This window comes from Chrysemys picta, chromosome 2 (genome assembly GCF_011386835.1).
Source record: "Chrysemys picta bellii isolate R12L10 chromosome 2, ASM1138683v2, whole genome shotgun sequence".
NCBI lineage: Eukaryota > Metazoa > Chordata > Testudines > Emydidae > Chrysemys > Chrysemys picta.
In genome coordinates this window covers 29,509,198-29,653,376 of record NC_088792.1, presented here as the reverse complement: position 1 = coordinate 29,653,376, position 144,179 = coordinate 29,509,198, and the positions used below count along the sequence as shown (strand labels likewise).

The window sequence follows — 144,179 nt, the reverse complement described above, 5'->3', positions numbered from 1 at the left end:
TTTAAGCTCATTACTTAGTTATCCCCTCCCTCAGGACATACTGGACATACACTAGCTTTTGTAATCTGAGCGGAGATTCCCCAAGCACTTCAACCAAAGACACGCTGTTTTACGTAAAATATAAAACAGATTTATTAACTACAGAAAGTTAGATTTTAAGTAGCAGACAGATCAGAGTTGGTTATTTAAGAAACAAAAATAAATTCAGTTTAAATTCTAACTTAAACAGACTAAGCAGGATTTGACTCAAGCAGTGTCTCGCCCTACCAGATGGTATGTCAGCTCACAGTTCAGTACAGACTGGATCCCCTTCCAGTCTAGGACCAATCTTCCCCCATTCAAAGTCTTTTTCTTCCAAACAGTTTCCCAGGTGTTGAGATGGGGGTGGGAAAGGCCAAGTGATATCACTCTCCCTCTTATACTTCCTTCCAGCTTCTAGAAGGATCCTTGCTGTGATGTTGGTTAGTTTGCCCCCATGGTGTACATGCCTTTTCCAAGAAGCCTCTGGGATAGTGAATTGTTTTTGATGAGCCATTAATGCCATCTGGCTATTCCTTTGTTGTAACTGAAAGGCTGGCTGTGGGCATTGCCCAACCTAACAACCTATTTCAGTAGCACACCTATGGCAATACTTCATAACTTGACATACAATGACAGCACATACAACCCAACAGGATATTAATGCTCAAAAGATCAAGACTTAAAAGGATACCTCACAAGACATGCATTTGTATCAGACATATCAATCCTTTCAGTGGTGAATATGGGGCTCCAGGGTGCTACTTTGAGGTACAGAGTGTCACCTAACCTATATATCCCATACTGCAGATCAAGACCATAACTTCTTGTCCTACCTTCAGTGGACATGGAGAACAACCGATCACCATTCTTTTTATTGCAGCCCTTAACATATTTGAAGACTGTTGTCATGTGCCCCATCAGTCTTCTTTTCTCAAGACTAAATGTCCAGGTTTTTTAACGTTTCCTCACAGGTCAGATTTTCTAAACCATTCATAATTTTTGTTGCTCTCCTTGGGACTCTCTCCAATTTATCCATATTTCCTAAAATATTTTACCCAGAACTGGACACAGTACTTTAGCTGCAGCCTCACCAGTGCCAAGCATGAGAAACCAACAGTGTGCTCAAGAAATGGATCAAGAGATTCTGTATTGATTTCAGTCACACAGCAACTGGCTTCTGCTGTGACACGATAGAATGTTATCAGGTAGAGCTAAGAATCAAATGTAATGAGTGAATATAAAAGAACCATACACTATGACATACAGCCAGCATGGTGGTTGTTGCTGGAATTCTTTACAGAATAGATGGTTTATTAATTACTTATCGTTGCTATTATTATATATTTTGTATGTATTTCTGAAGTGTCCATCGTCATAACATCTGGGCAAACTTTTATGGAGAGATTGTCTTTACCACATAGTATTTATGATATTTGGCATATATACAGCAATGAGAGAACCTGTCCTCAAGAGATTTACAACCCATGCTCAACAGGTCTGGCTAGTTTGGATAAACAGGGTGTAATTATCCAAACATGCAATGCTTATCTGAATTGCTCCTTCTAAATGTATAAGATTCACTTATCCCTCCTCACAAGGAGCAAACTCCTCCTAATATCCTCAGTTTTCACTCTGGCAAACACACTTTTGCTTTTCTTTACATGTAAAGAATGGGGCAGAAGGAAAGTGAATTTAGTCCACCAGCGACACACTACTAAAGCTAATACAGAACGTTAACAAATACTGTTCTGTCATGATGTTGCAGTACCCATGGAGAGCCTCTCATTTCCACTCTGCCATCCTAAACATAGCAGACATCTTGCTACACTACATTTCTCCTTGCAGTATGGAAATGAAAGGCTACCTGTAAAGCACCACAGGAGAGTAGCAGGATAGAACACATTAAGTATACAGGAATGCCTGTTCATCCTCCAAAGAGATGGATTCTGGACCTGTATTGGGAAAATTACTCTAAGACCTGGTCTACATTAGGAAATTTGCTCTGTTTAATTAAATCACTTCTAAATAAATCTATATCAACCTAAAGTAGACATCCTTTAACTAGTTTAAATCCTTGCTTAAATCACATTAGCTTAATTGGTAACTTACAAATGCAAGGTAAGCCAATGTAAGCAAGGTTTAAACTGGCTTAAGGGCTTCACCAAATGGTTTGCACCAATGTATCTTACATCAGCTTAAGGCCTGCTGTAAATTGTGTCAGTTAGAGCAGTCAAGGACTTAGCCAAAGTGTTATGCACCATTGTGTTATGTAAAAAACACCTCATGCTATTTAAGGATTCCTTTGTGCTGGGGGACTCCTGTGCAGTTATCAGCAAAGGACACTTTGTGAAAGCTGAAGATGTGACCTAATACTTTAGCTTCTTATCACAGCTCTTTTGGGTCTTACTGTTGTTTTTGTTCAATTTGGAGTTCAGCTTTTGAGCCATCTCCTTTCTGCTTCCTACCTGTAATCACCAACACCAATCACTGACAATATATTTTGGAAATGTATCTTGCTCTGAAACATCTCATTGCTACCTAAACAATACCTAGTCACATCCATTACATCAATCTTTAAAAATAATGTTATGATGGAATTTGGTTGAAACCATGTTGAAAATACAGAGTGACAGCTGCCCTTCATTCAGGATGGATATAAGAAGCAGTTAAGTGACTTTTTGGAGTAAGATAGGTGGTGATTCCTATTATTTCAGCTAACATACAGGTCCTACGCGAGGCTGATCAGAAAATGAGCTATGTGTGTGGAGGGAGCCTACACAAGCAGTGTCAGAAGGCAGCAGGAAAGCCAGAAAGAAGCAATGTGGTAACGTGGCCCTAAGAGAAAGTGGAGAGAGATTTTAGGTAAGAGTGCTGGCTGAAAGGATGCTTTGAACAATGACCAAGGAAACTGCCTCCTATTTGCTTTCTACTGTATTCAAGGAAATGGGACTTGGTAAGTTCTTTGTAAATAAACAGGATTTCATCAAAGAAATATCGGACTATCATCCATGTCTTCTCCTAAGAGAGGCAAACACATGAGGCTCCAAATATTGGCTTATGGCTTGCATCAAAAAGGGATAAAAAATAAACTCCTGATTGGGGAATAGACAGCATTACAAGAAGACACAAATGTCATCAATAGCTACAGTCAACAAATTTAGTGCAGATTATCTGAGAAAGGTTTACAGACTCAAACTTTAAGGTCCGAAGGGACCATTGTCATCACCTAGTCTGACTTACTGCATTGCGGGCCACAGAACCTCACCCAGCCATTCCTGTAACAGACCCTTAATCTCAGGCTGAGTTCCTGAAGTCCTCAAATCATGGTTTAAACTTTAAAAAACTTCATTTTACAGAGAAGTCACCATTTACACTAGTTTACACCTGCAAGTGACCCATGCTGCAGAGGAAGGCGGAAACCCCCTAGGGTCTCTAACAATCTGACCCCAGGGCAAAATTCCTTCCTGACCCCAGATATGGCAATGAATTAGCCCTGAGCAAGTGGGAAAAAACCCATCAGGCTGATACCTGGGAATGAATTCTCAGATAGCAGGCCAGATTCTGATCGCTGCTAGATTGGTGTGAATCTGGATAACTCCACTGAAGTCAGTAGAACTAATTTTCATCAGAACTCGTCAGCATTTCTACACTTACCTCCGGCGTGATCAATCCAGTGGGGGTCGATTTATCACATCTAGTGAAGATGCGATAATTCGACCACCGAGTGCTCCCCCATCGACTCTGGTACTCCACCAGGGCGAGAAGCGTAGACGGAGTTGACGTGACAGCAGCAGCTGTCGACCTACCGCAGTGAAGACACCGCAGTAAGTAGCTCCGAGTATGTCGACTTCGGCTACTCTATTTTCGTAGCTGAAGTTGCTTAACTTAGGCCAACTTAGCTCACCCCGCCCCACCTCCCACCAGTGTAGACCAGGCCTGAGTCTGCTTAATATCACTAAGCTCAATTTGTCTATAACCAACTGTTCTTGTAATTTATGCGTTCCTTTATTTCCCTGAATTCTCTACTGCATTTCAACTTTCAGCTGAAAAATGGCCTCTTATTTGCTTTTTTTAATTTCTCATTTCCTCCCTTTTGTTTATTAGTTAACTCTGCAGTGTCACTCAGCAATGTAGCCGAGTGAAGTGTTTGGGGACACGCTGTATGAAATATGCTACACTAAATAAAGTTGAATTGCACTGTACAGCAATTTATTTGCAGGGAGAAGCCTGGGAAACTCTCTCTGAGGTTTCTGATGCTTGGCTCTAACTGTTAAATAATTTTGCAGCCAGGAAATGTGTTTTTCCCCTCTTAGGCTGGATCTACACTACCCGCCTGAATTGGCGGGTAGAAATCGACCTCTCGGGATCGATGCTTACTCCACCAAGAGAGGTGGGAGTAAGCGCCGTCGACGGGAAGCCGCAGAGGTCGATTTTGCCGCCGTCCCTACAGCGGGGTAAGTCGGCTGCGATACGTCGAATTCAGCTACGCTATTCACGTAGCTGAATTTGCGTATCTTAAATCGACCCCCCCCGTAGTGTAGATGTAGCCTTAGTAGTTTGTGTAGCTTGTAAATTCCCATAAGCCATTAGCACACATTAATAGTAGCACTTATTTCTTTTCCTCTAAGTACTGTGTAAATACTAATTACTTCATTAACACTTACAGACCAGTCTGATGTAAATGGCACTAACTGGGTGAGTAAATATTACTCACATGAGTAAGAGTTTCACAGTCTGGACCCATAAGGCTATTGGTATTGACAGGGCTATTATTAGTGTGCATTAGAAACAAGTCACAGGCACAGACACAATTTCACCTACACCCAGTTTTATAGTTCAGTAATAGGTTATCCAAAAGCCCTTTGAAACAGTTGCTCTGAAAGGTAAATGCTGGATCCTACTTAAATGATACCTTTGACAATCTGGCTCTTTTGTATGCAAGTGACTAAAGATGCCAGGTCAGATTTCCAAAGGTGCCTAAAGCAAGTTAGGCACCAACTCACATTGAAAGCAAATCATTATCGGGCAGATTTTCAGAGGCGCAGAGCAGCCACAACTCTAAGGCTTGGTCTTCTCTGCAAAAATAAGGTATATTTTTACACCGAGATGCTCTCAATGTGAAGTTATAGGGGAGATAAGGCAGTATAGGTTTACCTTGATTCAGCTAGTGGAAGTGAACCCCAAGTGGGGGGGGGGTGCAGGGTTGACCTCAAAAAGCTATATTGAGGTCAAAACTACCTGAGTCTTGTCTCCACTAGGATTTACATCAAGATAGATCTCATGTTAGCAATCCCAAGGTAAAAACACATCTCACTTGCAATGGAGACATGGCCTAAGTGAAGCCAAAGACAGCTGTGAATGCTCAGCACTTCTGAAAATCAGGCCCTACATTTTGTATTGTTGAATGTGAGGGTAGTCAGTAGTGGTTCCTGTATGTGTAAATACAGCCCTTTCTGTTTTATCCTGAAGAAGGTATAGCAGGCTAAATACACAGCTTGGCTGAAAGAAATGGGGAAAACTTTTTAAACAACTTGATATCAAGACAACTTTTTATGAACTTAAATGGATTAAAACATTTTTATAAACAAAAGTTCAGCAGACCTGCCATATACTTTGTAAGGAGGATTTTCTTCAGTTTTCATTACCACCCACTTGTCAAGGACTTAAACAAAGAACTATACAAACACTGGCTCCTTTGGGGTGTATTAAGAATTTACTATTGAGTTGCGGATAAGCATCTTCTTTTTCCACATTCCTAATGCCTAGAAACAGATCCTTTTGGAAAGATGCTAGTGAACATTGCATCAGCAGGAAAACCACTTAAAGGTCCTTTCCTCCAGCCAGTCAGAGAGCTTGACTCCTCTGTGTTCTGAGAGCAGCAAAACAAGAGCCCTGAAGAATTATGTGGATTTGGAAACGGCAGGGAGGTGAATCAAGAAAGCTGATTGGTTTGTTGTGATGTAATGATGTACTGATAGCCAGATCATTTTTAATCACACACCAGAAAAAAAGTAAGAGACTAGCAGACTTCATCAGAAGGGCTTTCTACTATCTCTTATGACTATGATCCTGTGAAATATATCAAAAGGACTTTGGTTAACCAAAAAATGGTCAAATGTGTGTAACCATTCGGAGATGGGTGCTGCCACTTAGTTCTTTTGACCCACCACTGCTCTTCTGGTCATTGGCTCCAGTAATCACTTTACAATGAGTTTCTGTCACCTACATACAGATGAAGTGGAGCATAACAGTTCACCGTGGGGGGAGGAATAAATCAATGTTCCCAACATGCAAGCCCTTAACTCAGGCTAAAAACCCCACTGACTCCAATGGAATTTCATTTGAAGTCAGTGGGAAGTTTGCCTGAGTAAGGATTGCAGAAACAGACCTTTAATAATCAAAAGAAAAAAATGCTGGCAATATGGTACAATTTAAAAATACTAATTTTTAACAGACACTGGCAAAAAATAATTACAACGTTTTAAAAAATGCCTAGTGATTTGGGCCTTTTTAAGGTGTATCAAGGTAGGCACTAAAGTCACTAGGTAATTTTGACCTATGTATTGTTTAAAAGCAAATGTTCCATTTGTGTTACTAATAACTTAAAAACTTATTTCAGTTCTCTTGATTTAAGCTCTAAATTACTGGTCCCCAATTTAACTGGTTTCTCTACTTTCTGCACTTTTTCAGCATGGCAATGAAAATAGACTAGTCAGTTTTACTTTTGTTGCCATTTGGTTTCTAGTCAATTTTACTGTTTGGTTCTTAAGGACCATGCTGCAATGTTTAGGCACCCCGACACTGAAGGGAATGTTTACATCAAAGCAAATTTATTAATAGTGAGCCAAATTTATTCCCAGTGTAAACCCAGTGAAGTTAATTGCACTACCTCAGGAAGCAAACAACGAATTTAAACTACCCAACAGCACCCCTTTCATGTGCACAGTTACTGTGTTATAATTTGATTTGAGTTTAGTCTGTTATTTGTAAACTGTGATAGGAAAAATATTTGGGCTAGAGAATCTGATTTACAATCATCTGTGTGTAAGGGGTGGCATGTACATGCACCATCCCAGGAGCAGCACAGGGGAGGAATCATTTCTCTGAAAGGCTCAAACCCAATTCCTTTCATGTTCATGCCTCACTACAGGTAGTAATCTGCTACTGGCCCTTAGCAGTTGCAGATTTCTTAACACACCACCCTTCCCCCCCATATTGGCTCAGCTGTGTTGACTGGAACATGGCAAAGGGAAAAAAGCCAATGCCAATTCTCCACTACTCCCTACCCACCTGCATCGTGTCTGATAATGGCAAAGATGCAGCACCCATCCCAATGTGCCCAGACCCAGGGCTCAGTAAAGCTGTGCAGGAGGCAAAGGCTTGTGTGTGTTGGCAGGGGAAGATTTAGACAGACACCCACTGTCGCTTAAGCCCCTGCATGACCACACAGCTTCAGCCGTGATCAGGACCTTTGTAATTAAAAATGCAATTTATAACAACCCCCTTATTCCTTCCCACATGTTTATTTTCCTTTTAATCTTTTCCCCTTATGTAATTCTGTTTTTTGCATGCCCATATTAGCTGGAAACTGAGGACTATATATATGACATTGTTGCCCTTGTTACATGGAGATTTGCTTCCCAAGGGCCTGAGGATATAAGTCTGCATTGGGATTGTATTTTACTGGTTTGTCTTTATATACTTGCTCACAATAAACCACGTAGCTATTTTATAATCATTTCACACTGCAAAGTCTTTCTTCTGTAACTCAAGACCTACTTAACTTCTACTGGCAACATGTTCCTCTATTAATAATGCTTAATAAGTATAAACACTAAAAATCTTCTCTGAGAGGAAGTATGTGCTAAGTATACACTGAAATGGGTTTCCACATGCAATGATTCATAGTCCAATTATTATTATGACTTGTATTAGTACCTAGCACTAGCTAGGAAACAAACTTTCTATTCGAAGAAGGCATGGTCCCAGCCTTGAGGAGCACTCAGTCTCTGGCCAGACAGAAAGGTACCTAGTGGTTAGGGAAAGAGACAACGTAATAGGAATTTTATATGCAAGTCAACTAGGGCACGGCAAGCAGCATGCAAAAGTGGGTCTGTAAGATGTGGAGAGGGAAGGGGTTTTGTGGCTGTATCATGCGTAGTGGGTGGTGAGAAGTAGTGGATGGGGCAAAGAGTGATATGAAGCTCAAACAGGGAGGATAAAGAGGGAAGGACAAAGTTACAGATTTCCAATACAGTCTCTCTAAAAGACCATTTTGACAATTTTCACTTATGTGCTGGAAATACACTTTCACATATGCAAAAGTCAAAAAACAATTTTAACTACAAGTATCAGAGGAGTAGGTTGGGTTAAGCATGGCTATTAGGAAATTAGAAAAAAACTTTTTCACTAGGAGTGTGGTGAAACACTGGAATGGGTTATCTAGGGAGGTGGTGGAATCTCCTTCCTTAGGAGTTTAAGGCCCAGCTTGACAAAGCCCTGGCTGGGATGATTTAGTTGGAGATTGGTCCTGCTTTGAGCAGAGGGGTTGGACTAGATGACCTCCTGAGGTCCCTTCCAACGGTGATAGTCTATGATTCTATGGCTGAAACTGGTCATTCAGGATAAATGTAAGAAACAATCAAACTCCCCTGTGGACTAGATGACCCCTATTGTTTCAAACTACCATACAAATATAGGCTGTGAAGGGCTCCTCCGAAACTGAGCTATATGGGTGGAGGGGTTTTTCTGGGTATTGTGTCTCCATTGCAGCAGCAGCAAAAGCAACAAAAAAAGTGTGTTCTCAACTCAGTATAGCTAATCTGCATTAGCTAACTTGGGTTAAAATAGCGGGGAAGATAGGGCAGCTTATCTTTTAACCTCTGCTGGCTGCTTGAGAGGAGCAAGGAAGCACCAGAGAACAGAAGCACTGGTAGCACGACCCTGAGAAAAAAAGTCTAGAGAGAGCGCTTTTGGGCTAAGCGGTGGCTGGAAAGGGGTTTGGAACTGTGAACAAAGAAACTGTCTCCTGCAGTTTGATTCCAAGGTTAGGGAAACAGGACTTTATACATTCTTTGTAAATAACCAGGAGTGCACCAACAAAAACAACTGACCCCAGCATCAATTTCTACTCCAAAAGGAAATAATCCACAAGACCTGAAGTTTGGCTAACTGCTCAGGTCGAAGGAGGTAACAATGTTTTTATAAGTTAAATGGAGTGACAGGTGTGCATAATGCAGCCAAGTAATTAAGAAGACATGGTCCCTGTACTGAGTAGTTTACAGCATGGGAATGGAGTTCTGGCATGATACCACTATCCCTGTGCACCTGCCCAAGAGCCAGGCACAATCTGGCTTTAAATAAACACTGCTACTGCCAGTCTTTCTTGACACAACTATTACAACATTGGAACCACATATCAGAATATGTATGTCCATCTTATATTTCCTGACAACTATCTATGCTTGTGCCTGTTATACAAATTGAGAAACTATATATACACAATACCACAAGTAACAACAGAATTTTTAGTTTAAGGTTTCTTTGATTGACAACCACCACCTTCTTGGAAATGGAAACAAAGATACCCTCAAGAGTCACAGTCAGCAAAGGTTAAACAATGAGAAGCAGGACAGCTGGAATTCTTGTAAGAGTTCTATTTTGAAAATGCATCTGATGGCAAAGCCTCTGTTGCTGCTGACACATGCTATTGTTGAATGGATCAGACATGACGTTAGGAAAATGAAAAATAACTCTGCAGAAAGGTACAGCAGCATAAGAAATCTTCTCTTAAGAGTTTCCTATTTCCACACACTAACTCATTCTACTTACCTTCATGCACTTATTAAATAATCACATCGTGTTATGCAAATCATGATCAGAATCCCATTGGGCTTTGTGCTGTACAAATACAAGATAAAAGACATGAAGAGAGGGGGTGGAGGGATACAATCAAATACAGGCCCTTGCTATTTTCCCCCTGAAAACTATAAATATTAGCTATGTTCATTTGCTTCTCAAACCATTACTTATTGTCTTTTTTTTTTTAACAGGCATCATGAAAGAGACATGTGGAGGAGAGGACACTAGCCTTGTTAATAAATTGAAGGAGGATGTTTTGTGCATAAGGGCCAGCATAGAAGACGGTTCAGAGGTTGTGTATGAGCAAAGGAGAAATTGCTGAAGAAGCAGAGTGATAGAATAAGACAGAAGTGTGGGTAAGTAGTGTGACAAAGTTCCTCCTCTACCTTGGAGGGTCCTGCGCTTATTGGCAGATTTGCTCACTTCACAGATTCACCCTGTGGGTCAGGAAACAGTCCAGAGACCTTCCCCTCTGGTAGAAGCTATAGTCCAGGTCAATTCCTCCTGTGTTTGATCATGAATTGGGAGGTATGGGGGAAACCCGGGCCCGCCCTCTACTCCGGGTTCCAGCCCAGGGCCCTATAGACTGCAGCTGTTTAGAATGCCTCCTGGTACAGTTGCACAACACCTACAACTCCCTGGGCTACTTCCCCATGGCCTCTTCCCAACACCTTCTTTGTCCTCACCACCTGACCTCCCTCCTGATGTCTGATAACACTTGTACTTCTCTGTTCTCCAGCAGTATACCTATGCACTCTCAGTTCTTCACACATTTCCTCTTCTCTAGCTCCTGCTAGCTTGACTGGAATGAGCCCTTTTATAGCATCAGAGGGGTCTTAATTAGAGTCAGGTGCTTAACTGCCTCACCTGACTCTTAGCAGGTTAATTGGAGTCAGGTGGTCTATTAGCCTGAAGCAGCCCCTGCTCTGGTCACTCAGGGAACAGAAAACTACTTATGCAGTGGCCAGTATATTTCCCTTCTGCTACTCTACTGTTCCCAACTAGTCTGGGTCTATCACAGTAGAGAGGCACAGAGCTGTGAAGATCCTTCAAAGTGACCATAAGAAGCTTATGCTTGATGTGATAAAACAAGAAGGAGCCAGCAGAAAGGAATGTGAGGTGGTCAAAGTGACTGGTTAGGAAGACAATCTTAGCAGCTGTGGAGGGGACTTTTATTGGGGCTACCAAGGCCAGACAGGAGAAGGTTACACGAATCCAGACAGGAGATGCTGAGAGCCTGGATGAGACTTTCGTCTATCCTGGCAGAAAGGAAAAGAGTGATCAAAGAAATTTTATGGTGAGTGAAGTGGAAAACCTGCATGTGCAGGCAAGAGAGAAGAAGTCAGAGATGACTCCTAGTTTCTGGACTTAGGTGATAGACAGGAATGGTGGCGCTGTCGACAGTGACAGGTCAGTTTTGGCCATTTATATTGAAGCTGTGGTGAGACATTAAAGAAGAGATGACAGAAAGATAAGTTTGGATGGAGGAAGCCATGTTGAGGTAGATCTGAAAGTCATTGGTGTAAGTAGTTATAGCCATGTAGGCATCTGAGATCACTCACCGAAGGTGTAAAGAGAGAAGAAGGAGCCCTCTGGAATCCCTGCTGAAGAACAAGAGGAAGGAAGTGGACCAACTGAACAAGATGATGAAGGAACAATCAGAAAGTTAGAAAAAGCAGGAAAGGACAGAGTCATGAAAGCAAGGGGGGGACAAGATTTGAACAAGGGGTGTGTGATCAACAGAATCAAAAATACAGTCCTTGGAGTTGAGCAAGATAAGATTTAGAAATCTTGGTGAGAGCAGTTTTTTCTAAAGTGGAAAGAGCCAGACTGCAGGAGACCCAAAAACCCAAAGAGCAGAGAACAAGGGATAGAGGAAGCCTGCATGTTTGCAGGGCTTTTTCAGAGAGGCAGTCAGCAATATAGGAGCAGGAGACAAGAAAGAGAATGTTATGACTGAACCTTGGTAGAAGCTGAAGGGATGAACTTTGCAGAGCGAAAGAGAAGCAAAGGAGTCAAGAGGGGAGGAGAGAGTGGAGGGAATTAAGTGAATTAGCAGAGGGGACTGAGAATGGTAGCAAGGTGTATAATCAGGGTCTGTGTGTTCCACAGCCATAGAAGTGACCACAGTATCTCTACATTAGGCTGCAGAATCATGTTCCAGAATCAAAACTTAATTTAAAAAAAAAAAGTTTTCTAGCCCTTGTGGTTGTGAAGATAAACTTGAAAATATGAACCCAGTATAAATCAATGCAGTGTCTTCCTAAGTCTGCAGACAGCCAACAATGAAGATGTGACTTGCACCCATCATCTCATTGGGGTGCTCACTCTGAAACCTAACCATGACCATTTTAATGTCAACATTGTTAACAATTTCACTGCTGATCATTTAAAGATAGAAGTCCAACTACTGTGCTTATCCCAGAATTCCAAACTGCCTCCCACACTGCCTTAGTTGCCTATGCCTCCAGCTTCTCCTGACAACTTCTACGTTGTAGTTATGTGGTGTCAATTCACAGAGCTGCAGCACAACCTTGAAAATGTGGGGACACTGCAAAACAAATTGCATCAACATAAATAATTCAGTGGTTACATTTTTTCATATTTAATTAATCATGAAACTCAATTTATTAACTTTAAATTAACCTCCTGCAGAACTTCCAGACTGGTGTACATGTTGTGTGGCACAACAGCCGGGACTTTGCTGTGGAATTTAGGTGCAGCATGTCACAGCACCTTGTGTATAATATATGTGAGTGAGTCAATCAGGTACACAGTGGTCCTCAGAGCACTGGTCCTTGCCAGTATGTTTAGGATTGAATCATGTTCTGACTTGTGAGGCTTTGTAATGCTCTATAATCAGCATGGCTTTACATGATCCTGGCTAGGACAATTCAAACAATGATTACATGTAACTAATTACTGAGCCACTAAGTTTTTAATTGTAGCTTTTTATTGGAACAAATGACAGAGGTCTGCTCCTTGGTGAAGATCAGAATGTTACTCTTATCTGCCGAAGGCTCTGCTACTTTGTTTACTACAGCCTTTCATCATTTCACACAGAGAAAAGCTTGATTTTCTTTCCTCTTTCATCCCTCTTACATCTTCACTAGTTTGATGTCAGCCAACATTTAGCACTTTTCCAAATTTCTCACAGAACCAAATGTCAGGCACTTCTAATCAAAGCTGCCTGCAAGGGCTGGCCCCAGATGTTGTCTGGTGGGATGTCTGTTTCACTGGCTGGTGAACAGAATGCTTCTCAAATGGAGATGTGCTTAAGATAGAAGATATGGATCAGAACAGGGGTGCCAGAATAGGTGGGCCAAGGGGCCATGGCCTGTCCACTTTTCACCACAGGCCAGGCACCCTGCCCCTTCTCTTCCCCCCCAGGCTCCACCCTCTAGCCAGGCCAGAAGCTGGAGCCTGGCCTGGGTAAGAGCCACTTGGGCAGCTGTGGGGAGCTGCAGACCCTCCATTTCCCCCCCCCCCAAGCTCCTCACCCAGGGCAGATGGAGAGTCCATGGCTCCCCACAGCTGCCCAGGCAATTCTTACCATGGCCTGGCTGTGGTTCTTTGGCTCCAAGGCCCCGTCACCAGGCCAGACTGGAAGCCGGAGCCAGGTCAGGGTAGGAGCCACATGGGCAGCTGTGGGGAGCCACAGACCCTCCAACTGCCCTGAGTGGGGGATCCCAGGGGACAGGGACATGGGCCAGAGGCTGCTCTCAGACCTCCCCACCCTGGGCAGGTAGAGGGGCCTGGACTCCCTGGTCCAGCTACAGCTTGGCCGGCAGGGCAGAACCTCATGGGGAGGGGCAGGGCCATGGAGGGGTTAGGGCCTCAGGGTCCCCCACTTTTAGGAAGAATCCATTGCCCCGATCAGAAGATTAGAGCACCACAAGGCACTGTGGTGTTAAGCACATGATTAATTACATGATAAATAATGGTAGCCCTGATGCTCTTATGTTCTCTCTCACTCACTCTTCCTGCTACAACCCCACCCTTTCGATCCTCCATATACTCCCATACTCACCCCACTCACGCTCACCCACATTCCCACTCACCCCAACCTACTGGGCAGGTGTGAAATGTACCCCATCACTTTTACATGATTAATTAGTTCTGACTGACATACTGTACTTCAAGTTAAGCATACTTGAAACCCTCTGGGCACGTCTGCAATGCCCATTGACATCAATGGGAGCTATGCACATGAAGGTGTTGCAGGACTGAATCTACAAAACGTACAAATCTCTCACACTCCACAGTCTGTGTCCTCTATACCCTAGCCTGTGGAGACCTCTCTCACAGGAGAGTCAGTGCTGGGAAGTAGTTGTACATTCCTGACCGCAGGGTCCTGTCAATGCTATTTGCTACTCCAGTGACACATGCCAGCACAGCATCACAAAGGCTATTCTGAATTTGCACCTCTGCTTTCTGCTATCACAGAGAAGGCATTTGCTTTGAAGATTAATCTCCTTTTCTGACACAGCTAACTCTGTACATTCACTGCTATTTTTGGTATCTACAGCTGACCAGAGAGAAATTGCTGTCAGATGGGAAAAAGGGAGATAAATATTTTTTTTTCAGCAGTGGTTTCTGTAAGCAAGTTTAATTTTTCTTTCCATGAGTTTTAAATTAGTAATACAACATTACGCGGTGAAGTAAAACCCCTGTAATTTGGTATTATTCTGGCACTTAATAACATAATAGAGCTTTAGCTTGCACAGTCTACTGATCCCTTAAATGGTGGTTAATTCCCAGAGCCATCAGTTATCAAAAGACACGCATGCTGATTGCACTAGGAAGTGGCAGAGTGGTTCTGTCATGCTTTTGCTTTGTCAGTGGCTGTGCATGGTCAGTGATGCACAGTCTAAAGTCCTAGCCTTCTCCGCATTGGGGGATAATCTCACTGCTGAATGAGTGCCCAGCCATCTTTCTATAGCACTTTAACACAAGCTAGCCCTACAATTATAGCCTTCAACTTGTAATCGGTGGAGAGTTGTTTGTTTTGTTTTTTAAATTTGGAGCCCAATTATGCTACTCCTGCACACATACTGCTCCACTGACACTAACAAGAGTTCCTCATATACTGTGGTAACATAATTAGTCCTTACTGTTTATAAAAGTATTATTATTATTTCTGTTATAATGATGTTTAAAGTCCTCAGAGCTCCATTGTGTGAGGCCTCTCTCTCTCTCACACACACACGACAGTTCCAGTCCCAAAGAGTTTACTGTCTACTCATATGAGCTACAGACATTCTCTAAATATTACATACAAAAAGTTACATTAAAAGAATGTTACGGTTGCAAAGTCACACACTCAAAAGCTAGGAAATGCCAGAATTAAGGTTGCCTGTGCAATTCATTCATTTATCTTGCACTTTCAATGCATGCTCCCCAAGCCTTTTTTACCACACAAGCTATGTATTGAAGGCAAACTTTTTAATTTCCTTATGGATATTTCTATGGTACATTCAAAGTGTTAGAGTGCTCCATAACATTTATTAATTGTCTTCACAACACTGCCATGAGATTAGTTGATATTAGTGTCCCCGTTTTACAGATGGATACCTGAAGGAGAGGGAAATTCAAGCCAAAATTGTCAGGCATTCACTAATTTTGGGTGCTCAACTTGAGAAACCTAAGGTCTACCTTTTCCAAATACTTAGCATTTTGTAATAGCACTTTGTGTTAAAAGCACAACTCCCCGTTGACTTCAATTGCAGCTGTGAGCATTCAGCACTTCTGAAAATCTCTGTGTCTCATATTGGGCACCCAAAAAATGATGAACACAGCTAGTGACCACATGTGACAAGTTTAATTTAAGTGACTTGACTAGCATCACATGGAAACTGTTTGCAAAGGCAGGGATAGAATCCAGTTCTCCTGGGCAGCATTCAACTGCCTTCATCATGACACCATCTTTTTTCTTCCTGAAGACCCCCTGCCTCATTCACTAAACACCTTCCAACTTCTGCAACAAATGGGGCACGGGTCATTCACTATACAACCCAGATTCATCCTCAGTGTTGTCAACCACAAGAGATCAAAAATCCTGACTCAACCCCCCTTAAGAGATAAACAAGTCAGACCCACCCCCAAAAATCATGAGATTAAAAAAAAAATTTTGTTTTTTTGTTTTGTCTTTTTATTTTTGAACACCCCTTCCCATCCGTGTGTGTGTGTGAGAGAGAGAGAGAGAGAGAATGTGTTGTCCACTCTCCTAATTTTATTGGCAAAGATGATTTTGGCCCCTGCTGAAGGAGTTTCCCACATCTGCCCATCCCCTGCTCCCCCTCCAACCCCCAGGCTCCATCAGTTCACCCCTCCTCAGTTCACTCCCCAGCTCCCAACGCCTGAGTTCAGTCCCCATCAGTTCAGTTCCCCCACCTCACCTCTGCTCCTCCTAGGACTTTTCACCTCCAATTCCTAGGCCTGGAGGCTCTGCAGCAGGGTCAGCTCTCCCCTTTCCAGATTGGGGGGAAGTATAGGGGCTCGTCACTCCCCTTATAACACAAGAACCAGGGGTCACCCAAGGAAATTACTAGGCAGCAGGTTTAAAAGGAAGTACTTCACACAACGCACAGTCAACCTGTGGAACTTGCTGCCAGGGGATGTTGTGAGGGTCAGAAGTATAATGGGGCTCAAAAAAAGAATTAGATAAGTTCCTGGAGGATAGGTCCATTGGTGGCAATTAGCCAAGATGGTCAGGGATGCAACACCATACTCTGAGTGTTGCTAAACCTCTGGCTGCCAGATGCTGGGACTGGATGACAGGGGAAGGATCACTTGATAATTGTCCTGTTCTGTTCCTTCCCTCTGAAGCATCTGGCATTGGCCACTGTCAGAAGATAGGATATGGAGCTAGATGGACCATTGGTCTGACCCTGTTTGACCATTCTTGTGTGGAATGGAAGGGAAAAGGGAGAGGAAGAGAGCACTGCCTGCACCATTCTGCCCGAGGAGGTGGGAAAGTATGGCAGTCAGCCAGAGGGCTCATATTTGCTAGAGGGCTGGAATTTCTTGTGTCATCGTGAGACCGGTTTCCGTCTCAGCCAAAATCCTGTCATACACTAAAAAAACATGAGAGCTGGCAACACTGCATCCTGTGCACTGAATGAGGGAAGGTCCTGTAGAAAAAATAGTATGTGGTCATTCCCCTCTCCATCTATCTTCACCACCAGCTCCTGAATCCTCGGCATTCCAGTCAGGCTTTTCCTTCTTCTCCTCCATACAGCCTGGGCACTGGCAGGGGAGCACTGACAGCAAAGGACACATTGTCTCTCTATTCTCGTTTCCTGTCCTTGGCACTGCAGTGGCCCCCAGAAGCCAGGAGAAGCAATTGCCAGGAAAGTCCTGCTCAACACCTGCAGTCTTGGGACACAGCATGCCCTGGACAGACTGAATCAGAAAAATTAGCTGCCAAACTCTGACATACCTCTACTGAGCATGTACGGACTGCAATTTCCAGAGGCTTATATCTTGGCCAAATTTGGGCTGATTTTCACAGATATGGCAAAAGGCATGCCTCTGCCTCTAGGGCAACCTCCTGGTCAAATTTCAAGCTTAGAGGTACTAGAGCTTTTTAATGAAACAGCTGTAAGAATTGTTTAACCTGGGAAAGCCAATGTATTTCCGCCCCCCCCCCCCCCAATCTCATTCTCGGAAATGACTCAACCATAGTAGCTGAAATTTTCCAACAAACGTAGGCGCTGACTTCCTCTCTACCCAGGGGGTGCTCGACCTCCCCTCTGCCCCAGGCCCGCCACCACTCCACCCCTTCCTCCAAGCCCTCACCCTTGCCCAGCCTCTTCCTGCCCTCGCTCTGCCCCCGCCCCATTCCACCCCTTTCCCCAAGCCCCCACCCTCACCCTGCCTCTTCCCACCCACTCCCCTGAGTGTATCCCATCCCGGCTCTTCCCCCTCCTTCCCAGCATCTCCTGCACACCACGGAACAGCTGTTCTGCACCCTCAGCAAATCCCAGTGTGACCCAGCATCTAATCTATTTTCTGTTGTTTTCAAACAACATATAGTAGTTGCTCCTTCAATCAAATATCTCATTAACTGTGTCATCAGCGTTTACAACTGCCACTATACTGAAAATTGCTTAGTACTTAGAGTGCTTTATGAGCATTGCTTTGTTAATCTAGGACCTGATCCCATCATGCTGGCATGATTTCAGTGGAACTAAGCGTCCTCAGTCCCATCCAGGATCAGGGCCCTAATTATTAATTATTATTACTATAATATAGAGGAAAGTCTTGAGATCACTTTAAATAATTTAAAAAGAGACAATTGTTTGTGGAGCTCATTTGGAAAGCAGAAGCTTCACAAAACAAACCCCCTCTAAACTAGATGACCCTTGCTTCTATAGTGTATTAAAGCCATGTAATAAAAAACTGAGCACAATGAAGCAAATAATTCAGTTCTGTCCCTTGGTACAGCCCATTGGAGAGATTTAACTTTTTATTTTAAATACTAGTCTCGTTAGTTTTTTTTTTAATGCAATCTTAGGGTATTCAATTTTCCTAAAGGACAAAGCTCTTATTTCTCAGAGCTTTGTTGATTCTTATCCTAATTTATATTCCTCACAGCTGGAAATCCCTGATGCCCACCCCTAGTCTCAATCACAATAAAACAGAAATAGAAAATACCTAGTAGAGGTTGCTAAGTCCAGCTCCCAGTCAATGCAAAATGCTTCCCTTGAGTGCATTTCCTAATGCTTTACCACTCTAGTTTTAAATATCTTAAATATTGGGGCTCTCATCACTACCCATGGGAGACTATTGTACAGATCTCATGGAAAATAAGCTTTTTCTGCTATTCAGACTGAGTTTTGTCTTTCTTTCTTTCACTCCTGAATATACCCCTAGTAGTACACTAAATAATTTCTCTTCCTCCTTGATGTTTACACTCTGAATATTTATAGACTATAGTGCGCACCTTGTAACAGGGTAACACATTCTAAAAACCTGTCTAGGAACATGGACCTCTTCTGTCAAGTCACTCGGAGCTCAGGTACTGAAACCCTGCTTCATTAAGGTTCAGGGTCATTACTGCTGAATCTTGCTGTGAGCTGGGTCCAGTTTGCTCCAACTAGGATAGAAAGGAACCAAGGAGGAACTATAAGAGAAAAGGAAAACTCTAGAAATAGCTTAGCTTGGGGAGAAAGCTTAATCTGGGGATTGTTATGTCATGTCATCAATAACCCGAACTCCAGAAAGGGGTTGAGTTTAGACACTAACTTTGAATGTCCATATGCTAGTGAGGACATGGAGGGACAAGTTCTTGTCTTGTCAGACTGTTTAGGAGGGCGACCCACCAACTGCAGATTGTCTTTTCTGTGACTCACCCAGGGCCCAAATTCAGGGGAGGGTGTGTGTTCTAAAGTCATAGGCCCGTGGCCACAGTCACCTCCTCACCCACCAATGGGGCGCTGACCACCCACAGCAGCAGCCCCCTTCCACCCTGGTACCACAACCCTAATCCGAGCCTGGTACAGAGAGGAGACTTTGGGATGAGGAATTGGATAGCAACTGTCAGCCCACCCAGCACACACTCTGGGGGGCAGGGCCTGGCTTCCCGCTTTGATCATTGCGATCAGGGTCACAGCGTCACTTAGGTTTGGCCCAGCTTCCCCTCCATCATGAGGATGGCCTGACCAAATCTGAGTGGTGCTGCGACCCTGTGTGCTAGGTCGCAATGACCAAAGTGGGAAGCTGGGCCAGCCCCATGGGACAGGAGCCACTGCAGGGTGAGTGAGGGGCAGGCTTGCTCTCCAGCACCACTACCCTACCCTTCACCCCTGGTGCCTCTCCTCTGCACCGGGACCATGACCCATCTTCCATCTTCTCAGAACCCACTGGGAAACACTATCCTGAGATGACAGCTTTTCAGCCGTCCCTCTTGTTGTTAGCAGACTTAACATTACTAACATCATTACATGTACTGAAGCAGTACACAAAAGCTCCAGTCAGGAGCACAGCCCCATTTGGTAGATGCTGGAAAAGCACACAGTAGGCATGGTCCTTGCACTGAACAGCTTATGATCTATTATTAAATAAGATATTTGTATTATGGAAGCCCCTAAAGACCTCAACTGAGATCACGGCCCCATTGTGGTAGTTACACTGTCCCTGCCCTTACCAACCTACAGTCTAACTAGACAAGATAGACAAATGGTTGACAGAAGGGAAGTGTTATTATCCCAGTGTCACATATGGAGAACTCAAGCAAAGCGAGATCAAGTAACTTGCCCAAGATCACACAGGAATGTCTGTGGCAAAGCCAATAACTGAACCTAAATCCCATCTCTAATTTGAAACAAGATACAAGTCAGTGTAACCAATAAAAATGGAGAGGAAGGATGAGGGTCAAAGATAAGATCCTGTGGTGAAAGAGGTTAGCCCTAATGCTTCCTGACTGTTTCAAATTGTCTGAATGTTTTTCAGTTATTGTTGGCTGCCTCACAGCCGTTGTCGGTTGGCTGGTTTCTTGTAGTTTTTGCAGCAGAACTGAGTCTTCAGGAAGGAGTAATATAGTTTTCATCAGCTGAATGGAATAGGCAGGACAGATTGTTTTCAGAAGAGATAAAGTTTAACCTGTTACAGTGCAGGACACTTTAAAAAACAGATTTAATAAACCGCAGCAATGTTTCTGGAAAGGAGGTGGAGTTGAAATAGTTTTCAGCATTCTGAAAGTTGGCTCAGTGAAGCATGTTTACTTGATAATATCTGCAGTGGATCTAACTAGCTGCAAGATTTCTATTTGTGTGCAGTACAGATAGAATTAAGTAGGGTTAGGCAAAGTGCCTGCTTGGTGGCATTGTGGGCTGTTTCTATGAGAAATTGAGGCGTAATAATGTATTCAGCCTTTAGGGGGAAGAACACCTCGATAAGGGAGAATATTACTTTGTGATATACCTGAACTCACAGCACACTCATCCTTCAGCTCTGTTATGACTTTCAGAATTAATTAAATATGAAACTGCTTGAAGAAAAAAAAAGTTAGCCAAGGTGCTTACTCTGCAGATTCAATAAAAACTGTAGCCTCGTCTGAGTTTCTCGTCAATATTCCACAGCACAGTCCAACTGGCATGGAATTCAGACATTGCTGCGAAGTCTCTGGGATGCCTGTGGTCAGTTAATTATGGGTATATCAGTGTCCATACGTAACACTGATTACTACTCTGGAGCTGCCATGGCTCACAGCTTTCTATGATGAATGGACGTTTCTTTAAAAATTCAGAGTCTACTGCCCCAGGCCTTGGCCTTTATAAGATGTGGTGGTTCACATATGAAATGTGGAGCCTGAAATCAATTTCTTTCCCTTTCCACTATGCTAAATGTGTAAGAAAATCTCCTCCATTTACCCTCCATGTACAAACTGTTTAAATGAAAAATCTATAATAGATGGACTCAGTCCTGTGGGGTGCTGCAAAGAACACATAACCCCTTACTGACCTCAAAGGTTTAGAAGGATTAGAAGCCAAGCAACTGCTGAAATAAGAGTTGGAGGAGACAAACTTCTGGGACATCTGAACTTTCAGGCCAGGGCTTTCCAAATGATTTAACCTTCTGATGGAGGGTATGAACCGTATTGATTAGAACCCTATTTAGCAGTAAGATACATTAGAAAAAATGTACGATATCCCAAGTTTATAAATCTGTGCCTAAAAGATCCTCACAGAGTGGTGTCTGCTAGGAGAGCAGAGAAAGAATTCACAAGTGGCAATAACACCTCCATCAATTTTTTTCCATTAACGAGCAGCACAGGCCTCAAACAAACTTTCATGGGCCCCAAATGTTGAATACCTGATGCCGCCCTGCCTTCATTTCAGCAGAATGGACAAAGTATGAATCTGAGGCAAAGAAAGGCTAAGTTGCAGTCAGGCGACAAAGAGGAGGAGATGGTGATAACACTAGATATAGTGACAGCACCAGAAAAATCTGATCTCATGCTATCAAATAATCATCTAGAAAGCCATGGAAGTCTTAGCACTGGGTGACACGAGGGACTGATGAGAGCCAGGGCCGGCTCCAGGCACCAGCTTCTCAAGCAGGTGCTTGGGGCGGCCGCTTGGGAGAGGGGCGGCAGGTCCAGGTATTCGGCGGCAATTCGGCGGACGGTCCCTCACTCCGACTCAGAGTGAAGGACCTCCCGCCGAATTGCCGCCGCAGATTGCGATCGCGGCCACGGCTTTTTTTTTGGTTTTGGCTGCTTGGGGCGGCCAAAACCCTGGAGCTGGCCCTGATGAGAGCACAGAGGTTTTCATAGCTGGGGAACTTGGTTTGAATTAGCCATGTTGATAGGGTAGTAACAAAGTAAGAGTTGTAGGCCTCTATGAATGAGTTGGTGACACTGGAGTATATAGCAGATGAAGTTGGGAAAGAAAAATGCCTTCCCCACAGAACATAAGGCTCCACTTACATTGAAGGGAGCCTCATGAATGTTCCCGTCATCTGCACAAACCCCAACTTTTCCCCTCTATCTCCTCGCAAACACCACATTCTCCCTTCTTCTTCCCCCAATCCCACATGCTTCCCCTCCATTGCTTCTCCTGCCACCCCCTTCATCCTCCCCTCCCTCTGCAAAAAACTCCCATCCCTCCCAGCACAAGCTGCTTCCTCAAAACCCTGCAACACTGCCCCTACCTCTTGTGTTTCCCTGCCCGAAACCCCACAGTCTCCAGCTCCACCCCTTCTCTCCCTGTCTCAAGTCCCCACTGTCTCTGCCAGCTCTCCCCACCCAGGTTCTGACGTACCAGCACCCAGCACTCACCAGCTCTCCCTCTTTAAGTTGCTTTCTTGCCCCACCCCACCCAAGTCTGTACACAGTCCGTATTGCCAGCCCCCAAGGTTCAATACCCTGTCAGGCCTCACAAAATCACAAAACTGGCCCAACACCTTGGCTTTTTTTTTTTTAGATTCTATTGTGGGGGTTTTGTCCACTTTTGATTTTTGCCATTCCCCTGCCCACCCCTATTGCATGGAATACTTACAGGGCTGCTGCTTTCCCAAATGTCCTGAGTAAGGTGATTCTGGCCCCTGCTGCAGGCGCTCTCGGGCTGCCTGATGATGCAGAGCTCCCAGCTTCTCCTCAGATCCCCCCCCCCGCCTGATGATTAATTAATTCTGTGCCCAGCCCCACCTCAGATGCTCTGCATGCCCCTGGGAGGGGGGGCAGTGTTAGCTTCAGAGGCTCTGACTTCCTCCTCAGTCCTCCTGTTGTACAGATGGAGAGAACTCAGGGAGGAACAGCAGAGTGACTCACTTTTCATTGGAGGGGAGGAGGGAGTAAAGCCATCCTGAGCTGCTGGGCAATTTCTGCTCCCACCTACCCCACCCATGAGAATGGTGTCAGATGCTCCCTTTCTCACCTAAAAACTCTGCTCCCCAGGGGGTGGGCAGAGAGAGAGAGAGAGAGAGTTCTGCCTGTGTCCTGCAGCAGCCCCCACTAGGAAGACAGGCAGTCAGAGAGGGTATTTCCCCAGGCAGGGCTGGAGCTTCTCTTGTCAATATGGGACTAACTCTAGCAGGGCCGAACTCATGAGGCTCCCAAAAAAACCATGACAGTTGACAATGCTAAGAGGTGCCTACTCCCCAAGAGACCCTGCCTTTGTTCCAGCTCTCAAACCTTCCCCTTCTCCCCAAGTTTCCCCGCTCACTATGCTGAGCCCTATCTACCTTTTACCTAGAAGGAGAGGTGGCTGCTGCTGGTGGGAAGGCCAGTATCCAGAACTCCCCCCTCACCTCCAGAGACCCTCTGCACGCAGCTGTGGGAGGGGAGGGGGAATGGAGGAAAGGGACCCAATCAGGATTGGGAAGGAGCTGAGCCAGCTGTACAGAGGAGTCTCAGGGCAGCTTTCCACCTGCCCCTTAGGAGAGCACAGGAATTGTTGCTGGCTGGAGTCTGCAGGGAGGCATCTGCTGGAGTTCTGCACACCTGTACCATTCAAAAACCATGAGCCAGGCCGTCATGTGGCAGGAGGTTGTTTTAAAATTCATGAGATTTTTGAAAGTAGTAATTTTTGCTTTCCTTTTATTTGCCTCTGGTGTTTGAACCCCTAAGGGGACATGCTTTCAAGTTTCTCTCTGCAGCCATGAGAGCTAAAAACTTGGGCCCAGATCCATAAACATATTTAGGCTCCTAACTTCCAACCTAAAAACCTTTGTTGATCCGGGCCTTAGGTTTGCTGACCAAAGCAATTCTGGCTGCTGTCAGCCACCTTCCCTGCCAGCCAACAATGCAGAGAAGAAAAGAACTGGCCCCTGGAAGCTGAAAAATTGGGAGTGGGAGCATGTCACAGTCCACACTATAATTTCACCTTTCTTTGGTGATCTTAGTTCAGTTCCCATTGGACATGTATCTATAATTCTCTTTGGAGGCAGCCTCAGCAGAGAGATCCAGGACTAAGATGAAGACAAAACAACCCATTGTGCCGCTCCTCCATCTGGCTGAGGCACATTGATAGGGTACTATGCTGTTGTCCATATTGTACCAGTTCTGTAGCTAAATGGAGAACTTCACAAGTATTAAGATGCACTTAATAAAAATAAAGATGCACATTAGCCACGCCATGGGATTGCTGGAGTGTAATGAAAAAATCCCAACATTACCAAATGTTATGAAAATTTTACTTTCTAACATGTGAAACATTGATTGAGAGTCTGCAATATCCCTTAGGAGTGAAACCAGAGCCCCACACTGCCTGGATAAAAACTCAGGCAGGTTTTAATATGATTTTTATGGTTTTATATTAAGACACCATCTTAAAAGAAGTTAGTGATGCCAAAAGAGTGATTTGGGAGAAGGGCCAGTTAAGTTATTCCCAGGGGACACAGAGGACAATATTGAAATAAATAAATTAAATTATATAAAGTTAGAAAATTTCACTACTGACCCAAATTGTTCCTTATGCAAAGAGACAGCAAACTCGATAAGGGCTAGGGGAGAGCCAAGAGGAGTCACTTCTGAAAGGAACATGATTTAACTATATTTAGAATTCAGCAAAGCAAACATTATTATGGGTGTGGAACAACAGAGTAGCCATTTTAAACAATAAGGAGAACATTTTGAAGGGGCTGGTAGTATTTCAGTCTCATTATTTCCGTTGATTTTAACAGAATGCATGTAACAAAAACCCACAAAATGTTTTGAAACTGTTTCCTTTAAGTGTCTGAATTTTATATTACTGTAGCAAGACACCAGCCCTAAAAAGAAATTAATAAGTGAACAGGTAGCTATTGTACCGATCATACTGAAATAATATTTATGGCCTAGAGAAAGATCTTTGTGGTACTGCCCCAAATAATCAACTCTGTTAAGGACTTTCTTTTTATACTGTGAACCTTTTAATGAACCATTAGGACAAGTTCTAGCTAAGTCCAATATGCTCCGACTTGTACAGTAGAACTGCACCTCAAGGCTATGTAGAGAGACTTTTCAGATGTCACTGATGTCATATCTGCCACATAGAGTTTCTATGTCCAGTGGAGCATGACTACACATTTTATTACTGGTATCTCTGTTTATTTTAGAATTAAGTGCAGTGCATGGAGCCCACAGCTTCCTTTGGCACCCCACCTGAGTGAGTGTGGAACTACATAATCCAAACTGTCTTGCTTTGTAGGATACAAACATTGATGCTCTCTGCAAATTAGTTGACAAAGCACAGCACGTTAGGACATGTAGCCCCATACTCACAGGTGCCGCACCAGGAAAGGTTGCAGATTTTCCAGCCCTGACAAGTCTGAACTCATGCCTGGGTGTGGGAAAGAATAGGGACGTCCTGTCAGTGAGCCCACAAAAGCCAGCAACTCTCTTCCCCTTTTTGCCAAATGCTTCTCCATTCAGAACCAAGACCCACATCCCCCTCCCTCTTCTGTGCCCAGAGTCCTATCTCTATTCCTTCTCCCACTGTCAAATCACGTGCACGGTTTTTCCCTTTTAAAGCTGAAATGCCCAAACAGAGGAAGACTCATCATCATGCCTTGTGGTGCTGCTGGATGACCTCCTCCTGTCCCTAAGTGTGCGGAGGGCACCCACAACCTGGTCTGGAAGCCAAGTGCAAGGGATCCAGGCTATTAGCTGAGGATAGGTGCATTTGGGAACGATTCAGCTAATTTTGGAATGACCTTGCTCATGAATGGGCAGCAGGCAGTAGTCTGTGAGGTCCACCTAGTCAACAGAACATTTCTTAAGACTATGATGTGTTTCCAGCTGTGTGGGAGGTTTCCTTCAGCCAATCTGGAGTGGCAATCTCTGTTCTCCAGGCTGTTATGTTTTCAGGCATCTTTCAACAGCTCCAAGGGGCATGTCTGTGAATCACAGCAGGTGACTCAGATTTCTTCCTGCACTTGTGGAATTCATGCACTGAATTTCATACATGGAAAGGTGTCTATTTTTTTCATTTTGTGGCTACCGCAGTGTTTAGACATATATCACCAATACATTAAAAGGCTGGGAAAGATTCCCTTTGGACAAAAATGGACACTAATCCCTTTACCTGGCATCTTTGAGATCACTGGAGGGCAGATGACTACGTACTGTAAATGACTCTCTAATTTTCATATCTGCTGCCTCAGGAGCATCTTTTCTAATTTACATAATGCAACCCAACAATTTACCACCCCGTGAATTTCTTGGCCACACTTGAGTCTCTTCCCCAACCTCCCTCTTTCTTCCCTGTGCTGATCACAGATTTTATTAGCAGGATCTGATAAACTACCAGGCTGAAGAAAAGCAGGGGAGATGGACTTGAGTACAGAGTTTATGGAGGAAGAGTGAAGTGTGTGTCTTTTGGAATAGTGTAGATATAGAGTTGAAAATCAGTGTTATTTAATTAGCAAGGTTCTGGTATATCAACCAATTTTCTCTGAGAAATAATATGAATCTATAATATATGAAGTGTATACATTGTTACCATATGCTTCTAGTAAGTTACAGGCCACTATGGAAATAAAATCGAAAGATATACAGGAGGCCCTCAGCCAGTTCCAAAGCTGCTTTAAAAAACACACCCAACCCCCACCCTAAGCCTAGGCCCTAGTTCACAGCTGCTGAGGAAAGTGGTTTTATGCATATTAGAGTAACTAGCTTCCATCAGGAGGGGGATAATCATAGTATCTGCCATTCACTGAATATGCTGAAAACAGGACCTTGTCAGCTGGAGATCCTCCTAACCTTCTATTTTTATGCATCCATTCCCCTGTAAGCAATAATATATCAAGAGGCTGGACAGAGTAAGCGTGAAAGAAATAGACACTGTGGCTATATTGAGAGTAGGAGGCATTTTAGGAGGATTTGCTTTTTGTTGTCTCATCTTATAGTACATAGAATCATAGAACTGGAAGAGACCTCGAGATGTCATCTAGTCCAGTCCCCTGAACTCCTGGCAGTTCTAAGTATTAGCTAGACCATCCCTGACAGGTGTTTGTCCAACCTGCTCTTAAAAATCTCCAATGATAGAGATTCCACAACCTCCCTAGGTAATTTATTCCAGCACTTAACCACCCTGACAGGAAGTTTTTCCTAATGTTCAACCTAAACCTCCCTTGCTGCAATTTAAGCCCATTGCTTCTTGTCCTATCCTCAGCGGTTAAGAAAAACAGTTTTTCTTCCTCCTCCTTTTAACAACCTTTTATGTACTTGAAAACTGTTATCATGTCCCCTCTCAGTCTTCTCTTTTCCAGACTAAACAAACCCAATTTTTTCAATCTTCCATCATAGGTCATGTTTTCTAGACCTTTAGTCATTTTTGTTGCTCTTCTCTGAACTCTCTCCAATTTGTCCACATCTTTCCTGAAATGTGGCGCCCAGAGGCGCCAGGCCAGGCCTAATCAGAGTGGAGTAGAGCGGAAGAATCACTTCTCATGTCTTGCTTGCAACACTCCTGCTAATACATCCCAGAAGGATGTTAGCTTTTTTAGCAACATTGTTACCCTGTTGACTACTATTTAGCTTGTGGTCCATTATGACCCCCAGATACCTTTCTGCAGTACTGTTTCCTAGGCAGTCATTTCCCATTTTATATGTGCGCAACTGATTGTTCCTTCCTAAGTGGAGTACTTTGCATTTGTCCTTATTGAATTTCATCCTATTTACTTCAGACCATTTCTCCAGTTTGCCCAGATCATTTTGAATTTTAATCCTATCCTCCAAAGCACTTGCAACCCCTCCCAGCTTGATATCGTCCACAAACTTTATAAGTGTACTCTCTATGCCATTATCTAAATCATCGATGAAAATACTGAACAGAACCGGACCCAGAACTGATCCCTGTGGGACCCCACTCGTTATGCCCTTCCAGGCTGACTGTGAACCACTGATAACTACTCTCTGGGAACAGTTTTCCAACCAGTTTTGCATGCACCTTATAGTAACTCCATCAAAGTTGCATTTCCCTAGTTTATTTACGAAAAGGTCATGTGGGACAGTATCAAAAGCTTTACTAAAATCAAGATATACCACATCTACCACTTCACCCTATCCACAAGGCTTGTTACCCAGTCAAAGAAAGCTATCAGGTTGTTTGACACAATGTGTTTTTGACAAATCTTTGTTGACTGTTACTTATCACCTTATTATCTTCTAGATGTTTGCAAATTGATTGCATCATTATTTTCTCCATTATATTTCTGGGTACAGAAGTTAAGCTGACTGATCTGTAATACTCTAGGTTGTCCTTATTTCCTTTTTTATGGATGGACACTATATTTGCCTTTTTCCAGTCTTCTGGAATCTCTCTGGTCTTCCATGATGTCTCAAAGATAATGGCTAATGGCTCAGATATCTCCTCAGTCAGCTCGAGTATTCTAGGATGCATCAGGTCTTGGTGACTTGAAGACATCTAATTTGTCCAAGTAATTTTTAACTTGTTCTTTCCCTATTTTAGCCTCTTCTGTTCCTACCTCATTTTCACTGCCATTCACTACGTTAGGTGTCCAATCACCACCAAGCTTCTTGGTGAAAACCGAAACAAAGAAGTCATTAAGCATCTCTGCCATTTCCACCTTTTCTGTTATTATTTCCCCCCTCATTGAGTAACAGGCCTACTCTGTCCTTGGTCTTCCTCTTGCTTCTAATGTATTTGTAGAATGTTTTCTTGTTTACCCTTTATGGCTCTAGCTAGTTTGATCTCATTTTATGCCTTGGCCTTTCTAGTTTTGTCCCTACATACTTGTAGTATTTGTTTATATTCATCCTTTGTAATTTGACCTATTTTCCACTTTTTGTAGGACTCTTTTTTGATTTTTAGATGGTTGAAGATCTCCTGGTTAAGCTACATGATTGTGGTGGTACTTATTTAGCTGAAGGTTGATGCAGCTGCCGATTTTCCTGCCTTACGTGCATTTTATTTATTGGAATGGCAAAGGAAAAAGGGGAAGGGTGTAGAAGGTTAATATTCTATTCCTCACAGTATAACTACATCTTTCCCATGATCTGGGATGAACTTTAGGAGCAGGTTCACATATAGACTAGCTTCTAAAGCCTCAGCTCATGCTCAGGCCTCTTTACACATGCCAGTTTGTTGTACAACGCAAGGTAAAAATGGTGTTGCACTCTCTCCAGCTATATGCATTTTAACAAAGGAAGTCAAGCTCAACTGAGAAATAATTTGCAACACTTGTCAGGTTTCCCTGATGGTATATTAAAGCCTCAACATTTTACATGACACTTATGGGAAAATCTCAACATGTGTACTATAGATGGCTTCTATTAACACCCAGTTAATACTAGTACTACTGAGTTCTTTCACTACTCTTGAGTTCCTTTTGTTGTAAATGGGGCCAAGGCAGGTCTTGGATATTTCCTTACTAGTGTAGACATTTCACTTAAACTGCATACAGCATGCAGGGGTCTGGTATTTTCACTTTGTATTCAGCTAATTATTGCACTGCATGATAGTAATCATTGATAACGGTAAACACTGTTGCCTCAAGCTTATTTAACCAACCTATACTATTGCCTTGCATTCTAGAAGGCATTTCTATGCAGTCCGAAGGCACAAGGGGGCAGTTTATCTCCTGTTGAGGGAGATAAAGCATGAGATGACCATTATGGCTCTTGCTGGCACCAGTGACGACTGGAAGTGATAATCTTGGTTGCCTTGGGGAAAGTGGGCAGTTGCTGGCTGATCTGCAGAAGGCTGCATCACTCTACCCAAAGAGCAGGAGCCTGGGGCGAGATGTTAATGAAGAGAATACCTTGACTGATTTAGTAAGACAAGTGAAAAAAGGTAATGGGAGCAATCCAGGGCTGCAGGTTGAATGCTATACTATGTGTGTATAACACATTTTAATGTAAATAATTGTATACTTGAACGTCTCACACTCGAGCTCCTCCCTGGCAGAAAGTAGGATCACACATTTATACACAGCCCAGTTTTGCTTGAAGGAAGGTAATGAAATGTTCTCATCAACTATGTTTTTATCTAGGTACTAAGAGTCCAGAAATAGTTCATGCAGAAAAAAACTGATGCTCCCGGTGAATGTAGCCAGATGGCATTCTTCTTTACAGACTACATGGTACCAGTATGCCATTCTCTCACAAGGATGTTAGACTCTTACTCTAATGTTCAAGAGTTCTAGGATTTATAACTTTTCTCTTGATGGGTAGAGAAAGCATCCGAGCTCCAGTTCAGATTATTCATGCATGACCTGGCAGAATTTCACACTGAAAGTTTCTGGTTCAGTTGAGAACGTGCAACGTTACCGTCTCTCTTCATTTGCTACTGATAAATCCCCTCATGGGGAAATGCAAGTGGCTGCATAGTACATTCATTATAAATTGAGTACTGCACTTGCAGGCTGGTCCTGTAAATGAAATGTTGCACCTCCTGAAGCTAGTACATATAACCCACTTTACTGAAACAGACCTTTTATTTATCCCCTTTCTACTCGAATACCAAGCAAAAACTTGCATACTTTTATTTGTTTTTACCTACCAGGCTGTGAATAGGATATTTAAGCAGAAATAAAGCTACCCAGACATCTCCTGGTCAGCATGATGACAAGGAAATGGATTCTATTGCAACAGAAAGTACAAGAAAATTGGTTTAGGCAGCCACAGTGTTTGGAAAAGTAAATAGCCCCACAGCTATCTTATTAGCTTCCTTCAAACCCATCCTTAAATGCTCCTTTGCTGTGATGCCTACAAAAAACTTGACAACACTCCACACACCAGTAGCCTGAGACCACTGCCTGTCATGCTGACCACTATTATCTGTATTGTTTCCTGTACTCCACTCCTCCATTTATCTGTCTGGCTCTAGCTGTTGTCTCTTGTCTTATAATTTAAGTATAAACTCTTTGGAGCAGGGACTAGCTTGTTGTTGTGTTTGTACAGTGCCTAGCCCAATGGGGTCCTGGGCCATGAGTGGAAAAATAGGACTAGAAAATTCTTAGCACTTCAGCTGAGTTAACACTTCTTTTGTATCAAAGCAGAAAGTACTATTAGTTGGAGAAAAGCTAATATTTCAGATAAAATTACAAGACACTTGCAGTGGCTCTTGGGCTTTTCTATAGCAACAGTCACTATAGTATGACCTTCTACTTTCAGGCTTAATGGTAAAAGGAGTAGCTGTGTCTGTACTTCGAGTACAATAGTACTTTGAGTACAGACAAGGCAGCAGTGGTTTTAAAGCACTGTGGCATGCAGCCCCGCTTGATGTTAGGTGACATCAGGCTTGCTGCTGGCAGTCAGGGTATGCTAGTGGTCCTGTCATTGGTATGGCTAGCATAGCTGCATCACTGATAGCAATAGTGGGAAATCTGAGGAAATAAAAGCTAGAATAAACTCAGCCCATCTGAGTTAGATGGAATCAATCTATCCTCTGTGGTCCCTCCCAGTCGCAGTCTCGCCAGTGGCTGGATTATTCCTGCAGTTTGTTTTTTAGTGCTTTGGTTTTTAGTCTTAAAAGCAGAGAAAAAATGTGGAAGGTGTCAAGATACTTTGAGATTTGTCCTCTATTTTCTGAAAAAAATTGAAGAGTTGTAGAAAACGCAGGTCATCTAGGGGATTGAAAAAGCCTCTAATTACGGAGGCTGGGCTCTCTCAGTGGATATCTGCTACAGAAGATGACCATCTGCCTTTCTTAAAAGAACTGGCTGATTTTAAGGCAGGGTATTCTTCCACTCCTCAACATCATCTGATTTGGAGTAGGGAAGTAACTCTACATTAGCTCACTTCTCAGTTCTGAGGCCTAATGAAGGGTCCACATTTGTTAGTCCCCACAGTGTTGCAATTTTCAGGAGCAGGGCTCAGCTCTTGATTCCTCTTGGTTTTTTTCAGGTAAGTGTTCTGAAGCATTATCTAACCCCATTACTGAAATCTGGAAGGAGGGGACAGAAATGGAGGTGAACATTCCTGATTGCCAGCAGTTCTGGTTTATGTGCAGGCTCCTTTCAAGAGTCCAGAACAATTAACAGTCAAGATAACCTGTTGTCACCATCTAGCATCTAGATGCTTTCTTAAAAAATGGACCCTTTCTCGAGATTATCTTGACCCTACTGCCATACATAGGTACTAATATAGCTCCTATCACTGTTGTATCCAAACACCTCATAACTACACATGCCCTGGTAGGGAATAGGTGAGTTTGGGGGTGGGGAGCGTTCAGCAGGGTGTGGCTGAGGTGGGTGTAGGAGCTGTTTGTGTCTGTGTGTGGGAGAGAAGTGGCAGAAACCCAGTCAAAGCACATGGGTGCATGCACATCATACAGTATCCATAGGGATAAAATATGTCAAAGCAGCAATGCCCCAAGATGTGCTTGGACTTGTGCTCCCCAAGCACATGGGACTGAGGATATAAAACAGACACACTGGCCCCCTGCTGGGTCTTTCTCCTTCACCCACTTATGCTGCAAGTAACAAGGACACACTGAAGACTCTGAGAGGACTGGCCCAGATTTCAAGGGTGAAATATGTGTATTCTACACTACCTATTATACTACACTACACTACCTACTATTCTAAACCAGTGGGGTGAGAAAAACTGCTTAAGCTAGATGTTCCCCCGTCTAATAGGGTTGAGAGTTCAGATTGCATAGTTATATTTTATTTTATTTTGATAACGGACTTTTTTGCCTAACACTTATATTCACTTAAAATCTAATCTTTTGTAGTCAATACACTTGTTTTACTGTTTACCTTTACCAGTGAGTTTGTATGAAGCGTGTGGCAAATCTGCTCAGGTTTTGCAAAGGCTGGTGTATATACACTTTCATTGATGAAGTAGTGAATCAATTAATAAATTGCAAGATACTATATTCCTGAAGTACAGTGCTGGGAGCTGGGGGGATTTAGCTCTGGTGCCTTTCTCTGTGCGATATATGAGTGCTCTGGGAGCATTCATGCAATCTAGCTGGGTGTGGGACTCCACCTGCGCTTGTACTGAGTGGTAACAATACCTGGAGAGATTTGCTGCTGGTCCCTAGCAAGGCATTGAGAGAGACAGCCCACGCTGGAGAGAGTTCAGGGGGCACGCGGTGCCACGGTTCCAGGCTGCACCCCGGGGGTCCCATTACAGGAGCACCCCTTCCAAAGCCATTCATCCAGAAAGGGGAAGTGAATGGACACTGCTAATGGAAAAATCTCCTATCAAATGCAAACTTGAAGTAGAGGACCTGTAGGGACATTACTGGAAGAAGTAGTTTTCTTGCCAAGGAGCTCCAGTTGTTTTGACTCCGTGTCAGAAGGTATGGACTAAGTTAGATTTGGGAGGTCTAGGGCACCTTCTTGAGTCTGGCGTGTCCTCATTGGGGTATAGTTCCTGAGGAACTGAATAGTTAAAACTGCACAAGAGCCCTGCACTGAGATCTCTGAGTATGAGGTATTGTCTTCTGAGTCCAAAGGAGGGGCTGTAGTCATCAGTACCAGGGACAGTACTGGAGGCTGCTACCATACTGTGGGGACTGGTAGATGGATAGCTACTAGGGCTTCAACTTTTGCTGGACCCTGATGTAAAGAGCTGGTTGGTAGGGATAGCGCCACCACTGGGAAACTCATCTTGGTGTTCCACAAGAGTGGGGGACTCCGGTTCCTCAGAAATGAAGAGATCTTAATGTGAAAGAAATCTAGAGGGTGCCAGAGAGCTATGATAGTGCATAGTGAAGACTGGAGGCAGTTCTGGAGCTCGAGTCAGGAACAGGAAGCAAGCTGTGGTTAAAGAGAGTGCCAATGGAACTGTCAAGGTGGGATCTCTACTCCCTGGGTGCATACAGCCTGAGGAAGATGGTGTCAGAGAAGAAGTAGAGGTAAGAGAGGGCTCTGTCTGAGACTGGGATGAAGATGGTAGTGGTGCCTTGGACTTTCTCTTGTCATTAGATTTTGATGAGTCTTGATTCCTGAAGAATGTCGGAGAAGATGGATCTCGGCAATTTTAGCTGGCAGGCTTATCCTAGGATGTGTTTAGACAATACCGAGGTTCTGGTGCTGATGTCTAATGGAGCCTTGGAGGTACCATTTCAGGACACACAGTTTCCTCAGTAACAACTCTGAAGTGACCTACCTCCTCTTCTTCTCTCAGAAGACGAAGACTTCTTTTTATTAATTATTATTATTATTATTATTTGGAGTGTTTCAGCTTCCAATAGGTACTGAAGTACTGGGGGGAGTCAGACACCACACAGGCCTTAGGGACTGTTGCATGAAGAGCTTCAGTCTTACTTCCTTCTCTTTGCTTTTACACCCCATAAAAACTTTGCACTTGGATGGAACATGAGATATGCTGAGACTGCTAGAATGCCTGTTGCTCCAGGAGAAAAACTTATTGCAGGTCTGGCAAGCTTTGAATCCCAAGGCCTTTGGTGTACCCCAGATAAGAGGCCAAGAGAGCAAAGGATTCAGGCCTGGAAACTGGGGGGGGGAAGTAAAAGAGGGAGGACCTCCCCAAAGGCAACAATTTATGCCAATAAGGAAATAATAAGCAAAAAGAAATCTCAATAATGGAAGGATAAAGTAACTTAATAGCCACTAGGAAGCAGTGGACACAGAATTGCTCCATCTCAAGCCACAGGCTGTTGAAAAGGAACTGGAGTGGTAGCAATTCGCTCCTCCCTATAGGCCCTTAAGAATGTAAGAACAACCATACTGGGTCAGATCAAAGGTCTATCTAGCCCAGTATCCTGTCTTCCAATAGGGGCCAACGCCAGGTGCTTCAGAGGGAATGAAAAGAACAGGTAATCACTAAAAGTAATCCATCCCGTCACCCATTTCCAGCTTTGGTTCTGAGGCGAGGTCATGCAGTAAGCAGACATGGACTAACTCAAATCCCTGGTCAATACCGCATGGGCACATGCACATCATACCATGGAGCACTCCCAGGGACATACATTTGAAGAAACTAGATTTCCCCAAAACAACCACCTCTCCCATAGCCTGCTTCCCTACCTCTTTAAACTCCTGTGGTTTGTTGTCATTTTATTGTATTTTTGATTTGATTCACAGGGCAGGGAGCTTGTCTTTATTTCCTCACAAAGCAACATGCACGTCCATGAAGGTACACAAATCCTGTATGTCACTTGTTTTCCTCATCTGTATACCAGTTTATAGTTGTCTAGCTTCTGGACACCATGTAACACAGTCTTTAGTATTTACTGCAGAGTCCAAACTTGCTCTCGGTCAAGGAAAGCAAAGGTCAATCTTGCATAGTTTCAAAATTACCATGATCGGATTGGAAATTCTTATTGATTCCTGCTTGTGCTGTGTCTTGTACAAAAACTATGTTGTCTCATCAGCTCCCTGGAGTTGTGTGAAATTTCTCAGCTCATGCCACTCTGGATGTCTTCAGATATATCGCAGTGAAGCTAAATACTAATCAGATCAGGAACAATTACTCCCGAAGGGTGTCTTCACCAGACTTTATTACCTCAAAATTAATTAATTACCAGTTAATGGGAGATACTTAACACATTTGTGAAAATTAGTGTGGACACTCCCCCACATTCCTTCTTTACTCCTGGTCATCAGCCTATGTTACAGGATACATTCTGCCACTTATTGTCCTAAAGATATAATTGAAAGATACCAGTTTATAAAAAAATATTTTCTCCTAAAATAGTTTTGTCTATTACATAGTCAGACACATTCTTTAGAATACCGGTACACTTGCCTAAAGTGGGGAGCTATGAACAGATTAAGAAAGATATGCTCTCACAAGCTATTTTGAAAGTTTCCTCTTATACATTGCACGGCATTGCATAGATACAGCACTTTTGAGAGTTTCAAGACAAAGTTCAACATTACAAATAATGTAGTTTGATCTGGGAAAGAAAACACAGGACACACCTTAATTTTTAAAAATAAATTTAGATTTAAATTGATATTTTCAACATAGGAATGATCAATAAGGCCGATTAAGAGTGACCGTAATATCAGGAAAAAAAGTTTTGCTCTCAGATGCTGGACAAAATAATGTTTTCAGATCCAGCAGTATGGCTACAAATATACTAGCAAATCACATATATTAACAGGCTTGTTGCAGATGAAAACCTCAGATTTAATTTTGTCCCATAATGGAACACATGGACTGTAGCATTTTTTAAAATCTGCCTTTTCCTTCCTCTTTTTGTAGCTTGCACCTTCTCTTTTTACCTATTAGCGTTTGCTGGTGTTTTGAAATGACACTTGCCAGGTTGTTTAGTTGCCAGGCTGTAGCACAATGCTGTAAGCGATATCACCCTGTGCCAAGAATGACTTCAGTGAACTAACCCAAGTTGAGAAGGCTGAATCTTTTCCCTACTTTTTCCCTGGGGGGAGGGAGTGGATAGGAATAAATTCTAAAGTAAAATTCAAAGCATTGCATAGCTACATTTGAAGAGAAGGGCACTGACTCAGTTTGTGTATAATTATGAAAGATTTGTATGGGGATGCCAACTATACTGGAATATATGGATCTTTTAAAATGACTAGACATGTCTTGACTAAGAAGTACACTTGTCTAAAAAAACCTCCAGAGATAAGGTAACATTGAAGTCCCAGATGTTTGTTCTGGAGCGCACTCAGCAAAAATTCTGTTTAGTCTATAGCGTGGCTCTGTAAAAGATGGTTTGTAAAAGTTTGTCCATGACCAGATGAAATGTTAGCATTCTACTAGCAAGACCCATGCGTAAACACATTTATACTAAAAATTCTAGTGAGAGTATAGATAGAAAATTGGACAGTAAGGAGCTGTCTAGTATACAGAGAAGTCACAAGAGGAAATAAAGTATAGACTTGCCTTAAGAAGCCTTAGTATCATCTTTGGAATGCATGTGTTTGAAAATACAGTAACTGAGCTCCCACTCTATAGAATGGGGACCTACTGTATTCTACCACAGTACCGGATATTATTCTGGGAAGTGAGCCAGGTGTTGTGAATCTAGATTAACCTAACATTGCTACTAAAAAGCATGCACAATGTATATGCAGAAATGTGTAGTGCCCATTACTGTTACTTACTCAGCAAGATCCATGTAAACAAAATGTTTAAGACATTGTCAATGGATTCCGGTATTAAACACATAAGCCAATCTAATGTACCTAACTAGGTAATTCACATTGTCATCGTCTAGGAAATGAGAGACTGAGCAACAGCCTGAGTGAACAGAGGAAGGCCACTCCTACAGTAGGGAGCCAGCAAAGGACAGGAAGCAGTGGGAGAAAGGGGTGAATAAAAGGTGCCTTAAGAGCTTGGGAGAAAGGACAGAAATCCTCTTCAGGAACTGGAGAGTAGCAGCAGGTGCCTTCTGTATGTATGGCTTCGATCCACATCGGGGGGGAAGGATAGCTCAGTGGTTTGAGCATTGGCCTGCTAAACCCAGGGTTGAGAGTTCAATCCTTGAGGAGGCCACTTAGGGATCTGGGGCAAAAATTTGTCTGGGGATTGGCCCTGCTTTGAGCAGGGGGTTGGACTAGATGACCTCCTGAGGTCCCTTCCAACCTTGATATTCTATGATATAGTATATAAAGTGAAATAACTAGCAAATTTTGAATTACTGGGCAATTATATTCCTTCTCAGGAACATGATGAATGGAAATTTATGATAATCACCCTAACTTCATGAATTATGAGACTTTAATTCTCTCAATTGCCTGGTTATTCTCCTGCTGGAGAGAGAGAGACACACACACATGCAGCCTTTAGACATTGACAAAATATATCAAAATTAGCCTGATCCCAGATAATCAAAACATGTACTTTAACATATTCTTTTAAACGACTGTTTTACTTATTGTGTTTAGTATTCAGCTACTTATAAACAAGTTCCCATGAAAGAGCTATATCAAAGGAAATTCAGAAAATGAACATAACTGACACTGTTTTCAGAGCTTCTAGGATCACAGAATATTAACAGCCATGATTTCATAGCTACTTTTATAATCATTAACCTGGAGACACATTCCATTTCTTTATTTTTTTTATTTGACAAGCAGCAGTATCATGTTCATCTTTTTTATTTTACATTTTAATGTAGATACAATTATTAGGATATCTGTCATATTACAATATTTAGTTTAACTTTTTCTTTTAAGATACATTAAAAAACATCAACTGCAAACGTGAAGGAGGGAAAAAAAAAAAAAAAAAAAGCATGGTACCCAACCAAATTTCCACATTTCAGCAATACTTCACTCATTCTTTTAGTAAAGTTTTAAGAAATGTCATAATGACATGAGCTTGAAATATCTATAGGCATTTTCATTGACGCTCATGACGTGGCACTGGTGATGTTGTAAACAGCAGAAAAACAGGGGCTGCCAAGTGACCAGTTATGGAGGCACAGACCTGCTTCTTCCCACAGGAACACACCAAACAGTGACAGCAATGATCTCCTTACAACCACACCTGCTGGAGAGCATCATCATGCTACATAACTGTATTCATCTGCTGAGGCCTGGCTTCGCTCGATGTATTGTTTATCTATCAGAACTTCAATACACTTCTTAATCATGCTGATACTTGGGTTAAACCTAGCTCTCGACTGGCTAATTACCTGTGGAAGAAAAACGTTTAATATATCACTTATTCATTAACATCGCTTCAATGCAAATGCAATATAATTTTCTCTAAAGAAAAAAAGACCACAAAAATGATTATTACATACTATATTTCTGAGAGACAGAAAGCCTCCATCATGTACAAAGGTCAAAATACACACACAGATTGTTTCTTTCCTGACTATATCTATGTCTTATTGGTTAAGTTTACTTTTCTCATCAATGGAAAATTGCTACTTGCAGTTGCACCCCTTGGTTAACTTGTCACACAACAGATAAAGGGAAACATTCAATTTAAAATTCATATAGTGTAAATTTCTTTACCTATATTATTAACTTCTTATATCAAGTGGTTTTCAACCTATGGTTCATGGACCCCAGGGGGTCCACAGACTATGTCTAAGAATTCTGCACCTCTATTTGAATTTTTTAAGGGTCCACAAATGAAAAGGTTGAAAATCACTACCTTAGATAATAAAAAAAAGAAAATCATTTTAAAAATCCAATGTGGTTTTCACTAATTATGTTGTTTACTTTTTGAATTTGTCAGCTTGGCAAATATAGTAGAAATCAGTTAGGTCAGTTTCATTTCCGAGTTACCAGTACTGCAGTGTTTCATTTGTGAACATTATAGTTTGTTATTTGTAAAATAAAAGTTTCAATTAGAATATAAAACTAAAATAATTATTAGTCGTAGGTTTTATAACTGTTTTTATAAAAAATGTTGAGGCAATTTGAAGTGATTGACAATATTCCTTTAACGTGGGTTTATAGTCTGGTTGCCAAATGAATTGTGCTCAAGATTACACGTAAAGAGATAACTAAAGAGGTTAAATCTAGCATGGGATCTCAGAGCTAAGCACAGTTTTCGCTTCATGAATCATCGTAACTAAGGCTGGTTGTTTGTCATGGCAAAAAAAAAAAAAAAAAGTTAATTTTAGTTTTTTTAAAAAGGAAGGATAATAGCAAACAAGTTCATTTTCCTTTTGAATAGCCATTGCTAACAGTTTAAAGATATATATATGAAGACTGAAAAATACAAAAATACACCAAATGATAAGCATTTTATTAAACACTTGGTAGCATGTTTGGACAAAACATGTTATCCATTCATAAATTACATGTTTTAAAACCATTAAAAAGAACCTCAGCTCACTCTCCCATACTCCACTATTCAGGACAAATAAAAACAAATTAGAAAAAATGGAGCCTTTGAGTAGCAGTTTGGCTGGGGTTGATAGAGCCCATATTTTTAATAAAAAATATCTAAAAGGAACTTTCTGTAATAGACGACGTGGCCTGACCGTCTTAATTATCCTCAGTAATCATTGGATAACACATTTCCCATAACTGTACTTCACTTCTTTCATTCCTGCAAAGCTAAGAGAGGACAAGCTAGATTCTGTAACTCCTTATGCATCATAACCAAAATTGTTTGTTGAGTTCTAATTGATTATATTGTGCTGCTTCAGCCCCAGACTTTGAAGGAATTGGACAGATGCACTGAAATGCCTAATTTGGCCTGCAGAAACGTAATCTTTTTCTGGGACTAACTTTCCCCACAGTGAGACATTTGGGCTGTGCCTCTCTTCTGATAACTACTCGAGGCAGTTCAGACTTGTTCATAAGATTCTGGAGCTTGGCCATGCCCTTTCCATTCACACATCAGATGTGTTGAAACACTGGTAGATAAATGAAAAAAACCTATTCACCCATGATAACTAGATACACAATGATTGTGGAAGACATCGTCATGGATATAGCTGAAGAAATCATCTTGGGTCTCTCTCAACACTTGTAAAAGTATTGTCCATACTCTTGCACAGCCCGAGAGAGCAGAAGGTCTGTGAGAGACTAGATGAGTCTATTACTTCAGAGGATTATACTTTTTTTTTTTTGCTGCTCAGTAGTCAAACTGTATGACTACCATTGAAGTTCAGTGAGAGTCTTAGTGCTTAAGTCACTTCTGAAAATGGAATATATACTTCAAAGTCATTTAGGTGCTACTGAAAATTTACCCCAGTAGGCAATTTGAGATGATGAAAACCATTAGAAAGGAGAAAGCAACCATCTTCCTAGCAATGGAAGAAGGGGAAAAAAAGCAAATGCAAGCAGACCTGACTATCGGAGAGCAACAGTATCTTTTGCCAGCAATCTCTCATTTGCTTCCCTGGTGAAAACGATTTCACATTGCAACTGGATACAGCAGGGGACATCCTAGCTTGGGGTGGGCAAACTTTTTGGCCTGAGGGCCACATCTGGGTATGGAAATTGTATGGCGGGCCATGAATGCTCTGGGGATGCAGGTTCCGGGGTTGGGCCAGAAATGAGGAGTTCATGGTGCAGGAGGGGGCTCCGGCCTGGGGGTTGGGATGCTGGAGGGGGTGAGGGCTCCAGCTAGAAGTGTGGGCTCTGGGGTGGGGCCCGGGATGAGGAGTTTGGGGTGCAGGAGGGGGGTCTGGGCTGAGGCAGGGGGTTAGGGTGTGAGAGGGGCTCTGGGTGTGGATTCTAGGGTGGGGCCAGAAATGCCGGGTTCAGGGTGCATGAGGGTACTCCGGGCTGGGGTATGGGGGAGAGGGCTGGGGTGCAGGAGGGTGAGGGCTCTGACTGGGAGTGTGGGGATTGGGGTTCAGGAGGGTGCTCCGGGCTAGGGCTGAGGGGTTTGGAGGGCAAGAGGGGGATCAGGGCTGGGACAGGGGGTTGGGGCACGGAAGGAGGTCAGGGTGCAGGCTCTGGACAGCGCTTACCTCAGGCAGCTCCGGAAAACAGCAGCACATCCCCCCTCCAGCTCCTACACAGAGGCGCAGCCAGGCGGCTCTGCATGCTGCCTTGTCCACAGGCGCTGTACCCGGAACAGCAACATGTCCTCCCTCTGGCTCCTACGTGGAGGCGCGGTGCTGTCCAGGCAACTCTGCACACTGCCCTGTCCGCAGGCGCCACCCCTGCAGCTGCCATTGGCGCAGTTCCCGGCCAATGGGAGCTGCAGAGCTGGTGCTTGGGGTGGATACAGCGTGTGGATCCCCCTGGCTGCCCCTACGCGTAGGAGCTGGAGGGGGGACATGCCACTGCCTCTGGGAGCTGCACGAAGCCACGGCACATACGGAGCAGGGCAAGCCCCCGACCCCGCTCCCCAGCAGGAGCTTGAGGACCGGATGCGGCCTGTAGTTTGTCCACCCCATCCTAGCTCAATGGACATCAGGTGGAGTTTGATTTAGGGACCTCTGTTACTCAACGATAGCCATGTCAGTTTGCTTGTATTCACTGTCCCTTTTTTGATGGAATGCCTCTTTTGCCTAGACGAAGCTCTGTATCACTTCAGATTGTCTACACTACCATGCGGGGTCGATCTAAGATACGCAACTTCAGCTATGTGAATAGCGTAGCTGAAGTTGACGTACTTAGATCTACTTACCGCGGTGTCTTCACTGCGGTAAGTTGACAGCTGATGCTCTCCCGTCAACTCTACTTGCACTCCTCATTCTGGTGGAACACCAGAGTCGATGGGAGAGCGTTCAGTGGTCGATTTATTGCGTCTATAATAGACGCGATAAATCAACACCCGCTGGACTGATTGTTGCCCACTGATCCAGCGGATAGTGTAGACAAGCCCTTTGACTTGAACTTCCGGTATGCTCCACTGTTGATTTATTTATGATATGGTTGTCATTGTATCCCACAGAGGCATGCTCCTTCCTCTGGTGATCCTAGAAATCCTAGAGGCCCAGCTGGCCACTCATCTTTGGGAAGTTGATGCTTTGAAGACTTTTTCTGATCTTGTGTATTGTGGAGGGCCCTCATTCTTCAAGACTGGCATTCAAGGTCAGGAATCTGAGGGAGGATTTTACCACCATAAGGGCTTCATGTTTTCTCCAACTGAGGGACTGGATCACTATTGATTGTGTTTTTACTCTTCTTCATGTCTTTTTTGGGAATGATTCCAGGCTCACAACAGGAATCCCTGAAACAACATGCAGTCTTGTACGTGGAGTATCCTCTAAGCATGAAATCAGAACACCCAGGAATTGTGGATGAAGATAGATGGATGACAGTTGTGTGGAGATCAGTGTCTGGATCTTACTGTACGCTCCCTGTATTGAGAAGTCTCTGGACAGCATAGTGGAGTACTTTTTGGTTCAGGGACCTCTGGGTCATTTGATGTTCTGTATCTATCTCAACTCTTACACAAATAATCCTTTAAGAAGGGAATTAAAAATTCCTTTGATCAGTAAAATGGGGTAACGATGGTTACCTCCTTTGCAAAGCACTTCAAGATCTACTGATGAAGAGCGCTAGGTATTAAATCATCACATATCTGTATGCCAAAAGCATGGAGAGAGTCCTCCTAATCTTTCCGCAAGGTATCCTGGATTATGCTCTAAAAACACTAATACAAAATGAAGCCCTGAACTACTCATACTGGCTACAAACAATACCTTCATAAGCACCTTGGGGTACACAGATTAAGTTAAGCTTTTGTATTGATAGCGATGATTTCTGTAGGCAAAAGAAATTTCAGACAACAGGTCTAGACTGGACTATGCAAGGAAGCATCTGCCAGGTCCATAATCATTAGAAAATATACCGGAAAGACTGCAGTGATGGTGGAAGCTAGAGTCTCCAGGCTAAGTTTTGTTTTCTTCACTGATCTGATTGTTCAGCCTCTTGAGAGGCATGATGGTCTGAAAAATCCTTAATTGGTGAGGATGTTTTGGCATGGTGAGTGTCAGGTGAAAGAGAGGCCTAACCACCCTGTGTTGAGATGTCTCTGGAGGAGTCTTGGCTGGTGTAGGGTGGGATGCAGAGTCCCCTACAGGTTTGGACTATAAGGGACTTCCTGTGGGACAGGGAGAGTGTATATACTGAGAAAAACTGGTAGAATGTTCCCCTTCTGAGGGTCCTAAGAGGGTTTACTCATAGATGGAGCTCCTCTTGGCCTTTTACTTGCTTTATTTAACTTGCTGCACAATGGTGGGAAAGTCAGGAGAAACAGGAAGGAGCTTAACGGGTGATCACATTCAGGGCTCAGAGCTCTAGAAATTTTGATTCCCTAATGGGGGGTGGGAATGTTGGGGAAGTCTGTGCTTGCTGCTACTGGAAAAATAGCTATCCCAGTGCTTTTAAAGCTTAAGTGGGAGTACTGAGCCACTGTTCTGTTTGAGCTGCCAGCCAGAAAATCTGGTGCCTGGTGGAAGGCGTGTGGCCACATATGAACTGCCATTAGTACCTACAGGAAGAGGTACAAGTGTCTCAGACAAAAGTGACATTTTTTACTAGAAAAATTTAATGGGACTGAAGGTAATATTAAGAAATCTGAATGTACTGACATGGACATGAAATAAAAATGTTGCAAGAACTGGGAAAGAAGCATTTAAACTTGGAGAGTTAAGAAGCTAAAGTTTTAGAATATGTATCATATGGGTGTGACTTGTTCTTTGCCTAAACAAATTAGTCTAGAGAGAAGGCTGCACCAACTTAGTGTTAATTGTTAGACTTCTAAAACACTATGCATAATTTGCTCTGCATCTTGGAAAAAAGTTTCAGAAGCACCCAAGTGACTTCGTATCCTAAGGCCCAGTTTAAAAAATGACTTTAGCTGTAAGTGCCTAAATCCCTTTAGAAATTGGGGCTTATGGTCCTAAGTCAGTAAGGCATTTTTGAAAAGTTTATTCTAAGTTTATTTGGAAGCTATGGTTGACTACTTGATGAGTGGAGTGTCAACAAGGTAAGTGACAACACTGCTGTGTGATTTTCACTGGTTGCCATTCAATTTCTGGGTGGAAACTGAAGTGTTGATTTTGCCTATAAAGCTCTAAATGTTCCAGGGCTCGTCTTGATAGACTGCTTCCTTCCTTGTTCTGTACAGCCAGAGTGGAGATCTGCAGAGGCATCTGAACAGGAGCGCTCTTCAGTTATGTATGGGAAGGAGCTGCCAACTAGTTTTTTTTCCTGTAAAACCTTCTTGATTTGGTAATTCATTCCTTCTCTTGCTGCAAAATAGCCTAAATCTACCACCGTCTAGGCATGCTGCAAGACTCACCTGTCTTTTAGGCATGGTAGGGGTGCAGAGCGAATAAGGTAGATACTGAGATGGAATGGGTTATTTATTTACTTACTATATTACTTGGTTATGATTGGATTTTGTTATAGGATGTAGGTGGCTTATCATATAGTATAATTATGTGACTTTAAGTGATGGAAGATCACCTAGGCCAGGGTTTTTAAGAGTGGCTAAGACTGAGGGTTTCTCAATTTTGGAGAGTTCAAACTAAGATACATTAGGGAACTGATTTTCAGAAGGTGGGTGTTCAGATCTCAAGCTGAATATACCAGATCACTAGTGACTTTTGAAAATTCTGGCCGTACAGCTCTGGATAGATGTCCATTCTGGGGTAGTCTTGGGGGTGGGGATGAAGAAAAAGGGGGAGAATCAATGCAATCTAGAGAATTTAGATACTTTGTCTTCCCTTAAAATTGAGATGTAGTTAAAATTTCAACATACTTTTAAAATCTGAGCTATAAAGCAAAATGAAATCCAGCCTTATCATAAGAGTTCTGGGCTTGTTGGGTACCACTGTGAAAATTATACATTTATTAATGCCTGTGACAGGGATAATTGCAGGACCAGATGACCACAACTAAACATTCCCACTTAAGTAAGACTCCTACATTCTGAACTAAAGCAATTTAGAAAAATTCTTGCCAGTCATTAAAATATTAGTTCTGAGGTATAGACTGCCTCAGTTTTGTGATTAAACACAGCAGTCAGTCATCATACAGCTTTTCATTTAGATCATGATAATGGACAGCATTTCCTCTTACCTCCTGAATAAGAGCATTATGTCGCAGCACTTTACGTGCTTTCATGATACGGACTATAGCAGCTTGAAGGTACATTTTCCTGTCTTCATCTACAGCACTTCTGGTCTGCTCCATCTCCTGAAATATGGGAAAAATGGTGATGCTGCGAACACACTAGGATCAATAAACATTCAGAAAACATCTACAATGCTTCTGACTTTGCTAAAGGAAAAAAAAAGTCAAATTTTAACAATGAAAGCTAGTTAAATCTCAATTTTAGAGCTTCTGGGCAGGATTCTTGTCTATGACTACAGCACACAAAATGCAAGTTGGGGTGGGAATGGGGGGGGGGGCGGGAAAGGGTGAGTTCTAAAGTAGCATAAAGCTTACTTTTTGCATTGGCTTGATCCCAGTGAAGTTAATGTGCAACACCAGTCTCTCTGTGCAGTCAGGGCAGCCTCAAGATTGTAAATTACAGCAATGACCCATGCGTCTGACGAAGTGGGTATTCACCCACGAAAGCTTATACTCCAATACATCTGTTAGTCTTAAAGGTGCCCCAGGACTCTCTGTTGCTAATGACTGCTTGTGACACACTGTATCTCAAAGCAACATCCTGGAACCCCCATATTCACCACTGCCATATAATTATGATATGTTTTGTAAAAAGCAGGCCTTGTGAGGTATCATTTTAAAAGTCTTGATCTGCTGAACATTAATATCCTGTTGGATTGTATGTGAAGTTATGAAGTTTTGCTATGTGTGTGTTACTGAAATATGTTATGAGGTTAGGAACACCCACAACCAATCTTTCAGGTACAACAATGCAGTAGCCGGACAGCCGTTAATGGCTCATCAACACCTATGAAGGAAAGAGTCCCAGAAACTATACACATATGTGGACATCTCAGAGGGAGCATGTATACAACCGAGACTGCTTGACCAATGGGAATTGCCTGTTACCCACACGTCATAGCAAAAGATCTTTCCAGCAAGCTGGAAGAAACTATAGAAGAAGGGAAGTGACATCATAACTTGGCCTCACTCCCTCCACAACTCAACACCTGGAAACACATCTGGAGGACAAAGACTTTGAACTCGGGGAGGGTGGTCCCAGCCCATGTATTGAGGATCTATAACCTGCTTGTACCATCTGTCAGGATGAGACACTGCTTGATTCAAATCCTGTTTAGTTTGTAAAACTCAGACTGCGAATTTAACCCACTCTGATCTATATGCCTGCTACTTATAATCACTTAAAAAAAATCTTTCTTTCTGTAGTTAATAAACCTGTTTTATATTTTACCTAAAACAGTGTGTTTCGGTTGAACTGCTTGGACAATCTGCTGAGGTTACAAAGGTTGGTGCACATCCATTTTCCCTTGCAGAAGCGGCGAACCGGATAATAAACTTGCACTGGTCAGAAGCCTGAACAGTGCAAGACATGCAGTTCTGGGGTGCAAAACAAGGGAGCTGGGGGGAATTGGCTGAAGCCTCTCTATTGTTGGTTCATGAGTGGCTGGGAAAATATTCATGTAACTCAGCTGGGTGTGTCCCTGCCTATGGATATCCGTGTAAATGCAGTACCTGCCAGAGGTTTGTGGCTTGACAGCATCATGGAGTGAGAGGGAGCCCAGGTTGCTGGAACAAAGGGCTCAGCAGTCCCACAGTCCAGGTTGCACCTCGGGGACACTGTCACACTGCTAACAACCCTAAGCAGCCAAAACCACAGCTAAGGATCAGTATCAGAGTGTCCTGTCCAAACCCCCTTTCCCTGATGCATGAACAGCACAGAACGAGAGCAGTGTTAGAGTCTCTGTAGCCCTTAACTGCCACCAACAGATCCCTCTGGAGCTAGATATTTTAGCTTCAGGAACAGATTGTACAGGTATTGCAGCCTGATCTACATAAAGCATGATATAAAAATATAATTATAGCTCTGCATATTTGCAGTTTTTGCTCACTTTTTAAACTATAAAGCTCTCCTAAAATTCTACAAATCCCTTTCTTAAATGTAAATCCTTTTGAATTAGCATTCTCTAATGAGAAATTGTTTAAAACTGTCCCAATCTGTACTAACAGCCTATTATTCCCCCACATACACAGGCAGAAATGCTTACTGTTTCAGTCAGATTAGCATCTATAAATTATGATTCATGTGATCAGTGTTTTATATAACAAAGAGAGATGCTCCTGCCTGGAGGACCTTAATTAGTTCAGGCAGATAAGACAGTTTCTCATGAAGTGGTGAAGATGTCTGAAGAGATCAGTGCAAAAAGGCTCCATAAAAGAGGTGTGTTTTCAGGAGGAAGATGTTCTTGACAGATGAAAGGAAAGTTGCTTGGTGTCTGAGATGAGGGAATTTCAAAGCACAAGAGGTGCTATGGAAGAAGGTGAAAATCTAAGAATGGGATAAGAGTGCAAGGGTAGCTTCAGAAAGGCTTAACATGGAAGGATAAAGGAGGAGAAAAAGAGCACATATAAAGGAGCACGACACCTGAAATGGATCTTGAAAGTGAGGCCATGGGGCCTGGACTTCATGCAAAAGGCAAGAGAGCTAGAGATGAATAAAGGTAAAGATCCTGGTAGAGGGAAAAGGAATAAGCTATGGTTTGAGGATGTTAGGCTCAGTAAAGGAAACAAAGAATTACATGTAATCCTATTTCCATTTTTATACAGATGTGCCTGCAGCTGGCTAAGTTTTAACAACCACCACCACCTTGAGATGACAAAAAAATGAAGAATCTAGCAGTCTTACTAAAGAATGGTTCTATAAAAGATTTTTCATAGAAACTCTGAAAGCTGGCAAGTGAAGCCCAAATACGAACCACCTAGAGGCCTTGGGTGGAAACTTCTACCTTAAAAAGTTGCTACTGCATTAGCTGAGTATACTTTAAACAGAAAGGGAAACAATCAATTCAGGCTTTGATGGGATTCTTCTAATTCAACATCTACCTTTCAGGAGACAGATACTGGGCTAGATGAATCAGAGTATCAGGCTTGGAAGGGACCTCAGGAGGTCATCTATTCCAAACCCTTGCTCAAAGCAGGACCAATCCCCAGACAGATTTTTACCCCAGTTCCTTAAATGGCCCCCTCAAGGATTGAACTCACAACCCTGGGTTTAGCAGGCCAATGCTCAAACCACTGAGCTATCCCTCCCCCCATGAACCATTGGTCTTACCCAGTATGGATGTTCTTATGTTATATTCACCTTGATAACAAGCATATAGATACACACACACACACACCTATCAAAAATTTTGAATTTGGAATGGACTTTTCTAAAGGCTCTATATGCAAAGCTTCATATACTCTGAAGCAAATGGCAACTGAACAGGGTCTGCTGCACAAGGTCTGTGGATTCTCTTATACCGACAGACTGGTATTTCTGTAACAGTGTCATTTAAATTTAAAAATATATTTTAATAAATAAGAATATGAATAATATAAAAATAAATACTGGAGCACATATTGTAATTGCGTGTTGTTTCTGTATTATCTATTTCCAGTGTGTCTTAGATTTCTGTATTAACAATACGATAACACTGCAGAAATTAGCAAGGGAAAAAAATATGCTGGAACTGTTAGATCTTTGGACATTTTAGGAGGTGTGGAAATCAAACTGAAATTGTGGGATAAACACATTCGCTGCACATTTCTACAAGAGTGATCAGCAGTCAAGTAGCAGACACTATAAAACACCAACATTTTTATCTTGAGAGCTGAAATATATTGAAATGAATAGAATAGTTCACACCTCTCAGAACTATTGTTCCATGCTGTTCACTCAAGACAACATCACACAGTATTCTAGTTCACACCTAGCTCACAATTTCAAGCTTAATCTTCAGAGCTATGAGGGTCAGAAGCAATTTTTAAAAAAATAAAGTTTACATTCTGGAGTACAATTCTGTGACAAGGAGCAGGGGGAGTAGATTCTGCATTCACAGACCCACTGAATACTTGGTGCTTCAGTTTAAGTTAGAGAAACCCATTCTTCACAGTTCTGTAGTTTTAGATAGTTTCAAGAATGGTTTTGAAACATAAAACATTCAGTCTGATAAAAATAGGCACTTTTGAAATCTTCAGTGTGAGTCCATATTATCTCCCTTTTCTAGCAGTAGTAAAGGTAAGGAAAGACATTCTGATACAAGTTTCTGAGTTCTAATGTTTTAAAAAGGGCCAAATTGAGTAATCCTTTCAGGGCTGTGATTAGGTTCTAAGATATTTTTGTTTAAAAAGCAGTAACAAAAAAATCTCTGCCTTAGTGGACATGGAATCAGAGCTAAGTGTATCTTCATGCTCACAACTTCAAATTTAATTATATACAGAACTGAAAATAGCAGAGATTTCACCATTTCTTGGGTTTGTTCTTTCTAACAAAGCCACATATCCTACCATTTATTATAATATACTGCATTCCAAGTAGTGGATGCTACCTTTAATGAAGACAAACAAGTTAAAGGTATTAAACAATAACAAACATGTTACAGTATTAGTCTGTAAAACTATAGATTTCTTTCATTAATATAAGAGATACAGATACACTTCAGTACTTGAAAAATGGAAAAACATTAGCGTAGAATTCATACTTTAGTTCCAAGTTCTTCAAAAGACAAAAATCTTCCACAATTAATAAATGTCTGGAATTATGACTAGATAATAAGGATAGGTTTCATTAAGTGACTCTTGTCTATCTATGACTGGTGAATTTAAAATTTAGCTCTACTCAAGTTATAGATTGACTGAAGATCACAAAGACCTACTGACAGGACCGGTGCTACCATTAAGGCAAACTAGGAGATTGCCTAGGGCACCAAGATTTGGGGTCGCCAAAAAGCAGTGCCCCCAATTTTTTTTTTTTTTACAGCGTTCCTACGCCCCTTCCCCGAGCGTGCGGTCGCCGCTCCACTTCTCCCGCCTCCCAGGCTTGCAGTGCCAATCAGCTGTTTGGCGCCGCAAGCCTAGGAGGGGAGGAGAATTAGAGCGGGAGCGGCATGCTCAGGGAGGAGGCGGAGCAGAGGTGAGCTGGGGTGGGGAGCTGCTGCATGGCTCCCCGGGGCCGAGAGGGTGGGGAGCTGCCGCGGGGCTCCCCACCCCAGCTCACCTCTGCTACGCCCCCTCCCCGAGAATGCTGTCGCTACTCCACTTCTCCCGCCTCCCAGGCTTGCAGCGCCAATCAGCAGTTTGGCGCCGCAAGCCTGGGAGGGGAGGAGAATTAGAGCAGGGGCGGTGTGCTCAGGGAGGAGGCGGAGCAGAGGTGAGCTGGGGTGGGGAGCTGCTGCACGGCTCCCCGGGGGGGCGGGAGCTGCCGTGGGGGGAAGGGGCGCCTCAGGGCGGAGGGGGGAGCTGCCACGGGGTGGGGTGGGGTGGGAAGGGGCACCTCAGGGAGGAAGGGGGGGCGCAAGGTGGAAGTTTTGCCTAGGGCGCGTAACTTCCTTGCACCGGCCCTGCCTACTGATATATTCTAGACAAAGCGATCTCCCTTTTCCATCTGTAAATAAGGACAATAATTGTGGCAACTGATGGACTTTGGAGAATGTTAACTAGCAAGTTTTCTCAGAAGGAGCAAAGAGGTGCAGCCTTTTTGGTTTGTCAACACTATCTGGCTATATACAATATCTGAGTCTGGGGAATAAGATGGCTCTTGCATAAGGCTAGGATATCTTTATTAGCAGTATCTGAATTAGCTAAGCCTCTGAACATTGTTTAGGCAATAAAACACATCAAGGAGTGCATTAACGGGCTAATGGTGCTTGCTTTAGGTGGACGGTGAGGCATGAACACTTTCAACCAACCATCTGAGAAGTGCACTTATAGCTTACTAATGCACATCTTATGGGAGCTTATTCATATCAGAACATGGCTCATGATTCTAAATTCAACTTCTGGGGTAATTTTTTCCACCAGAGAAAACAGTTCCCGGGAAAGAAAGAACAACAGGGGAAAGTTTATACTGACTTTTTTTTTTTTTTTTAAACACTATCTTAAAAATGTTTTATTGATACTTGAATTTTTTAAAAAAAATTCTCTTTCCTTCTTTGGTCTTGGGACTCAGAACCTCACATCCCTTCTCCCATGAACCCAGCTGCCCTTTCCAATAACCATGTTAGACTTTCAGTTTGTACTGAAAATAGTAAATTGGGATTCCAAATTAGTTTTTTCCCCAATAGTAAGTGGTCCTCTGGCCACAAACTGCTGATGAAAGGGCAGTCAGTTCCACAGGGGACAAGAGGAGAGTTTCCCCTCCCTTCATATTTTCTGCCCACAGCTCTTCTGCCAGCCCCAGTCATCCTTCTTTCCCTCTGTAAAGCCTTATGTCCACACAAACCTTGCACTTGTTTAACTAATATATTTGTAATGGATGTTGTTTAAAACCCTTTGTAGATACACTTGCATCTGTTTACACCAGACTTGCATTAATTTAGATGAAGTCATTTTTAAATAACGCTTTTATTAAACGGTTGACTTTTTTATATATATTGAAAAATACTTGCCTGTGGTGTGTCTTTCTGCATTGATGTGGTAATTTTAAATTTTGTTCGTTTACTACTGAAGTTCATATTTAATGAAAAAGTAGACTCTGCTTCTATATCTTCCTGCAATATAAAAAAGCATTTGTGTATTTTAACATTCATAAATGTTGCTAAAAAGCATAAGCAGCATACACATTTTTTAAGGACCGCTAACAATTTATGGGGAAAATTAAAACACCTAAATAGGACTCTGACCGTGCAAATGAGGAGTCTATTGCACCTTATTAAAGTTTTGAAATTCTAAAGATCCATTTGAACGGAGTTCAACTTTTCTCATGCTACAGCTTATTTGGGCTGGAAAGTCAGATTATTTTAGAACCAAAATAAACAGAAAGAACGCTACCATATATAAAAACAGTATTAATCAGTTCAAACAATGAAAGTACTTTTTTTCTATTACTGAAACTACTTGTTTTAGTATTTCTAAAATACAATTTGGAGAGACTTTTTTGAGAACACATAGTGCATTTAAGCCAAGAGAGGAGACTAGGATTTCCATTTATCTACAGAAGAGTTTTGGGGAGATTGACTGTGGAAAATAAAGCTTTCTATATATTGCATGGTTTGCTTGCATAACAAAGAAATTAACACCTACAACATTTTTATAGTTGTAGTGTACATGGTGATCCAACTATGGGTTCTCCCATCATTCTAACCCTAGCTCTTTCCAAAAAAACGTATCTGTTTTTATCCCCTCCAGGCTGGATAGCCATGCTAGCTGTTCACTGTGCTCTGGAGACAATGTGTCTCTAAACTGGCCAGAAGGATGACATGTAGCATGAGCACCTATCTTCTTTACCAGTTTCCAATCAAGTAATCTGTACAAATACTACCAATTCTCCAGCCACAGGAAAATGGCAAGTTACTGGGCTCCTTCATAGAGTACTTTGGAATACTGCCTAGCCACTGGCTGGCTCACATGCCAGTATTTAGAACACAGGAAGTTAAGCATGTCATTCGATAAATATTAGATAGCTATTTTAATTTCACATTCTACAAGAAATCTAGCTTATTAAATTAATATTTTTTGCCACTGAGGCACAGTGTGGGAAATATAGTAAAGGTTAAGGATCAGCAGTTACAAGCAATATAGCATATCAAAAACTACACAGTTTAAGCACAATGCTAAATATAAATCAGAACAAAAATACAATCTAGCCAAAAAGCCACTAGGAAGAAAATTATTAGATTGAACCAGTGAATCTATCACCAAGGGGGGGAAAAGTTAATTTCCTGGCTTTTTGAACTTGAACAGAAAGGAAGTATGTTATGTAACATATGTTGTGCTTTGCATTTTCTTTCCTAACTGCTGTTCAGGCCTTGGGTACACTCGTGGATTCACAGCGCTGCCGAGTGTAGTCGCGCCGCCAGCGCTGCGAGAGAACTCCACCTCTCCGAGGGGAATGGCTTGCAGCACTGCGAGCGAGCGTGCAGCGCTGCAGGTGCTGATTACACTGGCGCTTTACAGCGCTGCACTCGCTGCGCTCAGGGGCGGGTGTTTTTTCACACCCCTGAGCGCAGCAAGTGCAGCGCTGTGAATTGCCAGTGTAGCCAAGGCCTCAGATATTCAGGTTCAGATATTGGTCAACTATTTGCAAAACAGAAGTAGGTGCATTTCACTGTTTCAGCACCCTGGAGTTCACCAACTTAGTAATAATAAGTAAGCTGATTGAATGTGCACAGCTCAGCTTTTTCTTTGTTTGGTGGTGTGAAAGGAAGACATAATTAGTACAGGTATTTTGGTCCATGAACCCTCTAGCTAAAGGACAGATGCATACAAAAGTAAACATAACCAGAAGGAAAAATTACAAAGCTATTGTATTCCCCTTCCAATCAAAAGTGATGTTAAAAAGATATCTTTTTAGTTAGTGGGCATAAAGTATCAATTGGAGGTTCCAGAAACAGGAAATTATGAGAAGTATTATACATGAAAATTAGAGATCGAAAAGACCAATTAGATCAGGGATTCTCAACCTTTTTCTTTCTGAGGCTCCCCCAACATGCTATAAAAACTCCACGGCCCACTGTACCACAACAACTAGTTTTCTGCATATAAAAGCCAGGACTGGCATTAGGGGATAGCAAGCAGTGCAATTGCCTGGGGCACGCAGGAAGCTAGGTTGCTCAGGCTTTGGCTTCAGTCCCAGGTGAGAGGGCTCAGAGCCCCATGCTTCAGCCCCATGCACTGGGACTTCAGCCCTAGTGAGTCTAACACTGGCCCTGCTTGGCAAACCCCCTGACACCTGCTCATGCCCCCCCTCCCCCTCCAGGGGTCCCCGGACCTCTGGTTGAGAACTGCTGCATTATATGATCTCGTCCAGCACCTATCATGGTAGAACACTCATGACAGAACACATATCAGATAGTAAATATAGCATTTCTCTCATATATGCTACCTAGTTTTTGCAAGCCTTTGGTACCTTCAACAAAAAACATTTTTTATTTCATGGACTACTTTATTCAAAGGATCAGAGGGGTAGCCGTGTTAGTCTGGATCTGTAAAAAGCAACAGAGTGTCCTGTGGCACCTTTAAGACGAACAGATGTACAGAAGCTTATGCTCCTGTACATCTGTTCGTCTTAAAGGTGCCACAGGACTCTCTCTGTTGCTTTATTCTAAGGGTATGTCTACACTATGAAATTAGGTCGATTTTATAGAAGTCGATTTTTTAGAATTCGACTTTATACAGTCTATTGCATACGTCCACACTAAGCGCATTAAGTCGGCGGAGTGCGTCCTCACTACCGCGGCTAGCATCGACTTACAGAGCGGTGCACTGTGGGTAGCTATCCCACAGTTCCCACAGTCTCTGCTGCCCATTGAAATTCTGGGTTAAGCTCCCAATGCCTGATGGGGCAAAAACTTTGTCGTGGGTGGTTTTGGGTACATGTTGTCAGGCCCTCCTCCCTCCCTCCTTCCATGAAAGCAACGGCAGACAATCGTTTTGTGCCTTTTTTTCCGCGGTCCTGTCTGCCGGACCTGCTCAGGCCACTGCCTGCCTAGATAATTGGAACCCCAGGCAGGCAGTGGCCTGAGCGGAGCCGGTGCTCTGGGGCTCCGTCCGCCGGGGTCCCGCTCAGCTGGCAGACCTTGGTGAGGTCGATCAGGGGTGCCTGGACAGACATGGCTATCCTCCTCTTAGAGTACCGAATGGGAGTGACTCCAGGTCATTCTCTTCTTTAAGTTTCGTCTCATGGAGATTCAGTACTGCCTGGAATATCATGCGAGCTGGAGGCTTCTGCCTCAGGCTGCTCTCTCAGCTGGCAGTACCGCGTGATCGCACCTACCCCAGCCTGCCCCTTGCTCCCATGGCTCATGAAGCCTGGACAGTAGTAAGGAGCAGTTCAACTTGTGGAATGACAAATCCAGAATGAAGGATTGCACTCTATGGGCCACGTTAAGCTTATTTCAGAATCCTAGATAGCATTTAGTCCCTATAAAAGGCTTCATGAAAATTTCCCCCCACCCCTAACAAAAACGTTAATCTATCAGAGCAGCTGAAAGGGTAAGGAACTTTAACTTAGAGAGAGCTTCCATATTATTTAACTCATAATTCAAAGTAAAATTTCAGAGCGCGGTCTGTTCTAAGACTAAAAATGCAGGAGGGGAATCAGAAAAAGGAACAGTGACCTGTTTCCACCTGGTTTCGCGTGTTAGGTGAACATGATCACGACACTATGGGGCTTCTCTTTTTTTGCCACAGACTTTGCCAAATGCACAGGAATGTTTTCTCTAGCTACAGAAGCTACCTAATGCAATGTCTATATCTATGGCCTTCTTGCTCACAAAGTGGTCATGCCCCCGCCCAAGACTGACACAGCAGAGTGTGCATGTGACACAGCGACCTGTCTCGGGCAGGAGCACTAGTGAGGCATGATACCTTTGCTGTTAAGCAAACACAGCAATTCTTTCCTGTCCTCTGCCACTGAATGCCTCCATGCATTACGCTGTGCCTTATTAGTGCGGGAGGACTGCATGAGCTCAGAAAACAGGTCATCACGAGTGCGGTTTTTTTGCCTTCTAATCTGCGATAACCTCAAGGACAGAGATGATAGGGGGAGCGTAGAAACATTCTGGGGGGACTGCATGGTCACCTGTGCTGCTGAGTTCACCATGCTGACCAAACAGGAAATGAAATTCAAAAGTTCCCGGGGCTTTTCCTGTGTACGTGGCTAGTGCATCTGAGTTCAAAGTACTGTCCAGAGCAGTCACAATGGAGCACTCTGGGATAGCTCCTGGAGGTCAATACTGTCAAATTGCATCCACACTACCCCAAATTAGACCAGGCGATGTCTATTTCAGTGCTAATCCTCTCATCGGGGAGGAGTACAGAAATCAATGTTAAGAGCCCTTTAAGTCAACAAAAATGGCTTCGCCATGTGGATGGATGCAGGGTTAAATCGATTGAACGCTGCTAAATTCGACGTAAACTCATAATGTAGACCAGGGCTAAGACTTTAAGAGACAATACTGAACAAGTAGTTTGGTCCCAGCATCTGGTCAGTGCCTTTGCACTGCCTCCATCCCAGGCCACAACAACTATTCTTTACTCCAAAATCAGCCTGGCTCTAGTGGAGCTATGCTTACCGAGTTTTCACTGATAGTCATTGCCTCTGAAGCCATAAAGGGAAGATTTTGCACACAAAAGGGGCTCAGCAGAAAAGATAATACTGCCTCAGCTGTATTACCTTTTCAGCAGATCCTGCTGGCATACAGCCAGTGTAAGGAATTTGGATAGCATGTCTGTTGGTCTATCCTCCCCACTGGTTATTCCATCCAGAGGTGGCTGCTCATGCCTTCCCCAAAGGGATCTGAGAACAGGCATAGGGGACAATAACATGGATCTAAGTGAAGGGCAAGCACTTTTTTTTTTTAAACAAAAACAAAACAAAACATCATGAGAAGATAGAAACAAACCATGACTGGAAATGTTACACATTCTCTTTGTGACGTTACAACATACCTTGTCTAAGTCATGGTTGATCATTTTGACATCAAGTAACGATTTGATGGTTTTTGTCAGTTCCTTCTCATTCATCTGTGTGCTATCCTGAAGCTCTTTATAACTGACAGTTTCACTGTTGTTGAAGGCAAGCAGTACTGCCATTTGGTATGTTGTGACCATGGCTACATAAGGTTTACACAAATAGTTCATTTTTACTTCACCTGTAGTAGTAATAATAATAATAGTTTCATAAACTGGTATAATAAGTTTGCAATTATGTTGTAAAGTCATAAGACTTGATTATTACAAGCTGTATGTGCAGTCCTGGACACAAGGTACTATAGATGTGCATACAAATCAGGGATTTGCACTTGTACACATGGCTATATGGGTGTTAATCTAGCGGTGCGTGGGTGCATACCCAGTTTGTGTAGTCATTTTTGTATGTGTGAATGCAAACAGATTAATGGACTTATTAGCTAAAAATTCAGGTCAACAATGTATGCTATAGGTGTGCAATATGTTTTAGAGATGAAGTGAAGCCTGCTAATATTGCACTTGGACATGGCAGAATTTCATTTATAGTAATGAAGAAAGTGAATCCCAAATAGTTTCAGTGCATTACAATATTAAAATTGCAGTTAATGTTGGCTTACAGTAAAGATGCTTAGTGGAAAAAGAGAAATTTCTACAATGGGCGTTTTCTGAATATTATAAGTTTCTTTACATTTCTCTTGAAAAAAATAAGCACAGGAGAGAACTACCTGAGAACGTGCTGGGGGGGGGGGGGGGGGGGAGAGAGAGGGTAGAAGTAGACTAATGGGGATCCTCAGTTGTCATGCCAGTGCATGTATTTGAATATGCAATGCACTGCTGTGTGCTCCTCTGATTTCATCATTCACCTTTAAAAAATAAGCTATGGTGCTCAATTATTAAGGAACCATTACTGAATGGTTTACTGAACTATTGGAAATATAATGCAAATGATTGATATTAAAATCATTGCTTAATTAATGCTACAAATCAAAGTAGTAGAATATATATATATAATTTAGAATGAGCAGGGAAAAAAGTAAATAATCAATTTTATGGCTCACAGAACTAATGGATAATAAGCTAAGTTCCCTCTAAGCTGCACAGCCATGCAGCAGGCTATCAAGGGCCATGCAGGAAGGGAGAGGTGCTCCGGCCCAGTCCCCACAGAGCTGCTGCAGCCAGGGAGAGGCGTCTCTCAGCCGGCCCCGAGCTGCTGTGGTGAGAGAGGGCTGGGGTGAGTCCTCTCCCCACTGCAACCCTGTGTCAGCCTGTAGCGCATCCCCCTCATCTCCGGCCCCACCCCAGAGCCCTCACCCCCCGCACCTCAACCCTCTGCCTCAGCCCTGAGCCCCCTCCCGCATCTCGAACCCCTCACTCGGCCCGCCCCGCACCCGAACCCTCTGCCCAAGCTCTGAGGCCCATCCCACACTCCGAACCCCTTGGCCCCACCCCTGCCACACATCACTTCCATATTGGTGCACATAACAAAATTAATTCTGCACATGGACATAAAAAATGAGAGAGAACACCGATAATAAGAATATATATATTTTTTAAACGGCTTCCTCCTAGTTGTAAATCACAGAGCTGAACCTCATGCAACAGGCAAGAGAAGCCAATTTATTACTAATTTTTTTTAAATGGTAGCTGGCAATTTAACTTAAACTGGTCTCACTTAAAACTTGTATACTCATGTTAAGCTAAAAGGTCAAGTAGTATAGAGCACTTAGCTGGTTGAAGGTCAGCTCATTGGTTAATAACCCAGAAGTTCTGCCATGGACTTTTAAAGCCTACAATGTACATCAAATTTTTTTAAACCAATAATTGGATGTAATTAAGTATATGCATAAAATGTAGATTATAAAAGATTAATTAAGAAATGCTGCTTGAGACAAGGGCAAAACCATGTTAATATACCTATGAATGTAAAAATGGCTTTATAAAAAACTTTGTTCCAAATTGGAAAGGAGTTTAGGTAAATGTAGAACAGAAAATTATTTATTGCCTGTTATGTGAAGGATGTGTTATTTTGTAAATTTTCAGTACACCAGAAATATACATTTATTTTACCTGTACAAAGATAATGTAACCAAGTAAGCTTCCTCCCACTGAAGTGCTGACTGTAAAATAATTCAAACTGTAAAACAAAAGTCATCTTCAGTTAAATCACTTATAACCTTAATAATTCATTGTCACACTACTACCATAGCAGTAGAGAAGAAATACTAATTTAATATTCAGCATTTTGTACCTACACATTTAAAAATACTACACAGTATTTCTTCATATACTGACAAGATGTAAGTTGAAAAAATTGAGTTTTTAGTTTTGACTAAAATGTCTTAGCCAAACATGTTTAAATCTACATATTATATTTTGAAACCTAAGACTTTAGAGACTGAATATGTCAGAGATGACACCAAGAAATCATCATATGAATTAACAATCAATGCTGTAGCTCAGTATTGTTCAAATACAAGTGCTGTCAATATTGATCCCAAAAGAATAATTGATAAAATTTGTATAACAATTATCATATTTACTATTATTATAGTATTAATTAGGGTATTAAAAGTGCATTACTACTATTACTGTTGTTACATTGTCACTTCTATCATCATATGCACAGTATAATTATATTTGTAACCTTTCCTTTGATGCAATCATAATCCTTTATACACTAATTTTGATTCACTGTTTCAATCAAATTAGAAAACCCACTTCACTTGTGTTTTGATATAATTTAGCTAGATCTAGATGTTTTGATGGATGTTGCTATTAAAGTGAATCATATATAATGATTACATATTATGATATATACACATTATTTATGGTGCTGCACAAATATGGAAACAATCTAGATTAACATCTCAGAATAACTTGCATCAATAAAGAAATGTAAAAGATACTTCAGGAAATGGACTATAACATCATGTACTAACCTTACTGCTTACTCATAATACACATGATTTAATAAACCACATCAATGTTTTAAATTTCTCAGGTATGAAAATTCGAATAAACAAGGGATTTTCAACACTAATTAAGAGGTCTGGAAATGCAGATCAAGAAAGTTCCATACAATTAATTTATTTTACATTAAATTTATTCTAATTTCAGAAATTTATTGTGCACTACAAGTATGTACCCATTTTTATGTTACCTATTTATTTTAATAAATTAAAGGAAGTCGGTGCTTAAAGAAGAGTTATTGTTAGAAAAAGCAGCTTTTATTTAATTCCCCAACCTCAGGGGTGATGACTTCTCAGAGCATAGCCCACTGGCAGCCAGAGATTACAAAAGAATAAAAGCTCAGAAGAACAATTATTTTCTCTTAATGATTTCTTTGAAGCTGTTTTGAGCTAGCTCTAAAGAGATTTTGTATCTTCCTGAAGTAAGCAAAATTAGTTGTAAGATTCTACTGACTAAATAAAGTCAAAAGAAGAATGCACCATATTTTGATTTACACAACTCTAAATTGCATAAGAAAGTAAGAAATACAAGTAAAAGCTGTAGCTAACATTTAATTCTGCATATCTGCAAGAAAAAAAAAAGGACCAAGTCTAGTAGCAACATGGCCATCAGATAATCCCCTCATTATTATTCACAACAGGGGTCCAACAAGCCACAGAGATATACGACCCTTAAAAAGCAAACAGTGTCCTTCAAAAGCATCAAAGGTGGATTGAATTCCCCTTTACTGTTGCATCGGCCAGCCTGTGTGGATCATATTAGTATTGTTTCACTTTGCAAACAGTTAAAAATTAAATTTCAACATCTCAGTGAGAGTTAAACTAAGTTCCAAAATTAATTTTCAAAGCACAAGAATGCTACAATTTTCCATAAGAGGCATTAAAAAGGAAGAGCAAGATATGAGCACAGTGAATTTCTGAATAATTCCATAACGTAACTGAAGCCTACATCCCCCTGAAGTAGGCACTTTTAAGAGTATTTGTATTAGGCTATTTTGACTAAATATGACTAACATATTTAAGTTATTTAGAGAACCCTGTCAAATGTTTTTAAACATGTAATAAAAAAGAATTGGTTCTAACTCTTTTTAAATAGGTTACTTTTTAGTTTTTTTTTTTTCCTGGAAAGCAAAAAACACTTGGCAATCCAGTTTCCTCTCTTCTCCTTCACTACTTACATTTTATATCATTACATTTGCTGCTATCGTGTTTTACTAGACATGTGCTTACTGTTGATGAGCCAACAAAGGCATTATGTAAGCCGATTAGGTCTTATCAAAAGTAAGGGCCTCATTTCTTTCTAGTAGGCTGACAAATTGAGCAGGACTAACCATCACCAAGTGCAGATAGCGCAATCACACCCACTCCACCCCAGTTTTCAGAGGTGTCTCTGTGGAAGCAAGGTTAAAGTGCAAGCAAATTTCACTACTATTTTGGTGTTTATAGAGAGTAATATGATCTCAGGCCTGCCACAACGGAGTTATCAAGATCTAATTGCCAAGATTATTAAAAATGAGTAGTGACTGCGGGTGCTTCAATTTCTGGATGTCCTCACTGAATTTTGAAGGTGTCTGATTTTCATGAAGTGCTGAATACCCACCACTTGTAAAATAGTCTCCTTTTTAAGGGACATCAAACTAGACACCCAAAAACTGAAGCACTTAAAATCATCAGTCTCTTGAAAAATCGTTGAAGAATATTCTTCAACACACTAATAATCTTGTTCATTTCTTCCTCCTTTATGTTTTTACATACATTTTAGTGCTTGTGAAAGGTGTCACATTGAGAGCTCTGGAAACTGATTTTTGGTGCGACTATTTTAAGACATTTTATTCCCCTTAAAACCTATAAATCGACTACATTCAAAACTTCTTGCTTAAACAACCCTTTCAGTGGATAGGGGGCTGCAGACGGGAGTTTGACAGAGGGAGGCTTACGATGGTTAGGAAGACCTGCAACACCTGTGCCAGCACTGCTTCTGTCTCCTCCACCTGTGCCTGTAGCCAGACAGAGTGCCTGAGCATGGATGCTTCTACCCAGATCCTGGTGTGGTTTTGCAGAGACTGTAACTTGCAATTTCCACTTATTGATATCCAGGCTGGGGGGACCATCCAATGTCAGAGGTGCCTGCTGGTGGAATCTCTCAGGCCGCAGGTGGGAGAGCTACAGGAGGAGATGGCTAGGTTGAGGAGCATCCGAATCCACGAGCAATTCCTTGACAGTGTCCATGTGGAGACAGCTGAGGTAGCTGTCCCAGTACACAGGACTGCTGATACACCACTGGTGGAGGAGGAGATGGCTCAGGGTGGACACTGGCAGCTGGTTACTTCTGGCAGCAGGCAGCGCTCCACCCCTGCTCCGAACCCTCCTGCCATGGTAATAGGTAACTGTTATGCTCTTCTTGATACAGGAAAGAAGGAACCACCCCCTACAGTAAAAGAGGAGAAGCCTCATACCCCTAAGGCTGGGAGGTCTGCTGCCACCACTGCGAATAGGAAACGTAGGGTAGTGGTGGTCGGAGACTCTCTGCTGAGGGGGACAGAGGCGCCCATCTGTTGCCCTGACATTTCATCTCGGGAGGTATGCTGCCTGCCGGGAGCCTGTATCCGAGACGTTACGGAGGCATTGTCGAGGATTATCCAGCCCTCTGACTACTACCCCATGCTACTCATCCATGTGGGCACAAATGATACTGCGCGGTGTGACACTGAGCGGATCAAGAGTGACTACAGGGCTCTGGGAGTACGGGTGAAGGAGTTTGGAGCGCAGGTGGTATTCTCTTCGATTCTTCCTGTCAAAGGTAGGGGCCCGGGCAGAGACAGATGCATCATGGAGGTGAATGCCTGGCTGCGAAGATGGTGTCACCAGGAGGGCTTTGGCTTCCTAGACCACGGGATTCTATTCGAGGAAGGACTGCTAGGCAGAGATGGCGTTCACCTTTCGAGGAGGGGAAAAACCCTATTTGGACACAGACTGGCTAGCCTAGTGAGGAGGGCTTTAAACTAGGTTCGACGGGGACAGGTGAGCAAAGCCCGCAGGTAAGTGGGTAACATGGAGACCTGGGAGATGGGTCGGAAATGAGAGGGAGTGTGGGCTATATTGGCAGAAAGAAAGGAGGGTCAGGACAAAACTGGGAGGAAAGATCAAACCAGTATCTTAGATGCCTATATACAAATGCGAGAAGTATGGGGAATAAGCAGGAAGAACTGGAAGTGCTAACATATAAATACAACTATGACATTGTTGGCATCACTGAAACTTGGTGGGATGATACACATGATTGGAATGTTGGTGTGGATGGGTACAGCTTGCTCAGGAAGGATAGACAGGGGGAAAAGGGAGGAGGTGTTGCCTTATATATTAAAAATGTACACACTTGGACTGAGGTAGAGATGGACATAGGAGACGGAAGTGTTGAGAGACTCTGGGTTAGGCTAAAAGGGGTAAAAAACAAGGAAGATGTCATGCTAGGAGTCTACTACAGGCCACCTAACCAGGTGGAAGAGGTGGATGCGGCTTTTTTTAAGCAACTAACAAAATCATCCAAAGCCCAAGATTTGGTGGTGATGGGGAACTTCAACTATCCGGATATATGTTGGGAAAATAATACAGCGGGGCACAGACTATCCAACAAATTCTTGGACTGCATTGCAGGCAACTTTTTATTTCAGAAGATTGAAAAAGCTACTAGGGGGGAAGCTGTTCTAGACTTGATTTTAACAAATAGGGAGGAACTCGTTGAGAATGTGAAAGTAGAAGGCAGCCTGGGTGAAAGTGATCATGAAATCATAGAGTTTGCAATTCTAAGGAAGGGTAGAAGGGAGAACAGCAAAATAGAGACATTGGATTTCAGGAAGGCAGATTTTGGTAAGCTCAGAGAGCTGATAGGTAAGGTCCCATGGGAATCAAGACTGAGGGGAAAAACAACTGAAGAGAGTTGGCAGTTTTTCAAAGGGACACTATTAAGGGCCCAAAAGCAAGCTATTCCGCTGGTTAGGAAAGATAGAAAATGTGGCAAAAGACCACCTTGGCTTAACCACGAGATCTTGCATGATCTAAAAAATAAAAAGGAGTCATATAAAAAATGGAAACTAGGACAGATTACAAAGGATGAATATAGGCAAACAACACAGGAATGCAGGGGCAAGATTAGAAAGGCAAAGGCACAAAATGAGCTCAAAGTGGCTACAGGAATAAAGGGAAACAAGAAGACTTTTTATCAATACATTAGAAGCAAGAGGAAGACCAAAGACAGGGTAGGCCCACTGCTTAGTGAAGAGGGAGAAACAGTAACAGGAAACTTGGAAATGGCAGAGATGCCTAATGACTTCTTTGTTTTGGTCTTCACTGAGAAGTCTAGGAATGCCTAACATAGTGACTGCTAATGGGAAGGGGTTTCAGAGTAGCAGCCATGTTAGTCTGTATCTGCAAAAAGAACAGGAGTACTTGTGGCACCTTAGAGACTAACAAATTTATTAGAGCATAAGCTTTCGTGGGCTACAGCCCATGCATATAGTCTATATGCATCTGAAGAAGTGGGCTGTAGCCCACCAAAGCTTATGCTCTAATAAATTTGTTAGTCTCTAAGGTGCCACAAGTACTCCTGTTCTTAATGGGAAGGGGGTAGGTTTAGCAGATAAAATAAAAAAAGAACAAGTTAAAAATCACTTAGAAAAGTTAGATGCCTGCAAGTCACCCGGGCCTGATGAAATGCATCCTAGAATACTCAAGGAGCTAATAGAGGAGGTATCTGGGCCTCTAGTTATTATCTTTGGAAAATCATGGGAGACGGGAGAGATTCCAGAAGACTGGAAAAGGGCAAATATAGTGCCCATCTATAAAAAGGGAAATAAAAACAACCCAGGAAACTACAGACCAGTTAGTTTAACTTCTGTGCCCGGGAAGATAATGGAGCAAGTAATTAAGGAAATCATCTACACTTGGAAGGTGGTAAGGTGATAGGGAACAACCAGCATGGATTTGTGAAGAACAAATCATGTCAAACCAATCTGATCGCTTTCTTTGATAGGATAACGAGCCTTGTGTATAAGGGAGAAGCTGTGGATGTGGTATACCTAGACTTTAGTAAGGCATTTGATACGGTCTCGCATGATATTCTTATCGATAAACTAGGCAAATACAATTTAGATGGGGCTACTATAAGGTGGGTGCATAACTGGCTGGATAACCGTACTCAGAGAGTTGTTATTAATGGTTCCCAATCCTGCTGGAAAGGCATAAAGAGTGGGGTTCCGCAGCGGTCTGTTTTGGGACTGGCTCTGTTCAATATCTTCATCAATGACTTAGATATTGGCATAGAAAGTACGCTTATTAAGTTTGCAGATGATACCAAACTGGGAGGGATTGCAACTGCTTTGGAGAACAGGATCATAATTCAAAATGATCTGGACAAATTGGAGAAATGGACAGAGTTAAACAGGATGAAGTTTAACAAAGACAAATGCAAAGTGCTCCACTTAGGAAAAAAAATTCAGTTTCACACATACAGAATAGGAAGAGACTGTCTAGGAAGGAGTACGGCAGAAAGGGATCTAGGGGTTATAGTGGACCACAAGCTAAATATGAGTCAAAGTGTGATGCTGTTGCAAAAAAAGCAAACATGATTCTGGGATGCATTAACAGGTGTGTTGTGAGCAAGACACAAGAAGTCATTCTTCCGCTCTACTCTGCTCTGGTTAGGCCTCAGCTGGAGTATTGTGTCCAGTTCTGGGCACCGCATTTTAAAAAAGATGTGGAGAAATTGGAAAGGGTCCAGAGAAGAGCAACAAGAATGATTAAAGGTCTTGAGAACATGACCTATGAAGGAAGGCTGAAAGAATTGGGTTTGTTTAGTTTGGAAAAGAGAAGACTGAGAGGGGACATGATAGCAGTTTTCAGGTATTTAAAAGGGTGTCATAAGGAGGAGGGAGAAAACTTGTTCACCTTAGCCTCTAAGGATAGAACAAGAAGCAATGGGTTTAAACTGCAGCAAGGGAGGTCTAGGTTGGACATTAGGAAAAAGTTCCTAACGGTCAGGGTGGTTAAACACTGGAATAAATTGCCTAGGGAGGTTGTGGAATCTCCATCTCTGGAGATATTTAAGAGTAGGTTAGATAAATGTCTATCAGGGATGGTCTAGACAGTATTTGGTCCTGCCATGCGGGCAGGGGACTGGACTCGATGACCTCTCGAGGTCCCTTCCAGTCCTAGAATCTATGACATTTCAATATAAATTTCTCATGCTCATATTACAAAGCCACACACAGAAAATATACACAAGACAACAAGAGGCCCAAGGGTACAAAGATGTTCACTTAGAAATGAATAAAATGAATGTTTCCTTTTAAAAAAAAGTCCTTAATAGTATCTTCCCAGTATTATGGGACAATTTTGTTCCTCACCTGTAAATTGTTCATATATATATCTATATATAGATATATACACACACACACACACACACATATGTATATGTGTGTGTGTATATACACACGCATATACATATACACACATACACACACACACAATTTGCCAATCCTGGCATTGCTGGGAAGTCTTGAGCATGGCTCTTGTAACTGAGGTGGCTCTCTAGAAGATTCCTGGAATCCAGTTCCCAGTCTAAATAGGCAGTGGGTACTTCATATTACCAGTAGATTCTTCTAAAGCTTAAGCATCCACATCTAACAGTAATTTCCTATCAACAACAAACAGTAACTTTAAGAAGGGAATAAAGGATTGGTGGATTGTTATATACGAGAAAACCAATTTACAGGTAAGGAACAAATTGTCCCATTTCTCACACCATATGCAATCCACCAATCCTGGCATTGCTGGGAATTAGTAAATTGTAAAGAAGAGAATGAGGGAGGGATCTAGGAAGGAAACAAAATATCTTGACTGAAATGAAAAACTAAATTCACAGGGAGTACACATTCCAGAATGGTTCACAGGACCCCTTTGTAATGAATGGACCGCAGGAGATGTTCCTTAACAGATATATCTTCAAGTTCATTTCTCCTATGGGCTAAAGGTAATTGTAACAAGAAAAGTTAGTTTTATGCTCTGGATAAAGTTAGCAGTTCCCCAAAAGCTCAAAAAAAGCAGCTAAAAAGCCCCAAAGTTCCTCAAATAGAAGTTGCAACAAGGCTTGCAAAACCAGACTGCATTTCCAACTGTGTATGGGTAGTCCGATCCTTTAGATTGCATGAAGAAATCTAGAAATACAGGGGTGAGACTTCAGTAGATTTTTCCTTAGAGATACTCCAAGCTCCTTGTGCCACTGTCTAAACCTGAAATTTTGCTGGAACTTTTTCTCAAAAACAGATAAACATAAAGGCAGTCCCTTGACTGAGCCTTTGTTACAGCTGATGCCAGGCTTCAAATATGGATCAGATACATTGCTAAGTCTTAGTTCTAATATTTTATCTACTTTCAGGATACTGCCCAGCAAAAGTCCAAAAGTCTCAGCCTCTCGTTTCCCAGCTGAAAGGGACAAGAAGCTTATGTTCGGGAGTTTGGTTGGACCCCATGGTCAGGATGTTCTTTGGCTATGGGAAGAATTTAAACAGGTTCCAGGGACTTCTCCTTGAGACAAGCCAACAAAAGACAATTTTGCCTTGGGTCAGTTTGGCCCAATCTGACTTCTCTGTCATTATTAAACATCATTGCCAAGAGGAGGAATGTATAGGAGAGCATGCTTGATCACTTTAAGGAGAAGATGTCTATTTTCCAGGTTGCCTTCTCCCAGTGCCTGAACCAGTACACATTAGAACTGCTGTTATAAGATGCAAATAAAGTATATTTTTGGGACGTTCCAGAGCTCTAAGATCTTGAAGAAAACCTGCCTGCCTGTTCATCAATTAGTCCAGAGACACTCCCATACATAGTTGATCTTCTATTATCTTCCTTTAGACCTATGTCAGAACCCTCACGAAGCACCTTTCTTCAGAAGCGGAATGTCTTTGTCTGATAGTGAAGGTAATAGCTGTCTAGTTACAACACTTCACAAGGACCATTCTGATTCCCAGTGAAAAACAAATTTCTTCAGGATAACCTATTGGCCCAGAATTCCAAGCAGCTGATACTGTACGCAACTTCCTTCTTGCACATGGTACATGAGGAAGCCCAGCTGACTAACCCAGCCCCTCTCAGCTTGCATTCATGAAGATCATGATTACGTCAGAAACAGGCTTCCTTTAGTGCAAGCTCTTGGGAGAAGAGTCCACCATCTGAGGAAATGAATTACTTGTGTTTGAATGGTGGTATGCAGGTATATGTCTCTCCTTAGCAGTCCCATACCAAAACAAAGCCTGGAGATGGGGAGAATTAAGGATGCGTTGATAGGATACCAGAATACATAGAAGATATAGAATCTAACAAATGGTTATGACTGGGTTGGACTGAACTCTTTAGTTTGTGGGACCTCTGATCTATAAGAACCACCTTGCTGAGGTGAATGTGAGGTTGAGTGCCTAGGAGGACCATGTCTCAGAAAAGTAAGAGAGCTCTTATAGTCCACCATAAACCCATGGTCTGAAAGAAGAGAGAGCACTTGTCCATAAGTATGCTGGAAGAAAGGAGATCTCATAAGCAGGTTGTTCAAGCTATGGAAAACAAGGATTCCCCTCCCCGCCCTCCCACTGAAGCTGGCACCATTATCAACAGGATTTTTTAGAAGATTTTTAGAGCTAAGAAAAGATCAAATGACAAAACAATGTACTAATAATATAAGTATCAATAGCAAAACAAATGAATGGAATGAGCCATACAGACTGGAATAAGGAGGTAAACTTTAATGTACCCCGTGAGAGGCTGAAATGAGTCAGAAGGAGACAAGTTCAATGATGTAGCCCTTTGACAATCACAAAGCATTGGTCCTGATTTTCATCTGGGCCAGTAAAAAACAAAACAGTTACTGACCTTTTGTAACTGTTGTTCTTCGAGACGTGTTGCACATGTCCATTCCAATGTAGGTGTGCACACGCCCTGACAGTTGCCAGAATTTTTTTCCTTGGTGGTATCTGTTAGGTCAGCTCTAGCGCCCCCTGGAGCCGTGTGCTCATAGCGCTGGTATAATGGGCCCTGCTGAGCCCGCGCCCTTCAGTTGATTTTTCCCAAACCACTCCAAGACGGGAGATGGTGGGTGGGCCTTGGAATGAACATGTGCAACACATCTCGAAGAACAACAGTTACAAAAAGTCAGTAACTGTTTTGTTTTCGAGTGCTTGCACATGTCCATTCCAGTGTAGATGACTCACAGGCAGGTGCACTGGAGGTGGGCTCGGCGCTTAAGGACAAGCAGACTGCAACACTGTGTGACCAAAGTAGGCCTCATCTCTGGCTTCTTGCGTGATGGCATAGTGTGCTGAGAACGTGTGCACTGAGGACCAGGCCCCAGCCCTGCAGATATGCTGGATAGAAAATTTATCCAGGAAAGTTGCTCAAGAGGCCTGAGACCTTGTGGAATGAGTGGTCAGGTTCGGCAGAGGAGGAGCTCCTACGAGGTCATAACATGCCCGGATACATGATGTGATCTGAGACAAAATCCTCTAAGCAGAGAGGGGAGCCCTTTCATTTGCTCTGCTACAGCTATGAAGAACTGCAGCGATCTGCGGAACAGTTTGGTCCTATGAATATAAAATGCCAGAGCTCATCTGACATCCAAGGAATGGAGACGTTCCTCCCTATCTGCATGCAGCTAAAGATAGAATACTGATAGGAAAATTGGTTGGTTGCAGTGGAATTGAGAAAACACTTTCAGGAGGAACTTTGGATGCAGGTGTAGCTTCGCTTTATATTAGAAGAAAATTGTATACAGGGGTCCGAGGTGAGGACTCGGATCTCTGAAACTCTCCTGGCTGACATAATGGCCACCACAAAGGCCACCTTCCAAGCGAAGTGCAACAGCGAGCATGTTGCTAGTGGCTCAAATGGCGGGCTTGTCAGTTTTGACGAGACAAGGTCTAGGTCCCGGGGGGAGGATATCAGCTCCTTTATCTGAGGGAACACCCTCTCCATCCTTTTGAGAAAACCAATTACCACCTTGTGAAAGAAAACTGACCTACTGTTGACCTTCAGATGAAAGGCTGAATTAGCTGCCATGTGGACCTTGATTGAAGAAAAAGCTAGGGCTTGCTGCTTCAAAAACAGGAAATATTCCAGAACAAGCTGCACTGAGGACTGCATAGGTAGAATACCAGGCTTGGAGAATCATTTCCACTTCGCCAGGTATGTCGCCCAAGTGGAAGGTTTTCTGCTGCCCAGTAGCACTTTACGAACCTGCTCTGAGCAAGCCTGGTCTTCAGGGTTCAGCCATGAAGGTTCCAGGCCATCAATGAAGAGAGCAATGAAGAGAGCCAGGTTCAGATGGAGCAGCTGGCCATGGTCCTGTGTGATTAAGTCTGGGTGCAGTGGGAGCTGGATTGGGACTTTCACTGAAAGATTTATGAGAGTGGTGAACCTCAGTGCTGTCTGGGCCATAAAGATGATTCGTGTTTGGTCCTGCTTGATCTTCGAAAGAACCTTGTGAATTAACAGTGGGGGAGAGAAAGAGGGAAAGCATAGAACAGGTAAGTCGTCCATGCTAACAAGAAGGCGTCTGTAAGAGACCCAGGGCTCGGTCCCCTCAGGGAGCAGAACTGCTGGCATTTCCTGTTGTCATGGGGTGCAAACAAGTGTATATGGGAACTACCCCACTTTTGGAACTTGTCCATTGAGATATCCGGGAGAAGGGACCATTCAGTGAGGGGGAGAAGGACCTGCTAAGGCGATCTGAGAGCGGATTCTGTGCACCTGGTAGTGCGATGATCGGATGAGCCTGAAGGAAGCTTATCAAAATTGAGAAGGGGTTCTCCTGAAGCAGGGCCTTTGCCTGCAAAGAGTCAAGAACTGCCCCGATGAACTCTCTTCTTTCAATGGGGATAAAAATATACTTCTGGTCATTTATTAATAGCCCCAAAGCTGGGAAGGTCGATTGTACAAGATCGATGTCAGGCTCCCCCTGAGTTCTGGCCCGACCCTTGATCAGTCAATCGTCGAGATACGGGAAAATGTCAACTCCGCTTCTTCTGAGAAAAGCCACTACTACTTCAGTACACTTGGTGAAGACCCACAGGGGAGCTGACAGGCCAAATGGCAGAACCATGAATTGGTAATGGGTCTGGTTTATAACAAATCTTAGAAATCTTCTGTGTCCTTGGAAAATTGATATGTGGAAGTATGTGTCTTTCAAGTTGAGGGTAGTATAACAGTCCCCTAGATCCAGTGATGGGATGATGGAGGCCAAGGAGACCATGCAGAACTTCAACTTCTTGAGATAGTAGCTGAGCTGTCACAGAGCTAGGATCAGTCTGAGACGCCCCCCGCCCGCCCCTCCCCGGCTTTTGGGATCAGGAAGTAGCGGGAATAGACCCCCTTTCCTCTTAGTTGATGCAGAACCTCTTCCATGGCCCCCATACGAAGAAGGGATTGGACTTCTTGATCCAATAGTTGTGCGTGAGAAGAGTCCCTGGAGAGGGGCAGGGAGGGTGGGTGGGAAGGTGGGGATGACAAAAATCAGAAGGTATACCCGAATTCTTCTGTATTTAGGACCCAAAGGTCCGAGGTAATGTGGTTCCGGGCACTCAGGAAATGGGACAGACTGTTGGGAAAAACAGGGGTAACTGGATCCTGAAGTGAAGGGTGTTTCAAAGGGACAGACTGCAACGGCATGAATGCCTTGTTCTTTCTCCTCCTCTGGAGGTGTCTGGGCAGTGGAGAGAAGAAACGCCCAGATCTCTGGGGCCTATAATGCCTTCTAGATGCTGCAGGTGAATACAGGACCAGGGATTTCAAAGTTGCCTTATAGTCGTAAGGACTATAAACCATCTGCAAATTAGCATCTGTTTGCTTCAAATGGAAGGTCCTGGTGTGTCTGCTGCACTTCCTGAGGAAACCCAGAGGATTGTAACCACAAGCTCCTGCACACAGTGACAGCTCTGGCCATTGATCTGGCCGCGGAATCAGCAGCGTCCAAGGCTGCCTGCAGGGAGGCCCGGGCCACTCTCTTTTCTTCTACAAGGGAAGAGAACTCCTGCCTGGCACCCTGGGGAAACATGTCCTTAAATTTTTGCATTGCTTCCCACATGTTAAAAACATAGCAACCTAGCAAGGCTTGCTGGTTGACTATGCAGAGCTGCACTCTCCCTGTGGAGCAGGCTTTCCTGCCGAACAAGTCCAGCTTTTTGGGACCCTTCGCCTTAGGTGTGTGCCCTGCTTGACCTTGATGGTCCGTATCATTAGCAGCTACCCAGGGGTAGGGGGAGAGAATAGGAATTTGCAGCCCTTAGCAGGCACAAAATATTTTTGCTCCACCGGTTTAGCTGTTGGCAGGAGAGAGGCGGGCATCTGCCAGAGAGCCTTAACGGGCTCCATGATTGCCTCATTAAGGGGAAGAGCCACTCCAGAGGGGCCTGCCACTGCCAAAATGTCCAGAAGGCCATGTGCGGTCTCTGCCACCACCTCGGCCTGGATGCTCAAATTCAAGGCCACCTGCTTTAATAAGTCCTGGTGGGCCTTGGGGTCATCCTGGGGTGGGGATACCCTGGTAGCCACCAGCGCCTCACCTAGGGAAGAAGAGGAGGAGGCAGGTAAGGACTCTGCTCTTTCCTCTATGTCAGCAGTGACCTGAGGGACATGCTCCAGCAGCTTGGTACCGGGCTCAGTACTGGGCTCAACAGCAGAGTCCAAGTCTGGTGTCTTGCAGCACGGAATCAGAGGTGCCCTACCCTCTGAGGCTACCGAATAAGAATGCCTTGAGATGGTGCCCTGGCCTGGCAGAAACCCCAATAGGTTCCAAAAAGGCTACTGCATCGGTGCCTGTCCCCGTTGTCCACGTGTTCGAAGACACCACTGCACTAGATGGCCCAGTAATTGTAGGACTGGCGCGGGGACTAGCATGGGCGGTCCCAGCAGTGGGAAAAATAGGACCTCACCTCCGACCCCGATGACGAAGATGAGCCAAGATGAGGGGACCATGGAGGTGCAGATCCTCCCAGTGCCAGTGAGCAGTTCTGTGGGGACACCCAGGGTGAGGCAAGTAGAGGGGGTTTACCCCTGGAGAGTGGTCTCAGTGCCATTTGGAGACTGGGGGAGGGTTCTTTGCCACTCGACAACACTGAGTCCTGGATGTCAGGGGATCCTGGTACCGGCAGCATGAGCAAGTCCCTAGCTGCCACATACATCTCCAGAGTGGACAGTACAGCAAACTGTCTGGTACGCTGCCTGCTGGAGGATGGTGCATCCCTCGACGGGGTATGTGGAACAAGAGTCGGTGCCAGTGCTGATGGTGGGGGCTGCAGCAGTGCCAGAGAGGCAAATCGGCATGACATGAGTCTCGCACTATTCCTGTCCCCTTGCCTGCTCCCTTTCGGTATCCGGGAGCAACTTTTGTCTCAGTACCTGTGGTGCCTCTTCTTGGGCAAGGAGGAGCAGTGCCGAGAGACTATATTGGCGGGAGACGCACTCCATACCAACTCAGAGGTATTCGATGCAGAGTTTGATTGCAGCTCCGATGCTGGCCTCAGGGCTGCCTTCATCAGGAGGACCTTCAGTCTCGTTGCCTGGTCTTTCTGGGTGCGGGGCTTGAACTCACTGCAGATCTGACAGCGATCCTTCCTGTGAGCTTCCCCTAAATACTTTAGGCAACTGGAGTGCAGGTCGTTCAATGGCATCGACTTGCTACAGGAAGAGCAAGACAAGCCTCTTCAATAAGTCTAGAGGTGTTCGATTACAAAAGATTACTAAAACTATTTTCAAACTAACCAGCTACTATAACTATATATACACACACGCAACAAATGAGAGGAAACCACTGGAAAAGATTGCCAAAGCAACGAGGGAAGTTCCAGCAACCATTACGGGTGGTAAGAAGGAACTGAAGGGTGTGAGCTCAGCAGTGCCCCTTATACCTGGCGCTATTAGCGCACAGTACCAGGGGGTGCTAGAGCCAACCTGACAAATACCACTAAGGGAAAAATATTCCAGCAACTGTGCTCAGGGCACACACACCCCTACATTGGAATGGACACGTGCAAGCACTCAAAGAACATAGATTTAGTCTCTCCTTGATGGGCAGACGTGGGGTGTGAGCCAACCACTCTTCATTGTTGCTTGACAGAAGCATGGGGTTTGAAAGCCTGCACTTCTGGAAAGAGCATCTAGAATAGTAACCTCTAAAGAGAGTAAAGATACTTCGAGTGAAAGGCAAATCTGCCTAAATCTGGTTTGGGGATTTTTTCCTTGTTCACCCAAGGAAACTCAAGCTCATTCAGATCTCAGGATTCCTCAATGGTGATGTATAGGATCTCCTCCAAAGAACATACCACCTGTGAAGTGAGCCTGAATCATGGTCAATTGAAATATTGTTTATATGTGGAACACAGCACAGAACTCAAATAGCATATATCATCATAGAGACCTTTAAGAAACGTTTTACCTACATTTTACTGAAGGCTTTTAGGTAAGACAGTGAGGCTCTAGAAGTAACCAGACATATTGTGGCTTTGATCTGGGCTGTGGAACAGCAATCCTAATTCCTTGAAAATGGATTCAAGCTTTCAGTATCAAAGGTCTCGAGGGGTGGGCAACATGCTTCAGGTAGCATCCCTATTGGCTTTATTTTCAGAGGCCCGGGGAAACAGGGAAAAAAGAAAATTTTCAAGCCTTTAATGACAAGACACCAACTAAGGTAAGGTGCTCAGTTCATATCTGAATCTAACTCACAAAAGCTTACAACCTTCTGAGGTTTTAGTCTTTTTCCCCCAGACATTTTTGCTTTTGAATCTCTGGAGAAGTGTGGTGCGTACTAAAGGAGAAGGCCCTTGAAAACCCAGAGGAACAGTGTCCAGAAATTAAAAAGAATCCTGGCAGGACCTTACACTGGAGAGTCCTGGGAAATAGGGAAAAACATTGCCTTTGCCCAAAAACATAACTAAGGTAGCCATTAATTCATATATCCAATTCCTGTCACTGTACTATCTGAGGAACATGGGGGCTCAAGAACCTGGAGCACAATAAAAATTCTTGGGAAGAGGAAAAGAAAGGCAGTGCTAAAAGGGAGCAGACAGAAGCCCAAGGCAATGAAGAAGGAATCAGACCATTATTTAAAAAGAGAATCAAAAACGAAGGAATTCCAGAAGTGGAGTAGGGACTACTTGACTCTTCCTTAGTCTTGCCCTCACGGGACATCTTTGGAATCATTGCTGAGTGGGGGTGTTGCTAGTTTAGCAAGCTGAGGCATAGCTGTTGACAGCATAGGAAAAAGGAGCATAATATGGGTGCAAGTGGTGAAGAAGTGGACTGGCAAAGCTGCTTTCATTGGCTAACAGTGGAGACCTTTTGTGGGTGGGTATTTCTGTTGGTGGATCTTAAGGCCAGTGAGGGAAGAAAGACACAAAAGGAAGAGCATAAAAATGTTCCCATTTAATAACAGTAGTAAAAGGGGCCTCCTAATAGGTCTGAGGGAGAAAGCTGCTGCAGAAGCCGTGTAACTAGGAGCATGTTGAGGAGCCACCTTCTAATAAAAGGTGGTATATTCACCTCCAAGAATCTTCTAGAGAGAACTGCATCAGTTATAACAGCCATGGGGTGGGACTTCCCAGCAGTGCCAGGATTGGTGGAATGAGCGTATGAGAATATTTTCTTGTTTGATGTATTACAAGATTTAATATTGCTTAATACACTAAAGTTGAAATTGGAATATTTCATTAAAACACTTTAAACACTTTTATTGAGTAGCAAAAAGACATTTTACAGCAAATATAGATGTTTTCCATTAGACATCAATTTAAGATTATATCCTGAAAGTGTACATGTACACTTCTATAGAATTCAGTACATCTGATAACGTCAAAATATTTTTCATTTCTATATGCTTTCTTTCCAATGAGCTTCACAACCCACATACATGTTGACAGAGGTCAACATAAGATATTTTGTATATTTTAAATATATACAGGGTACATAACACTAGAATTTAGAATACAAGAATGTAATAAAAATACAGGGCCTCTGAAATGATGCCACTTCTAGGACAAAAAGCAAATCATACAGCATTCTGAATGCCAATAGCGGTGGATGGAGATTTTTGGACAAAGGCAAGGAGCACAGGGCAAACCCATACTGTTCTGAAAAGTGAAAGAAGAGCTTTCATGCAGAACAGTCAGAATCTTGGTTTTCAAGGGCTCCTCTGAATCACAGGACAAGATACTTACGTGTGCTGTTAAGATTTGACATTAGAAAAGATCATCTTTTCCCCTTGAATATAAGAAATCAGCATTTGAGCTCAGAGACATGTACCTATAAATTTCAACTTTTTGAAGAGCTAGAGGGGCACAGCTAAAATTTGAAAACTTGGAATTTAAAAAAAAAAAATCAGAATTCCATCTGGGGAACCCATTCACATTTCAGATAACTGGGGAGCTTGGATAACCGTGGTTTACGTATACATCTGACAGACACAGTGGCCTCACAATAACAATTATCAGCTTTTTGTTTGAGATTTTAATGAAGTATTATTAAATTTGCTACAAATTTGCAAGAAACTACTAACCTACCATCTGTACACTTTTTTCCAGTTCCTGAGGAATTGCAAATGTTGATGAAGGAGCCTGAGTTAGAGGCCATGCGCCAGCCTGGAAGGGGGGTGGGGGTGGGAGAGAGAAAAAAATTAGCATTCCAACATGTTAAACATGTTAAAATGAGCTCCAAGGAGCATATACACTAAACAAAATCTTCCTCTTAAGAAATGGTCCTATAGTTCAAGTCAAGATATAAGACATACGAGTTAGAAAAGGAGTTGTATGATTCACTAAAATGCATTCGGCTGTGATGCCTTTGCTCTAGGTAAGAAAACTGTTAAGGCCTTTGTTTCTATCTTACCATTATGCAGTATAGAGAGTAGACTATCTTTCAAAAAAGCGAGGAATAATAGGCTGTTTTATATCATCAGGATTGTTAAACAGTGATATCAAATTTATAAGTTGTCAATTTCAGTCTGAGAAATATTCATATTAGTTAGATTTTAGATAATAGTTTATTTGTTATGGAAATACAATATAAACAATTGAACAGCAATAATTTATTCATTAGTACCTGTAGAACATATATCTGAAAACTAATTCCCAAATCTATAATGGCATCCTGGTTTTTGATAAAGTTGTTGAATTTATTGTTGAGATCAGCGCTAACGCTCATGTCTGTATACATTCGATGGAGCTTGCTGGTAAACTCATAACCACAGGCTTGCTGTAATGAAATATTTAAATACATATCATAGGTAAGGTAATTATTTTAATATATTAGACACATTTATTTAAAAAAAATAAATTATGAATACATCCACAAAACAGTACTGATTTACAGATTTCTATATTGCTAATGCCATCATCTATAGTCAATATTGCCTTCATATGTAAAATTATAGAACCTGTCTTAAGAGGGTTGCTTTTCTACACAATTTATTTCTAAAAATTGTCCATGCCCAATACTAACTTACAAAACTGAAAATTTCGAATGGACTGCCTTAGTTTTGCTCACTGACTGGTATTGATTATGGAATTATGGATTAAGTGGCACATTTTATACAACTTCCCAAAATAAGGAACTACTTATAATATTTGGGGTTTTCCAAGTAATGGGTTTTGCGTGTATCAGTACATGAATTCAGAACAGATGACGTTGCAATTCTTAATATCACCTACTGGCAACAGGAGCACCAATTGCTAAATTAATTTTGGCACCCTTTGCTGACCCCTCTTAAACAAGACATGCTTCAACAGTTATTACTGCTATTTATATTATTTTGAAATAATAGTTCATATTACCTTTAGTTTATTAATCATGGCTTCTTCTGAGTCCATAGACATAGATAAACCATGAATTAATCGTTTTGCCAACATTCTGGCATAGAACTGTATGAAACAAAACAAGGTAAGCAAAATATTTTCTCAGCTGTGAGGATTTTTTTAAAAAATAATGTGAACACAAACATCCAATGTAAAGCTTTTTAGATAAATTACATTTTTGTTTAACATTTACTAAAAATTGGAGGTTACCTTCTGGAAAACGTCTTTGTCATCAATGTATTTGAAAACAGTAATGAAACTTGTAAGTTTATCTTCTACTTCATTCTCTGTCATTCCTTTGGCTGATTTCTTCAGCAAGTTGTCACAATACTTGGCCAGCTCAAGTAAAAAAAAACAAAAAGCAAAACAAAATCTACTTGTCAAGCTAGAGAACAACAGTGTTTGAAAGTATTTGCAACTATTAAATATGGGTTAAAACATGACTGACAGAGCTCAGATTACAAATGACACAAACAAGAGACAAAGGGCCATATTTTGAAACAAAAACATGTAAAATTGTGTGCCCAGAACATGCACATTTTGTGTGGGTTAAATAGGTTAAATGCTTATTTTTAAAAAAGATTTTTGAAGATGATTCAGTAAGTGAAAATTATTTTAATTTGGCGACCACCATGTGTTAATAATGACTGGTTTGAGGGTTTGGGTTTTTGTTTTAAACTACTACAACTATTACAGCACAATATTTGTTACTTACCAGCTCAGGTGCTTTGCAGATCGACTTGGGTTCCCTATAGTTTACTACTGATGTTAGAGCCTATGTAGAAATACACAATAAAGAAAAATTTTAAGAAATACTTTAACTTTTGCTTTGGTGATTTATATAGAGGTATGAAGACATTGCAAGTTCTTCAGGGCAAAGACTATCCTAAAAAAAGACAAACATAGAACAGAAAAATGGACAAGAAGAGGGAGATAATGATTGACACACAATGTGAAACAGTATACGATGAGCAAATCATAAGCGGTGATATTTATTAAGTGAGACTGTGGAAGGACCAAAGGGGAGGAGTAAATAGCACAGGTGAGCAAGTCAGCTTTGGAAAGCAAGGTCACAGAATTGTTTTGATTAGGAAAGCAAAGGAGGAGAGAGGATGCAAGGTGAAGAGGAAGAAAGATGTTCCAAAAATAGAGAGCAGGATGAACAAACATGAGCGCGGGAGAACACAAAGGGAGCAGTGGGGAGTGAAAAGAGAGAGCAAATTAGATACAAGAAGCAGTGGCAAAGCCTTAAGTTAGTAGCATATGTCTGAACTTCAGGGGGAGACTGCAGACTGTAAAAGTATCTCAGCATCTAAAGGACTATGGGGAGAAGCGGAAGAGGCATATCTTTGAAACATTATGGTAAAGATGAGATCTGGAGAGAGTCTGAATGTGAGGGAGAAGAAAAGGGAATTAATGATAACTCAGAATCAGGGCATAAGTGATGAAAAGAGTAACAGAGTTGTGAACATTAGTATTCTGAAGAGCGGTTCATATTTAAGTCTTACTGAAATAATTGCAACACAATTTGAGTATATGCAAAACCAAAAAAAACACAATACACCAGTTTCTGTGAACTACATATACATTCAAGGATTTTTGAGTCACAAGTTCTTTTCCAAAGAAATCAAGCAGAAGGGCTTCACTGAGGCTCTCTACTCCTGTGTTTTTAGTGTTTTTCAGGAGTTTGGAGTTTGGTTTTTTTCCCTTATAGGCTCCACAGGACATAGTGCTGAACATCAGCACATTGCTGAATCACATGATGTCCTTGGAGGAGAGGGGTTACAGAGGCCTTCTCTGGAAGGAACCTTGTCTATACTCTGTATATGTAGATATGGGATTTTAAGCTTCAAAATTCAACAAACATTTAATGGACATATGATATAGGCAATATTTATCACCACAGATAACCATTAACTTTCTATATTACATTATGAAGCTTAAAGCGAAAACTCATCTGTACAGGAATATGGTCAAACCTGTAACTCCTCTGCACAGTGCAGCATGTGGTTCAGCAACATCCTGATACATGGCTACAAACTCCTGAAAAGCCTTGTATTAACAAAATATATGATGTGACAAAAATGGACAAAACTCCTAGAAGCTCAAATTTGAGTACCAATGGTTGGAAAAAACGTGACTGTTTCCTTTGTACACAGGATCTGTTTTTGTGAGTACTAAATTACTTAAGTTTTTTTTCCTTTGCTTTAAAACAAGAGAACTCCATGAGAGTTCCCTCCAAGCTATTGTTTTATTGTTGAACAACGAACTCTACTACACTCTGGTGAAAAAAAAAAGGATTACATATTCTGGAGTGCAGTGTTTATTATATTGTGAAAAATTACCTTGTCAAGGGCACTCATAAAGTGCTGGTCACCATTCAAAACGGTGTTGATAAGTTGAACAAATTTACTATGTACTTCCAAAACTGACTCCACAAACTGAGTTGGCATCTAAAAATACACAATACAGAAAACAGGTTTATCAAAAAATTCAATAGCTATACAAAAATGTAAAAAATTAATATAAATAGATTGTCATGGTTATTCTGGAGGAAGATTATCACCAAAAATCAAAGTCACTAACAAGTAACTGAGTCTTTGGGTAGGTCTACACTTACCTACGGGTCCGGCGGTAAGCAATCGATCTTCTGGGATCGATTTATCGCATCTTGTCTAGACGCGATAATCGATCCCGGATCGATCCCGGAAGTGCTTGCCGTCGACACCGGTACTCCAGCTCTGCGAGAGGAGTACGCGGCATTGACGGGGGAGCCTGCCTGCCGCGTCTGGACCCGTGGTAAGTTTGAACTAAGGTACTTCGAATTCAGCTACGTTATTAACGTAGCTGAATTTGCGTACCTTAGTTCGAAGTGGGGGGTTAGTGTGGACCAGGCCTAAAAGACAGTTTCTCTTGCATATTCACATTAGTAGGATGCAGCCATGGCACTGTTGAGTTTTGGGAATGGCCTGGAGAAGATGTTCCCTTAGACCTAAGCACCAAAACATGGCATGAAATGTGGAACCAATCTTTCAGAATTAAGATTATAAGTGGATGTCAACCCCAAGCCTCTCTTCTAAACCAGGGGTTCCCAAACTGTGAAACACATACCAATGCTGGTATATGAGCTTGATGCTTCATCCGTTCACTTCACAACAAATTTTTTAAGAAAGTTACGTTTAACCCTATAAAGTTTAGGAGCAGCTGCTCTAAATCCTAAAATCTTTGGGCAGTACTCTGAAGAAGAGTATAATGTGAATATGCAAATGCAATGTTTGAGAAACCAGAGTCATTAAAATAAGTCAGCTTTCTTCTTCAAGGTAGCATCTGCATATTGACACTTGAGAGTCTAAACAACAGTACCACCTTCTAGAAAAGTGGGCTGAGAGTTCTAATTTAAAAAAGTATGACAGGAACTGCCCTCCAAAAGCGAACATCAGATCTAGATGCCAAGTTGAAAGTAGTGCTGTATAAACATGTGAACAGAACTGCAGGTGGAAGCCCTGCTTTTCTACAACAGCAGTGCCACAAGCACATTCCACATGTGGATATAAGAAGCGAGTACTTAAAAAAAATGAACTAATCAAATCAGGTTTAACAAAAACATTTTAGCAGAACAACTGAATAGTCAAAGTACTTTCAGAAATTCTGATGCAAATGTGGGACTATGCAGCTGTACAGCTGCTACTATACAGCAACTAAGTGAAAAAGACTTTCCTGGTACTAGCACAGGATGCCCATACTTACAAATAAATAACATTTAATCAAACCAAGTGATATTTTTGTTTCCTAATGAACCAAAACAGCCCATTAACAACCGTCTAGGAACAAAATTTAGCAGAACAAGAGCACCTTTTAACAGCAGAAGGCCATTTGTCATGACGACTTTACACAATTATTAAAAAAATATTGATCAAGTTGATCCAGCAAGAAGAAATTAAAAAGCCTGAATTGATGCATTACACAATTGAGAGATGATCAAAAACTGCAATTTGTGCACAAAGTTCCAAATCTATTTAAAATAAACAAGATTTAAAAAAATAACAATGGTTAATAGGGTGTTTTATAAGTTACAACATGATACTGATGTTTCTGTTCAATGCCACCACTCGTCTGTAGGCAATAAACTAAATCAGCCTAGGGAAGAAAACAAAGATTTCATCAGGAATGTAATAGGATAGGTTAACTCAGCTGCCACAGGAAACTTACATTTTCCTGAGAAAGATTGCTGGTTGCTCTAAGGCCCTCATCATGGATATGGTTTTGTAGTTCCTGAATCATATGAGGTAAACCACTTGACACAGCACGAAGCAGAGTGTACATATTTGCCATGTCTGCAATAAAGACATACTTTTTACACAATATATTTCAAAAATCCACTACTCTAAATTAACATTTACTTAGCACCATAAATCTGCATGGATCTTTACCAAAATTAAAATTAAATGGTCCTTTTCCTTGAAAAATCTTATGAAATAAATAATCTAAATATTGAACTAAAGATGTCATAACTATAAAGGGAAGGGTAACAGCCCTCTTGTGTACAATACTATAAAATCCCTCCTGGCCAGAGACTCCAAAATCCTTTTACCTGTAAAGAGTTAAGAAGCTCAGGTAACCTGGCTGACATCTGACCCAAAGGACCAATAAGGGGACAAGATACTTTCAAATCTTGGTGCGGGGAAGGCTTTTGTTTGTGCTCTTTGTTTTGGGGGTTGTTCGCTCTTGGGACTGAGAGGGACCAGACATCAATCCAGGCTCTCCAAATCTTTCTGAACAAGTCTCTCATATTTCAAACTTGTAAGTAAACAGCCAGGCAAGGCGTGTTAGTTTTCATCTTTGTTTTCTCAACTTGTAAATGTACCTTTTTGCTAGAGTGTTTATCTCTGTTTGCTGTAACTTTGAACCTAAGGCTAGAGGGGATTCCTCTGGGCTCTTTAAGTTTGATTACCCTGTAAAGTTATTTTCCCTCCTGATTTTACAGAGATGATTTTTACCTTTTTCTTTAATTAAAAGCCTTCTTTTTAAGAACCTGATTGATTTTTTCCTTGTTTTTAGATCCAAGGGGGTTGGATCTTGATCCATCAGGAGTTGGTGGGAGAAAGGAGGGGGGATGGTTAATTTCTCCTTGTTTTAAGATCCAAGGGGTTTGGATCTGTATTCACCAGGGAATTGGTGAAGAGTCTCTCAAGGCTACGCAGGGAAGGGAATTAGCACTTTGGGAATGGTGGCAGCGGACCAGATCTAAGCTGGTAGTTAAGCTTAGAAGTTCATGCAGGCCCCCACATTTGTACCCTAAAGTTCAGAGTGGGGAAGCAGCCTGGACAAAAGATAAAGCGAAAAGCAGGAAAAGGAAGGATGACGGTTGAAACACGTATCAATTTTCACCTGGTAATTGATGGAGTTACAACCAATCTGCACTTCACATATTGCTAAATTGAAAGAGTTCCAAATAGGAGTGGAGTGACAAGAGGTAGTGCCCCAGTAGGAAAAAGGTAGAACACCACTGGACTAATTTATTTCCTATCTTCTATCTTCCTAGAGCTCCATGTCAGCAGGTAACAGGTGGCAAATGACAAGAGAGCTCTGGAGTCCTCTGCTAGACTTTTCCCACTTTGCTCCACATCAGCTTAGAAAACTTTTAAAATATCTAAGTGATTGTTTCCTAGGAGACAGCAAAAGGAGTCTACCATCCAATAGAAAAACCTGATTAAAGAAAATGTGATATAAAATACCGAACTTTAATCCTGAAAATGTGTAGCTCGGAATATTTGTGATAGGAATGCTGCTTTATCCCTCTCTCCTCTTGGTGAGTTATTACAAGCCAGTGTCAAGGAACACAAAACAAATTAAGAGATAGAAATTCATATTTCTGCATCCCAGACACAGACTTACAGTAGAATGAATGTGTCCAGCAATTCCTACTTTACATAAACAAGCAAGGAATATAATAAATCTCCAGAAGAATTATTTATAAATATCCATCAGCATCCACACAGGATGTAGTGAGGCCATCTTAAGTTCCCACCCCATCTTTACAGAATTAGAAGCCTAAAGTAACACCACCATCAGGTGTCAAGGAAATAGATATTTCATTGGATGAACAAGAATCTGACTAGCAGTAAACACTGCTTCTACAAGATTCTAGCAACAAAGGTACATCTCCCAATAGTGGGAAATGTGCAAAGGCCACTCAAAGAAGAAATAATCTGAAGAGCACATAGTAAGAGGCAGGATAAACTTTATAAGTGGGCTGCTACAAGAAAAAAAGGAGTTTGGATTTTTCCCATGCCTTGAAAGGTGCTTACTACTTTGAGATACACTGGGTCCTTTCAGTAGCTATCTGCTTAGCAAGAAGACCAAGGTCGGGGTAGAAAGCATCCGGAGATTGCAGTCTAGGAAAGTTTGAGATTGGGGGAATTTCCTTGGTCACATGTAAAAAGGCAGATGTACCAACACGTAGGAGCAGTAGGGTTATCTGAGACTTGTTCTTCCTCATTTCCAAAGAAAGCTGGAACCATGAGAAACTAGTACTGTTTGGAAATGCATAAATAAAAGTAATATGGGAACTAAACCTTACAAGTTATGCTATTTTAAGCAGAGACTGGGTAGGTAGATAGGGAAGGAGAATATTGGAATTTGTCCAGGACACTGAGGAACTAGTTCAGGGGTGGGCAAACTACGGCCTACGGGCCGGATACGGCCTGGGGGGGTTGCCCCCCGTGGCGCTGCAGGCCCCGCGCCGCGCTTCAGAAGCGGCCTGCACCACTTCTCTGCGGCCCCCGGGCAAGGGTGCAGAGGGCTCCGTGCGTTGCCCATGCCACCAGGCACCGCCCCCCGCAGCTCCCATTGGCCAGGAACAGGGAACTGCGGCCAATGGGAGCTTCGGGGGAGGTACCTGGAGGTGCGGCAAGGGCAGCGCATACAGATCCCTCCACCCCCCCCCCCTCCTCCAGGGGCCACAGCGCTTCCTGGAGCGGTGCGGGGCCGGGGACAGGGCAGGCATGCAGGGAGCCTGCCCTAGCCTCGGTGCGCGCCGCTGCGGCGCCAGGCTGGAGCCCAAACCCATCCTGCACCCTGCCCTAAGCCTCCTGCCTGCACCTCACACCCCTCCTGCACCCCAACAACCCCCTGCCCTGAGCCCCCTGCCGCACCCCTCCTACACCCCAACAACTCCCTGCCCTGAGCCTCCTTCCTGCAGTCCGCACCCCTCCTGCACCCCTGCTTTGAGCCCCCTTCTACACTCCGCACCCCTCCTGCACCCCAACCCCCTTCCCTGAGCCCCCTCATACATCCCACACTCTCCTCTGCCCCAATCCCTTGCCCTGAGCCCCCTCATATACCCCGCACCCTCTCCCACACCCCAACCCCCTGCCCCGGCCCTGCAAACAATTTCCCCACCCAGATGTGGCCCTCGGCCCAAAAAGTTTGCTCACCCCTGCACTAGTTCAATGCTAATGCAGAGGGAAGAGTTCTATCTGTTTAAATCATCAATTGCAAAGCAAAACAACATACACAACACATTTAATATTTTGTGAGACTTACCACTTCTTTTCTCTTGTCTGATGATATTATGGCATTCTGCATGCAGAAACTGCAAGTGATCAGCTACCATTCGCTGCTGGCATTCATGAATTACTTTATCATATGAGCTGGGGTGTAAGTACTTCCGACATCGCATTTCTTCATCTTTTAATCTACCTAAAACCTATAGGCAAAGTTTCAAGCTATAGAACAGATAAATACTACAGAACAGTTTAGGAGAGGAAAGGAGAATTGAGTATGATTTGAGAATTTAAGTAGGAAGAAGGCAAACTTGAATTTGTGCATGACACTGAGGCATTAGTTCAATGCTAATTCAGAGAGAAGAGTGCTACCTACTGAATCATTAACTTTATTTCTTGCATTAATTCCTGTTTGCACTGGTGACTCAACTACTGACTAGGCCCAAATCTCATTATAGTTTATGAGATCTAACACTGCTGACCATGCTCCTCCTCTTGCAATTTTATTCTGTCTTGGCTTCTGTGACCCTGTTCTCTCATGGTTCTCATCCAACCTCTCTTATTGCTCTTTCAGCATGTTCTGCCGAGGTTCCTCCTCATCCCCTTTCCAACTTTCTGCGGGAGTTCCAGAGAGCTCTGCCCTTGGTCCCCTTCTCTTCTCCCTCTTATATCTGGGTAATTTCATACACAAAATACATTCAACTACCATCTCAGAATCTCTCCTCGTGGATGTCTAGCCATCAGCTGAAGGTTTACATGGCTAAAATTAAGCTATTAATATGCTCCTCTCCTCCCTCACAGTCACCTCCTTCCTCATTCTCTCTGGGCAACACTAACTTTCTGCCTGTAACTCAGGCCCATAACCTGGGCATTATTACACTCTTGAAAATTACTACACTAGGATTGCGATTCGCTGAATTGAAGTTATTTTTAAAATCTAGGATTACACATTATCCACATTTATCAGTTAATCAGAGTATAATGTCTGTAAAGTTTGAAACCAAAAAGCAATATAAAGGGCTTGGGTAGTAATATTTACTTAGATTACCCATAACAAAAATTCATAACCACCCCAGAGCAACAAGAAAGCACAAAGATGTATACAGCAAAACAGGTAATAAAATAAACATGATAGAGATAGAAGACAATTAAAAAGGGGAAATAATTATGGAACAACTTTCTGCAGTGCAGACAGCTAGTAAATTCCTCATTTTTTATCTTGTCAGCCAATTTATGTTCTTTAAATACAATTCATTTCATAAGCTGTTTAACAAGGTTTCTGGAAAGCCTATCTCCCATCCTTAAGATATCTATGTTCACTCTGTAAAAGTACACCATATGTGTGTTCTCATTGGCCAAGGCAAAGAGACAGAATTGTAGAAACTAACATGTCTTCAAAATAAAAACCACCTATTTTTCATTTTGAGTGCATGGAGTTGTACCACCAGGAGGAAAATTAGTACAAAAATCTTTCCCTTCTAAAATAATTAACATTTTAACATATTCTATTGTATAAAAAGTAATTAACTTGTTCTGTATTCTGCCTTTACATTTTATATACACACACAATAGATGCACGTCAAAGTTGGGCTTCTTACCTTTTCCATATACTGAGAGCAGTTTGACTCTTGCAATAAGTTTGAAGCTTCTTGTTTATAATACTCCCCTGTTTCATTCAGAAAAGGACACTCAAAAATTTCCTGATAAAACTAAATCAAGAAAGTCTAATCAAGGACAAATAATACAAGGTATTAAAGTATTAAAATTCACAATTAAAAATACACCAAGCAATCATGCATTTTTACCTTTAGGGGGAATTTTTTCTTATACTGTTCAACATGAACAAAGGAGTTAATAACCCCATGGATTACTTTCTGGTTTGGGTCTTCTCCACAGCGATCACTGAAATAGGCAAAAACAAATATGCATTACTAAGAAACGTATGACTACTAAGAAAGACATGAGACATGGAACCCCTTGACATTGGATGGAAGATCTTCCAGTTATTGTTTTTGTTTAAATTAACCAAAGATAAAAATTTATAAAGATGAATCTTATATGATATACCAGTGAACACTGATTCAATTTATCTCCCTCTCATTCCATGAAGACTACAGAAATGGTGATGCATAAGTCTTTGCCAGCCTCCACAGAACAAGTACTGAGTAAGTACTGAGCACATTAACAATACTAGAAGTTACATCAGTGTGCTACTCAAGTCAATGAACTCCAGCTTGTTAAGAAGTAGGTACGTAAGTAAGTAAAATCCATTTATTCCTGTCTGAATACTGGTGACATCTTAGAAATTTTGGAAGCCTTTTTGATCCATCACTCACTTGCACAGTAAGCAACTGATCTCCCAATGATAGGCCGCACACAATTTATTTATCTCTATGCTGGTCGTTCCTTACTACAAATGACCCACCACCACTCCTTCCATGATAAATGTCTCCAGATTATTCTCTCTCTATACCAGCTGTGGCCCAAGTATGTAAGCTTGCACTTGCTGATTTCTCTCCAATAATATTTCCAACGTATTTTTTCTTTTTCCCATCCAGGAGATACAAGTGTCTTCACCAGCACCACATCTCAAAGGCTTCAGTTTTCTTCTTGTCAGCAGCATTTGTTCTCCAGGATTCCACTCATAAGTAGTGATGGAGAAATCTTAAGCTTTTCACCCGTTGAACCTTTGTACATTCCAAGATGCCGTGGTCTTTCCACACTTTCGTAAGGAAGACCATGGCTGAGCAAGCCATCCCTGGTGATCTAATTTTTTTTTGGTGTAGACTCCTTCATTAGATAAATCTAATTATCTGGGATCACCTATCTGCTGCCTCTACCACTAGACCATTAAATTGTCACGTCCACTTGCATCCTGTTATTGTTTCAACATAAATCCACTTAGTTTTCACCACATTCAGAAATAATACATATTTCTCACTAGCAGTTTTTACTGACTTCTACATTCATTGCATCGATGGTTGCAGCGAAGAGCATCATACTTGAAGTTAGTTAAGAAGTGTCCACCAACAGAAATCCCAGCTCCTTCCTCTTTATCAAAAACTTCCAGGGCTTCTCACAAAATAAATTCTCCATACATGTTCATTCTTTTATTCATAGATTTTAGGACTGTAAGGGACCTCGAGAGGTCATCCCACATGGCAGGACCAAATACTGTCTAGACCATCCCTGATAGACATTTATCTAACCTACTCTTAAATATCTCCAGAGATGGAGATTCCACAACCTCCCTAGGCAATTTATTCCAGTGTTTAACCACCCTGACAGTTAGGAACTTTTTCCTCATGTCCAACCTAGACCTCTCTTGCTGCAGTTTAAGCCCATTGCTTCTTGTTCTATCCTTAGAGGCTAAGGTGAACAAGTATTCTCCCTCCTCCTTAGGACACCCTTTTAGATACCTGAAAACTGCTATCATGTCCCCTCTCAGTCTTCTCTTTTCCAAACTAAACAAACCCAATTCCTTCAGCCTTCCTTCATAGGTCATGTTCTCAAGACCTTTAATCATTCTTGTTGCTCTTCTCTGGACCCTTTCCAATTTCTCCACATCTTTTTTGAAATGCGGTGCCCAGAACTGGACACAATACTCCAGCTGAGGCCTAACCAGAGCAGAGTAGAGCGGAAGAATGACTTCTTGTGTCTTGCTCACAACACACCTGTTAATGCATCCCAGAATCATGTTTGCTTTTTTTGCAACAGCATCACACTGTGGATTCATATTTAGCTTGTGGTCCACTATAACCCCTAGATCCCTTTCTGCCGTACTCCTTCCTAGACAGTCTCTTCCCATTCTGTATGTGTGAGCACTTTGCATTTGTCTTTGTCAAACTTCATCCTGTTTAACTCTGTCCATTTCTCCAATTTGTCCAAATCATTTTGAATTATGACCCTGTCCTCCAAAGCAGTTGCAATCCTTCCGAGTTTGGTATCATCCGCAAACTTAATAAGCGTACTTTCTATGCCAATATCTAAGTCGTTAATGAAGATATTGAACAGAGCCGGTCCCAAAACAGACCCCTGCGGAACCCCACTCGTTATGCCTTTCCAGCAGGATTGGGAACCATTAATAACAACTCTCTGAGTACGGTTATCCAGCCAGTTATGCACCCACCTTATAGTAGCCCCATCTAAATTGTATTTGCCTAGTTTATCGATAAGAATATCATGCGAGACCGTATCAAATGCCTTACTAAAGTCTAGGTATACCACATCCACAGCTTCTCCCTTATACACAAGACTCATTATCCTATCAAAGAAAGCTATCAGATTGGTTTGACATGATTTGTTCTTTACAAATCCATGCTGGCTGTTCCCTATCACCTTACCACCTTCCAAGTGTTTGTAGATGATTTCCTTAATTACTTGCTCCATTATCTTCCCTGGCACAGAAGTTAAACTAACTTGTTTGTAGTTTCCTGGGTTGTTTTTATTTCCCTTTTTATAGATGGGCACTATATTTGCCCTTTTTCAGTCTTCTGGAATCTCTCCCGTCTCCCATGATTTTCCAAAGATAATAGCTAGAGGCTCAGATACCTCCTCTATTAGCTCCTTGAGTATTCTAGGATGCATTTCATCAGGCCCGGGTGACTTGCAGGCATCTAACTTTTCTAAGTGATTTTTAACTTGTTCTTTTTTTATTTTATCTGCTAAACCTACCCCCTTCCCATTAAGAACAGGAGTACTTGTGGCACCTTAGAGACTAACAAATTTATTAGAGCATAAGCTTTGGTGGGCTACAGCCCACTTCTTCAGATGCATATAGACTATATGCATGGGCTGTAGCCCACGAAAGCTTATGCTCTAATAAATTTGTTAGTCTCTAAGGTGCCACAAGTACTCCTGTTCTTTTTGCAGATACAGACTAACATGGCTGCTACTCTGAAACCCCTTCCCATTAGCAGTCACTATGTTAGGCATTCCTTCAGACTTCTCAGTGAAGACCAAAACAAAGAAGTCATTAGGCATCTCTACTGTTTCCAAGTTTCCTGTTACTGTTTCTCCCTCTTCACTAAGCAGTGGGCCTACCCTGTCTTTGGTCTTCCTCTTGCTTCTAATGTATTGATAAAAAGTCTTCTTGTTTCCCTTTATTCCCGTAGCTAGTTTGAGCTCATTTTGTGCCTTTGCCTTTCTAATCTTGCCCCTGCATTCCTGTGTTGTTTGCCTATATTCATCCTTTGTAATCTGTCCTAGTTTCCATTTTTTATATGACTCCTTTTTATTTTTTAGATCATGCAAGATCTCGTGGTTAAGCCAAGGTGGTCTTTTGCCACATTTTCTATCTTTCCTAACCAGCGGAATAGCTTGCTTTTGGGCCCTTAATAGTATCCCTTTGAAAAACTGCCAACTATCCTCAGTTGTTTTTCCCCTCAGTCTTGATTCCCATGGGACCTTACCTATCAGCTCTCTGAGCTTACCAAAATCTGCCTTCCTGAAATCCATTGTCTCTATTTTTGCTGTTCTCCCTTCTACTCTTCCTTAGAATTGCAAACTCTATGATTTCATGATCACTTTCACCCAAGCTGCCTTCTACTTTCAAATTCTCAACGAGTTCCTCCCTATTTGTTAAAATCAAGTCTAGAGTACTCACTCTTTCACTACAGGTATGCTATTATGTAAGTATTTCAAACATGACCAAAGGACCGTATTGCAAAGATAATACGTTTTGGCTCACAAAAACTAAGGAGAAAATATTCTAATAGGTAAATGAACTCTATTGAGGTCTCCTCATATTTCAAGCTACTTCAGAAGTTTAAATTTTTATTTTTTTTAAATAAGATTATGTTTAAAAACAAACATCTTTATATATAGATATAAAAAATGATTTTTCAGAAAATGACAATGCCCACTACAGTACTTTAGAACAGTAGTTTTCTAACAGGCACTTTATAAGTTCCTCATTTTAAGATGAGCACATATAAAACTTATTTCTGAGCAGGATAATCTTGCTACAGATTATTTTGTTAATATATTTATTGATAGAACTATGTGGAAAACTTCATCACCATGCATTTATCTGATACATCAGATGGCCTGTCAGTCAAATAAGCAGCCTATAGATACCACAAGACTGATACATTTGAACTTGCCAACCCCTCCACGCTTTAATTTTTTAAAATCAAATACGAAAAACTGCACAACTTTTAAAGTAGAACACAATGAAACTCACGTCAACCACACTATTATGTCATTTTAATAACTAAATTATAGCGGTGGAATGACAAGACAGCAGTATATTGCACACTGCACAACTGTGACCAATACACACATTTAAGGTTCAAGATACAGCAGTAAAAACATAGGCTTTCCTTGCAAGGACAGCATATGTTTACATTAGATGGCCTTCAAAATAAATGTACTGTAGTGTTAATTCTTTAAGTAACCAGAAAGAATGCTGGAACAAATTTCCAATTACTACTTCAGATCCAAAGTTCTGTTAATAAATGTGGTTAAAAAGCTCTTTTAAAAAAATTGATCCAGGATCTTCGCACACAGTATCTTATTCTTAAGTACATATTCCGATTCACATCTGCTTGTTGAGTAGGAATTTGTGTGTGCACTAATGCCAATATTCAACATTGCAAAACAAACCAACTACTAAAGAGCAAATTATGTTGCAAATTTTGTGAACTACAAAATATATTACTAGTTTGCAATGATTATGAAAGTATACCATCAGGAAGAACTCAGTTTGATTTTTGAACAAGCTGTGCTTTAAGAAAAGCTTTAAGATTTGTTAACTAGTAAAATTTGATATGGAAGTCATTGAGAATATGAAAGACTAAAATGCCATTTTTACATTTTTTTTCTGAGTGCTACTGAATTTAATAGATTTTCTTTTTACAATGGATAATATGAACACCTCAACACTGTTAGTAATTTCATAGCTAGTAAAGAAACCAGTTAACTATGTGGGTTTAATAGAAAAATCTGTAACCTAGTTTTAGACAGTTTCTACTAATTACTGTCATTTGAACTAGCACTTCAATCCTTTTCAAATTATTTCTGTGTTTAGGTATTTCATACTTGAATTTTCCTCACAATTCATGATCTTGTCTGCTTCCTGCTGTATTCAAACACAAATGCAAAAGTTGACATTCAGCTTGCCTTGTAGAAGTAAAGCTTGGGCTAGAGGGGGGAACAAAGTGTGTTATATTCAGGATTATTTTTAAGTCTCCTAATTATATTTTGCTGTCTTCTTGCTTTAAAACTAATACACATTTACAGGCTTATTTTTAAGTATAACTTAAGACTAATAACTGTCATTTGTACTTAAAGGCATAACTATAAATGTGTTTAAGATTTTAGTCAGAGGCCTTTATTAAAAAAATTCCAATTCAATTGTTCAGTTAGTATTGCACCAAAAAAAACCTTTCAAAACACTATGTTATGGAAAAATAACTACTTGACAATCTAGTAATAAAAACCATTTCCAACATATCAACAGTTTCAGTGAAATATAGGAGATATTCTCCTTTATTACCAGCTTTCAAGCTACAAAGAACTTTTCCTCAGGTCTAGGAAAGGTACTCAGAGTGTCAGAGCTAAATACAAGGTCAAACAAATAGTTTATCCTAAGTAGATAACCCATATTCTAAAGGGACAATTCAAGCTGAAGTGGTCCATTAACACCCCTGTGTTTATGGGAGGGGGGGAGGAGATTTAATGGGTTACAGATTGTTGTTTTATAAACCATAAATCCAGTGTCTTTATTAAGACCATGATTTTTAGTGTCTAGCAAAGTTATGAATTTAAGCTCTTAGGCTCATCTTTTCAAGTTGTTATGCAGGTTTCCTTTGCAGATGAGGACTGATAGGTCAGATATAGAGATTGCTTTGTGAAAAGTGTTCAGCCACAGGTGATACGGTGTGTTTTTCTCTTTTATCATTTTCCTGTGTAAGTTCATTCGTGAGCACAGTGACTGTCTGGTTTCATCCATATAGTTGCTATTGGGGCATTTAGTGCACTGGATGAGGTACTCCACATGTTGTGATAGGCATATGTAGGACCCATGAATCTTGAAAGGTGTGATGTGGCAGAGGTGGATCATTGTAGCAGTGGAGATATGTCTTCAGGTTTTGCATCTGTTGCTTTTGCAAGATCTGGTGCCACTTTGAGTTGGTGTGTCCTGGTCTGTGGAGAACTTGCTTCTGATGAGCTTGGAGAGGTTGGCAGGTTGTTTGAAGGCCAGAAGAGGGGGTTCAGGAAAGATTTTGTTCGGGATGGGGTCCCCATTCAGTATGGGCTGGAGTTGTTTGATAATACCCCATATGGGTTCCAGTGTGGAGTGGCAAGTGACAACTACGCGTGTGCGGTTGGGGGTGTGGGGGAGGGGATTTATTTATGTACTGAAGTAGGTTCTCTTGGGGTATCTGGGTGGCCCATTACATAATGTGATCTACTTCTCTGATGGAATGTCTTTGTTGGGTGAAGGTGATTTTGTGTATGTTAAGGTGTATATCCCAGACTTCTTCCTTAGAGAATATTCTGTAGTATTTGCGTGGCTGGCTGTAGATAACAGATTTCTTCGTTTGTTTGGGGTGGTTAACAGATATATGAAGTTAAGTGTGGTGATCTGTGAATTTCTTGTATGTAGTTGTCTGTAGAGTTCTATAGTTGAAACTGATTATGGTGTCCAGCAAGTTGATACTAGTGTGGGAGTGTTCCAGAGAGAGTTTGGATGGGCAGTGGTTGCTGAAGTTGTGGAGGAAATCTATGAGGGAGCATAAGTCGTCTGTGCAGAGGATGAAAATATTGAATCTCCGGTGTATCATTGGTTTTGTGGTGCATTTGTGCAGTAATTCTTCTTCAACATGGCCCATGAAGAGGTTGGTATATTCAGGAGCCATCCTAGTACCTATGGCAGTTTGACGCAGTGTTTGTTGTTGAATGTAAAATAGATGAGTTTGGCATGTGTTTTTGGGTAGGTATCTGAGGAGTGTCCATTGTCTTGTAAATATTTGAAACAGGCACCCATGCCATCATTGTTAGGGATTCTGGTATCTAGGGAAATTATGTCTATGGTAGCAAAGATGGTATTCTGAGGATCACACTAACTCAAAGTGTCACAACACCCTGCCAAAACAACAGATGCAAAACCTGAAGACATATCTCCACTGCTACTATGATCAACACCCCACATATCACACCTTTCAAGACCTATGGTTCCTACAGATACCGATCACAACGTGTGGTGTACCTCATCCAGTGCACTATATGTCCCAATAACTACTGTGTGGGTAAAACCAGAAAGGCAATCAGGAGAGTCTTGAATGAACTCACACAGGAAAATGATAAAAGAGATCACCTGTGGCTGAACACTTTTCACAAAGCGATCTCTCTATATATGATCTATCAGTCCTCATCCACAAAGGAAACCTGCACAACACTTTCAAAAGATGTGCCTGGGAGCTTAAATTCATAACTTTGCTAGACACTAACAATCACGGTCTTAATAAAGTCACTGAATTTATGACTTATGACAACAATCTGCAACCCACTAAACCCCGTTTGTCTTATGACTCCAGGGGCGTTGTGACGTAGTGGGGATTTTCCCTTGTTACGTTATATGTGAGCCATACTGTTTTGCATGAATGCTGTATGTGCCTCAGTTTCCCTGTGTATTGCACCAATGTCTAAGTGGTGGGAATATGGATGTGTGACTTTTGTGGCAGCTGCTCCAGCTGCCTGCATGGATGCTACGGCCGCCACTTCATAACCTCAGACCCAGGAGGGGGATGCGACCAGGTGACTCTTGGCCCAGGATGTGAGACAAATGCCAGAGGAGGAACAACGGGCAGGGCAGGGGCCAGGCAGCTGGAAGCAAGTCAGTCTCAGCTGGCTGGGGCACAGGAGACTCCCCCCCCCAAGATGGTCTTGGCTGAAAGTCACTGATTTCTGTGCTAATAAGTTCTGTCCTACACTGTTTTCCTGTCGACTAATAAACCCTGTTTTATCTGCTGGCTGAGAGTCACGTATGACTGTGGAGTTGGGGTGCAGGGCCCTCTGGCTTCCCAGGATCCCCGCCTGGGCAGACTCGCTGGGAATGCTGAATGCTCCAAGGTCAGATCCAGGAAGGTTGAAGCTGTGTAAGCTTCTTGCCCTGGAGACAGTATGCTCAGAGAGAGGAGGCAGCTCCCCCAGTGTCCTGACTGGCTTTGTATGGAATAGTTCCAGAGCATCACACCGGTGACTCCAAAGAGACAGGTGTTAACAGGCCACTTCACCTTGAAAGATCTCTTAGAATATGTGCTAACTACTTATGCTACACTATCTGTTTGACCTTGTATTTAGCTGCGACACTGAATATCTTTTCTAGACCTGAGGAAGAGCTCTGTGTAGCTCAAAAGCTTCTCTCTCTCACCAACAGAACTTGGTCCAATAAAAGATTATACCTCACCCACCTTGTCTCGCTAATATCCTGGAACCAACAAGGCTACAATCATTGGGATATATTTATGTACTAATTTTATACTGTGTTATGCATTAAAAGTTCCAGTTATAGGAGGTGTAACTCCCCTTCTACTTACTGATATGCTTTTTAAAAAACACAAAACACGTAGAAATAATTGCATGAAGCAGAATTTACTTTTATGTACAGACTTGCATACTGAGTACTGTGAGAAGTGTGCATAAAATTTAGTTTTTTATGTAGTTCAATGTTCCATCCACTTCATGTAATATTTGTTACTTCAGATATTTCCGTATGAGATGCGATTTAATACTTTTTCTTCCTACAAAGATATTGTGCAATCCCTGCACTGCTAAACTTGATTCTAAACGACAGCTACTGCAGTTGCCACTAAAATCTTCACAATTGTTCTTTGCCATAATACTAATTGCTGGCAATAATTGCTTGTACTAATCATGGAAGATAGCACAAATTCTACTGTAATGTTAGTTCAGCAAAGGCAAAATTGTAAAGGTTTGACAGCAAGCACTATACTGTCCGGTACTTGAAAGAAATAATTTTTTGTAACAATAAGGATCAGTTCTTGCTTGTATAGTGCATTTCATCATGCATAGATTATAAATTGCTTTAAAAAGGAAAGTCATTTGCCTTATTTTACAGATGGAGAAACTAAGGAACAGATGTGAAATTACTTGCTCCAGTCATACAGCAGTGCCCGTGGCAGAGCAGAAAAGAGAAATCAGGTCTAGCCATTGACGATAATGCTGCTTAGAGCCCTACAGGCACACCGTTTTTACCACTTTCAAAGTTTCTTTAACAAAAATAAATAAATAAATCAGCCCCACTCTCTTATAGGCTCTGCTCAAAAGCCCACTGAAATCAATTGGAGTCATTCCATTGACTATATCAGTCTTTGGATCAGGCCCATAATCAGCTAACTCTCCACAGTGAAGGAATGTGATCATTTTCATAGATACTGAAAGTTTTGCTTCATGGTTGACAATAAATAGCCCTCTCTAATAAGCGTGTCAGCATCCTTTTCCTACGAAATACCTAATTTTCATTGATCAGGCCCTCTGTCTCAGTAGTATAATTAACATTTAGGTCAGCTAATAAATAGTCAAGATGAGAATCCAGGCCACTTGTTCTTAGTATAACTAAACAAACTTCTGCATTGCTAAGTGGTATATGCTTATGTCCCTTGTTCACCAGACTCAAAAGAGTTAAGATGATTATCGTTACTTAACGCCCAATTTATCCTTGAATCACTGTAAACACTGGCTTCAAAAGAAGTGGTCTTAGGCAGCTCTAAACGTTATTAGGTATATTACAGGCTTCAGAAGTAATGTTTCAGAAGGATGTAATATCAGTCCTTAACACATTTTCATAAAATCCAGTTGAAAGGAGTAGAAATGAAATATGAATCATTACAAGTATGCTATAAAGCAATTACAAAGTGCTTCATTTCACTATATTCAACCAGTATAGAAATATTAACCTTCACAACACACTTCCTTATGTGCAGTAGGTAAAAATCCCCATCCAGATATATAAAGGGAGGCACAAACACTGTCTAGCTCAAGGTTTCTCTTCAACTCAGCATTAGAAGTAGGAAGAGAAACAAGAGTTCTAGTCTCAAGTCTTAGGTACTAAAGAACATTCCCTCGGGATTATAGTTAGGCTTGGCAGGATTTGATTTGAACTGTTAGTCCTTAGTAAACATCTATTTCACCTGACACATTGAAACAGATGAAAAAAAATATCCATTGGTAACAGTCGGCAAGCACGATGTCCCACCTACTTTGTGCCTACAGGAATCCAGCCCCATAGCGTCGCAGGGAACTCTCTGCAGCCCTACTGTCATGGTCCCATTCTCTCACACAGCTGGGAGTGTGGGGGCCATCCCCAGGCAGGAGCCATGCAGCAAGGGGGTGGCCTGCCCCAAGAGCTTCTGCTCTGCACTGCCAATATGACAGCTTTCTGCACATCTCACAGCTGCAGGGATCCAGTGTCATCAGTCCTGTATCCACACAGGTAGCCCCCTGTAACCCCAGTGTGAAACTGGAAATTTATTTAAATAGGAATTAAATAAATAAAAGGCTTAAAAATAAAAATTGATATTAACTGAATTTCAAATAAATAATAATAATCGAATTCTTCCAGGCCTAACTATAGAGAATTAAATTTTTCAACTCGGGTTCTCTTTCTGCACAAGTAAATGGCAACAGAAGTGTTTATATTTTCGACAACTAAAGCTTTTGGCACATTAATGAGGTAATAGCAGCACGTTCAGAGTTGGTTTATACTAAAATAAGAAAGCAACTTCGCTGAAGTGCAATGAATTCACAGGCCTCTCCAAGCAAACAATTAAAAAAAAGAATTTAGACCAGATTAAAAACACTGTAACTAATAGAAAACAAACAAGCACTCACTTTTTGATTTCTCGGAGGAGCATTCGAATGAGTATGGCCTGCAGTGGCTCAATCATTAATTTTCTCCACATATCAAGTGCTAGCTGTAAAGATACAAACATCACAGAAAACTTATCCGATAGTAAATGAAGTTTAAAAATCCAAACTGAAGCGAGATTTGGGCAGGAATTAACATCCTTCCCAATATTTGTTTCCATTCTCAATTCTTTTGTTTGACAAATCCAAGATGTGCCTTATCAACAATATTTACACAGATCCACACCTACATGTGTTTCTCCCACCCCCAGGTTGTACCTTATTTAATTCTGCTTTTCAGATAAGGAACCGACAAGTCCTCTATAAAACTTTTTAACCTGATTTTCCAACGTGCACAATACTCCCACTGAAAGTCAAGCTATATATTTTTAGGTTGTACACAATTTTAAATTTTAAAAATCAACATTTAAAAGAACACAGTTAAATTATAAGATCTGTTTTTATGTACAGTTTATGGTTACCTCTTACATCTACTTTCAGAGGTACTTACCTCTCCTATTTCCATCAGTGGTTCACTTATATCCACACCCCCATAGCCATACTGAAGATCAGCTTCAGTTAATTTGTTCTTCTTAATAAACTGTGTGTTGAGGTACCTATGGAAACAAAAGCAGTCTAATCAACCCCCAGAGTATAAAACTGAGTGAGATGCTAAATGCTTCAATAATCTTTGTAACCACACAATGTCTTTAGCTTAGTGGAAGGCAAGAAAGCAGGTGACTTTGAAAATGACTATTACATAGATAAGACCTTTTGTATAAAAACAAAGACTGTAGGACCTCCCTGAATTAATTAATTTGAACTATAACATTTAAAGGCAATTTTTTAAAAAAAATTGCCAGTGATGGAAAATTGCCACAACCCTTGGCAACTTGTTCCAATGTCACAGAGTAAAAGTTTAAGGCCAGAAGGGACCATCAAATCACCTAATCTGACCTTTTGCATATTACAGGCCACCACCACCACCCAGCACCTGTATACTAAACCCAACAACCAAAATTAGACCAAAGAATTATAGCCCACAGGAAACTAAACTATTATGTGTCACAAGCAGAGGGACAGAAGGGATCAAGGTGCATCAATATCAGACATCAGTATCAGGAAATTCATTAAGAGAGATATACCCAAATAATCCCAGAAAGTGACCTGCACTTCATGCTGCAGTAGGGTGACCAGATGTCTCGTTTTTAAAGGGACAGTCCTGTTTTTTGGGACTTTTTCTTATATAGGCGCCTATTACCCTCCACCCCGTCCCATTTTTTCACAGTTGCTATCTGGTCACCCTATGCTGCAGAGGAAGGTGTAAAACCTCCAAGGTCACTGCCAATTTTATCGGGAGAAGCATTCCTTCCTGACCCCACATATGGTGATCAGTTAGGCACTGATCACGTGAGCAAGAACCAGCCAGCAAAGCATGCTCAGTACCCCCTCAGAGCACTGCTCCACCCCATCCAGTGTCCAATTTCCAGCCTTTTGCTTCAGAGGAAGCCCAGCAAAAACCACACCCCAGAACACACTGGAGGGGGTACATCAACTCATCTAGATATTTGCCTAGTTTTACAGCAGGCTACATAAAAAGTATTAGCAAAGTCAGTAAAAATTAAAATTCATACATACAATTACTTGTTTATACTGCTCTATATACACACACTATACACTGAAATGTAAGTACAATATTTATATTCCAGTTGATTTATTTTATAATTATATGATAAAATGAGAAAAATAAGCAGTTTTTCAGTAATAGTGTGCTGCCACATTTTTGTATTTTTATGTCTGATTTTGTAAGAAAATAGTTTTTAAATGTGGTGAAACTTGGGGTATGCAAGACAAATCAGACTCCTGAAAGGGGTACAGTAGTCTAGAAAGGTTGAGAATCACTGGGCTAAACAAGCCAACCTCTTCCAGTCTCCTCTCATAAAATAGAACCTATTCTCCTGATCATTCTCGTAGCTATTCTCTGCACCTGTTCTAGTTTGAATTCATCTTTCTTAAAGATGGGTGACCTGAATTGTACATAGTTTCCACATGAGATTTTACCAGTGCCCTATACCAGGGGTCGGCAACCTGCAGCACGCAAGCTGATTTTGCCTGGCACGCGGCTGCCAGCCAGCGTCCTGGCCGCCAGCGCCGTTCAGCCCGCTGCCGGCTGAGTGAACAGAACCGCAGGCTGGAAGGAGGCTAAGTGGGGCTGGCGACCGAAACCCCAGACAGGCAGCAGGCACGCCCCCCGCCCACCTCTCACTGCACTTGGGTTCTGTGGCTCCCAGGTGTGTCAGCCGCTGCCGCCGCCGCTGGGGCGTGGGGCCCTGAACCTGCTCCGGGAGGGGCGGTGGCGGCGGCTCACACGCCCGGAGCCACAGAGCCCAAGCGCGGTGTGTGGGGAGCCGGGGGGCGCATGGGGACCACTGCCCGCATGCAACCGCTGCAGGCGCCTCCCCCCCACCCCCCGGGGGCACTGGGCCGCAGCCTGGGCAGGCGCACCCCCCGGCTTCCCCCTCACCTGGTTCTGCGGCTCAGGTTCTGCGGCTCCTGGAAGTGTGAGCCCCTGCCGCTGCCCCTCCCAGAGCTCCCCCGCTCGTGCTGCCTGAGCACTCTGCAGGGGAAGGGTGGTGCGCACGACAGCGTGTTTTGCCTCCACGTGGAGCCAGCGTCTGACTGGCATGGGCATGGTAAGGGGAGTCCTGGGGGGCAGTCAGGGAGAGGGTTGGGAGTTCCGGGGATCCTGTCAGAGGACAGGGAGTAGTTGGATGGGGCGTGGGAGTCCCTGTTGAGGTGTGGGGGTGTGGATAAAGGTTGGGGCAGTCAGGGGACAAGGAACAGGGAGGCTTAGGTAGGGGGTGGGGCTCTGGGTGCAGTCAGGGGACAAGGAGCAGGGGAGGTTTGGAGGTTCTGAGGGAGGCAGTCAGGAGATGGGAGGGAGTGGATGGGGGCGGGGTCCCCCCCCTCTCTTTTGATTGTTGAAACATGGTAACCCTAGGTGAGGGGGAAGCCGGGGGGCACATGGGGGCTGGTGCCCGCATGCATCTGCTGCAGCCTGCAGGAGCCCCTGGGGGGGGGGGCGCAGCCTGCGCAGGAGCAGTGTGGCAGCTCCCCGCTAGCGGGACACACTGGCTCTACCAGTACTCTGCCTCCGGAAGGTGGCTCCTCCCTGCTGAGCTGCTGCAGCGGCCCAAGCCTAGCAAAGCCAGCGAGTGGACTCGGGGTGGGGGCCGCCGGGGTGGGGGCCGCCGGGGTGGGGGTGGGGGTGGCAGGGCTTGTGGGGGGGGGGGCTGTGCACCCCTTAGGGGAGTTCAGGGGGTGGGGAGGGGAACCTGGTCTGGGGAGCAGCCCCATGGCACGGCTGGCCCCTGGGGTCTATAAAGGCTCGTTGGGATTTGCCCCTCAATGAACCAATGAGCGGGGGGGGTGGGGGGGGAGGAGGGAGGAGAGGTGGAAGTTTCGCCTAGGGCGCAAAATATCATTGTATCGGCCCTGCCCCCGGTTAAAAACCACTGCACTAAACTTTACATACAACAATAGTTTATAGACTTATAGAGAGAGACCTTCTAAAAACGTTAACATGTATTACCGGCACCCGAAACCTTAAATTAGGATGAATAAATGAAGACTCGGCACATCACTTCTGAAAGGTTGCCAACCCCTGCCCTATACAATGGCATTAATACTTCTTTATCTCTATTGGAAATTCCTCACCTGATACATTGTAGGATCGCATTTGCCTTTTTCACAGCTCCATCACATTGGTAGCTCATCATCATCATCCTGTGATCAACCCACACACTTTGGTGTCTCTCCTCCTCTATCATTTCCAACTGAGGAGACCACAGCTTGTAGCAGAACTTATTATTAGACCCTAGTGCATGACCTTGCACTTTTACCATTGACTTTAACCCCGTCATTCCAGTCTTCAAGGTCTGCCAGATATTTCTGTATAATATTTTGATCCTCCTCTGTATTGATAACTCCCAACTTTGTATCAGCAAATTTCATTGGCACACTCCTACTTTTTGTGCCAAGGCCAATAATAAAAATATTGACTAAAAACTAATCCCAAAAAAGATCTTGAGGAACTCCACTAGTATCCTCCCTCCAATCTGAAACCCTCCACTTTTCAGCACCACCCCTTGCCTTCTCTCCATTACCCAGTTCCCTATGTACTTACAGTTCTTGTGCTAATCCACATCTACTCTAATTTAACTAATAATTTTCTATTTGGTACCATGTCAAGTGCTTTATTAAAGTCAAAGTATATTATTGCATTTTCCCTAAAAAAAACAAATCAGTTATTTTCTCAAAGAAGGAAATCAGGTTAGTCTGGCACAATCTATTCTTGGTAAACCCATGTTCCCATGGTGTATTACATTCCCCTTGCCGTCTACCTCCATTAGTTTTTTTCTTTTTCTTTCATCATGTGTTCCACAGTCTTCCATACTATTGAGGTCAGACTAACAGGTTTGTAATTGCCCAGGTAACTCCCCCATTTCTTAAAACACAGGTCTGATGTTAGCTATTCTCCAATCATAGGGTACTATTCCTGAAGAGTAGCAATCTCTACTAACTAGCAATCTCATGTGCATATGGTTAATAACCCTCACAGTTAAAAATGTATGCCTTATTTCTAGCCTGAATTTGCCAAACGTCCAACTTCCAAGCCATTGGAGCTTGTTATACTTTTGTCTGCTAGACTGAAGAGCTCATTACCAAAGTTTTGTTCACCATTTAGGTACTTATCTTGGTTAAGCTAAACAGACTGAGCTTCTGGATTCTTTCCACTATAAGGCGATGGTTCTCAAACTTTTTTACTGGTGACCCCTTTCACATAGCAAGCCTCTGAGTGCGACCCCCCACCTTCTTTAATTAAAAAGACTTCTTTAATATATTTAACACAATTATAAATGTGGGAGGCAAAGTGGGGTTTGGGGTGGAGGCTGACAGCTTGTGAACCCCCATGTAATAACCTCATAACCCCCTAAGGGGTCCCAACCCCCAGTTTGAGAACTCCTGTTATAAGGCATGTTTTCCTATCTTTTAATCATTCTTGTGGCTCTTCTCTGAACCCTCTTCAATTTATCAACATCTTTCTTGATTTTACACCACCAGACCTGGAGACAGTATTCCAGTAGCAGTCAGTGCAGTGCCAAATACAGAGATAACACAACCTCCCTCCTCTTATTCCAGATTCAACTCTCAACATGTATAAGGCTTGCATTAGCCCTTTCAGTCACAGGATCACACTGGAATGCCATAAGGAATTCTGAAAACACAATTGCGAATGAATTTTTAAATATTTATTTTAATATCACACAATCTTATCCAATTAGCTGCTAGATATTAATGACTTTTATACAGCATATGAAACAATTGCTTGATTAATTATTTTAGTCAGTAATTACAAGATACCATTATTAATTGGATCAGACCTGTTCCAAAAGACACTATGTTTTGACATTTATGGCTATAATTCTCAGCACATACTGTATACAGTTTTATAACTTCTAAGTGATGGACAAATATTAGAGCATCAACTTTAAAATTACATGTTGTAAACCAAAGTCCTTACCTGTTTCTGAGATAGATAAAAAACAAAACAAAAAAACAAGTTAAGGCCTGATCTACACTGGGGAGGAGGGGGAGGGGGGAAGAGAATAGACCTAAGATACGCAACTTCAGCTACGAGAATAGCGTAGCTCAAGTCGACGTATCTTAGGTCGACTTACCTTGCATCCTCATGGCGCGGGGTCGACTGCCGCCGCTCCCCATGGTGGAGTACAGGAGTCGATGGCAGAGCGATCGGGGATTTTTATCATGTCTACACTAGATGCGATAAATTGATCCTCGATAGATCGATCACTGCCCGCCGATCGGCCGGCAGTGTAGACGTACCCTAAGTTTACTTCTCACTACCCATGCTCTTTTGATTACTTTTTTCATTTATCTCTGCCTGGTAACATTTACTTTGCTTGAATTCAGATTCCTCAGGTGTAGTGAAGCATGAGGATGTGTGTAACAGTCGTCTTTTGTCCTACATTTATACAGAAAATCAGCATTCATCAAAAAGTCTATAAAGCAAAACACTGTATTCAGAACACCTCAACTAAAGATACCCTATTTAGAAATATTTAAACCTGTACTCGAAGGCCTCCTGAGCCAATATACGGTATATTTTGGATATCCCAAACTTGAACGTAGGTAACACGAACACAATGGATGACTGTAAAAAGAATTTGGAGGTCATGGTTAAGGCTATGTTTATGTTACGGAATCCGTGACTGCCAGAGACTCCATGACATTCTCTGCTTCAACCACAGGGGCTGCGGGAATCTTCAGCTGGTAGCCAGAGGGGCCCTGGCAGGGTTCCAGCCACAGATGACAGCAGCAATAAGCGACAGGGGACCCCCTGCAAGATTCCAGTGACAGGTGACAGACTCCTGAGGGGGCCCTCCTCGGGATTCCAGTGATGGGAGACAGCCTCATGGATGCCTCGCGTGAGCGACTGGGAGTGTCCTGTTTTCTCTTTGGGAAATATGGTCACTCTACAACTCCCAACCGCCATGGGCGGAGGGGGCTCCCCCTGCAGCTTCCAGCTGCCACTGGCAGAGGGGGAACCCCACATCTCCCAACCACCACAGTGGCAGGGGAAACCATGGAGCCGCAGCAGCAAAAGTCACAGACAGGTCACAGCTTCTGTGAATTTTTGTTTATTGCCCGTGACCCGTCCGTGACTTTTACTAAAAATAACCATGACAAAATCTTAGCCTTAGTCATAGTAGATAACCAACAGAGCATGAGCTCATAGTGCAATGAAATGGCTAAAAGGGCTCTAACATGGTCATTGAATGTAGCAGATGGGGGACAGAGAATAGGAATAGGGAGCTGGCATTACCTCTATGTATAGCATTAGTAAGACTTACTGGACTACACCACCCAGTTCTGGAATTCACAATTCAAAAAGGATGTTAAACTGGAAAGAGTTCTGAAAAGAGCTACAAGGATGATTCAAGGTCTGATGGATTCTCCATCACTTGAAGTCTTTTAAATGAAGATTGGAGATCTTTCTAAGAAATATGCTCTACCTCCACCAGGAGTTATGGTCTTAATGTACAAATTATTGAACGAAATTCTCTGGCCTGTGTTGTGCAAGAGGTCAGCCAGAAGGAACGATTATGATAGTCTTGTCTTAAAAAAAATCTGTGACTGCCCCTTGTTTCATAGACGTTTGTTTTTCCTTGTTAAATATTTTACTTAGATCAGTTCTTACAAAGACCAGACATTTGAGAAATTGAGACAATACAAACGTCAAACATCAGATTTCTATGAATTATTCCAGTTATACCACTACCTCGGATCCAAACCAGATTGAGAAGAAATAAAGCAGCCAACATCTTTGAATCTGTGTTGATAAAGGGATTAATTGCAAAGTTGGATTGATACGGAGATCAATAAATTGCAACATAAGAAATAAAAAGGGGAAGAAGAGTTTCGGGGTACCACAGAAAAAGATTCCTTAAAAATATCAACACAACCGCTTTCTCACCACTACAAAAGTAGTTCCAGTGGAAAATAATTGCACCCTTCTAAGACAATCACTGACCCCCCAAAAAAACAAAAAACAACCTCCCCCCCACCTCAAACCAGATACAACCAATGTTTTAGAGGACATGAGGCAAGTTTGACAACCACTTACATCACATACAAATACATAGTTGAAAAAAAAGTTAAAATGGAGTCATTTCACTTAGAGTTTCCCAGAGTTGCAAAGTTTGTGTTGTAAACACAGCACGGAACTAGGAGGTGGGCGGCGGGGTTAGTTAAAAAACTTGATATTTATTTTTTAAAAATATATAAATACTTCTGTTAGTCACAGGTTACGTAATCTGGTTTAATGAAATTTATAGGCCAAAGTTGACCTCACACTATCCCTTTAAACAGAAGCAAGACCTCGGTGAGGGATTAATTATGCTTTACTCTTACGAGATTTGCTCATTATTATTGTCGATCCAAGTTGTCAGAATTTAACTCTACTACTCTTCAACCTAAAATTGTATATACATTTAGCTCAAATATGTGCAGACATAAATTAGCACCATTCTTTTTAGGAAGTAGGGGGATCACAAAGGAGAGATGTGGGAAGATGTTATCAACTGGATATCACTTTGACACCTGAGACTCATAATTTTGCTTTATGATGCTAACTGTTGCATGCTTAATGATCACTTAATAGTACATGACCTTGCTAATTTGTAATTACATGCAATTGGATCATGCAGAACTATACATATTCAGGTTCTTTGTTTTGCAAGCACATTTGGCTATCTACATATCTAACTGCTGTATCCATTGCTAATGAATGTGTTTTAACAGATTCTTTGTAAGTAGTGCTATCTGGGCGGATTTATCCAATTCATTATCTGAATTTTGTTTTATCCGCTCATTCCTGCCTTATTGCCTGTGAGAAGTAAAATGGTAATAAAAAAGCTTGACATAACAGAACTGCCAGGATAGGAACATGTTTTACTGTCTCAACCCCCTTGCCTCCCCTCTTTCTATCCATCAGTGAGCCACAACATGACAGCACCTGTTGTGCAAATTCTATAGGGCAGATATGAGTCCTTACTTGTTTCTGTGATGTGCTTAGTATTGTTTTGTGCATTTGAAAATAGTAAATAAAGAATTCCACATAAAGTTACAAAAATGTTGCATACTCCTAAATTGTAGTTATACTCTGAACAGCAACTCTAAAAAATGAATTATAGGATCATAAATTTTGTTTCATGATCTGACTAGCCCTCTGACTAGTCAAGAATTGCTAACTTTCAGATGTCAAAAGTAACTGATAGGAGTACATAAACAGATGCGGAAATTTCTTCCTACACTAGTTTGTGACTGTAGAACATTTAGTTAAATTGCAATCCTACATTAATATTTACCTGTATTATGGAAGGATTGGATTTTTATTCTTGTGTTAAATGAGATGGATGATTTACATAGAGCAACAGAGGTAGTTTACACCAGTAATCTGTTTGAGACAAAACTACCTAAGTCCCATGTATTCCAGTTTGCATGTTAAAAAAAAAAAATCCTCACCGCTCCAAACTGCTAGCTCTGTACATTAAGCCTGGGCTCTGAGAGTCAAATTAGGTTCTCTCCTTCCCGCACAATGAAAGTTCTGCAAGCTCCATTAGCCAAGTTATATCTGTTTAATTCCATTGTATTGAAATTGTACTCTCAATATGCAACTAACAGGAATCAAGCAAACAATTCTGATGACACATAGGAGGAACAGAATCTAGATCACTCCAGTGTAAGCTGTATTAGCTCTTCAGTATTATCAGGAATAAAAAGCAGTACAAGCTCATTAAAGAGAACAGAGGGTATCATTTTTAGTGTAGGTTCACAATTTAAGGGCTCTGTACTGATCTTTGGACTTACACATGCATTATTAGACAATATGTATGACCCACTCGGCTCATGTATGAATATTCAGTCCAGCAGTCTTCTTTTCTGCTGTGCATATTGCATGAGTGATTATTCACAACTACTATAATTGTAAAAGGTATTTACTATGATTTGGTACATACAGACAGGGTTAATAGCCAGTTTTCATCCCCACAAACTAAAATGCAAATCTTGCTGTGCAACGTTTATTACTTATTCTGATTCAAATGAGTGACCACTTCATTGGAAGGCAAAACACAGCACACTTCAGATTTCTTAAAGACACAGCTCTTTTCCAAGTGAAGAGATCAGCGATCAACAAAACTGTGTTTCACATTTTGAAGGATCCTTAGGCTTAAAGTCAATGGTATACATCAAGGAAAACATGATAGCACAATAGTTCTCTGGCCCTGATCTTAAGTGTGCCACGTGAGTGTACCATTTTATACAAATGGTGCAGCTCTACAATATAGTTGTGTAATACTTTAATTGGTTTTGCTTGTAACTGAATTACTGGATAGTGCGGTGCTGTAGCCAGAACTTTTTGCTATGTGAGCTTTTGTATTTAAATATGTATTTTTAATTATATGTAGTAAAAATATGTATTTTTAAATTTCATTTTTAAATTAAATAGAATCTTTAGATGTATAAAATACTTTCCCTTCTTCTGCAGAGCCAGCTGAAAACAAACACAAATCTGTTAGATGTGTTCTTATAACTTTAGTGATGCTCTTGCTTCAATGATGAAGCTGACAAGAGTATAAACACACTTTCTGCTGTATCTAGGCATTTGGGATGTCCAGGTTGAGACACCTTCATGGGGTCTTATTTTTGGATGGTGGATACTTAACTTTTTCTGAAAAGCAGGCTGTTTTAAAACATTTAAATTGGGCACCCAAAAATTACTAATCTCACTCAAAAATCTTGGCCAATATTTCTATCTGTAATTAAAGTGGGGGAAATCATCTTAAATAGAAAAATTGAGGAAGAGGGCTAGGGGAAGTGTACTCTAGCAAGCAGTGGCTCGAAAAAGGATTTAGGAATTATAGATAACCAATGGAATATAAACTAACAGGTGTAACGCTATTATAAAAAGGGCAAATACAAGTCTTAGTTGAATAAATGGGAATATCAAAAGTAAATACATAATATTTACCATTGTACATGGTATTAAGGAGGCCACTACTGAAACAGCATGTCCACATTTTCATTTCATGAAAATAAATATTCTATTTTTCTTCACTTCAAAGAAATGCAATATCATCAGTGACAACACGTGAACCATGTGCTCCTCAAAGTGCAGGGTAAGTTAAAAAAGTGGTTTATTATGTCTATTGTGCAGTTAAGGTCTTAACAGTGCTGGAGAGGGGAAAAGAGCAAGCAGTGTGTTGGATAGATCCTTTAGCAGATAAACGTTCCCTTCTGTAATAATCTATCACTCTATGAGAGCGGAAACTGTAGTTCAAAATACAGGTACACTGGTTCTGTAGGACTTGAAACTTGCCTCTTTAATTTACAGTCTTGAAGTTAAGAAAAGGTAAAATGCTATATGACATTTTCTATTTCCTGTATGCCTGTTCCAGCTCCAATTGGCGTGTCTCATTCATCTAAGCAGGGCAGCAGGATCTGAGCAAGGTTTCCTGTCCAGTGATGCCCCAGGCTGCTGGTGGCAAATGTAGATTCGACACTATAAACGGGGATACTCTCCTCCTCCTCCTCCTCCACTCAAAATCACTACTGTGGGTGCACAGGCAGCAGAGTGATGCCGGTCCCTTTTGGGCAGGAACAATTTCATGGAGTCCAAGGCCAGAAGAGAGCACTGTGATCATCTAATCTGACCTCTTATACTACAAGGCCATAGAACTTCCCCAAAGAAATTCCTAGGGCATATCTTATAGAAAAACCATACACTCTTGACTTAAAATGGCTAGTGATGGAGAATCCATCACAACCCTTGGTAAACTGTTCCAATGTTAATTATTCTCACTAGTAAAAATGTACCCCTTATTTCCAGTCTGAAATGGTTTAGCTTCTACTTTAAACCACGGACCATAAGAACGGGGCATACTAGGTCAGACCAAAAGTCCACCTAGCCCAGGCCACTGTTCATCTTCCGACAGCAGCTAATGCCAGGAACCCCAGGAGGAATGAACAGAGCAGGTATTCGTCAAGTGATCCAACCCTTGCCTCCCATTCCCAGCTTCTGCCAAACAGAGGTTAGGGCAGTGGTTCTCAACTTATTTATCACTGTGGGCCACATGTGCAGTACCTGGGCTGCAGGGGCCAGGTAGCCCCCGCCCCAGACCCTGCTGTGCTGAGCAGCCCAGACCCCCCTGTGCAACCGGAAACCCAGACCCCGCGATGCAGGCTGGCCTTTTGCACACAGCTGAGCTAGGCCACAATTGCATGGTAAGTGGGTTGCATGCAGCCCACGGCTTGAGAACCGGTGGGCTAGGGCCACCATCCCTGCCAATCCTGGATAATGGCCATTGATGGACCTATCCTCCATTAATTTATCTAGTTCTTTTTTGAACCCTGTTATAATCTTGGCCTTCACAACATCCTCTGGAAATGTTCTTATGCTCTAGATAGACAAGGGCTCCCCTGAAAACACCGTTGTTAGGTTGTTGGCTTGATCATTACTCAATTTCAATTTGAGTCAACATTTCCACCCCCAGAAAAATAGCGCACACAAAAACAAGCTCATTTACCTCAAGAAAACATGTCAAGGTGAAGGCTATTACAACTGAATATAACACACATTTTTTTTATTTTATTTTTATTCTTTTCGGTAGGTTTTCATTGTAGTTTACATTAAACTCATCTGAATGCATGACCTGAGCTTGTCTGCTCTGATAAAAGTATAATTTGATGGTAAAGAGTTTGAGAACCACTAACGTGAACCCTCAACTACAAAATTGCAAGCACAATCACTTATTTCAGATAACAGTATTACCATAAGTTTAACGGATTTCATGCTATTTCAGTAGTTCCCAAACTTTAACAACCTGTGAACCTCTTTCACTAAAATGTCAAGTCTCGTGAACCCCCTTCTAAAAATGAATAGTTCCATAGATTTTCTCCCTTACCTCAGCATAAATATAGAAGACGTGATTGGGGAAATATAAAATTTGTTTTTATGACATGATTACACACTATTATCATTACAGTATTTTTATTACAATATGAAAACGGCAACATGTCCAAGATCTCACTTTTGTAGCTTGTGTCACTTTTGATTAAGCCTGTTATAAGACAAGGCTCCTATCAGAGGCACCAGTAGAAAAAAAAAAGTGGTGCGGGGGTGAAGCCCCCCTGCACCCCAGGGTGAGACCCTGTAGGAAAAGTAGGGGGCCATGGGGCCACTGGAAAAAAGGAGGGGCGGGCTGATGCAGGGGCGACACATGACCCTCATCACCCCCACCTACTGGCTCTGGCTCCTTATTTTCATGAAGGAGTATCAGATGGGAAACAGCATGAAGGTATTTAAGAAGCCAACTCAGAGTTCCTCCTACACAAGTGTTCCAGTCTTGAGCAGTCCAGGCAAACAATGCACGTTACAACAAAGCTTAAACTTGTTCTTCATAATATTTTAAAAACACTAGCAGCCTATTTAATTTTAAAAACAGCAAAAAATATCCACCTCCCTTCCATTTTGTAAAAGGAGTCTTGAAGTTTAAATCTCCTCAGTGTGCTAGATATGCTTGCTTTGATCTGTTTAGCTCTTGGAAGTCCCCAAGGCTCTGGACTGCTGGCTCCATGCTGCCCAGGGTCACTATGGACAGCTCCGTCTGCCATTTGGGAATTTACCCCCCTCCAAGAACTCCCTTTAACATGAGGATTTATGAACCCCAGTTTGGGAACCACTGTGCTATTTGTTTGCTTTTTTTTTTTTTTTAAATAATACAAAGGCATCCATAGAAACCTCAGGGTGAAAATACCACAAATTAGAAGTCAAACCAAAAACCTCTCCCCACTATCCGTCCAGACACCCTGATATAGGAAAACCTCAATTTTAAAAGTCTCAGGGGACACCAAAAACTCCCCTAAAAACTGAGATTTCAAAAAATAATGGGGAAATAGCCTATTGGGCTAGAGCACACAAGACATTTTAGATTTAAAGGAAATAATTTAACACTGAAGGTAATAAAATAGGGTTTACCTATAAATACAGGAACAAACTTGAATCAGGTCCAGTAAGTCAAAGGCTATGTCTACACTTCCACTTATGTCAGCAAAACTTACGTCGCTCAAGGGTGTAAGAAAACACCCCGAGTGACATAAGTTTTGCTGGCGTAAGTGCTCACGTGTGTAGCACTATGTTGTGGGAGATGCTCTCTCCCGTCAGCATAACGCGGCTACACGAGGGATCTTACAGTCGCATGGCTTTATCGGTAGCTGTGCCACTGTAAGCTTGCTAGTGTAGACATGGCTTAAGGGAAGACTATTCCGGAGTTAAAGATTCTTCACGAAGAATGGGGTCTCCAGTCCCAGACATTCCAAACTAGGATTAGTTAACAGAAGCATGCAAGCTTAACTCAACTGACAGTATCCATTAATACCAAAATTTCAAACTGGATAAATCATACCAGATGTAGTGTTGGGGGTGGGGTGGGGAAGAGAAATCTAATGTCCAACACTATCTGGTACCATGCATGCTCGCTTGGTATGAGCAGCAGTAGAAAAATAATGTCCTATGTTCTAATCATGCCTCTGTCACTAATTCACTCTGTAGCCTTGGTCAATTCACAACTTCTGTTTAAGTTTACAGATCTGTAAAACAGGGATAAACTACCTGTCAGAGCTTTGTGACTATTAATTAATTTTATCAGAGTTCACTTATTATTAAAAGCACTACAAGTGCTAAGTATTATTACAGCCAGTGACCTTGAGACTCCAGTCAGCATACATTTAAAATGGAAGAATACTAGACCCCTCTCTGGATTACATGCCATACACAGTAAGACACTTTTGAAGAGCTTACAGCTAGAGTGCATCATGAATGTCAAGTCTTTAATGCTAGTGACATTTTTAATAAAACGAAACTCTGCTCATATTCAGTAGATACAAATATCAATTCAACTGGTTCACCTTTCACTCCTGATAAGTAGATGCGATTCAGAAGTCAGAGAACCAAGTTTCCCAATCTAACTATAGCAGCACAGACAGCATTAATTCGATTCTATGCATGAATTATTTCAATCATTTTACATATAGACATTCAAGGAATTAAGTCCTGAAGTGGTGACAAGATGCCTCATGTATAGAAAGTTATTCCCTAAAGAGATTAGAGTAGAGCAAGTAAGACTAGAGAAATAAAAAGGTTATTAAACACAGTAAGCATTCACATAGACCATTGTAGGCACAGCAAATGGAGAGTCATTTTAAGGAATTCCCAGGGTAAGAGGATGTTTTGTCAGATGGAAAGTGGGCAGTTTTGGAACTAAAAGCACAGTACATAGCAGAAAGTCACACCATTAAAAGCCGCTGGACACAGTGTGTACAAGAACCACAACAGAAATAAGCTACAATGTTTAACATTGTTCCTCATTTAGCTTTTATGTTGGCCAGCTGAACTATCAGAATTGTAATCACGGACCTCAACTAGGAGATTTTAGCACATGAGAATAAACTTCTGTTTTAGAATTCAAGATCAAATATTCCTTTGTACCAGTTTTAGCAAATGAATTCTATAGCTTGGGAAAGGGAGCGTCATTTATAATGTTTGTATAGTGAAGAGCATAATGGGCCAGGCTTGTCCCTTAGGTACTACCACAACATAAAGAAAGATCTATGGGAAAGTTGGCAACTATAAAGGTGGTTATGTATCAAATTTAATCATGATAATAGAATTATATTTTGAAGTGGAGTTTAGACTTGTTTTTAATGGGCAAATCAAAACATGTTCAGCAACCTTGAGATAAAAAAATTGAGTAACTCCTTACTCATCTACTCAGTGACAATTATGTTATCAGTTTCTTCCCCCCCTTTGCTGGCTTTGAATTTTAAAGGATAAAGGATAAAATATAGCTTCATCTGATTAAAAAACTGGCTCTCTGTTGGCAGGTGGACTACTCAAATATTGTAATTCAAATAAGCCTGTACATTTTTAACCCTATAAGTAGTATGTATTACAGTTATACAATAAAACATCTCTGCCATGATCTAACATGTGTAAAGTACACAGTCATCACAAGTGATGAATCACACATATACCAGAAAGACACTTTACCCAAGTGGCTGGAATGGCTCTAACGTCAGTAGTCGTCTTAGTTTAATACCACACTTACTCAAAAATGGAACACTCCCAGAAAAATTATGCAAAACAGTGTCAGTGAAAGCCATTTTATATATTACACAATACAAATGGATTTTTATTCATATGAATTTTTCAATCATGATTAGTGTTAATGTGTAATGGATTGATATTTGAGTGGCTAGCAACACAAACATGCACCACAACGTACATAGGGCGTAATTCTGCAAATAATTAGGACTATGCATCTAGATCGGGGTAGGCAACCTATGGCACGCGTGCCGAAGGCGGCACTCACACTGCCCAGGTCCTGCCCACCGGTCTGGGGGGCTCTGCATTTTAATTTAACTTTACAGGAAGCTTCTAAAACATTTTAAAAACCTTATTTACTTTATGTACAACAGTAGTTTAGTTATAGATTATAGACATATATATTAAAAACGTTAAAATGTATTACTGGCACGCGAAACCTTAAATTAGAGTGAATAAATGAAGACTTGGCACATCACTTCTGAAAGGTTGCTGACCCCTGCTCTAGATACTCCTGTATAGAGTTCACACAGGAGTAACTATATGTACACTTGTAACTCTATACAGAGACAGGCCCTCGCTGCACATGTATTGGGGGGGGGGGGGGGAAATCTGGGGCAAAACCAGTACTTGGTCCTGCTAGTGAAGGCAGGGGGCTGGACTCGACGACCTTTCAGGGTCCCTTCCAGTTCTATGATAGATAGATATTTATTTACCTGCGGCTTTAAAAATGCCCTCAGTAAGAATACATCATTTAACAATGCAGTGCGACTAATGCCCCCCATATGCTATATTTATCCACTATTGATCATGCCCTCTATCGGCCTCTGAAACTGCTAGTACTGTATCTATCAAATGTAAAATTTTAGTGGCTAGCAGCTATATCTTCTAGTCATTATAGGGGGGGAATTCCAGTTTAGGCAAAGCCTTAGCTTGAAAACAATATAGGGTCTAGGGAATGAGACAGATGCTGAGTCACAGTTTAAATACTTGGGCTACAAGAGTAGAGCAGTGGTCCCCAAACTGTGGCCCCCTCGTCTCCAAGGAATATTCAGGGAGGCACGCGGCGGGACCTGGGCCAGCCCACACAGGGAGCAAGCACCAAACTTCCAGCCCTGCTCCACCCCCATGCTCACTCCTCCCCCAACCCCATTTCCTTTATCAAACTTTTGAATCAGCTCTTCACTCTTTCATGCATGCTACCTGTAAAATCACTGCATTGTCTTTCAAATTTCTCCTTACCATACTTCTGCCATGATGCCGATAAAACATTTGACAATTAGGCAGCTGGAGTGATGTAACTTCTGCTTATTAGTGGATAATTATGATCAGTGTGTTATCGTGTGCTTAAGCCAACTATATGTCGTATCTACCTGGTGTCTTGTCTTATCTTATATTTAAATTATAAGGTCTTGGGGCTCCAATAATCTTTTTGCTATTTTGCACAGTGCGTACCACAATGGGTCTCATCCTCAACTGGGGCCTCTAGACACTACCCCAAGACAAAAAAAAAAAAAAAAAGAAAATCCACAACAAAGCAAAGACTAGGAATCAAACAAGTTTAAAGGAGAAAACGCTGCATCCTTTTCTTCCTCTTATTGCATAAACTAACACTTCTTTCTAGGCGTGTTTGGAAAGGAGCCACTCCCCTAGCTGAATCAATTGGCACCAAGTCCATCGGTTCAAATAAAACCTTTGAGTAGAAAGAAAAAGTTCTTTTTATTTATTTATTTTTCCATTACTGGTATTCTTTGAGATGGGTTGCTCATGTCCATTCTACAATAGGTGTGCGTGCTCGCCATGTGCACCAGTGCTGGAAGTTTTTCCCCTAGCAGTACCTGTAGGGGAGCACCCTAGCGACCCCTGGAGTGGCGCCTCTATGGCACAGTGTAAGGGGCGCTGCCTGCTCCCCCCACTCTCAGTTCCTTCTTGCCAGACAACTCCAACTAGGGTGACCAGACAGCAAGTGTGAAAAATCGGGACAGGGAGTGGGGGGGTAATAGGAGCCAATATAAGAAAAAGACCCAAAAATCAGGACTGTCCCTATAAAATCAGGACATCTGGTCACCCTAACTCCAACAGATGGGAAGGAGTGGGATGCGGAATGGACATGAGCAACACATCTCGAAGAACACCAGTGAAGAAAAAGGTAACTGTCTTGTCTTCGAGTGATTGTTCATGTGCATTCCAAAATAGGGGATTCCAAATTATATCTGTTGGAGATGGGTAGGAGTTCACAGACACTCGGGATGGAGCACAGCCCTGCCAAACCCGGCATTCTCCCTGGTTTGGGAGACAATCGCATAATGCAAGGTGAACGGAAGGCCATGTGGCAGCCCTACAAATGTCCTGAATGGGGACACAGGCTGAAGAGGCAGCGGACGAGGCTTGCTCCCTCGTTGAGTGTGCCCTCACAATCAGCAGCAGGGGGATTCCTGCCAGGTAGTAACAGGTACGAAAACATGAAGTGATCCAGTTGGAGAGCCGCTGAATGGAGATCAGCTGACCTCTCATGCGTTCAGCCGAGGTGATAAACAGCTGCGAGAACTTCCTGAACGGCTTTGTCCACTCCAGGTAAAAAGCCAGAGTCCGTCTCACATCCAGCATGTGGAGGCGGTGCTCCTCATTGGACGCATGGGGCTTGGGACAGAGCACCGGCAGGAAGATGTCCTGACCCATGGGGTAGGTGGAGACCATCTTGGGGAGGAATAAAGGATGTGGTCGGAGCTGGACCTTATCCTTATGGAACACCGTGTACAGGGGTTCGGAGGTCAGGGCTGAGCTCCAAGACCCACCTAGCTGACATGACTGCCATCAGGAAGGCTACCTTCTGCTAGAGGTGCGACCAGGAGTACGGAGCTAGCCGCTCAAATGGAGGACCCGTCAACCAGGGCAGCACCAAGTTCAGGTCCCACTGCGTGACTGGGAGCCTAATGTATGGGAAGAGACGATCCAATCCCTTAAAGAATCGGCCAGTCATAGCATGGGAGTGTCCCTGCACCGGCGGGTGGAATGGGCGGTTCTGCCAACTTGCGAACAGGTCCACCTGGGGAATTCCCCACTCTTGGAAAATCCTGTGCACCACCTCTGGCTGTAGCATCCACTCATGCTGAGAAGAGAAGTCTCGACTCAGGCGAGCTGCCCACGAGTTCCGGGCGCTTGGTAAGTGGTGGGCTTGTAGGCAAATGCCATGGGCTATACAGAAATAACAGCCTGAGGGCTTCCTGGCAGAGGAGCGGGCCCCGCCTTGCCTGTTGATGTAAAACATCAAAGCCGTGTTGTCTGTGAGAATCCTGACCACTCCGCCCTCCAGGTGCGAGCGGAAGGCCAGGCATGCTAGCCAGACTGCCCCGAGCGCCTTGATGTTTATATGCGGGGCAAGGTCCTGTGTGGACCACAGACCTTGGGTCTGAACGTTCCCCACCTGGGCTCCCCACCCCAGGTCCAACATGTCAGACACCAGCTCCACCGATGGGGGCCTGTCCCTGAATGCGACCCCATGCAGCATGTTCCATGGAGAGGACCATCATTGTAGGTAGGAGATCACCAGTTCGGGCACAGTGAGGACTTTGTCCATCCTGTCTCTGGACTGGGAGAACATCAAGGCCAACCAGAGCTGGAGGGGCCTCATTCTGAGTCTGGCATGGCGAACCACGTATGTGCACGCTGATATGTGACCCAGGAGCTGGAGGCACGCTCTGGCTGTGGTCACGGGGAACCTTGTGACTATGTTGATGAGCCCTTTTAGGGTCTCGAATCTGTCCGGTGGGAAGGAGGCCTTGGCCGATGTGTCCAGGACTGTCCCAATAAACTCTATGCGCTGCACCGGGACTAACATGGACTTGGTGTTGCTCACCAACAGGCCCAAGGTGGCGCATATGGACAGGAGGAGCGCCACGTGATCCCACACTGTGACCGGGAGCTGCCCTTGACCAGCCAGTCATCCAGATAGGGGAAGATCTGGACCCCACGACATCTGAGGTAGGCTGCCACCACAGACATACACTTTGTGAATACCCTGGGAGCAGTGGACAGGCCAAACGGGAGGACTGTAAATTGGCAGTGCTCCTGCCCAACCGTGAAACGGAGGAAGCGCCTCTGCCCCTTGAATATATGAATGTGGAAGTATGTGTCCTGCAGATTGAGGGCAGCGTACCAGTCCCCAGGATCCAGGGAGCGGATGATGAAGGCCCGAGAGACCATGCGCATCTTGAGCTTTATCATGTACTGGTTCAGGCCTCGCAGGTCCAGAATGGGCCTGAGCCCCCCTTTGGCCTTCGGGATAAGGAAATAGCAGGAGTAGTACCTCTTGTGTCTGAATTCTGCTGGCACCATCAGGCCAAGGAGCCGCCCCAACTCCTGCTCTAGCAGGGCCTCGTGAGAGGGGTCCCTAGGAGGGACGGGGATGGAGGGTGATTGAGCGGGGTAGAGGTAAACTGGTGGGTGTAGCCCCAGGAGACGGTATTGAGGACCAACGGTCCAACGTCAGCCACGACCACTCTGGGAGAAAAGCACACAACCGGTTAGAGAAGGGAAGCTTTATTGTGGGTGGATCCCTGGTATAAACGGGTAAGTCGCTCCTGGGCATCCCGTCAAAACTGATGATTTCCCACCTGTTTGCCCTTGGAAGGCCCAAGCTGTGGGGGCAGAACGGGACTGCCTCTTTGGGCATTTCTTATAGTCCCGTAACTTTTTATAAGGGGACTCATATTTAGAGTGGGTGGCCTGGGTCGGAGCTGGCTGAGGCTTAAACTTGGTCCTGGCCAGAGCCGGGACATAGAGGCCAAGTGTCTTAAGCATTGTGCGGGAATCTTTCAGCCTGTGCAATTTCACGTCCATCTGTTCTGGAAACAGGGCCTTGCCATCGAACGGAAGGAATTCTGCCTCGCTGGACATACCAGACAGCAGAAGCCACGGCACCCTCCTCATGGGACACCTCAGAGGCCATAGACCTTGCAGCCGTATCCACAGCATCCGACGCTGCCTGCAGGGTCGCCTTAGCAGACGCTGTACCCTCCTCCACCAGAGCCTTGAACTCCCTCTTGTCACGCTCCTGGAGGGAGTCCTTGAATTTCAGCAGAGAGCCCCACAAACGGAAATCATACTGCCCCAGGAGGACTTCATGGTTTGCCACCCTTAACTGGAAACTTGAGGATGAATAAACATTTCTCCCAAGTAAGTCCAGCCTCCTTGAGTCTTTATTTTTTGGAGTAGGGGCTGGTTAACTGACTCTGCCACCAGGGAGTTGGGGGCAGGGTAGGTGTACAGGTATCCATGCCCCTTGGTGGGCACAAAGTACTTCCATTCCACCCTCTTAGAGATTGGGGGGCAAGGAAGCCGGGGTTTGAAATTTTTGCCACCCCTTCATGGAGTGGGAGGGCCACCCTGCGCGGTGGCGAGGTCGAGAGGACGTTGAAGAGGGAGTCCAAGGGTTCCGCCACCTCCTTGGCTTGAAAATTGAGGCTCTATGCCACCCTTTTCAACAGTTTCTGGTGGGCCTTAGAGTCCTCCTGTGGAACAGGTGGAGGAGGGGCCGTAATCACCTCATCAGGGAAGGATGAGGATGGGGGTGCGGTATTCTGCGTACCCACCGGTGCCAGAGGTCCCACCACTTAGTCCCTCTCCGGGCGTGGAACCGGAGATCAATGGCCCACCGACTCCCTTCTGGGAGGCTGATATAGGAAGGCTGACTGTCTTTCCAAGGCTCCAGCCACCAAGCGAGCCACCACTGGTGGCTGTGTCAGGGGCCACGGGGCCCATTGGTACAATGGTGCCAGCCAAGATGCCCAGTGAAACTGCACCTGATGTGGTACCGGCGTAGCAGGCTGTTCAGCCTGTCCTATCGACTGATGACTATGAAGGGAGGCTGGCATGGCATATGACCTGCCACCGTCCCGCGACTGGGAGAAGCACTGGCATTGGGAACGGTGCCAACCACAAGACCTGGATCCCAGCGCGGAGGAGTGGGAGTACCACTGGTAACAGCTGCTCCGCGATTGGCTCTGATGGGTAGATGCATGACAGCGAGGTGCCAGCGATCGATGCCTAGGACTGCGTCGATCGCTGGCACCTCGGCGGGGTCCTGGAGCAAGACCAAGAACGGGAACATGCCGTATCGTGACGGGCTACGATAGTCTCTCGGAGACTAGGACCTCCGCTTGCATCAGTCCCGGTCTCGATGGGGCCCGCTCCCCTTGCAAGGTCTATGGTCCCTCGAGGCGGAGTGGTGCCTGGAACCCCTGCCAGCGGGACCCAGCCATACAACCTGCTGGGGGTCGATGGCGAACGGCATCAGGAACATTGCCTAGACCATGCACAGTACCGACCAGGCGGTGACTGCGGAGAGCCAAGTGGTGGCTTGCCTCTGGACTGGGGAGCCAATGGTGCCAGCAGAGACATAACATCCCGGGCCACTTGCAGCGCCTCCGGCGTGGAGAGCACCCAGACATCCGGGGAGGTCGGCGTCGAGTGGGCTGGGCTGCTCTGCTCAACACGAGTCGGAGGTCTGGAGGCCGACAGGGATCGAGAACTGCCCAGTGTGGGTCTAGTCTCTCCCCCGGTCTTGCTCTGGTGACTCGGTGGAGATGACTTTCTCTTACCCTTTTTGGCATGCCCCGCAGACGGAGAGCGGTGCCAGGCACCGAAGGGTTGCTGTGCACCGACACCGCAGTACTCAGTGCCGACTCAGAGTGGCGCACTGGAGTAGGAGTCAACACCAACTCCATCAGAATGGCTTGGAGCCCCTTTCCTTCTTGGTCTGAGGCTTGAAGGATCTGTAAACCTTGCAGCGATCGCTGAGATGGGTTTCCCCCAGACAGCGTAAACAGTCTATGTACGGATCACTCACTGGCAGCGGCCGCCCGCAAGTGTTGCACGACTTAAACCACAGGGCATGCCCCAACACGGGCGCACTAAACTAAACTAACACTCATCTAAACTACTTTAACTACAGGTACTACTAACTATGAACGAACAAGAGTTCAAGAGGAAAGCTGCAGCCAAGTTGGAGCAGAGCAGTTCCGATGCACCTTTACTGGCAGCAGGAAGGAACTGAGGGTGGGGTTGGGGGGGGGGAGAAGCACACAGTGCTCCTTATACCGCATCATAGAGGCACCACTCCAGGGGTTGTTACGGGCACTCCCCTACGGTACTGCTAGGAGAAAAAACTTCCGGCAGTGGTGCACATGGCGAGCACGCACACCTTTTGTGGAATGCACATGAGCAATCACTTGAAGAAGAACAGGAAAATGCTAAGTAAATTTAATAATTTTAGAAACTAACTTTTACGTATATGAAAAGTGAATGCTGTATTGCAAGCCTAGAACGTTCATTCAACACGTTCTTAGGAAACTATACAGGTTTCCACCTTTATACCAGAGACCAAAGATAAAATTTGTGTTTTCATATAGAGTTCTTAATATACAAGTAATTTAGACAAAACCTTGAGAAAAGCAGGATTTTTAAAGAGATATTATAAATGAGACACAATGATATAGTCGTCCTCACCTAAACCAACTTGTGAAGCTTATACACTAAAAAAAAAAAAAATCTATGAAGTGTCAAATTTAAAGTTTTACGTAATATAGACTAAGAACATCAGTGTTAACAATAGTTTTATCATCTTGGCTTTTCCTGTCCTTTTCATCCACTTTTCCTAGGGGGTCTCATTCACTCGTGCTGCTTTGCATGCATGGAAAGAAAACAGGTATGCATAAAGCGGTTTTATTTTAAATGTCAGTGGGCAAAAATGAAATCTAACAAATCTAACCTACTAACTACTCTAACCTACCTAAAAGCTACTAAAGTAATAGCCTAATCCCTAGAAGCAAGGGATGTAGATGCTGCTGATGTTCCATCTTGCAGTCACAGGCAGTAAGAAGGAACTGAGTGATGGTTGAGGCCTCACTGTCCTGTATGCCTTTCGCTACAGGAATCAAGAGGCCATTCAGAGTGCAGGTGCCACCCCAAAGGAAGGACACTACTATTCAAAAGAGCCCTTGCATGCAAGATCAGATTGTATTTGCACCAATGATGGAAATTGCGTGGACATTCACTCAAACAATTCTTACATACTACATACAACGACCTTAGTAAACTACAGAGAGATAAGGTGAGGTGAGGCTAGATCTTTTATTGGACCAACTTCTATGGGTAATAGAGGCAAGCTTTCGAGCTACACAGAGTTCCCTCCTATCTTTAATGCAGTGTAGCACGTAGAAACAGAGAAGGGAGTTGGCACAACTTGGCCAGCCAACTTTCTGTGGACCACTAGCATGTGTTCCACAGATATCGCTAGACCACAGCTTGGGAACCACTGCACTAAACATTGAGACCACAAACCTATTTCATAGAGACCATTATCAAATTATAACACTATAGTCATTAACAATCTGGGCTATATTCTAACCATGGCTAAAGCTGCCACCATATTACGTGAGCAAGGTCATCTTCTACAGCATCCTTTAACCAACTCTCTACAAGTTATCCGCGAACTGTCTTACTCCAGTGATCTCCAGTTACATTGTTTAAAAAAGCTTGTTGGCAAAATTTACCTGTATAAACAGTCCATGTAGTCTGCCCCTTTACTGTATTCTTCCCAGTATCTATGATACATAACCAGTACTTGTTCTTCAGATTCCAGAACACGCTATGAAGGAAAAAAAAACATGCCACATTATAAGTGTTTTTTCCAAATGTAATGGCAAAATATTGTGTATACATGCATGTGCAGTATTTTTTGACAGCATAAGAGAGTCAATTGATTACTATGAGTTTCAATAGTGTACTTCAAGCCACAAGGACAAACTCAGAGTCCCTATTTCAGGGAAACTGAATTTATACTGCAAGCTGGAAGAAATATAGTTTGATTGACTCAATCGGTATATGAAGGACAAAAATAGAATTGCTGAAATATCCTCATGAGTACATGTTTATAAAGCAAATACTCAACTGGACAATGCTTTGGTAATCTAATTTTCTGTGCTTCCCCATCTCTCCCCTCCCTCCTATTTTCAACTTTTTTCCCCAGTAAAATATAAAGAAGTAGAAGACACTTTTGGAAAACTATTCAAATAATTTTAGTTGAAATTATCCAGTCACACTAAATACATTTACACTCCCCCTCAATCCAACAAAATGTTACAAAACTAAGGTATATTTTGGGTTATGAGACCATGTTTTATACTCCCTTTAAGGAATAGCGAAAGCAGCAAGAATATGTACTCTGAACCTTGTCAGCTACATCTATCCACATAGGACTGGCAGAATTTCTTTGTTATGTACAGTGACAAAACATGCATATTTTTAGTCATATAATAGTTACCTTGTGCAAATGGCGTACATGATTTTCCAAAAAAAATTTAGTCTCTGTATAAAGTCTCTCTCCAAGAGGTTCTGGATAGGCCACACATAAAGCATAAATGTCCCTGAGTTTGAAGTCAAGGTTTAAAAAGGTCTTTAAACGGGTTCTGTAAATTTAAGGTTATACTTATGTTTTTCACATTTTGGACAGAACAAACAGTTATAATGTGTCATACAGGTGTATGCACATTACTTTGGGATACCATTTCTTGCAACACTAAGACATTAGGCACACATTTTTAAAACACCTTGGCCAAAGTACACATTTAGACACCTAAACAAATGGCCTGATTTTCAAAGTGCTGGGTGTCCAACAATTCAGTGCTCAGCACTGTTGAAAATCAGTCCCTTATTGCTTAAAGATGAATTTAGGCGCACTTTTTAAAGTCTTGCATAATTAGCTTTACTAAAAGCAAATATTCTTAAGAGAAGTTACCACTTCATTGCATTTCTAGAGATGTATGAACTCTGAATTGCCACCACACATACTAAGAAAAATCAATGTGTGTGTGTTTTGGAATCCTAGTATTTACCAACTGTATTAGTAAAAGAAGGCTTTTGTAGTGGAGACTAAAAAATGAAGTAGATGGATTTTTGAGAAGTATTTACCTTGCTCTGTAAGAAATATAACTTTACTGGTTTCTGAAGCTGTGACTTTTTAAATAAAATTACTAGGGTCCCTGTCTAAAGGAGAATCTCCTAGAAATTTACAGTATTTTATCTTTAACCTAGCTATCTCAAAAAGAGGAAATCCCTAGGAGGTTCTTATTTAGACAAGGACACTAACAATTAAACAAACCCCACAAAAAAAAACTCCACTATACACGAACATTAGGTAATCTCAAAAACTGAATAATTACTTCTCACTCTCAACCAAAACAGATTATTTTTATTTGCCAAAAATCATCTCCATGCTATATACAATTATGATTAAGATATTAGAATTTTTATGCTCACTATTTTTGGGATACGGAGAGAAACGGACACTGAAGAATGGATCCACTTTTGCTCTTAAGACTTGCTTAGTTAAGTGTGACTAAAGCAAGCACAAAGCATGTAGTTTGGAAAGTTTACTAGAAAAAGTAATTTTTCTCAACACTATCACTTGGTCAAGGAAACAATATACATTTTAGAATAAGGAGGATTCCCATACAGATGGCATTAGGGACACTAGGTCATTTTTTTAAGGTTAATATTGCTTAGTAATCTTTTAAAATAGAAATGCAAAAGAAAAAATGAAAACCCATTCATGCTGATCCAAGTTTATGTAATCAACCACGCTAGAAATACAGTATCTCAGAAATAAACCTTTGCATACAAAAGATTATCTGAACTGCAAGATAGCATATGTGACCCATTTTCCTCTAATCATATACTACATTATTTTAGGACGGCATGTTTGCATGCCTGCTAAAAGTTTAAAAGGAGATGGACAGCAGGCAAGCCATTTGCTCATTCAACACCAATAAAAGAATATACAAAGAGATTTCAAAGAAAATTTCCAAACCTAATTCTTAGTTTTAAATGCAAGTGATAATATGAAAATACTGAAGTACAAAAATAAATAAGTCAGAAAGGGGTTTATGTGGCAGCTGGCATCTTAAAAGCCAAGAATTGTAAAGTTTTATATTAATATAATACTCCACGCACAGATAGATTACAAGAAGGGTTCTCCTCAGCGGGCAAAGAGAGAAGAAAATATTGGATGGAAATCCTGGTAAAACAAATTTATCAATCATTTAACAGCGTGGTTGGCACTATACCAAGGATTCATAGGGATGACACATTAGAAAAGGCAGGACCTAGCTGAATTTCCAGGTTGATAACTTAGAGTGCGGATTAGCCAGTTTGAGAAATTTTGATACATGGGATGAATGGATACAGTAGGGCTTCTCTGGGGAATTGAGGATATTCACTATGTCGCCATTTTATTCAGGAAGGATTTTCTATGGGTATATGACATCTCAGCTTTCAGCAAGCTGCCTGATTTTTCAGGGAAACAGGCAAATGTAGCCCACTTTCCACGATACTGTAGCACAGAAAACAGAATAGTGGAGACAAAGTAAAGTCAATTTTTTTCTTGTCAACAGCCAGGCTGGGTTTGGCTGCAGGGGTGGAACGCAAACACAGAAGGTGCAGCAGAATGATCGTAGGGGTGGTCTCAAATTCTCCATTACAGAATACCACCACAACCTCCTGGATGGAGATCAGTGAATAGTTCTGTGTACTCTGATTTTGGGGAGATCCTTGGCTTGGGGGGGGGGGGGGGGAGGGCATACAGGCGGTGGCTTAGCCATGGTTACCAAGACACCAACCCTGGCATTCTTGTCCTTGAAAAGCACATCTTTGCATTGAGATTTGACAGAGATCCAAAACTTGGTAACACCCCACTGGGACACTAAAGTGAAAAACTCATTGAGACACTTACTCCCAGGCGAAGCTGCAGCCTGCTTATCCACTCTATTGCAGAGTCAAGCGTGAACCTTCTTGAATAAAAGCAAACAACTGAATCCACTGAAGTAGGACTTTGGTGTCTCTAGAGAAAAGAGACTCCAGGATTCTGCTGTTTATTTACTATTCTATAGTCAAGACTTTGACATGGATGAAGACACGTGCTTAGTCCAGGTGAAATTATAGGTCTTTCATAGCCTGATGGTTCCAAACTCATGTGGTAACAGAAAACAAGTTCTGACTCATGGCTCCCCTTTGTGCTCAAACTGAGCAGACTCACATCCATATCTCTTGGTGGAATCTTTAGCTCCTTTTCCTTCAGGGAGCTGTATGGCCAGCTTCTGAGAATCAAACTTGCAGAGTCCTCATGGGCCCAAGGCAAGATGTTTATAGAGAATACCACAGTACACAGCAACTTCATGAGGGTACCAATAACTCTGGATAGACAAAGAGCTAGAAACCAGAGTTTCCATCCTGAGCTTGCTGATTTTCATGAGCAAGATGTGCCCTTCAAGTGCCAGAAGTGCTCACTGTGCCATACTTCCTGGGGACCACAAAGAATACAGTATCAACTTCCCTAAATGCTGCTCTCTGTGGGATAGCTTAAGTGCCTCAGTTTACAAAAATTAGAACTGGCTGTTGACACTATACGTCACTACCAGACTGGAGAAAGCTGGGGATAATTTGTTGTGAGGAGCAGGATTAAAGCAGCTCCAGAGCATATCCTATCTTTATATCCTCTAAATCCTGTGTATATGTGATAGTTTGTTTATCTTTAATATATAGCGAGTTTGCCCTTACTTTAGTGCGATAGAGGCATCAAATTGGCTTTTGCTGGATCTAAAGAGGCTCTGGAGATTAACCCCAGTTCCCCTTCCCATCTTCATTCCAAGCCTTGTCAATGTATGGAGAATTTTCTCTTTTCTTATAGCGCCAGGCTCAGAAAATCTTCCATCCTTGTAGACAGTAAAGGAATTGTCCCTTTCACTAGATGCCATAACTGCTTTGCCCAAATGACTCAACACAAGCTTTTTTTAAATAAAACACAGATGAAGCTACTTCACCTATCCATCTGCCTTCCAAGTAAGCAAGCACACCTGCCTAGGTTAGAAGCGATAGCAAAAGTAGAGAATAGTGTCATTTAATAGTGTCAAATGAGACAACCTGCCAGAAATGCAGATGGCAGAATTCTCTCTCGGTACTAAACTTAAATTTTCTTGCCCTGACAGACCTAACTCATTATTCAAGGCTATCCTATTAAAATAAATTATTCAGGCTTCTGTCAAAACAGTTGCCAATGCAAAAGGGGGGATAGCTCAGTGGTTTGAGCATTGGCCTGCTAAACCCAGGGTTGTGAGTTCAATCCTTGAGGAGGTCATTTGGGGATTAGTCCTGCTTTGAGCAGGGGGATGACCTCCTGAGGTCCCTTCCAACCCTGCTATTCTATGACCAGAATTCTTCCCTAAAGACCAAATAGATCAGCAGTATCCCTTATCTGGAATAAACTTTATACTCAACTAAGAAACTACAGCTGACGCCACAGCTACTTGAGGAATCTGCACAACTACTTCTTGGCTTCTGTAAGCATGCTGAATATAAGCAACTGTCTATACTGTAAAAAGAAGAACAGGAGTACTTGTGGCACCTTAGAGACTAACAAAGGTATTAGAGCATAAGCTTTCGCTCTAATAAGTTTGTTAGTCTCTAAGGTGCCACAAGTACTCCTGTTCTTTTTGCGGATACAGACTAACACGGCTGCTACTCTGAAACCTGTCTATACTGTTGGGATTTCACAGGAGCTTCCCACTCTAAGCAAATAATTTTATCAATTTGTGCACTAGTATCACCAACTCCTGTTTGGCCCTTCAGAAAAGTATTTAACTCAGGTTGGATCTGCAGCTTCTCTGGCCTTTTCTGGCCAATGGAGTCAAACAGTAACTGAATCAGAGAGACAATCTCTTGAATACAGTATCAGGAATAAGAAGGAAAAAGTTTGTTTTGGGGGTTCTTCCTTCCCCATCCTGGCACAAGAGTAAGCTCACTTTGTTTCTTGGTTGAAGTGGAAGAGCCTTATGAGTAGCAGTGAGACATGGCAAAACAAATTTGTTGTGCCTTCGATAGAATTATGTTTAGATTGAGTACTTCAGATTTTTCTTCTAAACTGTTGGCTCCAGAAACAGAGGAAAAAAGTGTGAGAGTTCACATACATAGCTAGCTTAGCGATATTGGAGGCGACTCCTCAGCCAAACTTGTCCTCACAGTTTGTTAAAAGAAATACCTCTTCCCTCACGAAGGAAGTGCCTCTAAGAAAAGGGTGATTAAAAATCCCTGCTAATATGTCCCAAAAACAAATTTCCAAACTTTAAGACGTGCCTAGCCATTTCTGTCCTGAGGTCTCTCCTGACCTTTTGGGAGATGGAATAGAATCCTGCTTCTACTATGCAAGGAGTTATCTTGAACAATGGAAGCCAGCTGTCCTTTTATTTCAGCCCTAAACCTGACAGCTGGCCAATGCCAAATAAGTTGGGGACATGTGCCACTTGTGCCTCAGGTAGAGAGAAAAGGTTGCAAGAGCATGTGTGTGACATTGCGAATGGCAGCTGCCACTTGCACTGTGCCTGAGCCAGCAATGCAAAACTAGGCTCACCTCAGGCTAAGGAGAGAATCTAGAGAGGGTGAATAAATATTATCAACATAACCTCTGAGGTCCCCAAATCCTCCTGAATACTCACATCCCAAGTTTCAAAAACCCATCCAGATTAGAATTATATAGTAGCACAAGTCTCTGAACTGATGTGCATCATCAGACAGAAGCAGAACTTCCAGAGAATTCTCATACAGATAAGTCATCTGGAACCAGCTGACAAGGGAAGGACACATCCCATTCTGAAGACTGGCAACCATGCCCATGCAACAGACTCCAATGTGAAGAGAATTATGCTGGCATCCTATTTAAAAGTGTAATTAAGATGGAAGTGTCAAAAAAAAAAAATACAAAATGTAAATCCAGACTCCCAGATTTCTAGTCTCTTGCAGAATCCTTTGTGAAATGTTAGGGTGAACAGAGCAGGAAATGCTGCTGGCATTTTATACCCAATTGAAATATTCTATATACAGGATCCTTTATTTCGGGTGTCCCTCAGTCTATTTGGTTGGCTGAAAAAGTGACTATGCAGGCGTGAAAAGCAAAGGCACCTGGAATCCTCAATTAAATGTGGACCTTCATATTGTGGAACAGAAAAAAAAAGGAAAAAAACATAACGCCACACTATTCTACACTGTTGAACATCCGCTTTCTAAAGATTTACTTTTACTGTTAAACAGTGTGTGAAAAAAAAAAAAAAAAAAAAAAAAAAAAAAGCAGTTAGCTACCTTAGCCCAATAAAATCTGATAAAAGTACAGTTGTCCTGCAAGTTACTGCTTAGAAGCTTTGCCACATCAATTTGTTTAATACATTAACTTTCTAAATTAAAAAGTTACTCTCAATAGCTAAGATACTTACAGTAACAAGTTTTAAACAAAACCAAACTGGCATCTGTACTGTGATAACACTGCGTAGTGAAATAACACCAGAACGATTTTATTTCTGCAGAGGTGCAGACAGGAAATCTGAAGGTCAAAAGGTAGCTAAAAATTAGTCATGCTTTAAATAGAGAGTCTATGAGTTGCTCCTTATCAGAAGCAGGTAACACTATTCAGTTGGTATCCCAAACTCATTTATCCTGTTTTCGTCATTTTAAAGAGAATTATCCTAACTAAAAAACGACAACCCTATAAAAAGATCAACAAACCTCAGGCTCTGTTGGAACAGAGGGGAGAAGCAAATTCCAGAAGTGAGATTATCCTTTGAGAGCACCATCCCTCATTGAAATACCAAAGACTCACTTTGACCACCTAAGCCCATCTCAACTACTGCAAGTAGGTCTTTGCAGTGTACGATAGTACACTGCTACAAAATGTGGTCTAGAATCAACTGGATTCCTTTTTCTGTAACAATATATATATATTGTTAAAGTTATTCACAGTAAATATGAAGTTTCTAATACCATACCACACCACATTTAAAAACTAAATACTTCCTCCTCCTCCCCATTCTTCATACCCATCTTCTGGTTATATCATCAGTTTATTTATACTATCAACTTTTTAAACAGATCAGACTGATCAATGGTGCTATAATGAGTAAGTGTGCTAAATAGGGAGAGAGTTTTAATACTACACAGTTCAAAATTCTTTAGCCACATTACTTCTCTAGGTTACCAAGTCTAACAAAAAGCAAGAAAAATAAAGGCAAATGGTGTAACATTTCCTTAATACACATTTAAGACAAATTAGTATAAAGGTTAAAGCCCTTACAAATATCTAAAATCGGAACGATCTTAAGAGACAGGTTGTTCCAAACTAAACTATTTTCATTTAAGCAAGACATCTGAAGCTTGTGTGTGTGTGTGTGTGTGTGCGCTCGCGTGCGTGTGCAATCCACTTTTTTAAAACAAAAAAACAAGCTGGCTTTTTAAAACTAGCTTTTTATTTTTTTTTCAAGTGTCACTATCAGAGCATCTGAATTACTAAATGATTGTTCCAAATCTGAAATAAACTGTTAATACTAACTGTATAGAAAAAAAATTGGTAATTTTATTAAGTTTTGAATACCCACCAATGAGACTTGTGTTGAAGTATATCATTTACTTAAGCTAGAAGCAGCTCCAAAAAGAGCCAATCTTTGCTTAGAAACTACAAGCTGACAGAAGCTCATCATGCTACGCAGGTGCAGTGGGTATTCCAAGAAGATCTCCTCTCCTATAGCTGCAAGATGCCAAAATAGTCACCATGCTGCCACCTTCCTAGAATGGAATTCAGAGTTTGACCACTGGGGTCCTAGGAATTACACCAAGGGCCTCCACTAAGCAAATTTTGGGAGTCTGCTAGTGTGCGTTCTCTAGTTGACTGATGTTCAGTAAGCTGGAGAATAAGTTCTGAAGGGGGAACAGTACAAAATTTATCACGCATGGTTCAAAAATAATCTTTATGTTCCTCACACAAAAGTTACAAATTGGGGTTATATAGGAAAAAGGAAATATTTTGAAATAGATTAAAAAAAAAATCCAGCTCCAGTGATTTATGACGTAACAATTTCAAATGTTTCTGAAACACGAGAAATGCTGCCAGCTTGAATTTTTAAAACAAGGCTCCCATGTACAATTTAAAAATTTTTATACACACACACATATATATACACACACACACACACACACACACACACACGCTGTGGTGGGTGATCATCAGGGCAGGAACACTTATCTTATTCCTTTGCAGGCTCTTGAAGAGTGTAAAACAAATGTAAATTTGCAAGTATTTTGAATTTACAATTTTTTTTTTTTTTTTAAGATTCTGGCTAACTTCTACAGCTCAGAGTTACAACCTTGATTTATGCATCCTTTTGAGATTGGAATATGCAGTTCTTAAACAGCTTATTTTTGGTTTTCATGAGTTGCACTTGCAGTTAAAGAGTAACAGAACAATTTGACAAAATGCAAGTCCTCTCAAACCAAATCAGTAGTGACTTTTTAAATTATAGAAATAACAATGCTTTTTAAATCTGGTTGTCCTAAAGAGAGGGTGAGAAGTCATGACTCCAGAAGTGCAATTATAAAAGGGTTTCTAATGCAAGAGCCATCAGAGAACTTATTGTCCTTGAAAGTGAGGTGGTAAGTAGACTTGCAACCAACTCAATTTTATGTTATTCTTTAGGGACAGCAACATGGACACAATAGAAGGCCATCTACTCTGAAATGCAAACACAGCTTGTTAAACAGACGTAGACTCAAAAGGCTCTTCTTCCCTTTTTGTATATTTATGTGGTAGAAATCTATGCATCAAAATCTGTCCTGTAGTATCTGGACTCTTGGATCTGAAAATTACTGCTTGTCAGAAGAATTCAGATTGCAGGTGAGTCTCTGAAAAGTCACTTAGAATTCACTCATTATTCCCCATTACAAGGCAGCTTTTTCCTCTGAAGGCAAAAAAAAAAATAGGTCAGTAGGTTATGCCTCTTCATTATTCTACAAGCCTATTTTAGTTGCGACAACTATGCTTCTCTCTCAAAAAGTAAGACCCTTCACATCATAAGACTATACGTAAAAGAGAAGAGTATCACCACAAACTACATTTAAGAAAAATTATTTATCCTTAGCTGTTGGAGAAGAATAAAATGGTAAATGGCATTAAAGCAGGATGTGAGTTTCTAATGTGGCAGAAGTTTTTGCCCTGGCCACTATTAATTCATTGAAGTGATTTAAGTTATAACAATTATGTCTTTACATGCTATGAAGAATACTTAAAACCAATAAGTGGTTTTACTTCCATGTATAATTAAAGTAGCTTGCTTATAAGGATGGGGAGTCTCAACCAATAGAGGTTTTGAGCAAGAACAGTTCCAGGGTAGTGGAAGATTGATATAAATGAGTTTAACAACAAAAACAAATACCTCTTTGGAAGGGAAAGAAAACAGTTAAAACAGCTCTGGTTACACCTATTAAGATTTATCCTGCTGAAAGCAATGTGAAAAATAGATTTGATTATTTCCACTTCTATACAAAAACAACAGTGAACAACAATTAAGTTTGTATAAAACCACAGGTCTTCCTCTCAACACCTCATCCAAAGCTCATTGAAGTCAGTGAAAATCTCATTCGTTTTAATGATCAAGCCCACATTAGTGGGTTAGCACAGAGTGCCCATTGCACTTTGTGCTAAGTATATTCATATGTAGAAAAATAAAGGTGAAATACTGTTTAAAGGATACGAGAAGCGGTCATTCCATGTCGCTCTTTCAACATAATCCAACATTACAACAGCTTTAATTGTTGTTAGAAGTTTGTTCCATGTTTCATCAAAATCAACTACTCGTGGTTTCAGGGACATTGTGGGGATTTAGTGTTAATCTGTAGGGGGGAAAAAAGTGTTAGTCTCAACCTCCTAAACATTAAGAAGCAGTCAAACAGCACGTTTCAAGAGTTTTTAGAAAGTAACTGGTAGAGTCCTGAAACTCTTCTTCCTTTAAAGCAAACAGTAATTTCTTTAAAAGCATCACCTTTAAACTTTCTCTTCATATTATAACTATGTACACTGGTGTAATATTGTGCATCAAGGACCCTATGTAAAAAATTAAATATGCACCTCTTATTCTAACATTGTCACACAAAGTCCAAATCTATGAAGACTAAAGTTAAGGTCTCTAAAAAGTAACATCAAATCTGCCAAATTGCACTGAACAGTGTGTTTTATAATGTACATTTAACAGGAACACTGAATGTGTACAACTTAACATTCTCACATAACGCTATGAAATGTGATTTGGTTGCTTCTGAACAAAGTAAGATTGTCCCTGCCCTAAGGAGCTTACAGTTTATCAGATGATGTACAAGCATGCTGAATACATTAAAGATATAAAAAAAAGTTAGTATTGTGTGTCCTAGATCTATCTCAGACCACCAATATTTAACATGAAAATTTGTCAGACCATGCACAAAACTCTAGCCCCACCTCTTACTCCGATGATTAACAATGAAAAAATAGTTCTATATTTTTGCTGGTCAAAAAGTTGTGTTTTCCAGAGGAATACACAAGTATAAATTTGCTATACTGACTATACATATTTTCACATGCACACACAAAATAAACAGAGGGTTAACATTGTAACCCACTGAAGAAACATATTTCAAAAAACGGTATTTGAATTCGTCCAAATGCTGCTAACAGAATGAGCAAGTGTTAGTAGCTTAGGCAACACATTCTTTCCAAATGGTTTTAATAATGTTATGTTATGTGAATACTTGGTAATCCTAAAACCAGGTAGAGTTGACTCCACATGTTGTGATTAAACTAGTGAGCCATAGGTTAAGGGATAACAGTCAACTTAAAACACGGGAATTACCATACTAGATCAGACCAGTGGTCTAGCTAGTTCAGCATCCTGTGTCTGGCAGCAGCAAGAAACAAAAATTAATAAACCCTGCATAGACAATGGATCTCTGGGCAGGGAAGGTTATTCCCATAAAAATTTCTTCCTTATCCCTTTCAGTTAAGAGTTAGACTTATGCTCTTCACATGCTGTTACATAGTTCCTAACACTTGATGGTGAATTGGACAGACTCTACCCTTGAGACTTTGAGATGATCATGCTTGCGAGCTCTCTCTCCATATTATATATATATATATATATATATATATCTCAGCTACTTACTCTATTCTAGTTGAATCCCTGCACTTCCATATCTTCATGATTTAGTACCCTCAAGGATATGACAAATAGTCAACGGACACTGAAGAGTACAGCATTGTAGCTCAACTACTTGCAGTGCTTGGTCCATGAGAAGCAGAAAGACCTGTATTTGTACATTCTTAATTAGAGATGCCTCCTCACAATCCTTCATATTGGCACTACTTGAATACACAAGGTTCTCTAGTACTTATGAACTTTTGTATGAGAAGGAGGGGCAAAAGGAGGCAGTCCATCCTTAAAGTCAGAGATGTTCAGTGTAAAATTTTGGGTTGTGCACTGCAGTATTACAATGTGATCTCCTAAAACACTGAAGTGACAATCCTTAGGCACTCAGTAACAGGTTTAATTTAGCCACCTTGAACAACAGTGAAAGTTCATCATCATCCAGAAAGTCCATCCTTTGTTATGTATCTTGATCTGTTGGAAAATTATTCGTGTTTTACACTGAAGCCTTGAAAGGATTATTATTCAATGACCTTAACTGTCTTGTTCCGAGAGAAAAATAGTCTTCTTTCTCAAGGAGTAATGACTCCCCATCTGTGACAAAGCTGATCAAGTTGAAGGGTACTAGCCTGGTAACATTTAGGAATTCACTGCATGTGTCAGCACACTCACCTACTACATAGTAACTGCTGGCTGGAGTCTTCACTACTGGCTGAAAACTATCCTAAGTGTACTTCAGCAATAATCTTGCCTCCTTACTGAATGGTTCCTAGCCCAGTGGATTACATAGTTGCTGTGTACGGCTTCTATACAATGTCCAAACAGAATCTGAGGTCAGCAAGGATTGCTTGAAAGCAATAGAAACAAGGCCATTGACAGTTGGCCTCAGAATGAAGGTAGAATATCAGTGCTTCAAAGAGTCAAAATTCTGAGAAATAGGTAAGGTAAAGCCTGTCCTATCCAAGGAAGCAAAGATCCAGATAGCTTTAGATAAAAGCCAACTCCCTCTGGGTCCCAAACTCAGAAACAGGAGCAGCTTTTTATGCTACTGGTATACCCCTTCGTAGGGCACAGGAAAGACTGTACACATGAATTCCTCCCACAGAAGTGCATGCTTGCACATGAGACAAAAGAGCACCTGGCCATGAACAAAATAGTTGAAATTGACAAAGTGCTGTCAAATGCATAAAATTTAAAAAAAAAAAACAAAAAAACACACACCTCTTTTCAATATGTAACGGCAGCCAAAAAGACAAAAAGTGTTAGTAGACCGTATTCAATATTAGCCACTTTCTCTAAAACGGATATAGTAGAAATAGAAGATGTTCAGAGATCCCTGACAAAAGCAATCTGAAGCATGGAAAAACTTGCATATAAATACTGCAAAGATTAGGTCTGTGTAGTTTGAGAGGACACAAAGCAGGAAGATGGGAAAAGCATACAAAATAATGCATGATTTAAGAGACAGTAGATCAGGCACTTCTACTTACCTTCTCCAACAATAACAAAGGGAAATTTAATAAAATTTAAAGGCAGCAAGTTTTGAACTGATAAAAGGAAATACTTTTAAAAAACTGGCCTGTGGAACTCATTACTAGAATAACATGAAGGCAGAGAGCTTAGTAGGATTCTGAGTAGTATTGGACATTTATACAGATGAGAATATCAAGTTACATCAAGATACTGTCCTAGGTTCTAAAACAGGAACCTTTTTCCTGCTAAAAAAAAACAAACAAACTTACTACTATTAACACACACCAAATGATGTATTAGTATTTTCAGTTTAGTATAAATATTCAAAACATTTATAAAATGGACACTACTATGTTTAAAGAAAAGGTATTTTCCAGAATCCAGAGATAATATATTGCTACTACCCTGTTTCCCCGAAAATAAGACATCCTCCGAAAATAAGGCCTACTTACAGTTTTGCCTCTCGTTGTAATATAAGGCATCCCCCCGATAATAAGACCTCCCCGATAATAAGGCAAAAAAATGTGTACCGTATTCTTCTTCATTGAAAAATAAGACATCCCCTGAAAATAAGACCTAGCGCATCTTTGGGAGCAAAAATTAATATAAGACACTGTCTTATTTTCGGGGAAACAGGGTATTAACATGAATTGACAAAAATGGCAACAAGTTATAATGGAGGGAGGGATAGCTCAGTGGTTTGAGCATTGGCTTGCTAAACACAAGGTTGTGAGTTCAATCCTTGAGGGGGCCATTTAGGAATTTGGGGCAAAAATCTGTCTGGGGATTGGCCCTGCTTTGAGCAGGGGGTTGGACTAGATGACTTCCTGAGGTCCCTTCCTTCTTAAAAAAATAAAAATAAAAAAAAAATCCCAGGAAGGGAAGAGATTTGAGGGGTATGTCTTCCAAAAGGAAGATGAACTCCACTAAAAGAAACAAACCACAATAAAGCATGTCTTTGGCAACCAACAAAAATTAGTAACTTGTCTTTATTTAAAAGGATTAATCACACAAGTATATTAAAATATGTGGGAACACTTTTGATGAGACCTAAGCAGAAGTTATCTCTGCTCTTTAAGAGTTTGAAGGCTCCCATGGCACTTTTTGTATGAGCAGGGTTTAATAGCCATGTCCCCACATGTCAGCAGCATCCCCTCAAAAGGGTTGTATAGCATGCTGTACACCAGTTTGTTGCTGCCCCAATTCTCTCTAAGTATCTCTACACAAGGAAGAGTTTTCTTCCTGTCATGAGAAACTAACTTGATTGAAGAAAATATCTCCCCCATGAGGTATGCAGGACCAATGAAGCTGTATTTCCGTGGTGCTGAATATATGTAATCTGTATATCAATTTCATATCCTTTTTGACCCCCACAAAAAAAAGAGAAAGAAACACACCCACAAATGTCAAATATTAACTGGTTTGAGATAGAGTGCTTATTGGAGATGGACACATGGCTGGAGTTAAAACTATAATAAAGTATTTACATAATTTCTTTTTATAATTTAAAAACATTTTAGATGAACTAATTAATCCTCAGAAAATTCAGTATGGCTTGTCTATAAGGGGGTGTCAGACAAACACTCCTGCGTTTAAGTGTAGCTACAACGTGGACACACTGCACTAATATAAAAAGTAAACTAATGCAGCTTACTTCAGAGCAAGATGCATCAGTGCAGGTCTTCTCTACACCAAGCGTTTGCACTAGTGAAAAACCAGGTAGATACACTTTAACCCCATCGTATATTAGAAGCAGACAGCCTTTGGTTCCCATCGTTATATGTTCTATTTATGAGTGGGGAACTATTAAATGTGATAAATGTAGGTTGTGTGACCACATGCAGGTCCCAATAGTTCTCAGCTATATAAATATGTTGTGAAAGCAAAAGGCACACAAAGGTGGAGTGTGGGGAGCCAGCCAGGGGACAAGATATTGGCTACTTAAGTTGGAACATGGAAAAGATCTAACTTGGCCAAGTCCAGCAACCAAGGTCCTGGAAATCGCCCAGGAGCGGAATCAGTGAGCGGGCAGTGGGCCCCTCACCTCCCTAACCCCTCCACACCCACATTATTCACTCCCAAACCAAAAGTGAAACTGGCGGGGACGGGGGTGTAACATTCCCCCGGGGGGCGGATTCCGGGGCCTGCGAGGAACAACTCAGAACGGGGGCAAAGAGCCAAACATGGCCGGGACCTCAACCCGGCGGGGCTTAGCGTGGGGAGGAGAACAAAACCCGTCACGAGGGCGAGAGGTTTTGGGGAGCAGCCAACAGATCCCTGGGGAGGTGCGGAAGCAGTCAGCCCTCTCGGGAGGCGCAGGGCCAGCAAATGCGCTCGGCGGTAACATCCCCCCCCGAGACGGGCCCAGCGGATCCAGGCCATACGCGAGGAGGTCATACCCCCTCGGAGCCGGGAAGCCCTTGCTCCGCTTCCCCCCGGCATTCGCTGGGAAGCCAGAGGCGCCTCCAGCGCGGGGTTACCTGGCAGCAGAGGCCTGAGCCGGCCGGCCGGCCTCCCTCCTTCTTCCGTGTCCTGAGGCTGCAGTCCCTGCCCCGCTCCCCCTCCTCACAGCGCTGCCATTACCCAGCCGCGGCCCCCAGCCCCGTCTCTCCGCCGGCGCCGCCACTGCACTGCAGACCGCGGGGTGGGAGGGGAAGCCTCCGTACACTCCGACCCCATCGCACTCCGGGCCTGCCTGATACTCACCCGCCTCCCTACGTGCGCCTCAAGTCACACAGCCGGCCACTGCGTGCGTCTGCCCAAAGGCGCTGGGCGAACGGCCGGGCCTGGCCGCGATGCACCTCTCCCCCGGCCGGCTTGGTACAGTCCGCACTACGGGAAGCGCAGAGGTTCTAAATTCATTCGACTTCTGTTACCGTAAATAACTAATCGAATTCCCCTTAGCGCAGGACCAGGCGGGGCCCGCATGCGCATGCTTCACGCTGCTCGTTCGGATTTATTTCCTCTCTCTACAATGCGCATGCGTTACTCACCAGCTTCAATATGCTCTCTTCTGCGCATGCTCCCGCCTCCTGGTTTTCTGCGCATCGCAATAAATCAGTCTCCGTGGTGCACTGCATTCACAGCTTGAAATGGGGGCTCAAAGGGGCAATTGAAGTTCCGCAAATGGGATTCCGTGGAACCGGTCTCCAGCATCATAGTCCCGGCTCTGCCACTCCACCACGGCTACTGCACCCACTTTGCCTTCCTATGCACTTGCCTCACATCCTGCACACACACCAATGCTGCGTCCTCCCATACAACTGCACCACACACAACCCCCACCCCGCATGCCTCCAACCCTTCCATAGAATTGAAAACACAGGAATAGATACAGTACAAGAAACCCTCCAGCAGGAAGGTGTGGGATAATCTGTCCGCCCAGGAAGGTCTCATCCTATACTCTAATAGAGTCCAATTCCCTAGGAGGCGAGGGAGTGCCTCTTGCGAGGAGGAGTGGGAGGCGGGGCATGCAGCTTTCCTACCTCCCTCCCCCTTGCAAAAAGCCCGCTATGCATTTTCTTGTTATTTACTATTGTATTCAGACTAGACTGAAAATAAGTATTGTAAATAAAGAAGACGCCTATAATATAAGACGTACACTTGAAGGCTAGTCACAGGCATTTACAACGAAATCGCTACATCTCTAAACACACATTCACAGCTAACCCCCATGCTGTCTCCACTATCAACTCCCCCATGACCTTCCTCGCCCCACTGTGAGAACAAAGGTTGTGTTCTCAATCGATTTAACTATTGCAAGATGAACTCTAATGAAGACAAGCCAGTTTGTAGTTTACACACAAGTTAAGAACACTTTTTCCCCTAGTGAAGGCAGTCCATGTGTGATTAGAGCTCTCACTCACTTCCCCACATAATTTATAACAAATATCCCACTACCCGTGAGATTCTCACAGCTTGATATACTCCTACCTATCATGGGATAAGAGGGAAGGTCCTCATGGATTGGTAACTGATTAAAATATAGGAAACAAAGGGTAGGAATAAATGGTCAGTTTTCAGAATGGAGAGAAGTAAATAGTGGTTTCCCCAAAGGGTCTGTACTGGGACCAGTCCCATTCAACATATTCATAAATGATCTGGAAAAGGGGGTAAACAGTGAGGTGGCAAAATTTGCAGATGATATAAAATTACTCAAAATTGTTAAGTCCCAGGCAGACTGCAAAGAGATACAAAAGGATCTCACAGAACTGGGTGACTGGGCAATACAATGGCAGATAAAATTCAGTGTTGATAAATGCAAAGTAATACACATTGGAAAACATAATCCCAACTATACATATAAAATGACAGGGTCTAAATTAGCTGTTATCGCTCAAGAAACAGATCTTGGAGTTATTGTGGATAGTTCTCTGAAAACATACATTAAATGTGCAGCAGCAGTCAAAAAAGCAAACAAAATGTTGGGAATAATTAAGAAAGGGCTAGATAATAAGACAGAAAATATCATATTGCCTCTATATAAATCCATGGTATGCCCACATTTTGAATACTGCATGCAGATGTGGTCAAAAAAAGATATTGGAACTGGAAAAGGTTCAGAAAAGGGCAACAAAAATGATTAGGGGTATGGAAAAACTTCTTTATGAGGAGCAATTAATAAGACTGGGACTATTCAGCTTGGAAAAAAGACAACTAAGGGGGGATATGATAGAGGTTTATAAAATCATGACTGGTGTGGAGAAAGTAAATAAGGAAGTGTTATTTACTTCTTCTCATAACACAAGAACTCTGGGGTCACCAAATTAAATTAATAGGCAGCAGGTTTAAAACAAACAAAGTATTTTTTCACACAACGCGGTCAACCTGTGGAACTCCTTGCCAGAGGATGTTGTGGAATGCTAAGACTATAACAGGGTTCAAAAAAGAAATAGATAAGTTCATGGAGGATAGGTCCATCAATAGCTATTAGTCAGAATGGGCAGGTATGGTGTCCCTAGCCTCTGTTTGCCAAAGAAGCTGGGAATGAGCAACAGGGAAGGATAACTTGATGCTTACCTGTTCTGTTCATTCCCTCTGGGGCACCTGGCATTGGCCACTGTTGAAAGACAGGATACTGGGCTTGATGGACCTTTGGTCTGACCCATTATGTACCTCCCACCCCCAAGGACTTCCTCATGGTATTCTGCATAGCTGCCTCTTCAGCTTTCATTGAGGTTATGCTGGGGGAATCAGCAGTTGCCAGTCACTGGGAAGAGTGAACATTTTCTTAGCCAAGACAAAACTTAGCAGGCTGCGGTTTTGCTTAATGATCCCTTTTGCAGTTTGTCTAAGTTGGGCAGTATTGCTAAGTTACACCACAGACCTACCTACATTGGCCCGTCAAAAAGGTGTAAACTAACTTATGTAAAACTAACATTTTTATAGGTTGTATATATTCACAGTTGACTCCCCCATCTGTCCCTTACCTCTTAAACTTCCCCTCTGCTCATCTCTCATCATGCTGAATCACACCTGTAAACCAGCTTCTCCCTTCAAGGATGTAGTCATTTATGAATGGACTCTCTGAAACAAGACACCCCACTACAGTATTCTCTACTTTTCTCCAAGCCTCCCACCCAAACAAACAACCCATCAAGCTTTTACCTTCACAGTCTATCAATTCCTTCCTAATCTAAGTACGGCTCAGGCATCTCCTTCCCAGACTGTGCTCATCTCTCATTCTTCCACCAGGCTAGGCCAGTTTTCTCTTGACAGGGACCTGGCCATTTGCATCTCTCCCCAGAACACTGTTACTCAGTGAGCAAGATGATTTCTGTGGTCACTGCTTAGCATGGGGAGGAGAACAAAACCCATCACAAGGCCCAGAGAGTTTAGGTCATACAAGGGGGACTGTTCTTTTGCACACCCTTGGTCCCAGATGCAAATCATGTGGGTGACAATGAGCCCCTTTTACCTTACCCAAAGCAACTGATAAAGCATCCTCAGGGTGGAGCAGCTGATTATTACCTCAGGATTCAAGTGTGGCTGCAGATATCAAAAGTGATTTTCTATTTTGGAAGGTGGGGTTCTGAACTGCAGAGAGCTGCCGGTTGCAGTCAACACCAGGCTCTGGCTGCTCTTGTGTTACAGTTATATAATGTTTAAATAAAAATAATGTAGTTATTAAAAACAAGCCCTGCTTTTCCTAAAAAATAAGAAGAATATAGTCCTGAGCAACTGGGGGGGAAGGGGGAAATTTCTAGCAGTTATCCGGAAAGAAAAAGATGCAAAGCCAGATTGTGGGCTATAAAACAAGAGTCTTTAGTGAAAAAACAAAGATTGGGCAAGTCTGTGCAATCACCTAGAGTAAGAGTGCAGCACCTTGTAAAGATCAGATAGTCCTAAGGCTGTTGATATTCTTAGATCAATTGCAGTTAGAGGAAGGTTGTGCTATGGTGAAACACCTGCAGCTGTATTAGGTTCAGGTGAAATAAGGAGCACATTGAATGATAGACTCTTCAGCTCTACTGCTATTCAAACAGCAAGTAGAATGGGTTTCAGTGATGTCATGTACTTCTTGTACACAATAGGTTGCAGGGCTGCTACTAGCAGTCAAGTTTCTGTAGCAGATAAGGACTGACTACAGACTTCTCATAGAGATACACACCAGATGTGTTTCCTATAACAAGATACTTTAATGCCCTGTCAGGTGTGGCTGAGGTTAGCTTAATTAAGGTTTGTCTCACACAGCACCACCTAGTGGCTGAACAGTATCATACAGTTTAGCATTCCATTACAGGCGAGACCTCTAACAGGTGGAGAGGATGGAATGTTAAAGTCAAAAGGTTCTTGGCAGTTGGGAATGTCAGTTGGCCAGTTTTCTATACAGAAACAGGGGTGGGGGGAAGGGAGAGGTGGAACCTGCCTTTGAAGGCCCCAAAACAGAAAAATTGCTGATATTTGGTTACATAGTAAGAAGTTTAGTAGTAACTAGTTCTGGTGTTTTGCAACCCAACAAAGCAATAGAAAACATGTTCTTTTTTTAAAAAAGTGCATGTATAAAATTGTTGACTTCAACATTCATGACTTTAAAAAAATATTTTCTTCAAACTTAACTTGCTTTTTAAAGGTAGTTATGGTCAGAAAAGTAACTAACAATTGCACCTTCTTAACAAATCTGTTCCCTGTGCTGGGAGATTTGTTGTGTTTCTTTTCTGTTTGGAAGTTGAAAGTGACAAGGAAAAAGAAGATTGGTTTTTCTCTGATCAGAAAGTCATTGTTTGGCAATCAAAATACATTGTAGCATTTGCTAGTGCAATTGATACCTTGTTCAGAAATGCAGTTTCAGTTCTAACTCCCCTTTCAGATGCATATGGAAAGTTTAATCCCAGAAAGAATGCTGTTTGGTTTTAACCTACTAATTAGGTTTTTAAGTTTGAGCAAAAGCAGTTTAGCTGGTCTTGTGTTATATAAGCATGACAACCTCCATATACCCATCCCCATGCACACACTCCCCATGTTTCTAATAATTTTTTCACTTGCTCAACTAAAAAATATGGAGAAACTAGAAACTTCCAGTTGTGGTTAGATTCTGAAAAGAGACTAAAAATGGCTTCATAATTCTCTCAACAGCTTCTGCTCTGCATCAAACTTATTCAGTCCACATGTACAGCTTGGGTTTTTTTGTTGTTTTATTTTTAAACTGCAAGCCCTTAAAGCTCAACCTTGAATCAAAGTCTGTCTGTTCTGGCTATACATCACCACCAATAATAACAGTTCTGCAAATGGAACTTAGAGTCTGATCCTGTTCCCCACTGAAGTTTATTTTCACACTGACTCCAGTGGGAGCAGAATTCAGTTCTTTATTAACTCTGATGAGGATTTAAGAGTGAGCTTAGAACTCAGCGTTCCCTCTCCTAGCTGTATTATCTCTATAGTACTTACAAGAGTAAACCTGATTTTTGTCATTAAAGTATGCTGAAATTAGTTTGGAACACTGATAGGCACAGTGTTTTCTCTGGGAATTGAAATTGGGGGGCTGTTCAAATATACAGAGGGGGTGAGGGGTGTGAACCACTGATAACTATTCTCTGGGAACGGTTTTCCAACCAGTTTCCCACCCACCATAGTAGTTCCGTCTAGGTTGCATTTCCCTAGTTTGTTTATGAGAAGGTCATGTGAGACTTTATCAAAAGCTTTGCAAAAGTCAAGATATACCACATCTACCGTTTCTCCCCCATCCAGAAGGCATGTTACTCTGTCATTCCTATGCAGTGGGATAGTTTGCTCTTCTTTGCTCTTGTGCCCTTAATAATGTTGCTTTGAAAAACTGCCAACTGTCTTCTATTGTTTTTCCCCTTAGACTTGTTTCCCATGGGATCTTACCTACCAACTCCCTGAGTCTGCCTTCTTGAAATCCATTGTCTTTATTTTGCTGTTCTCCCTCCTACCATTCCTTAGGCCATGTCTACACTGCCACGTTACAGAGCTGCAACTTTCTCACTCAGGGGTGTGAAAAAACACACCCCTAAGTGTTGCAAGTTTCAGAGCTGTAACATGGCAGTGTA

At 42.2% G+C, this 144,179-nt stretch overlaps 1 protein-coding gene across 13 annotated transcripts; it reads right to left on the bottom strand.

Moving 5' to 3' along the window:
- Nucleotides 1-38,267: 38,267 nt before the first annotated feature.
- Nucleotides 38,268-141,388, bottom strand: CUL2 (cullin 2). 13 transcript variants are annotated; one of them, XM_065586770.1, is made up of 22 exons: nt 141,277-141,388; nt 132,775-132,913; nt 123,480-123,582; nt 122,710-122,804; nt 98,924-99,029; nt 98,398-98,480; nt 92,596-92,682; nt 87,345-87,441; nt 87,138-87,248; nt 85,580-85,742; nt 82,244-82,368; nt 80,380-80,487; nt 78,750-78,809; nt 78,245-78,373; nt 78,014-78,100; nt 77,283-77,435; nt 76,745-76,822; nt 59,254-59,320; nt 57,166-57,368; nt 52,164-52,265; nt 45,685-45,801; nt 38,268-38,861 (listed from the first exon to the last, which is right to left on the bottom strand). In XM_065586770.1, the coding sequence occupies exons 2-22, from the start codon at nt 132,891-132,893 to the stop codon at nt 38,730-38,732; spliced, it is 2,325 nt and encodes a 774-aa protein (XP_065442842.1). In that variant the 5' UTR covers nt 132,894-132,913; nt 141,277-141,388; the 3' UTR covers nt 38,268-38,729. The 13 variants fall into 13 exon arrangements, with proteins under 13 accessions (XP_065442842.1, XP_065442841.1, XP_065442840.1 ...); XM_065586769.1 differs by lacking the exon at nt 141,277-141,388 and adding an exon at nt 138,663-139,123; XM_065586768.1 differs by lacking the exon at nt 141,277-141,388 and adding an exon at nt 138,376-138,640.
- Between the last annotated feature and the right edge of the window lie 2,791 nt (nt 141,389-144,179).

Bases quoted from the DNA above. Each gene is read 5' to 3' on its own strand.
- CUL2 (XM_065586770.1), bottom strand. From the start codon at position 132,893: ATGTCCCTGAAACCACGAGTAGTTGATTTTGATGAAACATGGAACAAA. The intron at 123,583-132,774 runs GTATCCTTTAAA...CTTCAAACTCAG, and splicing joins ACATGGAATGACCGCTTCTC to GGACATTTATGCTTTATGTG. The intron at 92,683-98,397 runs GTGAGTGCTTGT...TCCCCCCTCTAG, and splicing joins CTCCTCCGAGAAATCAAAAA to CCCAAGCTTTACTTCTACAA.